General features: G+C 42.2%; 3 protein-coding genes across 9 annotated transcripts in view; 2 read left to right on the top strand and 1 right to left on the bottom strand.

Moving 5' to 3' along the window:
- SPATA16 (spermatogenesis associated 16) overlaps positions 1–760 on the top strand; it is a 207455-nt gene extending 206695 nt beyond the window's left edge. The window contains exon 10 of the mRNA XM_032224818.1: positions 638–760. Within this exon, the coding sequence (XP_032080709.1) occupies positions 638–760 (123 nt within the window). The remainder of the gene's footprint in view (positions 1–637) is intronic.
- Positions 761–24190: 23430 nt separating this feature from the next.
- Positions 24191–108665, bottom strand: ECT2 (epithelial cell transforming 2). Of its 7 annotated transcripts, none has more exons than XM_032224967.1 (27): positions 107754–108665; positions 84951–85134; positions 84742–84829; positions 78970–79126; positions 75936–76015; positions 74373–74555; positions 72271–72360; positions 71552–71659; positions 69245–69318; positions 68977–69107; positions 67290–67405; positions 67061–67123; positions 64989–65211; positions 62763–62899; positions 58862–58981; positions 57991–58059; positions 57135–57245; positions 55350–55446; positions 52062–52143; positions 50512–50590; positions 47059–47178; positions 40513–40651; positions 37738–37892; positions 34018–34152; positions 30615–30761; positions 26655–26886; positions 24332–24415 (listed from the first exon to the last, which is right to left on the bottom strand). In XM_032224967.1, exons 4-26 carry the CDS (start codon positions 79097–79099, stop codon positions 26665–26667), a joined length of 2811 nt encoding a protein of 936 aa, XP_032080858.1. In that variant the 5' UTR covers positions 79100–79126; positions 84742–84829; positions 84951–85134; positions 107754–108665; the 3' UTR covers positions 24332–24415; positions 26655–26664. The 7 variants fall into 7 exon arrangements, with proteins under 7 accessions (XP_032080862.1, XP_032080863.1, XP_032080858.1 ...); XM_032224965.1 differs by lacking the exon at positions 107754–108665 and adding an exon at positions 100733–100894; XM_032224970.1 differs by lacking the exon at positions 107754–108665 and adding an exon at positions 100733–100894 and having other exon boundaries at positions 34018–34125.
- Positions 101040–131632, top strand: NCEH1 (neutral cholesterol ester hydrolase 1). The gene is made up of 5 exons (XM_032224973.1): positions 101040–101310; positions 113131–113362; positions 115903–115972; positions 127144–127315; positions 130759–131632. Exons 1-5 carry the CDS (start codon positions 101173–101175, stop codon positions 131374–131376), a joined length of 1230 nt encoding a protein of 409 aa, XP_032080864.1. The 5' UTR covers positions 101040–101172; the 3' UTR covers positions 131377–131632.
- The last annotated feature ends 12547 nt before the right edge of the window (positions 131633–144179 follow it).

Raw genomic sequence — 144179 nt, 5'->3', positions numbered from 1 at the left:
AAACTGAAACGTGTTGGGTTTAATTGTGTTGCATGTTTATTGCATTGTTGCTTTGATTTATAGGAGATTATTTTATTGTTGATAATCGTATTGAATTCTTTTTAATCATAGTTAATTCATATTGTCCCTTTTGGATTATCCCTTGGTGATTAATACAATGATGGAAAGAAATCATCATCAAAAATATATTAAACACTTCAGGTTGAGGCTGAAATTGCAGACGGCTTCAATGAACATGATACCTTTTTAAAAACCTACATTGAAGCAGTTGTTTCGCTATTCTGAAAAGGTCGGGATGTCAATTTAATTTCCAGTGACAACTTCCAATGAAAAGAACCATATTAAAAGAGATGCCATATAATTTTGCTTTGCTTTTTTCTATCATTCGTGCTCAGTTTTCTTCTATAAATGAAAATTAGGCATTACATCTTTAGACCTTGGATCTAGGAAATGGGTGGAAACCTAGTTCCTGTATGCCTCTGGGATAGAATTTTGCTACTCGGAAATGGTACTTTTTTTTTAAGGCAATCATTTCATTTTGAAGAGAAAACAATGCTTTTAAGAAAAAAGAAAACCATCGCAAACAGGTGGCTGCCACAGTTTTTGACAACCCTTCTCTTTTTATGTTTGTCCACAGGTTGGAATTATAGAAGACTTCCTATACCAATTAGAAGATAGTTTCTTAAAAACCAAGAAACTCAGAACAGCAAGACGGCAGAAAATGAAAATGAAGCGGCTTCAAAGCGAACAGCCGTGCTAGGCCTACTAAGGAGAGACGCAAATCCTGTGGCAGAAATGGCAAGAGAGGACATTTTTACTACAGGAATTTGACAATGCAGGCTGGCCTTCAAATTAATGAGATGTCCCTTCCGTACAACTCATCTTAGCAACCGGCTCCTGCACTTCATTAGTCTCATCAGACAGGAATAAATATTCATGAGATGCTTGAGAAGGTATTGTGGTCTTGTTTATTCGTACCCACTCAGGAATTTCAATCACTACTGCATACCTTGTTCTGAGCACAATGCACTCAGTGCATCTTTTCCATTCATAACGCTAAATCTTTTCCTGGAGCAGATCCTGCTGGAAATTGAGTCATGGTTTTTTTCGGTCATTTCAGGACCGGACAGAGGGTGATCTATTTCAGAGAAACTTCAGGGACATAATTGTGATGCGCATGAACATGTAAAATGGCTGCAGGTCTTTGACCTTTCCCAACTTGGATGTGCAACATATGGCTCACCAAGTTGAATGCAGCCTACTGAGTATCTATGGTGATCCATCAAGTATGTTCACAATCATAAGGCCACATTTGGAATACTGCATCCAGTTCTGGTTATCCTGATACAGAAAAGACATTGAGACTCTAGAAAGAGTGCAGTGAAGAGAAACAGAAAAGATAAGGGATCTGGAGGCCAAGCCATATGATGAACGATTGAGGGAACTAAGTCTGCAACTAGTCTACCGACGAGAAGGACTAGGGGTAATATGACAGCAGTCTTCCAGTAGTTAAGGGGCTGTTACAGAAAAGAAGGAGACCAACCTATTCTCCAAAGTACTTGAGAGCAGGATAAGAAGTAATGGATGGAAGATACAATACAATGCAATGCAATGCAATGCAATGCAATGCAATGCAATGCAATGCAATGCAATGCAATACAATACAATACAATAATACAATACAATACAATACAATACTATTCAATACAATACAATACAATACAACCTATTCTCCAAAGTACTTGAGGGCAGGATAAGAAGTAATGGATGGAAGATACAATACAATACAATACAATACAATACAATACAATACAATACAATACAATACAATACAATACAATACAATACAATACAATACAATACAATACAATACAATACAATACAATACAATACAATACAATACAATACAATACAATACAATCTATTCTCCAAAGTACTTGAGGGCAGGATAAGAAGTAATGGATGGAAAATACAATACAATACAATACAATACAATATAATACAATAGCAGAGTTGGAAGGGACCTTGGAGGTCTTCTAGTCCAACCCCCTGCCTAGGCAGGAAACCCTGTACCATTTCAGACAAATGGCTATCCAACATCTTCTTAAAGACTTCCAGTGTTGGGGCATTCACAACTTCTGGAGGCAAGCTGTTCCACTGATTAATTGTTCTAACTGTCAGGAAGTTTCTCCTCAGCTCTAAGTTGCTTCTCTCCTTGATTAGTTTCCACCCATTGCTTCTTGTTCTACCCTCAGGTGCCTTGGAGAATAGTTTGACTCCCTCTTCTTTGTGGCAACCCCTGAGATATTGGAACACTGCTATCATGCCTCCTCTAGTCCTTCTTTCTATTAACTAGACATACCCAGTTCCTGCAAACATTCTTGTCGGGCTATGTTTTAGTCCCCAAGATCATTAAAGAGATATCCAACCTATAATTAAGGAGTCATTTCCTGACAGTGAGAAAAATCAGTGGAATGGCTTATATCCAGAATTGGTAGGTGCTCCATTACTGGAGTTTTTCAAGAAAAGATTGACAATCATTTGTCTGGGATGGCAGGAGTGTCAAACTGGTGGCCTACGGGCCAGATGTGTCACATGCAGGCCATGCCCACTCCAGCCCCGCAAAGGCAGAAAATGCCATGATATGTCACATGACATCAATGTTTGACACCCATGTTATAGGGTGTCCTGCATTGAGTGGGGGGAATGTTGGACTAGAAGAGCTCCAAGGTCCCTTCCAACCCTATTATTCTATGTTCTATAAGAAATAAAGCTTGCTAATAGTAGCAACTACAGTACCATTGGAAAACTAGGTAGCATGTCCAACAGTTCTGATGACAATGAAGTGATTCTAGAGAGATGCACACATACACAAACCCACTTGCAAGACTTTTTCTACTGGTTGTTAATCCAATGTGAACACATTCCAAACATCACAGTAGTCCTATTGCCAAAATGAGCTGCAATGACCAAATGGGGCCTTCTATCCATTCCATATATAGTGGCAAAGTAAATCATATTCTGTGATAGGAAGTAAATCACCAGAGGGCTAATAATGCTGCTTCTAGAACTGCCACTAGAACTGCACTCATTTTGCTTATTGGCAAGTACAACCAGTAGTAAATTTGGATCTCCTAGTATATGAAAGCCTTGACAGAAAACCCATGTTTTCAAAATCATGCCTCCAGGCCGAAGGAACATACCCCTACTCAAAGATCCATTGTTCTTGGGTGGATTCATTGTGCTTCAGTGTCTGCAAAGCCAAAAATTTGGGATACTACTAGAAAGAACAATTTTCTTTAGAATTGCAGCCATTGTATATTAGAGCCATAGTGTTTATAAGCTTCATCATTTAATTGAACTACAGAGAGTTACACTTCTTCAGTTGATATAAAAGTAGCTGTTCTTAAAAGCTTCCAGTGTGTATAATGCCTAGCTAATTGCCAAAGCACCATCCAGATTTCTTATCCGTAAGGACAGTGTAAATTAATTAATCCAGAATCATGGAACTAAAAAAATCCCCACAATTCTTCTTTATTCTGCCTTTCAAGAATGACTGATTGGGATATCACAGTTCTTTTAATACTGTTTTGCATCCCAGTATCATTTCGCATATCTAAGCTTTCCTCAGTCAGATAATTTAATCAGGTAGCCAAAAAAATTTCTGGTTTCCATCAAAATAAAATTGCTGCTCCCCCCCCCCCCGTTTTGTTTGTAGTAGTAGAATTATTATTTTGCCAAACATCTTTGAATTTGAGTTTCAATTATTCTGCTTAAGCACACTTGTGAGTTACAATTTAGCTTTTAAATTGACTTGGAGGTTACACAGATTCCAAGATTATTTTGTCTGTGTGTATGTGTGAGCCTTACTTAATTTGCCTCTCCTCTATTTCACGACATTTCTAGGATCAAAGTCATCACAAACCATGGACAATACAACAATGCCAGCAGCATACTTCTCTGCATGCCTTTTGCTTTTGGAGGTGGGGGGGTCAATCAGCAAAATTCAATAACAACAAAACCAGATCTATCTAGTAGAAAAGAAGGCTATGCTCAAAACCAGGGAAATAAAAAGTGTGTTTGTGTGTGTGTGTGTGTGTACACATGTATATGTGCGTGTGTGTGTATGTGTTTGTGTGTATAGGTAGGTAGGTAGGTAGGTAGGTAGGTAGGTAGGTAGGTAGGTAGGTAGCAGAGGTAGGTTCCTACCAGTTCGCACCTATTCGGTAGAACCGGTTCGTCAAATCTACCGAATCAGTTGGAAGAGGTTCCACCAGTGGACCCGGAAAGCAGGCCACACCTACAGAAGAGGTTCCAAAATTTTTTGAAACCCACCACTGGTCCTTGGATATGATTATTCTACACTATCATGCTCATATTTATAAAACTCAGTGCCTCTGTGAAAGGTAAGGATGACTACTGCGTTTGTGGTGCAATCAGAACATTGCGTGTGTTGAAGTTGTTTTAACGCAAACCAAAGATGCCTTTTAAAAAACAAGTTTACATCATATTCTTATGCATGCCAGTGCTGTGTGTGAGGTAATTTATGGTGGTTCTGACAAGTGTCGTTGGCATCTTCATATCCGGTCACATGGGCGGCAAGCCACTCCCACAAAGGAGGCCACACCCACAGAGTAGGTTCGAACAATTTTTGAAACCCACCAGTGGTAGGTAGGTAGGTAGGTAGGTAGGTAGGTAGGTAGGTAGGTAGGTAGGTAGGTAGGTAGGTAGGTAGGTAGGTAGATAGATAGATAGATAGATAGATAGATAGATAGATAGATAGATAGATAGATAGATAGATAGATAGATAGATAGAGCGGGGAGGGCATTTATACTATTTTCCTATAATCTGAATATGGCATTCAGAGTATAAATATATAGAAATACCTAGTTTTAACTCAAGATAATTTGTAAATCTGAAAGAGCACAGATTTTCTCTGTAAGGCAGACACATCCTGTTTTTCATATTTAAATTTCCAAGGGTTTTATATTTAGTAATCTGCTTGAAAAGCCTAAATTACTGCCTTATATTCTAATTCATGAATTCTAAAGTTCTGTAGAGGCGGAGGGGGGGGGAGTTAAATACAACATTTTGTTTTTGACACACCTTCCAGGTAGACAGCAGTCTTTTTTTTTTGTCTTAATTCCAAATTTGTTCTGATTGAAAATACTCTTCATTCACTCACCATCAACCCCATCCATCCCTTCACTCAATTAGTTCCAGCCTTTGGGCTGCTGCTGTATTGGCTAATGTTCTCTCTGAATCTCCACAGCTTAAAGGGATTTTTTTTTAAAAAAAAAACCTATAAATTGTTAGAACATTCCAAGCAGTGTTCTATTTTATCCAAGATAAAACTTCTGAACATTGGTATTTCGTTGCAAGCTATTTTGAGTTGTAGGAAGTTAGCACTCACCCCTCTCCTAGGAAAATGAGATATTTTAGGAAATATTAAAAGAGCAGAATATTTCCCCTAAAAGGTAGGCAGAAAACTCATTCCCTCTTTGTCAATGGGCCATTAAGGCCTAGGCTAGTCTATTCTACATAACAAAGATGTACTTCCTTCAGCAGAGCCATAGTAGGAATTGACCAAAACCCTTTCATTACATCATCAACCAGCAAGAGTCAACCAAGCTTGGCCACTCAAAAGACAACCTACAAAGTTACCCCTGCATGACTCCAAGGGAGTCTGACAACCAATCAGAACACAGGCTCAAATTCAAAGCCCAACAGAGGGCATAAAGCCCAGGCACTCTCAGCATCTCTGCCCTTTTTGGCCAGCATCTCAAGCCATGTGATCCTGTTCATCAATAAACCTTCTTTCCAAGCAACCTCCATGAGTCCAGTGTCTTTTTCCCCACTTGCAACTAAACCCAGATGGACATTTCTTCCAACAGAGTTTTCAATGTTTTCTGCTCACTGAACCTCTGGACTAGAGTTACTGAGCTTCGGCAAGGTTGCCGTATCATATTTGTTACAGTGTGGGTACTTGCTTACCATAAAGTTCATCCGGGATATGGGATGGCTAGCCATGCCTCTTTCTCACCTTCAAATGTCTGTACTTTCCTCGATGGGCACATACATGGTCTTGGAAAGCCTGGGCAAGATTTTCATAAGCTCTTAAATCAAAATGCCGGCAAAGCACAGAATAGTTTGATTTATGCAATCGGGGCTCAAAGAAATGGAATGTAATAGAATCATAAATTGATTGGAGGTTGTTATGTAGTCCAGGCAGTCTTGAGATAATGTCTGTTCCTGAGGTGGAGCTACAAAGTATTGTTGCTGCAAAGAAGCAAGGATAACAATGCTAATCTTGCTTTGTTACAGTGATGGGTCACGCCCGGTACACCCCGGTACGGGTCTACCGGTGCTTACTGGGAACACCAGGTACCGTTCCGTTCCGTTGCTCCAGAGGGCCCACCCGCCCACCCACTCTCCTTACCGCTATTTGAGCCGATTGGGACTTTTGTGCATGCGCATGGAGCATACGGTGCCTGTGCGATGCTCCGCCGAGCAGCTGGAGTGCCGCAGGTGGTGGGTACGCATACACGTGCAATGCGCATGGATGTGGTGAGAGCCCGGCCCTGTCGCAGTGTACCGGTTGTGACGGGATCCGGAACCCACCACTGCTTTGTTACCACAGGAACTTTATGGCCTCATAAGGGTTTCCTATTAGTGGATATGGCAAGATGAATAAGGATAACACTACAAGTGTTATTAAAGCTACTTCCCAGGTGGTGTGTGTGCGTGCGCATATGTGTTTGTGTGTCATGTGCAAGAAATCAAAATGACACCATGAACCGATCCGAGTTGCTTCTTTGTTGTCCACCTATTTACAAGAATCTTGTCGGACTGACTATATTCTCTTGGGTACAAGCAGATAAAGACTCCAGGAATTTGGGAGCATGGGAGGGGGGTTCTGGCTTATATCACTTTCTTTCTTACAAGGCTCCAAGCTTCCTTTTGGTCACTACGGTGTAAAAAAGATGTGGAGACTCTAGAAAGAGTGCAGAGAAGAGCAACAAAGATGATGAGGGGACTGGAGGCTGAAACATATGAAGAACGGTTGCAGGAACTGTTTATATCTAGTTTAATGAAAAGAAGGACTAGGGGAGACATGATAGCAGCATTCCAATATCTCTGAAAGAAGAGGGAGTCAAGCTATTCTCCAAAGCACCTGAGGGCAGGACAAGAAACAATGGGTGGAAACTAATCAAGGAGAGAAGCAATTTAGAATTAAGGAGAAATTTCCTGACAATTAATCAGTGGAACAACTTGCCTCCAGAAGTTGTGAATGCTCCAACACTGGAAGTTTGTAAGAATCTATTAGATAACCATTTGTCTGAAATGATATAGGGTTTCCTGCCTGAGCGGGGGAGGGGGGGGGTGTTGGACCAGAAGACCTCCAAGGTCCCTTCCAACTCTGTTATTCTACTCTATTCTAAGTTCACCAGTCTTTTCACTCCTCTCCCGTAGCTGGAGATTGTGTGTCTGTCTGTCTGTCTGTCTGTCTGTCTGTCTGTCTGTCTGTCTGTCTGTCTGTCTCAATGCAGCAGATTTAAAGTCAATGCAAGCATTTCATACATTTCATGCCACCTACCACTGTATAGTTTAAGAGCCCAACTTTTTCTCTTGGGCTATCCCTATGTTTTCAAGACCAGCCTAATTGCTGCTTTCACAACATGCTCACCAGGTTACTTAAAATGCAACTGCCGTGTGCTCGTAATTGCCTATGATTGATTAGTTTCATGGTATTTTGTCAGGGATGTTTGCAGGATGGGGTCAAAACCATCAAGATGATGGCCGCAAAGATGTAATCTGAGTTCTGCTTGTGTGCATCTACCCTGCAGACCCTCCTCTATTGTGGGAACTCAGGAAAGGGATATATTTAATTCATAGTTAAAGTGCATTGCTGAAAAAAGCCACAGTCTTGGGCAGGACAAGGACTTCCTGTCTCACTACTGCTTCCTCCCATTAACTTTTCTCCATGGCAGCAAATCCTTGGTCAACTGGCTGCATAAACAGCTGCCATAACCCCTTCACCATGTGTCAGTTTTAGGTCACCTTCCCAATTAATGCTTAGTGGCTCTCAGTGGGTCAACAGATCACCTAAGAAAACTGCACAGCTTGGGCTCAGAAAAAAACAGTTATTGCTGGATATGCACTAGATGGGAATAATTTACTTAATTTTGTCTAACAGTAGGGCAAAATGGGTTACATGCTTCATCCATAGCCATGTAGTTTCAATGGCCAGGTCGTGATATTTCATTATATTATTATTATTATTATTATTATTATTATACAATTGTATCACAGCGGCCAGTTGTTTCGCCGGATTTGGCATTGGTTACTAGTCGGGCCCCACCCAGGGGCCTAGGACGTCGTAACGTATTTTCGTAATATGCGTGCAGATCCAAGCAGTGCGGCTTTTTGCATTTGACTGATGGTGATTTTGTCAATTTTTAACTGTTTTAAATGTAATTCCAGTGCTTTTGGAATAGCACCCAGTGTGCCAATTACCACTGGAATTATCACTGCTGGTTTGTGCCATAGTCGTTGAATTTCGATTTTTAAGTCCTGGTATCTTGCGATTTTTTCATGTTCCTTCTCGGCGACCCTGCTATCACCTGGTATTGCGATGTCTATGATTGTGACCTTATTTTTCTCAACCAGTGTGATGTCTGGTGTATTATGCGCCAGTATTTTGTCGGTTTGTATACGGAAATCCCACAAGATCTTGACCATCTGATTTTCGGTGACTTTTTCAGGCTGATGTTCCCACCAGTTTGTTGCTGTTTTAATATTATAATTTTTGCACAAATTCCAATGGATCATTTGTGCTACTGAATTGTGCCGCAATTTATAATCAGTCTGCGCGATTTTTTTACAGCAGCTGAGTATGTGATCAACAGTTTCATCAGCTTCTTTGCAAAGTCTGCATTTGGCATCATCAGAGGATTTTTCGATTTTGGCCTTAATGGCATTTGTGCGGATAGCTTGTTCTTGCGCAGCCAGGATTAGTGACTCTGTTTCTTTCTTTAATGTACCTGTTTTTAACCATAACCAAGTTTGTTCACTGTCCACTTTATCTTTTATTTTTTCCAGAAATTGACCATGCAGTGCTTTGTTCTGCCAACTCTCCATTCTTGATTTTATCACATCTTTTCTGTATTCTTGTTTTGTCTGTTGGGCCTTCAGTAGATTTTTGTTCTTTACTTCGATTAATAGATGTTCTTGAGTGTCTTTTAAATAATCAGCCAGTGCATGTTTTTCTTCTTCAACTGTTTGCTTCACTTGTAATAATCCTCTGCCACCTGATTTTCGGGGCAGATATAGTCTATCAGTATCACCACGTGGATGTAAACTGTAGTGCATTGTCATTAGTTTCCTGGTTTTTCGGTCCAAAAGGTCCAAATCAGCTTGTGTCCAGTTAACTATGCCAGCTGTGTATCTTATAACTGGTATTGCCCAGGTATTTATGGCCTTGATTGTATTTCCACCATTCAATTTAGATTTCAAAATTTTCCTAACTCTGTTGGTGTACTCTCGCCTGACAATAGTTTTTACTTCTCCATGCTTGATGTTATCCAACTGCAGAATGCCTAAGTATTTGTAGGCTTCATTTTCTTTGCATTTAATTAGTTGGCCATTGGGCATTTCAATTCCCTCAGATGCAGTGATTTTGCCCCTTTTTATGGATACAGTGGCGCATTTTTCCATGCCAAACTGCATTGAAATATCGGTGCTGAATACTCGGACTGTATTTGTCAATGATTGGATTTCTATTTCTGACTTTCCATAGAGTTTCAAATCATCCATATATAGTAAATGCGAAATTTTTTCAGCTTTTTTGGCTGTTTGGTAGCCTAATTTCATTTTTTTTAAGATTACTGATAGTGGGATCATTGCGATGATGAAGAGAAGAGGTGAAAGTGAATCACCCTGGAAAATTCCTCGCTTGATATTAACCATTCCGTAGATCTCATTCCCTACTGCCAACTCAGTTCTCCATTGTTTCATTGCCTTTTCAGTAAAGGATGTAATATTTTTGCTAATGCCAGTTGTTTCTAAGCATTTTATGATCCAACTATGTGGCAGTGAGTCAAATGCCTTTTTGTAATCAATCCAGACCATATTCAAGTTCGTTTTTCTGTTCTTACAATTTTCTAATATCATTTTATCAATTAGAAGCTGATCTTTTGTGCCCCTGCTCCTTCTTTTGTTGCCTTTTTGCTCTACTGGCAAGATGTTGTTTGTTTCCAAATAATCCATCATGTTATCTGCAATAATGCCTGTGAGTAATTTGAAGGTTGTTGGTAAGCATGTTATTGGTATTATTATTATTATTATTATTATTATTATTATTATTATTATTATTATATACTTTATTCATTAAACATGAAATTCTGCCAACTGAACATTCAAAAATGCATTACAAATACCAGTGACTGGTGTTAATGGTTGATATGGTTTGCTGCCAGCATCCTAGATATCAACCAAGTACTTTCTTAAAAATATAAGCTGTTCTGAGTAGTAGTTTTTTGCAGTTCTGCTGGTGTTATTGCCGGAAGCTGCAGTTTGTTGATGTATCTTGTAAAATTCTTGGACATGGTGCCAAGTGCCCCAATGACAATGGGTATCACTGTTACATGCTTCATCCATAGCCATGTAGTTTTGATGGCCAGGTCGCGATATTTCCTGATTTTTCTAGTTCTTTTTCTTCGACTCTGGCATCTCCAGGAACAGTGATATCAATAAACTGTACACTTTGGCCCTCAACAACCGTGATATCTGGCGTGTTGTGCTCCAAATGACGATCCGTTTGTATTCGAAAGTCTCACAAGATCTTCAGCTTCTCATTTTTGCTAAATTTTAGCACTTTATGTTCCCATGACTTTCTGGATACAGGTAAATCATATTTTTTACATAATGAATAGTGGATTAATTATTATCTGTCCCAAATTCAGTTAATAATGATTTCTGGGTAGAACTTTGTGGGTTCAGAGCAGTCATGGGTTCCGGATCCACACTGGTTGCAACGGGGCCTGGTGTCCCCCACATGCACGCGCACAACACACATGCACACAAGCGCAGCACACACATGCGTCTTTACCTCCATGATGCATCCGCAACACTCCAGCTGCTCGGCGGAGCATCGCGCAGGCACCGTATGCTCCATGCAAGTGCGCGGAAGTGACGAAGAGCTCAAATACAAGTAAGGAGCTTGGGCAGGTGGGTGGGCCCTCCGGAGCACCATACTGGAACAGTTCTCGGTGCTCCCGGCAGGCACCGGTATGCCCATACTGGGGTGTACCACCTGGAACCCACCACTGATTCAGAGCCAGAAGGGATCCAACCCTGTGCTGAGTTTAGGATCTCCTAAAGCCTTTGAGACAAATAACCTCTAAAGACTTCTGGTGGAAGGGTTAGGGTTAGGGAACCACATAATATTTTGTAGGAAGCTTCTATTGCTTCTGATAATTACTCCATGTTCTTCCTTCTATAGAAAGTTAGCACCCATTCCTCTCCTAGAAAAATGAAATATTTTAGGAAATATTAAAAGGACAGAATATTTCTCCTAAAAGGGAGGCAGAAACTTCCCCCCCCACACCTTTATCAATGGGCCATTAAGGTCAGAACCCGTCTATTCTACATAACAAAGATCTACCTGCTTCAGCATCTCTTGCCTTTTTCAACATCTTCAAAGCAGGTATTCTCCTTTCCCCCAGGACCTCAAGCCATGTGATCCGGTCCACCATTAGAAACCATCTTTCCAAACAGACACCATGTTTCCAGTGTCTTTCTCCCCACTTGGAACTGAATCCAGAAGGACATTTCTTCCAACACTTCATTATAGAGCTCTCCTTTCGTTTCCTATATATTCCCTGTTTTCTTCTCAACCTTTTAGAAAGTTTTGTGAATTCATACTAATTGTTTTAGATTTAGAAGGCCCACATTTTAATTTCAGAATGTCTGAAAATCTCGGGGGCTGAAGAAATTAAATACGTAGCGAGATTAAATTATAGCAATGCAGGGGTGGGAAGGTGAAGCCTACTGAGAAGTTAAAACGATTTGCTTAGGGGTAGCAGCATGGGGCAGGGAGGAAGAAAGGAACCTCAGGGGATAAAATATTGCCATGCAGCAATTACTATCCAAAAGGTGGTTCGGAAATAGGCACACCCACACTTGCAACTTTCAAGAATAGCATCTCATGATTCTTACAGGACCATGCGTCCTTCTGCATTCTCTAAGACTTCCAACCAGCTGAGAGAAAGTGGGTTGCATTCTGCACAGTTCCGATTTTGAAAATGCCAACAGGTATTGTCACACTGACTAACTTTAATAGGGTCCCTTCTCCCGCTGCAAGACAGTGTCAAAACTGGGACACTTTGTACCATCTGGGCAAGAGAAAAAGCAACTATTATTATCCTGACTCTTTCTGTTTACCAGGTAGTGCAACGGTGGGGTTTTCCCTTCCCTTCCCAATCACCTCATTAACCTGGGAATGGAAAGGGAGGAAGAAGTAGACCATTAGCCTGCCAAACGTTAAAAATGAAAAGAATAACATAAAATGATCTATTCCCAACCAGTCTGTTTTCATGGTAGAAGTGCGGGGAGGAGAACCGCCAACTCTATGCTTACGTTATCCACTTGGTAATCGCAGATATCTTCTTATTGTCCTGGTTTTTCTTTTTTTAGATTTATAAAAGTCTTCGCATGAAACGTTCAGCAATAGGCCTAACCTATTCCTGAATGTAACCTTCATTAGAGTACAACTGTAAAAGCTACCGTAGGTGCTTTCAACTAAAATGGCTGTCGTTAGCCAAAGCCTTTTGTATTCCCTGCCAAGCAATATAAATTAAAGTTGTTGAAGAGCCTTCAGTTCCTTACATCTTTTACCATTGTACTCCAAATGAATTGGGGCCCAAAGGGACAGGCATTGCGTGAAGGAGCAAATAGATGAGGAAGAAAGTAAAATAATTCCAGTTTTATAAGCAAAGGTAAAGGTTCCCCTTGCACATATGTGCTAGTCATTCCCAACTCTAGGGGGCAGTGCTTATCTCTGTTTCAAAGCCGAAGAGTCAAGCTGTCAGAAGACGTCTCCGTGGTCATGTGGCCGGCATGACTAAATGCCGAAGGCGCACGTAACGCTGTTTCCTTCCTATCAAAGGTGATTCCTATTTTTCTACTTGCATTTTTACATGCTTTCGAACTGCTAGGTTGGCAGAAGCTGGGACAGGTAAAGGGAGCTCACTCCATTACGCAGTGCTAGGGATTTGAACCACCAAACCACTGACCTTTCTGATCGACAAGCTCAGCGTCTTAGCCACTGAGCCACCGCATCCGGTTTTATACATTATACTAAACATAATATACTTTCTTTGACCTTGGCTCATAGTGTTGCGAGAACCCACCCATGATTTTAACATTTTGGTTCTTGGTGCATCAGGATCTGTGTGCTCAGCTAAAGGTGGTGTATTCAAGAAAACACAAAAAAGCAAACTTTGGCTTAGTTTAATGTGTAAATCTAATCAATTACTGTCTAACAGTCCAGAATGTTCACCCTACTCAAGTCCTGCTGAAATCAACGAGACCGAGTTTGGTCTCAGCCAACTTTCAGGAGGAAAGCAAATAAAATGAACTTTCTCTAGATTGTGAGGGTTGGTGAGATGGTTGGTGGGAAAATGACTGAATAGCATTTTTATGGTGGCCGTTGGACAAGGGTGGGCTTCAAAAATTTTAGCAACAGGTTCTCTGCCCAGTTATGGGTGGGTGTGGCCTAGTCGACCCCCTGCACCATGGTGGGGGAATCATTTTTGCCTTTCCTAGGCTCTGGAGGCTTTCCTTGAGCCTCTGGGAGGGTGAAAACTGCCTCCCCTGGGCTCCAGAGGCCTTCTAGGAGGCCCGTTTCTCCCCCCCCCCCGCCTTCCCGAGCCTCTACGCGGGCCTTGCACTTACCTCGCACCCAAAATGGGCCGCGTGGAGACTCCCTGGAGGGGAGGAGTAGGCGGGGCCAGCCAGGAGTAGGATTTGGAGGTTCTCCAAACCAGTCATAACGTTAGCTATGGGTTCTCCCAGGCAAACCCATACCAGCCCACCCCTGTCGTTGGCTGAGAACGAGACATTCATACTCGTGCATTAAACCCACTCAGAATCAGGAAGAGGCACTGAAGAACAAGATTGAATCTCTCCAACCCATCCTGGGAATTCTCATGAAAACTATGTTTTATGCCTTGCTGACAGCAGTGTTGGTCAAGGAAAAGAGGTTAACAACATCAGGAAAACAGCTGCTGGTCCTGGACTAGCAAAAAGATGGAGAGCATTAGAGGCCAACGTGCAAGACTGTGACCTGGGTTGCACACATTTTACTTCTCAATTCCTTGGTAGCCAGTTCTGAAAACTTGTAATAATCATGATCAGGCTGATCCTGCCCGTGAATTTGTCTGCTGATATTGTGATATTGGTTTTTCCCTTTTATACATCAGTACACTACCCTGTATTCATTGATTTATGTACTGGCATGCTTCCCACATTAGGCTCAATGTTCTGGATTGTGATTTTTTTCTTTCTTCAGTGCGGGCCGGTCTTAGTGGAAAGCCAAAAATTGGGAATGACTGAAAATCGTTACAGACCTGAGCTAGATTCAATCTCTTGACCGAGAGGATAAATTCTTGCATTTCAATAACCAGACAATTCCCTTGAAAGTCATTTCCTAATTCAATTAGCCATCCTGCTGGGTACTCAATTGTACAGCCATCGCTTTCAAAGCATTCTGAAAGTTTGGCCCAACTTGCAGTTTAAAAAGCTTTGTAAGCATATGAATCAATGAATGTACTGAGGTCCCTCCTTTAAAACCCGAATCCGTCTACTTGTAAATACCTTTGTAAACTAAGTTTTGAAAATTCAGTGGGACAGAGAAAACCTGGAAAACTGTGTGCTAATCTGAAAAATGACCACTCCATAGTGCTTTACAGCACTCTCTGAGCAGTTTACAATGTCAGCCTATTGCTCCCAATCTGGGTCATTCTACCAACCTCGGAAGGATGGAAGCCTGAGTCAACCTTGATTGGATAGGATAGAATTCCTGGCAATGAACAGAGTTAGCCTGCAATACTGCATTTAACCACTGCACCATCATGGCTCCTCACATACCCTGCTAAATAATAATTATTGGAGTTCAGGCTCTGATATAAACAACCAGGCAATATGGCTTTAAGAAAGGATTGGGCAAACTCACAGAAGTGAAAGCCATAAATGACCCCCGGGCTATGAATAATGGCCATGTATCAACCCTTCCCAGTCTCAATTTGGCAGAAGCAGTACATTTCTATTTTCTTAATTAGGAGCCAACATATTTCCTGAAAATTAAGCTGAGGGAAGGCTCATAACACATAATTTTGAGGCTCAAAAGGAAGGGATACGCTAGGAGTTACATGTAGAAAGAAGATGCTGCTTTTCTATCCTGCTTGCAGATTTTCTAGAGAAATTGGTTTGATTGGCTCCTCTGGGAAACAAAGATGCCTTCTTAGAGACTTTGAGTTTCATCCAGCAGTTTTGTTGGCTATTAATCAGCTATCAGTGAAGTCTGTAGTTGCTACAAATTCTCCAATTCATAGCAGAATTTTCAAACGATGAAACGGGGACCAATACCTTTTGGAGAGTGTTATTTATTCATCTAGCAGATGCTTCTGATGCGAGAATGGAGCTGAAAGTGTGAAACCACTGTTACTTTTTAATTAGAAGCCTGACTGGTTAGCCATCAGCTGTCTGACATTCCAACTGGTGAAGTACAAAGCAGAGGGGGGGAGGAGGAGAAAACTGAGGCACTTTGGGGAAAACAATTGTGCTTATATTTACATTCACCCCAGGCTGTGACACTGCATAAGTAACTGAAATATTATCTGTATCATCAGAGAGTAGCAAAAAAAAAAACCCACGTAGGTGCCTGCAATCCTTTTTTGTTTTGGCAAAGAGAAAGTTTGCATGCTTATATCAAAGCTAAGAATGAGGTAGCTAGCTAGTATTGCACCCACCTTCCCCCCGCTCAAATATTTTGGATCATTTCTCCCCCTAATTATTTGAACCACTTAAGGCAGTGATGGCTAATCTTTTGGTTGTCACGTGCCAAAAGCGTGTGTGCACATGCACCCATAATGCAATGTGTGTGCAACCCAACCGTACCCACGCATGCATGCAGGACCACCCCATGTGCACCCCACGCCTGTGCATATGCGCACGACCCCTCTGTGCTCCACTGCCCCCCACATGCATGCACACATAACCCCCGCATGCATCCCACCCCCTGCACATGCGTGGCAGAGATCTGAAAACAAGCTGTCTAACAGGAGGCGCGGGCGCATGTATGGTGGAACTGAGCTGGGGTGACGTCTCACGTGCCCACAGGGAGGGCTCTGCGAGCCATAGGTTTGCCATCACTGACTTAAGGCTTCAGAACAGTGTTTCTCGCCTTTAGCATCTGTAAGATTGATGAAAGAAATGTCCTTCTGGGTTCAACTCCAAGTGGGGAAAAAGACATTGGAGACATGGAAGCTGCTTGGAAAGATGGTTTCATCGTGGACAGAATCACATGGTTTGGGTCCTGAACAGAAAAGGTGATCACATGCTTCAGTGTTGGTGGAGAAGAGAAGGGCAGAAGAAAAGCTGAATCCCTGGTTTTATGTCCTCTCTGGCCTTTGATCTTGAGTTTGCATTCTGATTGGTTGTCAGACTCCCATGGGGCCATGCAGGGGCAACTCTCTAGGCTGCGTTTTGAATCCAGGTTTGGTTGAGTTCTTAGATGCCATGTGTTCAGTTGAGTAATGGGCCAATATTATCATGCTTTAATCCCATCCCCTGGAGAGGAAGTGGAGAAGTCTTTATTATGCAAAGGGACTAGCTTGGCCTAATGGCCCATTGACAAAGTGAGGATGGGCAGGAAGCTACAGGCAGTTATTCTGTGTTTTAAAACATGTTTTTATTTCTTTTCACATCTAGAGAAATATTCTGCCTTTTCAATATTTCCTAGGATATTTCATTTTTCTGGGAGAGGGCTGGGTGATAACTTCCTACAAGATGTATAGACTCCAACTCCCAGAATTCCCCTGACAGCATTCTGGAAGTTGGAGTTCACACATCTTAAAATTGCCCAAGTTGAGAAACATTGCGTTAGAGCAGGGGTGTCAAACTCAAAGCGCAGGGGGCAGATTCAGCATGTGAGGTGCTTAGATCTGGCCCACGGGGCTGTCCTGGAAACAGCAACGGATAGGTCCATGGTGCCTCTTCCAGCAAAAATGCAGTTTGGGAGGGCTGCAGACAGCCCTTCCAAGCTCCATTTTCGTTGACAGAGGCTTGCAGGAGGCTGTCACAGCCAAAAACGGAGCTCAGGAGCCCGTTTTCACTGGCAGAGCGCTCGGACCCCCACAGGCGCCCTGGCATCAAGCTGGCCATGCCCACCCTGGCCACGACTCTCCTGGTTCCCCGAGATCAAACACAACCCTGATGCGGCCCTCAATGAAATAGAGTTTGACACCCCTGCTTTAGAGAGATATCTTCGCTACAGACTTAAGACCACAGAAGAAGAAAACAGGTGGCACAACATGTATGTATGTGTACCTGTATGTGTATATTTTATATGTGTGTCTGTGTCTGTAAACAGTATTCCATTATTTGAGGAGCTGCCACCAACAGGAAGGGGTCAACTTATTTTCCAAAGCACCAGAAAGCAAGACAAGAAACTATGGATGGAAATTAATCAAAGGGAGAAGCCACCTGGAATTAAGGAGAAACTTTCTAACAGTGAGGACAATTAACCAGTGGAACAGCTTACCTTAAGAAGTTGTGGGTGGAGGTTTTTAAGAAGAGACTGGACAGTCAGTTGTCTCAAATTGTATACGGTCTCCTGCTTGAGTAAGGAATTAAATTAGAAAACCTCCAAGGTTCCTTCCAGCTCTATTCTGATAGATAGATAGATAGATAGATAGATAGATAGATAGATAGATAGATAGATAGATAGATAGATAGATAGATAGATAGGAACATAATTACTGTTTAGTTTTAAAAAAAACCTGGGATTAACTTTTGCTTAACTTCATAGTTGCAATCATGGAGAAATTTTTGCAAAGGCTTATATGTCCAGTGGGACTGAAGTCTAATCCTGTTTAGCATAGTTTCCATTTAATTAGGTTAGCACTAACCTTTAGGAGGTAGAAGAAACTGAGGAAAATAGATTAACTTCAAATAGGTTAAGAAATAGCCAAGAGATTTTGTATAGGAAACACAAATGCTGTATTTGTTACAGGGAATTAAATGGGTCTCTTGAGTGGAAAAGCATTTCCTAAACATCACATGGGATGTTTCTTTCACTCCACATCAAGCAGTGACCTGTAGGAAGATGGGGGGGAAAAATTGTGCACTTGGTATAGCTGCTACAGCAGATAGCCTGCTAGAGGAGAAATTGCTCAATGCGTGTATTTTTAACATACCTCCTTATTTTACCATGACTTCATCTGTATGAAGGATGAGTAACTTTGTTTAGCATTTAATGTTTTAAAGTTGAAAGAATGATTAAGAAAGGAGTAAGGAGTTTGTGAGTCTTCTTTTGTTCGTGTAAAGTAAGATGTAGCCTGTATTGAGAGTGGGAAAGGGTCTTGCATTTTGGGACAGATTTACCTGGACTTTGTATAACTGACCAGGCTGTCCAACCCTCTACAAATCTGGAGTTTGAGTATGGTGGTCTTGAGAAAACAAAGCAGAATGAACCTTGCTGTCAAACAGCAAAGGATTAGGATAAGGGTATAGGGAATAGAATAAGAATAATCAGAGTTGAAAGGGACCTTGGAGCCTTCTAGTCCAACTCCCTGCTCAAGCAAGAGATCCTATACCCATGATAGCAAACCTATAGCACATGTGCCACAAGTGGCACGCAGAGCCATTTCTGAGGGCATGTGAGGCGTTGCCTATCAGTTCCAGTGTGCATATGGCCCATTTTCTGACTTCTGGTGGGTTCGATAGGTCCGTTTTTTGCCCTCCCCAGACTCCAGTGGTTTTCTCGGAGCCTTGGGAGGATGAAAACAGCCTCCACACACACACACACACACACACACCCTGAAGGCCCTCCAGAGCCCAGAAACGGCCTGTTTTCTGACTTCCGGTGGGCCCGGTAGTTCTGTTTTTCTCCCTCCCCAGGCTCCAAAGCTTTCTAGGAGCCTGGGGAGGGCTAAAACGGTCCAACACGCAAAACGGAAGTTTGAGAACAGACTTCTGGGTTGCCCGTTAGGCCTTTTTCTCCCTCCAAAGGCTTCAGGCGGCTTTCCTAAAGTCTCCAAAGAGCAAAAAACAGCCCAATGCGCAAACCGGAAGTCCATTCCAAAACTTCCAGTTTGTGTGTTGGGTGGTTTTTCACCCTCCAGAGACCTCAGGAGGCTTCCCTAAAGCCTCCGGAGGGCGAAAAACAGCCCAACGTCCAAACCGAAAGTCCTGGCCAGCGCGAAATGACTCCACAAACCACCTATGGCATGCGTGCCATAGGTTGACCATCACAGTCCTATACCATACCAGACATGTAGAATGCCAGTCTCTTCTTAAAAGCCTCCAGTGATGCAGCAGACAGAACTTCTGAAGGCACAGTTCCACTAGGAGAGGAAGCTGACACACTCATTTTTTTTCTCTAACTGACCTCAATGTGTTTCCTCCATATCATTCCAATAGGAAAGAAGTAGATGAAATATCTTTGATTAGTAGTTTAGGTTGGTAGTTGGGCTGTTGGTTTGAGCTCCGAGCTTGGCAATTTGGTTGCAAATGTTTCGTCACCATTTAAGGAGACATCATCAGTGTGCTTTGAATTGTGCTTGTCTGTCAGAATGCTAGCCTTAAATACCTTTTTATGTGATGCATTCGTGCCCAGGAATGGTGATGAAATGCTTGCAGCCAAATTGCCAAGCTCGGAGATCAAACCAACAGCCCAATGTTAGGCCGAAGACTGAGGTTAATCTGGGGAGTCACCAGGAGGAACAGGGGGAGTGACCTCAGATTTCCTCAGTCTCCAGGCAATTGGGCCGCAACAATACCCATTCAGTGACTCCTCCCATGCCCCACCTTGGAGACGTAGATGTTTTTCCAACCCATAAATATCCAAATGATGGTCTAATAGGATAATTACTCTGGCTTATAATTTGTGGTTATCTAAGAAAATGATAATAGGATAGTTTTTATCATTGAGTCAGCTCAACTCAATCACGGTTGAAACCTGGGCACAGAAATATTCAGCGGTATTATTTCTAACCCAGTCTAGAGAGGCAATGCAGCGGTTAGGGCATCAGGCTAGGAACTGGGAGACTGTGAGTTCTAGTCTTGCCTCATGAACAATGCGTTGGTTGACCTTGGCCCAGTAACTGTCTCGACCCTAGGAGGTAATGGCAAACCACTTCGGATATCTTGCCAAGAAAACTGCAGGAAGGTGGCTGGGGGATTGTGAAAGTTGAAATCCACCCAAGCTTAAACTTGCTAAACTCTATAAAAAGCTCAGACTGTGCAATCATTTCAGCCACAGGTAGTCCCCGATTTACAACCAAATTTTGAGCCCAAAATTTGTTGCTAAACGAGTTAAGTGAATTTTGCCTCATTTTACGACCTTTCTTGCTGCAATTAAATGAACGGCTGCAGTTGTTAAGTGAGTGACATGGTTGTTAAGTGAATCTGGCTTTCCCATTGAGTTTGCTTGTCAGGTCACAAAAGGGGATCACGTGACCCTGGGACACTGAAACCGCCATAAATGAGTCAATTGCCAAGCATCTGGATTTTGACCTCGTGACCCAGGCATGCTGCAATGGTGGTGTGAAAAATGGCCATGTCACTTTTCTTAGTGCCGCTGCAACTTTGAATGAAAAGGGAGTCAGTGGCTCAGTGGCTAAGCTTGTCAATCAGAAAAGTCAGCAGTTTGGTGGTTCGAATCCCTAGCACCGTGTAATGGAGTGAACTTCCATTTCTTGTCTCAGCTTCTGCCAACATAGCAGTTCGAAAGCATGTAAAAATGCCAGTAGAATAGGAACTATCTTTGGTGGGAAGGGAACAGCATTCCATGCACCTTTGGTGTTTAGTCATGCTGGCCACATGACCCCGGAGACATCTTCGGACAGCGCTGGCTCGACTTTGAAAGGGAAATGAGCGCCACCCCCTAGAGTCAGGAACGACTAGCACGTCGTTTACCTACTAATTTTGAATGGTCACTAAATAAAACTGTTGAAAGTTGATGACTACCTGTATATACTTTTGGTTTCTGTATTAAAATGCTTTCATGAAACAGCAAAAATAACTTCAAAAGGTATAGGCTGTTATGTGCTAAACCAGCCCTCTTTCTTTGTTCCATAAAATTTTTCTAATGCCCATGCTGGTCAGAGAATTTGGGGAATTGTTGTCCAGTCTAACAATCTCGGGGAAACATGAGGTTAGTCCACAAATGCCTTCATAGCTCTCAGGATGGGGGGTGGGGCAGCCTCCTCAAACAGAACCAGGAACTTTTAAATAGAACTGAGTGGAACATTTAACTACAGCGTTGAAAAGAGAAAGACGTTTCATCTTTAAAGCAATGATTCATTCCACATTCACACCCTTCTCATCAGAAGGGCTCTTGACCCTAAAAAAAAAAAAGGTGAAAATGTTGATATAGTGAAATTGCTACACCGCCAGACTGTAGGAGGGCAAATTACCACAGCTTTAAATATATATATATATATATTTAAAAAAATTTGCAGATTGCTCATCTTGAGAAAAATTGCCATTATATCTTAGCCACCTCTTGCTGTCTACCATTATGTTACATTTCTTGCCTTGCTTCCAGTGCCACTTAATTTATTGTTAGAATATGAAGCTTTGGAGACTGACCTGAGGAAGGTCTCTGTATTTCTTTGCAGAGCCAAAATGTAGATTGGATGCAATATTCTCCAGCTTGGCAATACCTCATGGGATAAAACTGGCCAATTAACCAGCTTTACCTTGGATGCCTATTGTGCAAAGAAGCTTCATTGGGTTGATCGGGCCATGCTTTGAATTATCGTATTTTTCGGAGTATAAGATGCACTGGAATATAAGACGCACCAAGGTTTTGAAGAGGCAAATTAAAGTTTTTGTACTCTGCAAACCTTCCCAAAACAGCCTGGTTTTCATGAACAGGCCTTTTTTTTTTCAAAAAAAAAACGGGGGGGGGGGCATGAGTAGCCTTTAGGGGGCTTGCAGAGTGCTCTGGGGGGGGGGACGAGCAAAAAACGGCCCATTTTGGTGAAAATAGGTTCTTTTTTCATTTAAAAAGGGCATGGCTAGCCTTTAGGAAGCTTAGAGTCCCCTTGGGGGCTGGGGTAAAATTGAGCATTTATTGGCCCATTTTTTGCTCATTTCTGCCCTCCTCAGCCCTCAGGAGCTCTCTAAAAGCTTCCTACAAGCTATGCACAGTCATTTTTGTGAAAGGGGCGGGGTTTCAGGAGGCAAAAAATGCTGTATTCAGTGTATGAGACACACCCAGATTTTCAGCCTCTTGAGGGGAAAAGGCGCATCTTATACTCTGAAAAATACAGTATGACAGTTTGCCTATGGAATCTTACTATTAGTCAGCAGTGGGTTTCACTTTTTACCACCGGCTCGCTGTGCGCACGTGCTCACTTCATGCGGTCACCTTCCATGTATGCGCTTTGCTCATGCATGCACTTTCTCTGTGTATGTTCTTTGCTTGCATGCACAACTGTGTATGCGCCTGGCCTCAAAAATGTGGCTAAATAGGACAGCATAGAGGCTGGTGGACAGGCCCACCCGTGATCTCCGCTACCTGTTCGGCCATTTGAATACCACCTCTGATTACAGTGCAGCAGTGATTGTGATCAAGAAGCCACAAGGCTAGGGTGGATTTTGAGAACTTCGTTCTCTGACCTCTTCTCCACTAATCTGCCCTCCAACTCTTGTGTCAAAAAGGATACTTCCACCGCAAACAGTATTGAAAGCAATGATAAAGTAATTTTCGAGCTTTATGAACCCACTAACAAAGCCAACAGGGTTCATAATATCTAATCGACTTAATTACAAAAAGTAGGTAAAAGATGAGTTTGGAAAAAACTGTTTTTTCCTCCAAGAAACTTTAACAAGCAACACTGTAGGCTGCGCTGTTCACACTGCAGAAACAGAACAGTTATAGAACAGTTAGGACAAAGCATATACAATCAATGGGATTTATACATCCAAAATTGCAGTTTGGTTTATTTTCAAAAGTTTCTGCTGGCACGGTATTTTTTTTAAAAAATTAAAAAGTCATAAAAGGTATAATCTTAAGTTACATTAACTTGTACGTGGCGATCCTGCCATTAAGAGGATGGGGATTAAAGAATCCCATCCAATACCCCTTGCAAATAAAGGCTGCAAGAGAAAGTTTTTGATTGTGTGCAGAAATTTAATTCCCAGAACAAGTGGAGGAATAGATTCTGGGAACTTCATTATTTTTCATGTTGCAAAAAAAGTTACCAGAAGGGGGAGGGGGAGAATCAAAGGTTTAACATTTCAAATCAATTTATATGAGACTATGAATTTTTAAAAATAGCAGCTGTAGACATTAAACTTAGCTCTCCATTTTCATCTCATTTCTGAAATATGTGCATACAAAGTCTATATAAAGGAAGTGTTTCACAAAGCTTTAGAGACAGTTTCTTCTTTTTAAAAACAACTGGTCAGTTACAATTATCTACAATTATTTTTCCAGGGACTTCCACTTCTGTTGATTTTTCCAAACTGTTGGATGAAAGTTTAACAAAAGAAAAAAAGGAGATACATTTTAAATCGTTGGGCAGATACAGAGGTTGTCAGGAATCCATCACCACACCATATTGGCACCCTGAAATATATTTAAGCTTTAAAAAAATATTTCTTTTTGATAGAATATTGAAGGCTTCAATACTAAAGAAAGTCTATTATGCCTATTTTAGACGTGAAACAAATATTTTGCTATAGATATTCATCCATGCAGTAGCTACTTGACAACATCCCATGTACAAAGGCTATTAAAAATGCAGGTCATTTTAATGAATGGTTTACTCTGAGCAAAATACCTCCATAATGTATGTAAAGCAATCTGTGCAAATTAATGTTATCTGTAACAAGGTCCATCCTTTTTTTTGCTCTGCAGGCAAAATCAGAGCATTCTTGGTGGTTTAACTTAGTGTTATCTAAAAGTTAACTAATTGCCGCTAAGTGCTACCTAAGTACCACCATTTATGTCAGCATATGGTTGCCTGAACACTTAGGACTTCCTTTGGTCCACATCATGTTATGCTGCAGCTCCTTTTTCCATCCACTTCATATCAAATGAGTAGTTGACCGACTGAAGGTATGGCTTCTCTTTTCAAATAGTGATGGCAGATTGATCAAGGAAGGAGAATGGATGCTCTACATTGTTTGGGGGGGAAGGGGAGAAAAAGCAAAGGTTAATACTATGATCTCTTGCAGGAAAAAATCTATATCAATGAAGTACCTTTCAAAATCTGTCAGTGAGAGGGAGAAAGCATAATCAAAGCTATTTTAGGAAACAGAAATGAGAAAACGTTTCTTTATTCTAAAACATAAATCTTCCAAATGTCCTGTATGTTATGTATGGAATTTCTTACACCCGCTTTTTCATCGCTAAAAGCCACCCCAAGTGCCTTCAGCAACACGATTGACACATAGCATATATTTTAAAGTAGAACTTCCCATGATCTTTATGCCCTGCAACATTCATGTCTGATATAAGCAACCCTCAAGAGAGGAAAACGTTAAGATCTCATTTGTCATTTAATTTTATGTAAGAGCAGTTTCACCCTACCAAGCTTTCCAAAAGTAACTTTATTGTCATTTTTTTAAATTGCGAGCACACCGGCCCATATAAAAAATGAAATTCTGTTGCCTGCTCTCGAGAGAAAGGGTTTGATTTGCTTATTTCTACCAAATCTTATCTTCTTAGGACCAAATGGCACTTGGTCATTCAGAACAGGTGGTCTTGTTGGGCTCATAGCTGCTCCTCAAAGAAGAAGGGCGGGAGACTGAGAGGTTCTCTACACAACCATCTTGTGCAACATTTATGGCAATTCCTGGACCAGGCGTTCCTGCACATTGTCTTTCATGCCTTGGTCATTTCTTGGATGTATTCCTTAAATTGGTTTTACATTGGGCTGTTCTTGAAGACCAGCTGGAAGTTACAGATGGTGCAGTATTTATAAAAACACTGTATATGTACATCTAATTTGTATGCTACCCAACTCATTGCAGCTCTGGACAGGGTAAACTGCAAGTTAAAAAAAACAAACCCAATAAAATAAAAACTAAAGGAGATAATAACCTGGGAAATCAATACAATTCCCACAAAGGTTTGTATTTCTTAACCTAGCCCTTGTGGAAAGAGCCAGGTCTTCAAGGCTGATTTAAAGCATGGCACAGGGCTCTTTAGCCTTCAGGCAATACTGTGGTTTGAGTAATTATGGGCAGTCCTCATTGTGCCTATGCAACACCACTATTTTGAACTGGTTATCAGCAGATTCCCAGATGTGGTTGTCCGGATGCTGGCTGTCACCTTTAAAACATTATGTGGCATAGATATTTTTAAGAATGCCTGCTCTTTATGAGATTGGGAAAGAAGGGCTTCCTTTGAGTTCTTCTTCCTAAAGGGAGTTAGCCTTGGGACCCTTGAAAATAGGCCTTTCATTATCACTGCTCTTCTTCCTACCTAAGAATTAGAGCAACTCCAACACTTTGGGAACAAAAGACCTGCTTGTTTCAGGAAGCCTTCGGGGACTGAAGTGTGCATGCCCTTCCCCTCCTCCAAATCTGGGATGGAAATCTATACTGGAAAGCATTATAAGTGCTGATTTATTATTGCTAGTTTCATCTTTGTTACAGATGGAATGTACGACAGCTAGCATTGGTTGTGACCGAAGCAGCCCATTAACGCCTGCATAATGAATTAACTAACTAAATTCGCCACCAGTTTTAAAGGTCATTGAATGATGTCGATGGTCTGGACCAGACAAATGTAGTGAAACGCAAAGATTAGGAAGGAAAGCGGGCCACTGTGCATCGCCTCCTAGGTCCCCTTTTTTCAAAAGGCAAGTTCTGAACTGAGCTGAAGAAGCTTCTTAGATGAGAAGCAAAATGTCTTCAAGAAAAATAGAAACCAAAGTCCAGTTGCCTTTTGAAAAAGCACCTTTGGGACAAACATGACCTGGATTGACTGAGAATCTCCACAGACATCTCATCCTGGGCTACTCTGCACTATTGAGACCAGGAACATATCTTGATGGTTCTGCTCCAAGCCAGCAGCAAGAGAATATATGGTTGTAAAGATTATAGAAGGATGGACTGTTATGATATGATGTCCACATTGTTTTTGCTCAGGAAAGTTTAGGATTTTTTTTTTTACTAAAAAACAGAGAAGGCTTAATCCAACAATATTTTGAAACTATCATAAACATAAGAAGAAAACCAGAAGTAAGCATGATCTTATCTGATACAGATTGCTAAATCAAAAGATCAAGATAGTGCCCAGAGAACCCAAAGAGAGCCAGAATCCATTGAATCTTGGATAGACCATGTGCCGTATTTAACACAAATTATTTTTGTCTCCAAGAAGTGCCCGCAAAGTGATGATGCTCACTTTAAGCAGCTTAAAACTCATCACTGCTGGTGATTGGATAACAACTGGACAGGGAGCAGCTCTTTAAGTTTTCAGAGCTGGAAGCCATCCGCCCTTCTAGATCATGGGAAGAACGGACTAGTGGTCGAGATCTAATATTTTGGGAGGTCCCGTCAATAGAGTTGGAACGTTGTATGTTAATGGGATGTTTAATTGGTCCATTTAAGCTGTATGTAGAAGCAGTACGCATCATCTAAAAACAATACAGGAAGGAGGAAGAAAACAAGGTTAATCTACATATTGCATCCAAGCCAAATTTAAGGATTTTACATACTTACTGTCACTAACACGGATTTTAACTGTAATTAGAGCTCTGCTTCTCTTCAACTCAAAATACCAAGAATGTCCTTTCAGCCCAACAGTGCAACATATTCAAGACAGTCTCAGAAAGATCTACTGTTCCCCGATCATGATTTTCTTACCAATATAACTAATCTTTTCAGCTGTTACAGCAATATAAATCTTTCAGAAGGGAGAGGGGAAAAAAACCTCATTCTAGCATAAGGCCACTGGAAGCTGGCAGTGGCATTAAGATAAAGAATGTATTTGACACCTCCTTCTCTATAAAGATATCCTTAAATAACATCAACACCTGTTGAAACCTTTAGGTCTACGTTAACCTTAATAACTATACAAATTATAAAGCACATACTCTGAGTCTGAATAAGATGCCGATGAGCAAAACGGTGTTGAATGTGTCTCAAGCATCTATTTCTGTTTCTTTGACTTCCTATCAACTATGCGGAATCGGACTGTTCTCCTTCTACCTTTCGCTGCCCCTTTTCCGCCCCCCAGGTTTCCGCCCCCAGCCATTAACCCCTACCATCTCACCTCCCCTGTTAGGACCCTAGATGTTCGTGCCGGCCAATGGGATCCTGCCTCTTTAGTCCCAGGCTCTTCCTAACAGGTTTTTGGGAGAAACACTGTTCATCACCACCACCCCTCTTTCTCCCTCCCCTTCCTCTGATTAGCTGGTGATGAACTGTCACCTGAGCCCAAAAGCCCAGGGTGAACAGTGTTTCTTCCAAAAGCCCGTGAGAAAGAGCCTGGGACTAAAGAGGCAGGGTCCCATTGGCCAACACGAACAGCTAGGGTCCTAACAGCGGAGGCGAGATGGTAGAGGTTAATAGCTGGAGGCAGAAACCTGGGGGCGAAAAAGGGGCGGCGAAGGCTACAAGGAGAACAGTCCTAGGCCCTGAGGAATAGATATCATATCAACAGATACCATATAAGCACTTCTGAATAAAGGCAGTTGTTGGGCTGCGACCAAGGTTAGGATGGAGCTGCAGAAGGTAGGTAGGGCTGGGCCTCAGAGTTCCAGCCATCCCAGCACCTCTGCGGTCATGTGATTGCTATGTGCGCTTGGCAGCAGATTCACACTCACAACCTGTTATACATGATCATGGGACTGCCATTTTCAACCTTTACTATAGATTTCCTCAGAACATCACCATCTCCTTAAAAAGTCAGAGAAGGGTGCAAGTTGCTGAGATACGTCTCTCCCCACCAATGTACCCTCCCCCAGCCCGTCTGCGTTTGTGCTATGCCAGCCACTCATGCACCCCCATAACACCCTGCCCAACCCACATCATGCCTCTCGTGCATCCCATTGCACCTCTTCACACCTTCCAATATGTACCTCTAGTGCAGACATCCCCAACCTTGGCACCTTTAAGGCTTATGGACTTCAACTCCCAGAATTCCTCAGCCAGCCATGCTGCAGGTTGGATACCACACTGGCTGGCTGAGGAATTCTGGGAGTTAGAAGTCCATAAGCGTTAATGTTACCAAGGTTGGGATCTCTGCTCTAGTGCATCCCATCCTCACTGCACCTCTCATGCACCCCCTACCAGACCGCCAACATGCGCTTCTTATGCACCCTCTTGCACCTTCCCCAACCCACACAAATCTCAGACACATTGGCACGTTCACTCCGACCCGTCCCCTTTGTGAACCCTCTCGTTCCATCTCCCATTTGGCACAGCCACTGAATGTGTCTGGGCCATGCAACGTCCTGCTAATTTCCCCACTTGTGGGAAGCTGTTGTGGTCAACAGTGATGAGATTTGGTTAACAGCAGCAAGCAGGGCCACAGCAAACAATGTGATCACACTCTACAGTAGGGGTGTCAAACTCGTGGCCTCACGTTGTCGTCACGTGACGTATCATGACTTCTCCTTTGCTAAACCGGGGGGTGGATGTGACCAGCACATGACTCATCCGGCCCGTGGAGCACACGTTTTGACACCCCTGCTCTACAGCCATATCACCTAGCTATGGAAATTCCAATTGATGTTGTATGTTGAGAACTACCTGTATTCTAAAATAGGATGCAGAAGATTGTAACATGTTCTATCTGTCCACTGATGAAATGATGACCAGTAGTAAAAGAATTTTTTTCCCTTCCTTACACACATTAAAATCCATTCATGACAACACTTGAGGTAAACAGGCAAAGAGTGAAGGAGAATCTGTTGCCCTTGAAGCACTGCCGAAGTAACTTAAGCTGCTAATGTTTAAGAGAACTTCTTTAAGATGATTTTGTTATGACCTCATGTGCAAAAAATATAAAGTTTGGGCTGGCTGGGGAAAGGGGAATAGGAAAGTCAGCCATCACAGGCTTCTGCGTTAATTTGTGGTTAAGAAAGCACAAATTCATTTTAACCGTATTAATGAAAAGTTTTCTCCCCAAATACTTGGTTCAAGCTTAATAGCTTGAATATTTTCAGCAAATTGTTTTTTCCTCCCTGTAACTGGTTCTTTATAGAGTCATCTGTGCATTCACATGTGTAAATTCATGTCTGCACAAGCCAGTGATGAAAGTCAAGACTCATTGCCTCTGTTTATATGGGATGTTAGTAACATTTGGACAATCTTGTCAAATTTCTAAATTCCAACTACACAAACAATGTCACAATATGTTAGAAGGTCTTTCTGGTTATTCAAATGTCTTTAAACTTTTTTCAGACACAATGTTTTCATGTTTGTTTTGCTTTCTCAAAATCTCTCCTTTGACATCTATTAAATCAATCTCAATTTGTCCGTCATGCTTTTTTAAAATTTCTGGATACTACCATGTTCCCCCCGAAAATAAGTCAGGATTTTATTTTCTTCTGACCCCCAAAATAAGCACTTGGCATTATTTTTGGGAAGGTCTTATTATTTTTGAGGTGCAGGAAGCGGTGAGCGTGGTCACCTCATGGCTGCTACCGTGTTGGACGTCACTGGGCCTGCTGCTCTTTTTACGGTGGTGGCAACCATTAGCGTGATAGAAAGGGGCGCGGTGGCTAGGGTTGCAAGAGTGGCCGCTAGGTAAGGGCATGTGGGGTGCGTGGGGCATGTTCCCCCTCCCTACCCCCCCTCCAACCTCGCCTTCTCACCTCATGTAGTTTACGTGGCAAGCAACCAGAGGAAATAGCAGGGACTGGCTGAGCTGGCAGTTAAATATTTTCGGGGAGGGCTTATTATCCAGAGAGGTCTTATTTTAGAGGAAACAGGGTATTGGAAAATGTCTTTATTACTGAGGATTCCATTCTTTACTATCGTCTAGCCACACTGACCAGATACCCATATTTCCCCGAAAATAAGATTGGGTCTTATATTAATTTTTGCTCCAAAAGAGGTCTTATTTTCCAATTAGGTCTTATTTTCAGGAAAATACGGTACTAAATGGGTCTGTCTGATGATTCTAACTGGGGATTATTTGGGGGGTAGAGCTTCTATTATGCACATCCTGAAAAATCATTCTAAGTCTTATTTTCCAGTTGGGTCTTATTTTCCAGGAAACACGGTAGTTGGCACGACTTAAGAACATTAAAATATGTGATATCAGCAGGTCTATTACTCCAGTAAGCACAACCCAGGGATCAATCTCCACCTTTCCTGGCATATTATTGCCCATTTCCCCAGGCAAGTCACTTACTGCTAAAGATGAAGTACTGGCAAGGCGGCCACCTAAACAGCTTTCACTAGCGATGCAGACATTCTGGCCATCTACACTGTGCTGGGATATCAACGCTCTTCGCAGGGCTCTCTTTGGGGTCTTGGAAAAAGAGAAGGCTCGTGTAACCTGCAAAATGTGGGCATGGAAAAAAGGATAGGTAAAACAAGGAAGTTGTGCCAGATACTTGAAACTGGTTCCAAACATTAGCCGAAGAAGATTGTGTTGACTTTTAAGTACACTATGATTCATAGAATGTTGTAATCTCATTTCAGGTTACACACACGATGCAACTTCAAATTTCCTTTTTTTGGGGGGGGTGTGGGGGGGGGGGTTTGCAGCTTTTTGTAGTCATGCAGCTCTAGTGTAGACTTTCAAATGATTTACTGGACAGGTTAAGTTTTTTACGATATCGATTTGCTTTACCAATTTATATTTCACTTTCCTTGTGCAAATTCGAGGTAGATGCACAGGACAGAGCTTCCTTCAACTTCAGTCCTTGAACAGCCAGCTTGAATTAGTTCAAGTATTAGTTGTTACTATTATGTTACTATTTTTTGAAGGGACGTGGCTAAGATGCTGAGCTTGTCGATCAGGAGGTCCGCAGTTGAATCCCTACCACTGCCTAACAGAGTGAGCTCCCGTTACATATCCCAGCTTCTGCCAACCTAGCAGTTTGAAAGCATGTAAAGGTGGCTCAGTGGCTAAGGCGCTGAGCTTGTCGATCAGAAAGGTCGGCAGTTCAGCGCTTCGAATCTCTAGCACCACGTAAGGGAGTGAGCTCCCATTGCTTGTTCCAGCTTCTGCCAACCTAGCAGTTCGAAAGCACGTAAAAATGCAAGTAGAAATATAGGAACTGCCTTTGATGGGAAGGTAACAGCGTTCCATGCGCCTTTGGTGTTTAGTCATGCCAGCCGCATGACCACGGAGACGTCTTTGGACAGCGCTGGCTCTTCGGCTTTGAAACGGAGATGAGCACCGCCCCTAGAGTCAGGAACAACTAGCACATATGTGTGAGGGTAACCTTTACCTTTTTATTTTATTTTTTTACTACTCTGAGTGATTAACAACAGAACTCTAATAAATAGGTTGTAAATTTTTGTGGTTCCCAAATTGTGGAAATTATATCCAGGCAATGCTTCGTGAGACATCGAGAATGTTCTAATGTTAGCAAGGCTAGCAAAAGATCTGTAGTTAGTCCTCCACTCACAACCACGATTGAGCCCCAACATTTCTGTTGCTAAGCAAGGCAGTCATTGAGTGAATCCCCCCATTTTACAACCTTTCTTGCCACAGTTGTTAAGTGAATCTGTCTTCCCTCTTCACATTGCTTCTGAGAAGATTGCAAAAGTTGACCCTGGGACACGGCAACCGTCATAAATACATGCCAGTTGCCTAGCGTTTGATCCCGTGATCTTGGGGATGCCGCAACGGTCGTAAGTGTGAAAAGCGGTCATAAGTCACTTTTTCGCAGTGCTGTTGTAACTTTGAACAGTGACTAAACGAAGTCGAGGACTACCTGTACAGCAATAGCAATAGCAGTTAGACTTATATATCGCTTCATAGGGCTTTCAGCCTTCTCTAAGCGGTTTACACAGTCAGCATAACGCCCCCACAGTCTGGGTCCTCATTTCACCCACCTCGGAAGGATGGAAGGCTGAGTCAACCTTGAGCCGATGAGATTTGGGTTCCACCACAAAACCGCGGTCGACTAAAGCGCGCTCGACGAAACCGTGTACCTGACATCATCACAGCGCGACGAAAAAAGCACACTGTGAGCGCTAAAGCTAAAATTAACACCTAAACCTAACCCCCCGAAACCTAACCCTAAACCTAACCCTAAACCTAACCCTTAACCTAACCCTAAACCTAACCCTTAACCTAACCCTAAACCTAACGCTAACCCTTAACCTAACCCTAAACCTAACCCTAACGCTTAACCTAACCCTAAACCTAACCCTTAACCTAACCCTAACCCTTACCTTAACGTGAATCGACTTGCTTTCAAAGCGCTTTTTAAAGCGCCCTTTTTTCTCCGCGGTCGCTGTTGTCGCGCTGCTGCTGATGTCAGCGATGCGCTTTAATCGGGCGCGCTTTAGTGGACCGTGGTCTTGTCGTGCCACGGAGATTTGAACCACCGAACTGCAGACTAGCAGTCAGCTGAAGTGGCCTGCAGTACTGCACTCTAACCACTGCGCCACCTCGGCTCTCTTTCGTATCAACTCGACAGTATCCGCTGTCTCACACAGCATTTCCCGGAAATCATTTCCCACTAAAAGAGGAAACAATATATAAGGGAATAAGAATTGCCTCTCTGCTGAAGAAGTAGACAAGGAGAAGCAGCAGATCTCTATAGGCCTACAGAAAGCACTACAGGTCAAAAGCTCTAAAAGAAACTCTTTTTTTTCCCTTTCAGGCTGAGCCATTCAGTTCAAAGCTTTTCCTTCCTTGTCAGGTCTTTGCCATTTTTCTCTTCTCTGCACGGCCCTTCCCAATTGTTCTACAGGTCATTTGTTCAACTTGCACCAATCTCTGTCCTACTGTATTTGGCATCATTTCTTGTAGGAAGTAAATGAAGAGTGGCATGGCCTAGTAGGCAAGTTTCACAATCTCTTCAGACGCGCTGAATATGTACCAGCGCCTCTTTCGGTTTTTGTTTTTTTTAAATGAACTTGGAAAAATATTATTAAAACCTGTATTTTATCATAAAAGTAATGACTTGCACATATGTGCTAGTCATTCCCGATTTGAGGGGTGGTGCTCATCTCCCTTTCAAAGCTGAAAAGCCAGCGTTGTCCAAAGACGTCTCTGTGGTCATGTGGCCGGCACGACTAAATGCAGAAGGCGCATGGAACGCTGTTACCTTCCCACCAAAAGGTGGTTCCTATTTTTCTACTAGCATTTTTACATGCTTTGAAACTGCTAAGTTGGCAGAAGCTGGGACAAGTAACAGGAGCTCACTCTATTACACGGCACAAGGGATTCGAACCACTGAACTGCTGACTTTTTTGATTGACAAGCTCAGCGTCTTAACCACTGAGCCACCCTCATGTATTTTATCATAGTGGGATCAAAAAGCCAGGCCTTATGAGTCTTACCGAGGATGATGATTTGAACTGCTTTTTAAAAAAAAACTCTAACAGGGATTTTAACAGCTTTACGTTAAGAGTATATGGTTTTTGTGGGAGACGGTTCTCTTAAGCAACCAAGACTCTGACTATGGCAGTAAGATGATAGGGAGTTTTGTACGAAAGCTAAAATAAGGCATCGAAGTATTTAAAGTGATATTTAAAATAAATATATATATCGTTTTACTGGGAAATGAATTGTGTCCTTTACATTTAGAATGCAAGGAGACAAGTCCTTTTCAAGTTAAGCCTCTTACCTTCTTGGAGGTTTTCTTTATGGCTCGGGAAGCTCTACTCAATGTACTATCCACATCCTTCGTGTTTACTTCAATAGAATCAGGATCAGTTGCATAAATAAGATTTTCCTGGCAGGAAAAAGCCCCAACTATTAGCTTCAAGGGTAAAAAGAAAAAGAGCCATCTTGAATTTCAAATCCACATTCAAAAACCCAGGGCTTCTTAACTCCCCAAATTCACAAGCCCTAACTTCCCATAGTAGAGAGATTATGCATTACATCTGGCACATTATTCTGGTATTAACCGCAGTATAGACACTTTCTTATTTGGCAAATGGGGGGGGGGGGGAGAAAAACAACTGGGATTTAAGCCTCTGCTGCCACCATGTGGGAATGGCGTACAAGTAATTTGAGAAAACAAAGGTTTGGTTTGTTTGTTTTTTTCTAGAAGAAAGGATGAGAGCCACACGTAGAGAAGAAAGATTCCCTTATGATGCTAGAAAAGAAGAGATAAGTCATGCATCACCAGAGCAGAAAGGACAGGTGTGACTTGCCGGGCTGAAGTAGAAAATGTATCTGGGCTCTATTTGTAATTCAGATTGACACCAGGTTCGTCGTGAACCTGGAGATAGGTTCTCTGACACCTACATGTTGTTTATCAGAAGGTCTAAAAGAGTTTATTTTTTTGCTTCATATGTGCTCAGAAAACTTCAGAGGGCTCAATGGAACATATATCTATGACATTCGCTTACCATTGCAGCCTAAGATGTACCATCCATACTTTGTGGACAAAAGAAGCAAGTATTCTAAATAATGTTTCCTTCCTTCTTTCCCTTCTTTTGTACCTGTCTTCCTATACACCTCACATTTTTATGCACCGTATTTTTTGGAGTATAAGGCAAAAAAGAGGGTGAAAATCTGGGTGCGTCTTATACACTGAACACAGCATTTTTGGCCTACCGAAACCCCTCCCCCTTTGCAAAAATGGATCTGCATAGTTTTTAGGAGGCTTCCAGAGTGCTTCTGGGGACTGGGGAGGGCAGAAATGAGCAAAAAACGAGCCGTTTTTGCTTCCCCCCCCCCCCCGTAGCCCTCAAGAGCACTCTACAAGCCTCCCAAAGCTCTCCATGCCCCCCCCCCTTTTTGGCAAAAAAAAACCCAGGTGTGTAGAAGGTTTGGGAGGCCTGCAGAGTGCAAAAACTTTTTTTAAAAAAATCAAAATCAAATAAAAAAATTCAAAATCATGGTGCGTCTTATCCGGTGCGTCTTATAGTCTGAAAAATATGGTGATTTCTATCTCACCTTTATTATTTTTTTAATAAACAATTCAAGGCAAAAAACATATCTAATTCTTATTTCTCCTATGTTCCCCACAGCAACCTTGTGAGTGACCTGCGCTGAGGGTGTGGCTAATGTAGGACTAAAACTCATAATCCTCTAGTTTCTAGCCTTAACCACTAGCCATAACTGTTCCTCTAGATATTATGTTATAATACTTTAATGCCGAGGTGGCGCAGTGGTTAAATGCAGCACTGCAGGCTATTTCAGCTGACTGCACTTCTGCAGTTCGGCTGTTCAAATCTCACCGGCTCAGGGTTGACTCAGCCTTCCATCCTTCCGAGGTGGGTAAAATGAGGACCTGGATTGTTGTTGGGGGCAATATGCTGACTCTGTAAACCACTTAGAGAGGGCTGAAAGCCCTATGAAGCGGTATATAAGTCTAACTGCTATTGCTATTGCCTGTTTCGCTTTATTTCAAGAATAGGCATTATTTGCTTTTGATTTGGAGAACCCGATCAATCAAAGCAGTCATCTCAAAAACATAAGCTTGGCTGATTTTAGTCAACTTATTTTTTTCTAACCATGCCTTTGGACAAAATCAAAAGCATGGCAGCTAAAAAACAATTTCTAAACTACTAAAAATATCGGAATATTTAAATAAAAAGAATGTAAACAAGCAGCTTTCAAAAAAAATAATCGGAGCAGACAGCTTTCCCAAGTAGAATCTTGTCAGAGAGCCAACAATTATGGCGCATACGCTTCCTGAAAAGGAAACTTGGCTGTGCCAAGAGTTTACCTCACGCCACAAAGGCTGCATATAAAACAGACCCTTAAGTGGGGATGTTTCCGTGCTATTCAATTTGCAGCCTTCAAGTTTTTTATTTCTAACACCAATGTCTGCCAGGACGCTACCTAAAAGGCACTACTATACCATTTGGGAATAATGTCTCCACAATAAGATGGTTCTTAGTTTATGGAGCATTTTATAATCTGCAGGTGCTATCCCATGACTGTTCAAAGCATGAACAGGATTTGCCAATGTACTCATTAGAATTCCGCCAACATACTTGGATTATGGCGACAATAAGTTTCTTTTTCATGCACAGATCATGTAGGGATTCTCAATACGATGACAAGAGACAACAATATGTCTGGCAACATATTCCTTGATGCCTACTGGATCCAACTGCAATTGATTTTAAGATTTTCATTTAAAAAAAAATAGACAGTAAAATACTGTAAAGCAAAGCACCAGTTCCAAGTATAATTGGAATAGGGATGAAAGGAAATGCAATGTTTTGCGTCTGATTCAGAATAGGTGATTTGGAACTTGCAGGAGTGGGAATGCAGCACTGCTTTGTGACTCATTAAAGCAGCCACATTTATTTTTGGAGCTGCAAGGAAAGTCCTTCTTCGGCAGCCACATGAGCCCAGAAAAAGAGGCGGCTGTTTCAATGAGTCCCAGACAGGTGTTACATTGGTTCTTGCTCTGAAGCACCTTTCCTGAATCCAAAACATCCCAGAGCCCAACCTTTAGGATCAGGTCCACAAATAGAGTCTGTCTGCCCTACATTGTTTAGCAGAGAACAAAGCTTCCAGTCGAGGGAGGAGAACCAGATCCTCAGGGCATCCCACCTCCCTCCTTGAATATCATGCTTCAAGAGAGCAAATGGGTCCCTTGCAATGTTAAGAAAAAAATGGTACTATTTTGTTTTACAGGGTATTTGAGTAGGAAGATCTCCCAAAGTTGGCAGCTTTTTTAAAGGAATAGTATATTTTATTTATTAACCTTTATTTATCTATTTACTGGATTTTAACAGCTTAGAGTGGCAAGGAGATGCTGGCAATACTCCTGGAATATTGAGGATTAATAAATAAATCCCACCAATGCCTCTGGGTTTCACGTGGACCTCCTAAGAAATTTTCGGAAATTAAGGGGTGGGAAACTGCTCCCTTGTGCTGGACTGGAAATTTTTTTCCGGGCAAAAAACAGGGAGATGATGCTAGAAAAGTAAGTACTAGATCTATGGGTGGAAACTAATCAAGGAGAGAAGCAACATACAACTAAGGAGAAATTTTCTGACAGCTAGAACAACTAATCAGTGGAACAACTTGCCTCCAGAAGTTGTGAATGCTCCAATCCTGGAAATTTTTAAGATGTTGGATAGCCATTTGTCTGAAGTGGTGTAGGGTTTCCTGCCTGGGCAGGGGGTTGGACTAGAAGACCTCCAAAGTCCCTTCCAACTGTGCTATTCTAAATTTGCCAGATAAGTACTGGGAGACTCTTGCCACCCAGGTTGTTCTGCACATCATCTCTTCAGAAAAAGCCATTCTGTGGGCATCCCCACAAATGTTCTCGAAATCCCAAATGTAATTCCCAACCCTCAAGGCTAGAGGCCGCCTGCTCTACGAACTCATTCTACCATAGGTGCCCTCATCGACTTCCATCTCAAGTGCTTACGGCGTCTGCTTTGCAGATGGTATTCGCGACATGCCGACACAGCATCTTTAGCCAGTCCTCCTTGAGAGGTTCCTCCGTTGTTATTTGAAAAGTGAACAGAAGATTGCTTTGCTCCGTCGGCGGCCGTACAACCAGTGCAAAAGCTTTGCGGCAGTCTGTAGAGGAAAAAAAAATGCCCTTTTCTTTAAAAAAAAGAAAAGAAAATCTTAAACAATGAAAGGAGGGAAAGCATGGACTAGAAAATATTGCACAGATCATTAAGCCAGGGTAAGAACTAACATTTATAGCCCTGAACATTAACAAACAAGCGATATCAATATATAATTGGCTCTTTGTATATTTATATCTGGCTGAATTTCCTTTCCCCGCATAAGCTCCTCGTTTTCATGCTTTACGGAGAGCTTCAAATTGTTATCCAGTGCAGCAGAATTGTGCCACCAGAGAATTTAATTTACTGGGCTTCAAAGACCAAAAGAAATGCTATTAAAAGAATCCACTCCTATGAGAATTTCCAAACTCCGGGGCCGACAGTGGGTAGTTTCTCCAGCCACCGAAAAACAAGACGACTAAAAGCTAATTAAGCGGTAATAATGCCGCACGATGGTTTATGGAGCCACTCTAAACCTGCGGTGGCCGAGACAAGGTACAGAGTCTCAAGGGACGAAGCTGGATATAAAGCCGTGTAAGTAGAATAAAGAGGTAAAAGCTAAATATCTGCACACTCAACCACAACAAAGAGTCACCCGCAGAGAATTCAAAAGAGCTGCATTTGACATGTCTTCAGAGACAGAGGTCAACCCCTTGAGAGCATCCGCTCTCTTCCCACTGTCAGATTGCAGTAATATACTGGTATTGCTGGCTGGGGAATTTGGGAAGTTGAAATTCACGTGTCTTAAAAGTCGCCAAGGTTGAGAAATACTGGGTTATTGTGACATATGACATTTCAGAAAAGCTCGCTTTCCACAATCATGGCTTGAATTTTAAACTGTATTAAACTGCTACAGGTGTAGAAAAGTAACCAGCAAAACAATACTGTCTGCCATTCATTATTCTTCGGGTTACTTTCTTTTGCTTTGTACTCATATAAAACCTATTACCGTATTTTTCGGAGTATAAGACGCACTTTAGTTTGGGGGGAGGAAAATAGGGGTGGGGGGGGATTCTGCCTATCAGGTATTCATCTGGCTAGCATCCTTAGCCTGGTCAGCTTCAGCACATTAGTTCGCTCACTGGTTTTGAGGTTGGGGATGATGGGGACTGTGCTTCTAAAGCATAGATGATTATCTGAGGGAGCAGCAATTAGAAAAGCAGGCAAAGCATGGAAGATCGCTTAGCTCATGTTTGGGCTGAAAAACAGCTTCAAAAGCACAGCAGATCCTCGGAGGGAGCTCCAGTAACTAAAGCAGGCAAAGCGGGGAAGGGGTAAGAGAAGGCAGCAGCTGTTCCGCGTAGCCATTTTGGGCCTTGCGCATCCAGCATTTGGAGGCGAAAAATGCAATGCCTGGAGCCCAAAAACACAAGCCATTGTCGGTGGCAATCTCTGCATCCAGGAAGAGGATGCGCAGAGGCTGACGGGTAAGGGCCAGCGGGTGGGCGGGGCTACATTCGGGGTATAAGACGCACCCAAATTTTCCGCCTCTTTTAGGAGAGAAAAAAGAACGTCTTACACTCCAAAAAATACGGTAGTCGTCACAGTTTCTAGGAGACAGAAGTATATACATAGAGTTAGCCGGAGAGTTCAATTAGCAACTAAGGAGCAGGAGTCTTCTATGGCATTGAACTTCCATAATTTTTCGTTTGATCTACAGTCCCTAAACCTCTAGTTCCTAAGCATATACAATTTTTCCTTTCCTCAGCAACCTTGTATTGGCCTCATCTTTCTGACAACCAGCTCGTCAAACTCAACTTTGAAAACCTGGCTTTAATTAAATGTTCCCAAGCACAGGAATATACTTCAATTTGTTTTCACTTGTGACAGCACATTGCTGCACCAGACCCGGAAAAAGGAAGAATGTAGCAAAAGAAAAAGAAAAAAAATGCATAGAAACTTCCAACTCATGTTTTTACAGCTCCAGCTATTTTACAGGCATGCACTGAGGGCGGGCTGTAGGAAGCTAGCTCATACCAACCTTTTTCTCCAATTACCGAAAAGTAATCTTTCCAAGGTACAGAATGCTGCTGCAGTTAAGCGATGATATAAGCAAGGGAAATTAATGTCCCAGTGCTGTCTCTCAAGCAATCACACTGATTTTAGCATGTAAATGCCATAATCTGGGGTGGAGGGGGGTGGCGGGGAGAGAAGCTGCATCTGCTTACTAAAAGATTTCAGGAATGTGGGCTCAACTGCTGTTTAAGATTAAAGTGCCAGTCATATAAACCTTTGTTCTTAAAGGTTAATACACCCACATGAGATGCTTTATTTTTAGACAAGCATTGAACAAAGCGCATAGAAAAAGAAAAGCACTTTAAAAGCTCCGAGAATGGTTTTCTACAAATACAAGTTCACAAGCTGACATTTGACTGTCTTCTCTCTCTCTCCTCCTTTGAATGGTTATGCACAGTTCCCTGAACTGCCAGGTAAACCCCCTTTGGAAGAGATCTTACTGTCCAGCCGTGCCCAAATCCTTCAGCAGTTAAAATAATCTTATTCCATGGGTCGGTTCAAGCCTTCCCCAATCTGAACACCCTGTGAGGAGGTCTCTGGAGGCACCAGAGGTTGGGGTGGAGCACCGATCTTCCCCTCCCAATTCATTGGGGGGAAAAAACATATCTAACCTTCTGTCTCTCGGACGTCTAGTACCTTCTTGATCTGAGACAGAGGCATGAGGATGATGTGCTTGAGGCAGGCTGGCGGCCTGGTGTGGCCGTGCGGACTCTTGAAGCCACCGATGACTTTGTGCCGTTTCCTCGCAATCTGTCACAAACCAAAGAAACCCTCGGTGAGAAAGCAGCTCCAACGTTCACAAGGACCTTTAAAATGGCAAGTCTTGCGGCCCCAACAGTGGCTATCGATTAAAAAAAAAGACTCGGCAATTGCAACATATGGATTTATAGTGTCTTCTCAAAATGCCAGGCGGCCCCCTCTTTTATGAGTGTAATTTGGAGGTTTTTATGTTCTCTTGGAACACCGCATGCTGCTGCCTTCTCCTCCTCCTCCTCCTCTGCCTTGTACTCACAAAATGTCCCCAAGCTGCATATGGCCAGTAGCAGAGCACTGAATCAGGGAATGCTAATTAAATATATCCCATTTTTAAATCCAGTCTATGCAAGCAGACATAAGTCTGGAGGGTGAGATAATTATTTGAGAGCAGAGTTAGGCAACCTATTGCCATTCAGGCTTTGGAGACTATAGTTCACCTAATCCATTTCCCACTGAGCTTACGCCAATGGATGTTCAATCCATTTTATCTTGCAACAGGATGCCCAGTGGCCTAGATCTGATGCTAATTCTCCGCAAATATGCCAAATAACAAAACCTGCACTTTCACAGAAGATTTTTCAGGCTGCTTGCAATACTATTGTCAGCCACCTTGATAAAGAAATAACTATAATCAAATAAGGTAGCACAGGAACCTCAGCCTAAAAGCATCAACTTGACAACCAAATGATTTGCAGTACGCATATATAACCCAAAGTATGTACAGCACTAAAATGCACACTTCTGGACAAAACGGTTGCAATCTTTAATTCACTAAACTATTGGATATGTATGTAACATACAGCCGCCCCCAAATCACAGAAGTGATATTTTCACCTATCACCCATCACTAGCGTGTATTGGTCAAAACGCATCTTAGCTACTATGACAGGTAGCTTCAAGAAACAATCAAAAGACAGCTCAAGGACTGGAAAAAGGATCATCAGAGAATGGAAATAAAGAGCAGAGACTAAAGAATGATTGTCACTTTTTTTCCTGTGGGCACTCTGGCAGACATGAAAAATGAAACACCAAGGAGAGGAGGAGTGGGAAACAGAAGGGAGAAGAAAGATGGGAAGAGAAGGATAGGAGAGAGGGTAAGGGGGGAAGATGAGAAGGATAAGGAGTGGATTGTAGAGAGAGGAGCAGTAGAAAGGGAGGGGAAGTAGAGCAGAAAAGGATGATGGAGGGAAGATAGAAAGTTGGAGGTGGGTAGAAGAAAGAGGTGTATGGAGAGTAGAAGAGCTATAATGGGTTTCTATTTTTCTGGGTATTGTTGACAAGAGGAACTGATATAATTATTATTTATTACTATACGATACGGGCTATGTATAGTATACATGTGAGTGTGTGTTGTGAAAATGGAAATGGAAATAAAATATTCAAAAATGAAATTCTGTTGCCTGTTCTCAAATGTCTACATACACATAGCACACATATATACTATATACATACTGCACATATGTATATACCTACATCCTAACATATTAATACATATAAATATAAATCATTGTTCATTTTGAATACATAGCGAAAACGGGAAGCTTGGGAATTCACAAGGTTGATACTGTATGGAACAAAACTGTGGCTGAATTTGAATGTTCTGCTTCGGCTATAACAAAGCTTAAAAGATGGTAGCATTTGTGAAAGAATTGTTTTCAGAATCTCAAAGCACAAAACAAGAGTCTTAAATTCCAAAATGAATTTGAGTATCAGGTCAAAAAAGTTCTAGATTAAAAGCAGATTAATAACAGAGCCAATTTCTTAAGAGTAGTGATGAGCTCCCCTTGTTGAATCTGATAAGGCACAATCATCTAAGACAGATGCTTTAATATGGATTCACTAAGCAATGGTAGGACTCAATATTAATAGTCCCTCAAAGTCTAGATTCCTAGTCTAATGAAATGCAATTAAATGTTTTCCCATAAAATTTATGATTTATTAGATAAACTGCTTATGATGGATTTTGTACTCTAGTGCGATATAAAAAGAGCTTAATATCTTTCTATCTTAGGTTTGTATCTTCCAGTTCAGCAAAGAATCACAACTTCGATCTCATCGAATGTTGTCTGAACCTATTAAACTCTATACACCTTGTGCTTAAATCCAGTCTATTATGTTCACAGGGATGACATCTCCATTACAGGTCACTTCTTAGAAACGGCTACAAATGCTTTACAAGATTATAAAACAGCATTGACAAAATTAAGATTACTAATTCCCAATTTGCCTCTTCCCTGAGGTACCTTCCTCCCCTATGAAATATACTACGTGTATCTTCACCTAATTTCATTTTCATCCACCACAGGGAAGCTATTGACATCCAGGTTGTTACATAACCTGCCCCAAGAGATCTGCTGTACTTCATTATAATTTGCCTTTAGAAGACTGAAAAAGGTCCATATTCCTCTCTGTTAGTCATACCTCACAGCAGTCATTTCGTCAGGCTGCAACAAAGAACTAGGATATTCTGTCTCAATGCTTAGGACCGTGCTTTTCTGCCTTCATTCTTCTCCCAAACAACTTCTCTCAACTCTACAATGTACAACTAAATCAGTGGTGGGTTACAGGCGGTACGCCCCGGTACGGGCGTACCGGAGCCTGCCCGGAGCATCGGGTATCGTTCCAGTACGGTGCTCTGGAGGGCCCACCCGCCCATCCATGCTCCTTACCTGTCTTTAAAGTCTTTGGCACTTCTGCGCACAGCGCGTACAGTGCCTGCGCAATGCTCTGCTAAGCAGCTGGAGCATCGCAGAGGCTCACGGAGGAGGCGCTGGACGGTAAGACGCATGCACGCACCGCGCCGTTCATGTGGAGGACGCTGGGCCCCATTGCAACCGTACCGGTTGCAACATGATCTGGAACCCACCACTGAATCTACTCTACACTTCTCAAATCGACAAACAGATATTTGAATTTGCTTTTCTCTTATTTCTTCTCCAATGTGTAATCTATTTTATATATATATATATATATGTGTGTGTGTGTGTGTGTGTGTGTGTGTGTGTGAGAGAGAGAGAGAGAGAGAGAGAGAGAGAGAGAGGGAGAGAGAGTGTTTTATTTATGCTGATAAATAAATAAAGGGAGACTAGTATTTATCAGTACAAATAAAAAAGACAAATATAACAAAGGCAACAGTAATAATATTGGGTTTCTGTCGTGATGGGCTCTTGTGACGAGCCGACTGACAGAGAATGGAAGCAGTTAGCTTCCTCCCATAATTGGGGCATACCAGGGGTTATGACTTTACATACACACACACACACACAAATATATATATTTGTGTGTTTGTGTGTATGTAAAGTCATATATATGACTGTGTGTATGTTCCAGTATAATTCTGGAACGCCTTGAGCAATTTCTACCAAACATGGTACACAAATGACTTACTCTCTGGAAAAAAATACTGTTGGGGTATGACACCCCCAGCGTGTGTGTTAAGATACAGCCTGTTGTGCCTTAAAATGGCTTCTACTGTACAGTGCAGTGGAGTTGCCATGGTAATGACTTTACAATAATCCACAAGGGGACTCCCTCTGGTAAGGAAGAAAATCCAAGATCAGAAACTGGACATTTTCCCCCTATAAATAAATAAATATCCGGGGAACGCCAGGTTATCGCTAGTTTATATTATAAAATCGAGAGCAAGGCCTGCGCCATATGGAATCTTTAATTGCTTGGATCTAACAGCTTTGAAGACACATAAGCGTGTTTTAACTAAAGAAATCATAATTCTGTATAGTTTTGGTATATGTTGGCAATCTTAATAAAGGTATGTAGTGACTGGGTTTTCTATTTCAGCTGGAGACTCTAATTTGCTGCTCATCAATGTTGTTTTTTGCTTTTACGATTTTACTTGAGCTAGGTTTTATGGTAGCTTCATGGCAGCCTTTAGTGGCCTAGAAAAGCAAGACAGATATTTAGAACAAAACAAGAAAAGATAGGGTTCCCCCCCTCCCCCGAGTGAGCACTGAGATTCTCTCAGGCAACTGAATTTTGCAACCAGTAACTCCACTGTACCCAACCCATACAGAGTATTATCGTCCTGACAATTAAAATTCAATGGGCCATCTGCTGAAGTATTTAACATCACAGAGGAAGGACCGGGTTCAGATTCACTCTTGACTATTTAGGGAAGATTTGCATGGAAGGCTATACATCCTTAATGATGCAACTTGGACAGACCATAATAAAGATGTGTTTTATGACCTCCCCTGTGCTAGACTCAAGCCGCTGAAACTTGATTAGTTTGTATTCCCCGAGCTCAGTATTTTTCCAACAGTAATTTCTGGTTATAACTGCTTGCGTGGACATTTTTGGAACACCTCAAACAATTTCAACCAAACTTAGTACATAGATGACCTACTCTCTGGAAACACATACTGTGGGGGTAAGACACACCTAACACCCCTCGAGGGGGGGGGGTGTTCTGTTAAGATACAACCTTTTGTGCCTTAAAATGACTTCTACTATACAGCATAGTGCAGTTGCCATGATAACGGCTTCACAGTACTCCACAAGGGGGCTCTCTCCGGTAAGGGGGAAAATCCAACATTAGAAATTATGTTTGGTCCGGACATTTCCCCCCATAAATAAATACCCAGGCAACGGCTGGTTATCGACTAGTATATTGATAAAAATTGCAGATCATGCAAATAAAATATATTCTTGTATGCACAGAGAGATAAACACATTCATCGTTATCAATCAAACATTGTGGCATTCAATCCCACGACCAAGAGTCTATCAGAACAACACAACATTTTTAGAGCCCTCTGAAATTATGAAGAAAAAAACCACTCTCTCAGGTGAATCAAGTGTTAAAAGCATCGGTTTATCAACGCTACATGTTCAGATAGAAACTAAGCATCCTCTAAAACTGATCCACAGAAAGTATTTCATAGAATAGGGACAGCTGTGGCTGAATGCAGTTAAAGCTGACAAGAATTAAACAAACTGGGCACGATCTGCACATCTGGTACAATTTCTAAAAGACGAATCCAGTACATTGTTTAATGTTAGATGCAGAATTCAACTTCCAGTGAATCTGGAGTAAAGGAGAATTGTTTTACCTTCATGAATAAACTGCCACCTAAAATCTCAGAAAGCAAACAAATAAGGCTAGATCAGATTAAATTCAGTAATTATTATAATTTCTAGTTTCAACAAATAGCAATAGCAATAGCAATAGCAGTAGACTTATATACCGCTTCATAGGGCTTTCAGCCCTCTCTAAGCGGTTTACAGAGAGTCAGCATATTGCCCCCAACAATCTGGGTCCTCATTTTACCCACCTCGGAAGGATGGAAGGCTGAGTCAACCCTGAGCCGGTGAGATTTGAACCGCTGAACTGCTGATCTAGCAGTAGCCTGCAGTGCTGCATTTAACCACTGCGCCACCTTGGCTCTTACAAAAGTAAATCTTTTATCATAACTCGGCAATTCATGGTTTGAGTACACCCATTGCGGTTTGTTTGGTTTTGTCTTACCAGAATGTGCAACAACACTCCCCCTCAATTATAGTTTCTTCCATAAACTACCGTATTTTTCTGAGTATAAGACGCACCAAGATTTTGAAGAGGCAAATTGAAAAAAAGGTTTTGCACTCTGCAGACCTCCCCAAAATGGCCCATTTCTCGCTGATTTTTGCCCTCCCCAGCCCGCAGGAGCACTCTGGAAGTCTCCTAAAGGCTATGCATAGCCATTTTTATAAAGGGGGCGGGATTTTGGGAGGCAAAAAAATGCTGTATTCAGTGTATATGATGAACCCAGATTTTCACCTTTTGGGGGGGGGGGGAGTTCGTCTTACACTCTGAAAAATACGGTACATGTGAACAAGCCCCGTGTGATCTATGTAATAGCAATTGGATTTGGACTTCCCATGTGACATGAACCTAGCTTCTGATTTGTCAATGCTTAGCGTGGGTTTCGAAGTCTTGTCCAATGGGAGTTTGTGCAAACCTGTTAAATAAAACGTAACTTTGACATTCTACAGAACAGGCCAGTGAATGTGTAAGTATTTCATTTGGCCAGGAGGGATTACTGAAAGGCCCTCTTAATTACTCTGATGACAATGCATCTCTTCTCCTTCTGATCATAGCTTTCCTTGCTTGTAAGCAAGTCACAGCAGCAGCAAGTTATCTTGGCTTTCCCAGCAATGCCCAGAATTGAGTTAGAAAGCATTAAGACCACAGAGAAAAAGTTATTCCCTGTGACAATTTTTCCAGCAGTCCTTACCGGCTGAGTGACTGCTACACACGGCACAACGCCTTCCACCGAGGACAAAAAAAAGAAGAAAAAAGAAACGGCATTCAAGTTGCCCTTCACAGATTCCAGGTGTTTGGGTGTTATTTATTCCTCCGCGTTGCAAGGGTGTCACAGCCAAATGAGTCGCTGCAGACTTACCTCCAGGCAGTCATTAAAAAGGAACAGGGTGACCTGTTCCCCTCTGTCACAGAGGTCGTCCCCAAGTGCAACCGTTTCCAGGCGCTGAATTAGACAGCGGTGAGACGACAAGAGGTTAGCCTATTGGGCATAGGAGAAGCTCATTAAAAAGAAAAGTTGGGAGGTTGCTGCATCACCAAGAAATAATGATAAAAAGGAGAGAATCTTCTCTTATCACAAGACACAGAAATTGTTATTGCAGCACAGCACATCTAATAAGGCTCCTTATACATGGAATCAAGTCTCCTTCTTAGGTAAGGAATATATTGGATATCTCAGGACTTGGACCCCAGAGGAAAGGCTGGGAAATGCTGATGGAGGTTCCCCTCCTTTCCCCCTAAAATGAGAGAACAGGAAGAGTCGGAGTGGGGAGATTTAATACAGCTGGTAGGTCTGACATGTCCAGAGATTACAGATAATGGTGGAAAAAGCAGACTGGTTTTTAATGGTTACCTGAGTCAAACCGGGGAACAGTGAACAGGATAAGATTCCTGCAGGCTCACTGGACAATTTTGCTGACTGACCGATGAAGTTAACTATGTTAGTTCTATGCCCGTGTTGGGGAACCTAGGACACGCGTGTCACAGGTGGCACTCAGAGCTCTCTGCAGGCATACAAGCCGTTGCCCTAGCTCAGCTCCACCGCGCATGCGCGCCTCCCGATTTTCAGGTCTCTGCCGTGCATGTGTGTGAGGGGCATGTGTGAGACTTGTGTGTATGGGGGGGGGATGCCTCCCGTGCCATTTTTGGTCCCAAGATGCTTCAGGGGATCCTGCCACGCCCAAAATGGGGCATGGGTGTTGGCATGTGCGCAAGGGCTGTCGCGCACGCACACAACCTTTTGGCCCACGAGGAGAAAAAGGTTAGCCATCACTGTTCTAGGCTCAATGTTCTACAACAGAAACTAACATGGTGAGCAAGAATAGATCTTATATTATCTAGGATCCTTTTGACCTGACTGAGGCTGAGGGTTCTCTGTAGTTTGAGTTGGGATCCAAGCCCTTCTTGGCTTCTTTGGGCAGCCAGGTGGAATGAGTTGCTGACAATCAAAGAAATGTTAATACTTGTTTGAAGAAGGAGCAATGCCACCACCTACCTCCCTTAAAGGAAATTGAAGCAGCTTTCCTGAGAAAGGTTCCTGAGAAAGTGGTGGCCACTCAGCCCAAGAGAATCCTAGAGGAAATCTTGCAATCGGGGTTCATACCCACATATGGGATTGGGTTGGCATTGGCCACTCTGTTGATAAAATTCATTGAAAAGGAAGCTCAACCCTTTGCTCCCTAAGCCTTGACTACCATATCTTCCTCAACTGTGAAAGTTGAAAACACCATTCTGCAGTGTTTCTGCCCCTACCTGAGTAGGCAATTTCGGCATGTCACTATGGAATAATGGATGCCAAGGCATTGGTTATCCAAGGGTTTGGTGCTCTCCCCTATGCTAATCAACATCTAAATAAAGCCACTGGGGTACATCAGTAGAAGATGAATTGACTTCATAATACTGAGTCGGGTCATGCTGAAGATTTATCTATTGTATCCTGCTCTAATCAATCTGATTCCACAGAAAGCTTGAATCAGCGTCTGAAGCTTGAATATTTGAATATTCAAAGCTTGAATATTGTCTGAATGGGAAAATAAGCTTAGATTTAATCCCTCCAAGACTTAGCTACTGTACCTTAGTCAACATCTAAGAATATTGCTCCCGGTTGGGCTTTCTTTGCAGGACTCCAGAGTATGACTTGGGTCTCCTCCTGGCCCATGCACATTACTGAACAGGTGAAAGCCTGAGGAGTCCTTCTCCAGCTTTGTAAGTTGCCCACTTATAAGCCTACTTGGACCTAGACATCCTGGTGTTAGTTATTCATGTCTTGATCACTGTCAGATAAATTATTATACTCTGCCGTACTTGGGGAAGGCTTTGGAGAGGGACCAAAATCTACATCTTGTCTAGAATGTGGCAATAAGATTGCTAGTGGCTCGGGCCTGTTTCTGCAGGATAGGAACTGTCCTAAAGTTGCCTCATTGGCTACTGATAGACCTTTGACTCAATTCAAAAGGCTAGTAGTGACCCAGAAAAATTTCAGATAGCAAAGGACTGAGTTTCATCAAGTACCACCTTGACATCCAGTGAAGACCTCTCAAAAAGGCCTCTTAACCAGACTTTTGGAGAAAATGGATTACAGATCTAGGCTAGTTTCCACAGTTCAAAGCATTCTAGGTCCAGGTTTTGAAAGGTTTCCAACTATCCATTTAAATTATTGAGAACTGTAGATAGCCCTTTCGTTACAACAGCAGTTGGGACCACGATTGCCACCACTAAGCAATGCAGTCATAAAGCCTGACACCACATCACAGTATTGCTTAGCAATGGCAATCCAGGCAGTCACAGTTGCTTTCATAACCCAAGACGTGCAGGTCATTAAGCAGGAAGTGGCAGGAGTCCCAAATGAGGAGTGCAGAGGTGTCTCTGGACCATGATGAATCTCCTCCCATCAGTGCCGTTTGGAGATAGGTTGGGTTGTTTTGGGAAGTGTATCCTCCCAGGCAGTAGCATTTGGGGAGTCCTGGCCGTAACTCTTCAAGCAGAATGAGTCTGCTTTGAGACCAGACAAAGAGGAATGTTTGCTAGCGTTTCCACATACAGTTTTGCATATCTAAAGCACTGTGCAGTGGCAACGCAGAAGATCATTGTCATTTTGACATAATTTTGATTTCCTCTTCATATTAAGAAACGCCTAGAAGTTTAGAGCTTTTCCTAAGCTAACCTGCTTCTTTTTTTTCACTCTTGTTTGCTGAATAAAATAGAGGCGGGTTGGAATCTTCACGTAGCAGCAAACCTGTAAAAATCTCAAACTTTTCATTCCTATCCCAGAGTCAAGTACCACCCAATCAAAATCAGGTCTTGCAGATACTTGACCAGCAAGCTGCAGGGCCATGAAGCCATGATGCCAGGTTTTCATAAACACTTTGAGGTTATGGTTATTTGTTGGGAGTTTCTATACAGAACCTAGCATTGGGTACTGTGGAATCTGGCTGCCCTAAGAGTACCTCTACTGCCATTATTAAGATGCTCCCCGTAGTTTGTAAGCGATTTGGGTATTAGCTTGCTTGGGTTGTTATGTTTTTAAATCTGTTTCCTTAAAGCTTAAAATCCCTTTATTTACTGGTGTGTTTCTTGTCTCTGGATCCCAAAGAACCAATTGCCTGGACACCTGATCCTTCCCGATACTTAGCAAAACACACTGAGAATAGGAAGACACGTCCCACAACCAGCCTAGTAACCATTGTTGGGTGCCCACTACTTGTTCTCAAAATTCCAGATTTGAAATCATGCACCTCTTTTACTCTCCATTTTGCTCAAATTCACCACTGCATTTAAAAAAAAAAATACAATGGAGCACTACAACATTACTTACTGGGCAACCATCTACTTCATAAACAACATCAAAAATCTGTCTTTGACCTTCAGTCTTCCTTTTGTCTTCATTAATGTGCCTAGAAGAGAAAAAAAGTTTGAGAAAACGCTGGTGAAAAATGCATGACAAATATAAATGCAGAAACCAGCAGGCCACAAATTTGAGAAACTCTTTAAGCTGATGATGGGAAAAGATTAAGTTCCCTAGCTGCTCTGTTTTCTATTTTAAAATATGAGATTCAATGAACCTTCCATGGAACAGATCATTCAGCATTAATTTGAGAGATTTCATTCACTGTTTATTCTTCAGCTTTCACTCCTTCAAGTTGTATAAAAAACATACCCAAGTATCTTAAGAAATGATATTCTCCTCACGACTAGCGGGAAGACTTTTATCCCTCATTACACTAAAGAGTAGAAATTAGAAATTGTGAGTTTCCAGGAAAAGTTAAAGTCCTTATCTTCAACCTGACTTTCAGGTTTACTTGGACTGAACTGCAGTTAGCAGCTATTCATAAATATCAACATGATAACCACCTGCAGCTTCTAAAATATAAGGAAGGAGTTATCAGTGCACAGAGCTTGCTGATGCATTCCATATAAGTTATTAGGCAAGGAACTCAATGCATATTGCTTCCAAGATAATTTATAAAGGTATGCCCAAAATAAAAACCAAACAATTTTAGGTTTGAAGCCATCAAGTATTGGAAGTCCTATAAAACCATTTCAGGTTGGCCATAATTAAGCAAAAACAAAACCCACAACACATTGGTTCTACTGTCTTTCAGTCAACACAAAATCTGATGGGATCTTGGGGTGATTTTTCAAGGTGAATAGGAAAAGCCATGTTCCTCAAATCCCCATTTGGCCTCTGTGCTGGTCCACCCACTTCCAAATCTTCTAAGACAGGGGTCCCCAACCCCCAGGCCACGACCCAGTACTGGGCCACAGGCCATTTGGAACCAGGACGCAGAAACTGTGGGCGAGCAGATGCGCCCTTGAAGCTCCACTTGTGCAAACAACATGCATGCCTGACTGCCTCTTGTGCAAATGGAGCTGCGTATGTGTGACTGCTGCTCGCACAGAACCATCTCCTCCCAGCACCCCTGGAAAATTTGGAAAGGTTGAGAAACACTGTTCTAAGAGCTCGCCCACCCACCCTCTCTCTCTCTCTTTCATTCAACCACTAATGTAGCGGCCAGTGCAGTCGTTCCTTCCTGCACTGGTCCAAGCTCAGCATATCCCACCAGCTTGCTCATCTTGTCTCTCTTCTTTCCCATGGCTGCCAACGTCTGCACACACCATCATCAAGGAAACTTCCCAGTCTTACCTTTAGTTATCCCACTCCCCTCCCCAGCCAGTCATTCCTGCCTTCTGTTCCCCAGTTCATATTCAAAACAAAATAACCCCCAATATTTTGATGCAGGAACCAACCCCTCCAAGTCCTATGTTACACACACAGAATGGTGTGGACACAGAATGTTTTGAGCATCCCTAATCATATGTTATATTAATTTCGAGACTAGCATCGACTAGAATTATCAGACTTACGTCATCACTTCCTTTAATGACTCAATGGCGCTCTCGAGGGTGGCCTTGTCAGGATTGTCTTCTGCGGTGTGTTTCCTGAGGTCTGCAAGATTGAAACAGAGCAACTGTGCATAACAACATTCCACAAGATGCCCTAAAAGTGGACATTTCTGAGAGTCTGTTGCCACAGAAATCTCTCTACTTGAATTCAAGAGTTTAGCAATTGAAATTAACGTGCTGATGAGGCAGAAATCTTACAGCTGTAACTGTTCAGCTATTGACTTTTAAGGCCTACATTTATTTTCGTAAGTGGAAGAAAATTGAAATATTTACCAAATGCAATTTAATCTCATTCCCAAGAGGGAGGGAGGGGAACACGACACTGCAGCAAAAACTATATCAAACCTACATTTACTACAAAACTCATAAAAGTGATCTTTAGTAAGGTGTCCTCTCTAATCTATTGCATAGGATTATAAGGAAAAAAATAGGAATTGGGGAGTTATCCCTAACAAGGAATATGAAAAGAAACAGAGGGAAGAACACAACACAAGACAACACTGAGGGTGTGTGTACAATTGCGGGTTAAAAGTCCAGGAGACTTGAGGGGAAGAGAAGACAGAGAGAAAGCAGGACACAGTTCACAGTTTTTCCATGATGTTCCATTGAGCAATAGGCCTGCACTTTCTAGAATTAAAGAACATATCCTCTTTTTTAAATGTACTTCTGAAAGTTTAAATGAACTGGTTTTTACCATCATTTCTCACTTGCAGCTAAATATGCTTCCATGTGTTTTTAAAATCAGTTTTAATGAGCAATTACGGGTCTTCACATTAAGCACATTCTCTCTGTAACCAAGCCAGCCTGTACTACTTTAAAGTATATAATCTGATGCAAGTTAGGCCTAAACAGTTATACCTGACTTAAGCTTGCAATCAATTAAAGTAGCTTCTGGGTTTCTTTCTCTTTATATAACTTTTAATATTTTATTGAAGTATAAAATACAAAGAGAAATAAAAGCAAGAAATGAAGAGAAAGAAAAAGACAGGGGGAAAGAAGATATGAGATACCAGGGAAGAAAGAAAAAGGTGTTGACTTCCGACTCTTTATAGCACAGTACAAGATAACAACATTACAACCTCAACTTTTTACTTTTACAAACTAGTATATAACTATGTTCTGACCTAGGCTTCACCAAAAAGCACAAGGCAGAGTGCTTGGTCCCAACAAAATGCCTTTTATTAAGCGAATGTGATTTCCTCTCATTCACATTCAGCAAGGCCTGGCAAACAGTCTTTCAAAGGAATATTTATGACTACAGACCTTATCTAGCTTGGGAAGCTACCATGTAGATATTTTCCAAATGAGGTGCTGTGCAAGGAAAGACTGGGCACAGAGTCTCTGAGATTCACGGACAGATCTTCACACTCCTGAAACGAATCTAACAACCAACTGAACGAATTGTTTCCCGCAAAAGCCCCCTTCCCTTTCACTCCTCTTTCATTTCCTATGGGAGAAGCCAATCATCTTCCACCTGTGACTTTATTCCCAAGTTGACCCTGATTTCTGAGTTGTTCTTTTCTTCTGGCAGCTTTGCGCATGAGCACACTGGGAACAGGCTCCAGCTGTTCGTCTGCCTCCCTGATGTCTGATTTTGAAGGCAGCTGATAACTGGCATACGGCTCTGGCTCCCTCTCTGCCTCCAGCACAGAGCCCTCATCAGAGCCTTCCCCAGCCTCCAGGACTGGCCCATGTTCCTCCCCAACCTCCACACTCTCCAAATCTGCTGCCAGCTCCACTGGCGGACCACAACAAACTAGCCATTTCTATAATAACAAATCTATCTTTGGCAAAACCAAAAGCAACGTTTCATTTTTTCTCACAAGCACAAAATCCGAAAGTGATATCCAAATATAAAACATAAATATATATTCTCCCCTCTGAATAGAACAGTCTATTTAACCCTTACTGCCTTATCTTCCTTGCTGTTGAAATATGTGTTTCTTGATGGTGAAGAACTTCAGGGCCCACATACTAAAAGAGCATCTCAAGTAGCTATTAAGCCGCATGCTGTTATCTATCTTAATTATGGTTCATAGACCTTACAATTAAATTAATACTGAAAATAAACATGGATTAAAACAGATTATTTACAAGCGCAATAAGCATCATATGCCTGACATCTATAAAAGATATTTTTCTAGTTCATTTCTTGAGGGAGTTCACAGACCCAATTGGAATAACCCAGCGGAAATTACACCCGAAGCATGCATGCAAGCATTCATTCATTCATTCGAGTTATATGGCTGCCCACTAGCTCTCAATGATCCTGGGTGGCTTAGAAACAATAAAAAACACAATATAAAAGGAATAAAAATAATTCCTCACCCCCCCCCCCCCACCAACAACAAGTAATCGCATGAGTCTCTTGATGGGCTCCATCCCACTCTGGGTTCCTCAGGCCCGTTGGCAAAGTGAGGACTTTAGCATCTTGCAAAGTGTTATGGCCCGCCAGAGACCAGTGGAATTGGCAGCAGATTCGACATGAGGAGATTGAGGAGGAAGATGGGCCAGTCCTGGAGTCTGGGGAAGGCTCTGAGGAGGGCTCTGAGTCGGAGGCAGAGATGGGGCCAGAGCCGTATGCCAATTATCAGCTGTCTTCAGAGTCAGACATCAATGAGGCAGACAAACAGCTGAAGCCTGTTCCCAGTGTGTGCATGCGCAGAGTTGCTAGACAAAGGGAACAGCTAAAGAACAGGGATCGACTTGGGAGTAAGGCCACAGGTGGATGGTGAATGGCCCCTCCCAGAGGAAATAAAAGAGGAGCGAAAAGGGAGTGGCATTTGCAGGAGACAATTAGTTTCCTTAATTAGTTCACGACTGAGACTCCTTGCCAAGTTTTGCAGATATTGGCCTGTCAGCTCTCCAAGCCAGATAAGGTCTGTGTCTGTAAATCCTCCCTTGGAAGACTTTGCTGGATGTGAAGAAGCAGAATTCACAGTAAATTAATAAAATGGGTTTCTGTCGGGACAAGGAGTTTGCTCCATGCTCTTGGGAAGCCTCAGTCAGAACACAAAGTGGGGGGATCGTTCCAAAGGGAACGAGCCACCACGGAGAAGGTTCTTCTTCTGGGTCCTGCCAGATGTACCTTCATAGGAGACGGGACCCACAACATTCCCTGCCTTCCCGCTCTAGTGGGTTGGGTGGATGTAACCGGGAAGAGACGGTCCTTCAGATTTGATTTGATTTGATTCTACAAATGCCAACTAATTACTTCAAACCCCAGACAAAACCAGCTTCTGAACATACCATTTAGAAGAAGGGCAACACTGGGCAGTCTCTGTACTGGCCGGATAAGGAGTTCTGCCAAACTCTGACGACCACATTCTGGCTTAGCTTGATTTATCTATTGCAAGAGAAGTTGTAGCATTATTTCTGGAAAGTAACTCATTTTTTCTTTAAGAACAAAACAAAACTCTTGCTATGTCAGTGGCTCCCATGCTTATACACCACTGAGTTTTTTTAAAAGAATGTATGTTTGACATATTACATAGGTTGTTAATTGCTTATCTGGGAACCTTGCCTGAAGGTGTTTACTAAATTATTATGTAAAAATGAATTAAATCGGTAGTTTGAAAGCCACGTCCCCCTTCACTGCTAATTTTATTTCTCGTTCCCCATTAATTATTTGAGTAGTAGGGGGCTCTCATTTTTATTACACTGTATTCCTAAGTAGCTCCCGTCTCTCCAGTGTTGGCAAAGAACAAACAAATAAAGCAAGCAGAAAAAATAGAGCCAGCAGTCCAGATCAATCGTAAGAGACCATTCTGAGTCTATACCAGTTCCATGAAAACAAGATGGGAAAAATCCACCGTGTTTCCCCGAAAATATGACCCTTCCCAAAATTAAGTCCTAGTTTGATTTTTACACCTGCGCCCAATATAAGCCCTATCCCCAAAATAAGCCCTAATTAAAATTCTGCCCACTCTGGGGTGCAAGAGGTGGAGCAAGGTGCATGGGTAAAAATTAAGCTAGAGCGGGGATGGGTGGTGGTGGTTGTGGAGCTGCCCTACCTACTAGGCCTTGTACAACCTGACACCTGCCTTGCCAGCCCACTTCTTTGGCAGGGCCTCTCACAGCAAAACGAGGCCAGGGGGCGCCGCGCATCAATCTGGAGCCTGTTTCTCAGCTGCAAAGGCCTTTGCTCTTTTGACAGCAAAACAGAGGCTGGGGGTGACCCGCGCAAGAGCGGCAAGCGGCAGCAGAAGTGGGCCTGCAGCGGGCTCCTGCTGGGTGGAGCTGTCAGTGACGCCATTGAAAGGTGAGTCAGTGGAAGGAACTCCCCCCCCCCCACTTTAAAAAAATAAGACCTGGTGCCTTTTTTGGTAGCAAAAAAAAATAAATAAGACTGGATCTTATTTGGGGGGAAACACGGTAGCATGGAGCCAAATACTACATAACAAAGTTATTTTGGATATAAAAAGTTGAGAAATTGAGGTTACGTTTCAGCTTAATAGCCTCGGAGTTCATCCGTTTTTAAACTTCCCGCCCTGCACTGATTTCTGATGTACGTATAGGAAAAGATTAGCTTTGTGGGACTTCTTCTGCTGGGCCTATTAAGTTGAGTCATGTGAAAATGACAGGAAAAAGGAAAAATAAAAAGTAAAATGAAGACTCAGAGTGGAGCTAATTGTCCCTTGATGACCAAGATTGCCTGAGGATAACTTCTGTTTACAAGTAGCAATTGCATTAATATCAATGTTTTAACCAATTAATACCACTATTGTCTGCCTCCTTGTTCTTTCTATAAGTGCAAACAAGAAACCTTTGCCAGTCTAGCTTACACCCCTTTAAAACACATTAGGATCAGGTGCTATTTCTATTTTACAAAAAAAGTAAAGTATATGGTGTTATTCGTTCAACCTATTCTGGATGTCAAAGCTGCACTCTTTTTTCCCCATTACAGCCACCGATATGTTATTCTAGCATATTTGTGCTTCCACGGTGCTCAAGCCTTACTTGCTTATTTCAGTTTCAAAATTGCACCTTTCGGGAGACGGATCACTGCATTAGAACCAGCAAATGCATACTTGCCTTTAAGAAAGCATGAAACCTGGGCTTCTGCTTTTCACACTTGGTAATGGTTTCCTTGCTCATTTCAAAGAAGTTCACAAAAGGAGGATATGTTTTCACCAAGTCTTTAGACTGAAAAGAATCCCAAATTTTTATTTACAACATGCATGTGGTTGAAAAATTAAAATAACATCAGTGCTTTGTAGCAGTTTGAAATTACGGTTTGCTCAAGGACCTCTATGCCATTTGGTAAAGCTGACTTCTGCTGGTGTTCGTTCCACACTTGCAATCAAGATCTTGCCTAAGAATCATTACCATACCGTTGCAATCATGCTTCTGCGGGGAGTGATTTAACTCTACTGGACACAAGTTCATGATTCAGTAAACTTAAAGGGATAAATAGGATGGGCGTATGACAATTCGCCATGGCCATCTCACCACAGGACAACTTACTACGGGACAAGAGTTACATTAATAGCAAAGATATTGCGGGATACAATCATTAAAGAAAGCAAGCAAAAGGATGGACAGAATGAAATGTGATTGGCAAAATTAAAATAATTTAATTGTTTTAAATAAATGAAATTGTTCAATTGTCGTGCAGAGAGTTGTCCCGCAGCAAGCTGGCCACAATGAGTTGGCCGGAGCAAGTTGGCCATGGTTGCGTTGGCTGGAGCAAGTTGTCCTATGCCCATGTAGGAATGTACCCCATTCAAACGTTGTCTAATAATACTAATAGAAAGAGCAGAGCTACATTGCATTTTCCCAATTCAAGACAAAAGGCTCCTTCACATGCCCAAGGGATAGAAGTGAAGGGTCCACTTTGGATATAAAACAACAGCATTTGTTCATAGCTAGTGCAAAACCCAAAACTTACATATTTAAGTATAACATCCCCAATGCTTTGGTTTTCAGTCCAGTTTATCATAAGGTCTTCAAGGTCTTCCTAAAATAGCAAAAGATGGCACTCCATTTATTTGTGATTGTTCATAGTTTTTAAAAAAGCAAGTTACGTTGTTGTTCGAACTTCTAAATGAAGTTTTGCTCGATGTGATGCTTGGGAGCAGGAGGGGAGGGAAAGGGGAAGAATAAGAAAAAACTTTATTTTTAATATTTAATCCAGTGAACGTCAGGGAGCTCTGTCAGTAAGGATGTCATGAAACAACAGCATTGCCAATACTGCATAATGCTCCAAAACAAAATTTAAGATTTAGAATCATCGGCTATTGGTGCTCAAAACAAGCTGTCAAAATATTAGAAAGTTATTTATATAAGACTTTGGGGTTGTATGCTAGAGTACTTCAGCTGTTGGAGTAGGGATGGATAATCTCCGGTGCAAATAAGCTATAGAAGCCATGGGTGATCTTGGGCCAGTCACAACCTTTCAGCCTAATCCACTTTACAGAACTGCTGGTGCAGGGAGAAAGGAAGGAGATGAATTTAAACAAATATGATGACATCAGGCCCACTTCCAATTCTAATCCTTTCTGATTTACTAATGAGGTCATGAAGAAACATTAAAGTTTTTTTTCCAGAGCAGTACTTTGTTTTGAGCAAAATGATATTCACAATATAGACTGTTTTAAAATGAGCCAAATGATATTCACAATAAAAACTGTTTTAAAACGAGCAAAATAATATTCACAATATAGATGGTTTTAAAACAAGCAAAATAATATTCACAGTAGATGGTTTTAAAAATGAGCAAAATAATAGTCACAATATAGATTCTTTTAAAATGGTACCACCTTTATCTTAATATGCACATCAAGGATATCTGGAATACTGCCGAATATTGTTTTGATTTCTTCTGCTGCGAGAATAGGGCCTCCAAGCTGTCCTTCCTTTTCCAAAGGGACTTGAAAGACCTGAGGGGAAAAAAAATATATCAGCAATTTTATGAAAGAGATCCGGCCAATAAACGTTCATCTCTGGATGGAGATGATAGCTGGGACTCTACCTGTTCCTGGGGAGGGCAGAAATGAGCGAAAAATGGCCCATTTTTGCCCCCCCCCCCCCCCAGCAGCAGAGGCTATCTATGCCTCTTTAAAAAAAACGGGCCCGTTTTCATGAAAAACAGGCCGTTTTGGGGAGGTATGCAGAGTGCAAAAACTTTTTTTTAAAATTTTCCTCTTCAAAACCTTGCTGCGTCTTATACTCAGAAAAGTACGGTATCTCTCCCATCCCTTTTGTTCCTGTGAATCTCTTTGTCTCTGTCACTCTTAGAAGATACTGTCCTCTAAGTCATGTTTCTTAGGGTTCCAAGTAACAGACTCAATGAAATCAAAACTCTGAGGCCTGGAGTTTTCTCAAAGCATGAATTTATTAGGAATGCCATATTGGCACAGCTAGTGAAAACCCAACTATGAAGGACCTGAGGTTTTCCCCACCCAAATCAAAACCCAAAGTTCTTGCCCCCAGTTCACACATCCATCACATGGTCCTCCTTCAGCTGCCATGTCTTCCAACTACCTGGTGGGGATGTCCTTGGCTCCCATGAGAAAGAATGCTGTTTTGGCTACAGTTTCCCCCTTACTAGCTCATCTCTCCACTCACATTCCCACAGCTGCAACGGGCCTTGCTGTGGCAGCCCTGAAGATTTCCAAAAATGGTTTCAGGGCTGACAATATGCTGGGCTTGTCCTTTAAAGCACAGGTGTAGTTTCATCCCGCATTAAAAATAAACCTCCAGAAAACGCTGAGACATTTGATCCCCAATATGGGATTTAAGATTTTTGTACATGAAACAGACAAGCCCAACATAGGGGCAACCTCAGGCTAAAACATTCATGATGTTGGACCAGTGTTTCTCAACCCCAGCCTCTCTAAAACAAGGTGGACTTCAACTCCCAGAATTCCCAGCCAGCTTTGCTTTGAAGTCCACCCATCCCAAAGTTGCTGAGGCTGAGAAACACTCTTGCCAGACAGACCCCATAGATCAGCTTCAATTCAAACATGCTGCTTGGGGCGAGGACTGGGCGTGGGGGGAGTGTTAAAGACTGCTAAGATAAGCAAGATACTCAGGAAGCATTACCATTATGGTATTATGTATAAAATATGATTGGCAGTGAAATGATACAATTGAACAATGAATGATTATAAAATGAAAGAATATATTTTAATGTGAACATGGGTATTAATAGTAGAATTATACAAATTGGAGGTTTGAGAAGAATGTGTACTTTAAATGCTCAAATGATTGTGATTGGTATTAGAAGTGTACATTGAGACATTGAGTAATGGAAGAAGGAAGGACGAAACTTTAACATAAATAGGTGTGAAGAGTCAAATAAGAAGAATATGAATAATAAAACAGCTGAAGATGGGAAATAGAAAAGAAACGTCTTTGAATATTATAGCGGCATGGGAGGGAGAAGGTTAAAATGGACAGAAATAAGAGGGGAATAATTGTGTGTGTGTGTGTTTGTGTGTGTGTGTGTGTTTGTGTATGTGTGTGTGTACACACATATACATACACATACATATACATACATATGGTTCACCGACAAAAGGGCAAACGACAAAACCGGGCCCGACTAAACCGCGTCGCTGACGTCATCAACAGGGCAACAACAGCACGGAGACAGAAACACGCTGTAAACCCTAACCCTAATCCTAACCCTAACCCTTAACCTAACCCTTAACCTAACCCTAAACCTAACCCTTAACCTAACCCTAAACCTAACCCTAAAGCTAACCCTTACCTTAAGTTCAATCGGCTTTCTTTCAACGCGCTATTTAAAGCGCCCTTCTTTCTCCGCGCTGGCTATTGTCGTCGCGTTGATGATGTCAGCGACGCGGTTTAGTCGGGCGTGGTTTTGTCGTTCGCCCTTTTGACGGGTCACGCATACATATGTATGCACATACACATATATATACATAGGTTTCAAATTTTTTAAAACCTCTTCTGTAGGTGTGGCCTGCTTTGTGGGAGTAACCTGCCGGCCATGTGACCAAGTGGGAGTGGCTTGCCAGCCATGTGACTGGATGGGCATGGCCAACTTGTAAAATGTGGTGAAACTCACTTAACAACGCTCTTGCTTAGCAACCAAAATGTTGGCTCAGAAACTCTGGCATTTGAAGCATGCAAGTCTTAAAGCTGTCAAGTTACAAGACCCTTGCACCCCTAACCCTTTAGAAAAATAAACCCCAGAGGTGTTCAAACTTGACAGCTTTAAGACTTGTGGACTTCAACTCCTAGAATTCCTCCTCTCGTTCTTCATCTTGATGATGTGCGGATGGGGGGGGGGGAGTGAGCTGGAACTGGTTCTAAACGGCACTATAAATTTGTGGAACCTCTTCTATAGAAGAGGTTAGAACTGGCAGGAACCCACCCCTGCTACCTACATACATATATATTAACATATTAAGATATATGAAAGAATAAGGAAGAGGTTTTAGGAATTGACACAACAATAATATTATGCTTATTTGTATTGAAATGTATGATACCCAGGTGTCACATCATTCACACATTGATATGCACAAATAATACAAAACAAAAATCTTGTTTGGAAAAAAAAGGAAGCATTACCAAATTAAATGAGTAAATGACAGAAGCCAAAGGTACTATTTTGATAGTGAAGCAGTTCTACTTTAGCAGCTGCCTAGATTAACATGTATGGAAGAATGAGAGTGAGGCTGCTCTCTTCTTCCTCCAAAGCCATCATGCCCACCCACCGCCCACCCCCATTCACTCCAGAATAGCACAAGTGGTGGACCTGGGGTCAGAGAGGGAAATAAGGAAATTATCTTTCCTTTCTTCCACAACATCTAAGAGGAGATATCTTAAAAGGTTAAATCATGGCAATTGGACCAAAGTTTATTAAAAATGTAGAGGTTTCGATACTCATCCTAGTAACTTTGCCAGTCAAAATGAGAATTTGACTAGGCAGAAAATCGCTGGAAAGAACCGGCTCTTGCCATACAGACTGCAGGGGGTTTCTCCGTAAAAATGAAATAATTTTTTTAATAAACTTTGGTCCAGTTGCCATGGTTTAAGCTTTTAAGATGCCTTTGGAATTTTGGGGATTGAATCTACCTTTACATGCCAGGGTGGGATTCTACCATTTCGGACCATTTCGTGTGAACCGGTAACTTCAACGATCAGCTGGGCCCTCTTGCGCTTTATTGACATATATCTTCTCAGCTGATTGCCGTGCCTCAGCTGTGTTATCCTGTTTCCCCGAAAATAAGACCTCCCCGGATAATAAGCCCAATCGGGCTTTTGAGCGCATGCATTAAAATAAGCCCTCCCCCCAAAATAAGCCCTTCCCCGAAAATATTGCAACACAGCAGCAGCTGTGACCACGCTCGCCGCCTCCTGAACCTCAAAAATAATAAGATCTCCCCCAAAATAAGGCCAAGTGCTTATTTCAGGGGTCAAAAGAAAATAAGACCCTGTCTTATTTTCGAGGAAACACAGTACTCCCCAGTTCTAACGCAGAAGGTATTCTTATAACTGCGCACGCACGCGGATCACCGAACAGGTTGTTAAACCGGCAGGATCCGACCACTGTTTGCACAATGTAAGAGACTAGTTGAATATGCACAAGGAATCATGTCTAACTCCCTTCCTGCAGCATCGGTCTTAACCCAAGTCACTTAAAGCATCAATTTAAGAAACAAGGCAGCAAATGAAGCAACTTACCTGGATTATAGTTGTCAGGATATCTACATAGTTGCTCTCTGTCTGATAGAGCTCCTTTGCAACCTGCCACCTGGCGGATTGCTTGGAAGGAAAGGGAGATATGTTTTTGGATGGCTTTGTGCAGGATTTGGGAGTTTCTGCAAAGAACGGAGAAATAATCATATGACACTTTTTAAAAAAAAATGGCAGGAAATTTACAACAAAGCTAGGAAAGGCTCTTAAAATAGAAAGGCCAATTTAAGATGAATTGGGGCTGTCTGAGTACAATACAAGTTTCAATGACTGCCCAAAATAAAGCAGTAAATTTAACTGCAGAGGTCATCTTCAATATCATCAGGTGATTCTGTAGTTATGTCCACTACGTTCTCTCCATGAAAATAACAGCTGACTATCCTATCAGCACCATCAGGGAAAACAACTAATTGAGAGGTCTCCAACCTTGGCAACTTTAAGCCTAGAGGACTTCAACTCCCAGAGTTGAAGTTGGCTGAGAAATTCTGGGAGTTGAAAACCGCCAGGCTTAAAGTTGCCAAGGTTGGAGACCCCTGAACTAAAGTACTCTGGACAATTTGCTGTGAGAAGATTAATTGCTAGGAATTTTAGATACAATATGAATTCCAAATAGCATCTAAGCAACCTGCTAGCAACCCAAACATGTAGTTGAAACTGACATTTGAATTTGATTCAGATTATTAGTCAGATCCAATTACCCAACTATGATTGCCATCCGCAGGTGTTCCAGCATTAAAAGAAAAATACTGCTGTACTTGTAGCCTTTTTTGCTGCTTGTTCCCCTCACTTCCTGCATTTCATATAAGAATCAGAGCTTGAAGAGACCTCGGAGGTCTTCTAGTCCAACCCCTGGCTCAAAGCAGACAACCTTATACCATCTTGGTCAAATGATTGTCCGGTCTATTTTTGAAAACCTCCAGTGATGGAGCTCATACATTCCTAAGACCAAGCGATTGCATTGATTAATTGTTCTCAGTGTCAGAACATTTCTTTTTGCTTCGCTTTAATTAAGTTTCCACCCATTATTTTTTCTCCCGTCCTCTGGTGCCTTAGAAAATAAGTCAATACCCACTTCTCTGTGATAGCCCTCCAAGTACTAGCAAACAATTAAAGGTAAAGGTTCCCCTCACACATATGTGCTAGTTGTTCCCAACTCTAGGGGGCGGTGCTCATCTCATTTCAAAGCCAAAGAGCCAGCGCTGTCCAAAGATGTCTCCGTGGTCATGTGGCATGAGTAAATGCCAAAGGCGCACGGAACGCTGTTACCTTCCCATCAAAGGTGGTTCCTATTTTTCTACTTGCATTTTTACGTGCTTTCGAACTGCTCGGTTGGCAGAAGCTGGGACAAGTAATGGGAGCTCACTCCGTTACGCGGCACTAGGGATTCAAACCGCCAAACTGGCGACCTTTCTGATCGACAAGCTCAGCGTCTAAGCCACTGAGCCACCACCCTAATTCTTTCCCTCAATAGACTAGACATACCGAGTTCCCTTAACCATTCGTCATATGATTTAGCCTCCTGATCCCTTTATCATCGAATGCTTGCGTTCCTTGGAAATGCTTATTTTATATATATATATATATAAAACATATCCAGGGAGAAAGCCAATTTGCAAGGGGATTCTCCAGATTGATCCAATGTTTCATTCTGAAAGTGTCCCTTTGGTGCCAGAGTTGCACTTCAGTTCTGGATTTTAAGCCAACAGCCCTTTCTATCTAAAAACGCCGTCAGTCAACCCACCATCACCTTGTGAAGTTCTCAGCATGCTTACAGCTGGAGGTTGTTGACACCAGACATCTTTCAAAACCGGGACGGAATGAAGCCTGGCATGATTTATTTTATGTTCCATTGGCAAAAGAAAATATTTCTGGAGATTCGTTTGAGGTGTTCCATTAACTACGCTTTCAGGTACATTACTGCTAGATGCCTCGGCTGCTTGTGATAGACTTTCTAATGAGTTTAGGTAACAGTTACAAGAAAAGTTATCCAAAGAAATACAACAGGTGTTTCTGCAGAATGTCTTCCTCATCCGACTAAGTCTAAGGACATCATAGGTGCCTTTCTGTCTATCTTTCTCCAGGCTCCTCAATTCTAGCCTCTTCCCTGCATAGTTTGAGAAGGAAAAAGGCCTGTTACTTATACTGGCAGAACGATCCACCGGCATTTTGTTTTCAAAAGAAACATCAAAATATACAGAGATAGTTCGGCTATACCTCCATTAGCCATGCTCGACTCAGGTGTATTAGAAATGTCCAGTAAAGATCCTATGGAAAGGGAATGTTCGGCCGATGGCCGTTTCCGAGGTGGGAAGGGAGACATGTCCGTTTCTCGGGTCAACTGAGCAAGGGTTTCTCTCAAACGCCGTCTCTTCCGGTTGCTGTTGGGCGTACTTAAGGAAAGGACCGAGGTCGAAGTCTTCAATTCGGGACTGTCTGGCTGTAGTGAAAGGCAGATGTCCAGATTAGTAACTGTTTTCCTTTTACCGTCAAGTTCTGTTCAGATGACCAATTATTGCCACTCAAAGTTATATTCTAGATCAGTGATGGTGAACCTTTGCAGCACCAAATGTTGAAAGAGGAGTACGCGAGCCTGCAAGCACACTTCCGTCTGGGATGCAACCCGGAAGAGGAGCTGCCCAGATGCATGCGCGCACTGGAAAACAAACTTCTGGTTTCTGGTGTGCGCGTGTGTGCCGGCCAGCTAATCTTCCTGTTATTAGCACATGCACACGTGATAATCAGCTGGCCGGCAAGCATGCTCATGCTGGAAAATGGAAGACCAACTCTTCCAGTTTCCAGCACGAAGGGAAGCTGATCTTCACGTACGCATGCGCGCCAGAAACCTGGAAGAGGAACAGGCAATGCCGCGTATGCCAGGCAATATGGCTCCCCATGCCACTTTGGCCGTACATGCATGCCATAGGTTCGCCATCAGTTACAGGTAATCTTCGACTCATCAGCACAATTGATCGCAAAGTTTCAGTGGAAACATTCATTACGTGAATTATTGCCCCATTTTACAATCTTTCTCGCCACAGTTGTTAAGCGAACGACTGCAGTTGTGAACTAACAGACATGGTTGTTTGGCGAATGTGGCCTCCTCACTGAATTTGCTTGTCAGACGGTCGCAAGATTGATTTACATCATGAGCCCACGACACCGCAACCGTCATAAAGATGAGCCGGTTGCCAAGCATCTGAATTTTGTTCAGGTGACCCCAGGGATGCTGCAATGGTCGTCAGTTTGAAAAACGGTCATAAGTCACCTTTTTCAGTGACGTTGTAACTTTCTACAATAATACAATAGCAGCGTTGGAAGGGACCTTGGAGGTCTTCTAGTCCAACCCCCCTGCCCAGGCAGGAAACCCTATACCATTCCAGACAAACGGCTATCCAACTTCTTCTTAAAGACTTCCAGTGTTGGGGCATTCACAACTTCTGGAAGCAAGCTGTTCCCCTGATTAATTGTTCTAACTGTCAGGAAAATTCTCCTCAGTTCTAAGTTGCTTCTCTCCTTGATTAGTTTACCCCCATTGCTTCTTGTTCTACCCTCAGGTGCTTTGGAGAATAGCTTGACTCCCTCTTCTTTGTGGCAACCCCTGAGATATTGGAACACTGCTATCATGTCTCCCCTAGTCCTTCTTTCTCTTAAACTTTCTGCAACCGTTCCTCATGTTTTAGTCTCCAGTCCCCTAATCATCCTTGTTGCTCTTCTCTGCACACTTTATAGAGTCTCCACATCTTTTCTACATCGTGGCGACCAAAGCTGAGTGCAGTATTCCAAGGGTGGCCTTACTAAGGCATTATAAAGTGGTATTAACACTTCACATGATCTTGATTCTATCCCTCCGTTTATGCAGCCTTTGAACGATCACTAAACGAATTTCTGTAAGTGGAGGATTACCTGTATTAATATTATTATTTTTCCTTGCAAGTTTAACCTGTAAAACACATTTGAGAGATTCTGTAGAGTTTGTCAGTCATGCAGGTCATGGTTGTCCCAAAGGTGCTTTTTCAGGAGGCAACTGGACTTTCTTATTTTTCTTTTGAAGACTTTTCGCTTCTCATCCAAGAAGCTTCTTCAGCTCTGAGAGGATAGTGGGGATCTCCACTATCCTGTAAGAGCTGAAGAAGTTTCTTGGATGAGAAGCGAAACGTCAAAAGAAAAATAAGAAAGTCCAGTTGCCTCCTGAAAAAGCACCTTTGGAGCATATAAGCCTTTCAACATTTTCGCTTGATTTTGCAAATTGTTCTCCAAATTCTCCATTTCCTTGCATAGCAGCATACCTTTTCGAATAAGTACATTGATTCTCCAGCTCTGGCATCCATCTGTATACTTCCCCAGAACCACTAGAGGGAGAAAAAGTATTTTCTGTCATTTATTCAAGCCGGTGCAACTATCTATCATTCCACACTTAAGAATAGCATGGCTTACGTTATAAAACCTATAAAATTCAGAAAACATTAATTAAACAAAACATGTTTAAGAATCCAGGCATGCTGTTTTTAGACTGACCTCTTGCTTTACAACAAAAAGGCTCGGCGGAGACTCAAACGGAATATTTTTTACTGTGTTTTCTTCAACTATAAGATGAGTACAGCGTTCATCACCAACAGGCAAATGCTGTCCTCCTGTGGATGAAAAGTAATCAATTGCTTGTCATTTTCTAGCTTCTTTTACAATCTGCTGTTACGAACGGTGCATAATAGGAAATAAAAAGATGTCAGTGATAAAGACAAATAGACAATATCACAAATGTAGGAAGGAAACACCAAAGCTAAGGTTTGCTCAACGCAACAATTTAGAAAGGAAGTTACAAAAGAAATATAAACCTTATTGGTTTAAATAAAGGTAGACTTTTGATATCTTCCAGTAAGGGAGTGGGGTTTGCTCTCTGTTTATAAACAATAGCTGTATGTAACAGTTGTTAACAGTATAATAGCTCTACATGGGGCTACCCTTGAAAAGCGTTCGGAGACTACAGTTAGTCCAGAATGCAACCGCGCGAGCGATATTGGGTGTACCGAGGTACACCCATGTTACACCTGTCCTCCGCAAGCTGCACTGGCTACCAATTGGTCTCCGGATGGAATTTAAGGTGTTGGTCATTACCTTTAAAGCCCTACATGGCTTAGGACCAGCGTATCTGCGAGACTGCCTCCTGCCACATACCTCCCAACGGCCGATAAGATCCCACAGGGTGGGCCTCCTTCGGAGGCCGCCAGCCAGTCAGTGCCGGCTGGCGGGCCCCCGGAGGAGAGCCTTCTCTGTGGCTGCTCTGACTCTCTGGAATCAGCTACCCCCAGAGATCCGGACCTTGCCCATTCTCATGGCCTTCAGGAAGGCTGTTAAAACCTGGCTGTTCTGGCAGGCCTGGGGCTGTTGACCTTATTGAAAGGTCCAGCCCCAATTAGAACAAATGTGTGTTGTGAATTTTAAATTATTTTTTATTTTCCTTTATTTTCTTTTTTCTTTCGCTTTGTAAGCCGCCCAGAGTCCTGCGGGATTGGGCGGCCTATAAATTTAATAAAATAATAATAATAGCTATCTAAAACAGATACTGTATATAAATAGAGAGCAAACCTGTTTTAATCTAGTTTGAGGTTGATTGATATGGTACCATAAACGTAAAGGTTCCCCTCGCACATATGTGCTAGTCGTTCCCGACTCTAGGGGGCGGTGATCATCTCTGTTTCAAAGTCGAAGAGCCAGCGCTGTCCGAAGACATCTCCGTGGTCATGTGGCTGGCATGACTAAACACCGAAGGCTCACGGAACGCTATTACCTTCCCGCCTCCCTCCCTTCTAGCACTGAAGATGTTATCTAGTCTGGTAATGAAACGCCTGCAAGCAAACAACCAAGTTCAGAGAGCATCAAGAACTCCAAAGGTGTACATGAACTGGAATAGCTATACTACTACCAGATTTCTTCTTATAGAAATCAACTGCTATACTATCTAAGCATTCGGAGTAAATAACATTTAATAAAATCACTCTTGAAATGAGCACACAAAGTCTCAACACTGATTGTGGTGTCGGTTAAAATGGCAAGTTTGTCCATCTAGGAAATCCATATTTTAGTATGGCTGTGGCTTAGTGTGAGACACAAATTTAGTCCTAATGAATTAACACCACAGGATGGCCAAAAAGAAAGAATGGATTAGACTGAATTGTGGACCCAGCCATAATCTTCTCATATTTACCTTGCATTTCTGTCATTTCTTCCATGTTCTTTTTCTCTTCCTCAGAGAATCCAAGAAAACTTAAAATGCAGTCCTGAAAGGGTGGCACTTTAAATTCTTTTCTAAATTCATCATCGGCAGCACAAAAGTCACTAAAAGAAAAGGACACAGAGAAAGGCATGAATTTAAGGCAACCGCATTAAATTTTATTTCCTATTATTCTGGAATACTTGCTTTCAAGCTAAAAGAATGCTATGCCGGGCCTTTCTCCAGGAAAGATCATACATACATGTCATTTCTTCTCTCCCAAGATCTATAAATCCACTCTGCTTTCATGATTGGAGTGCCAAGACTCACAGCTACCTGCAAACCAAGACATTTGAAAGTGCTGTTAACTCTTGCATCAAGGTACAGATCCATACGTCTATTTCCATCTTCTTGTCCTTGATAAAGCTTTTAGCAGGGGTGGGATTCTACCGGTTTGGGTGAACCGGTAGCTTTGATGATCAGCTGGAAGCGAACCAATTCACTGCAACGAGAAAGCGGGCCCACCCGCCCACATGCTTTACTTTCCTAGATCTTTGCAGCTGAGTCGCGCGACAGAGCGGATTGCTGTAGCTCAGCTGTTTTCCGCCACAGAAGTAATACGAAAGATAAATTTTCTCTAAACAGTGCACGCGCGTGGAAAACACGCGATCACTGAACCAGTTGTTAAATTGGTAGGATCCCACCACTGGCTTTAAGATTTTTAACAAATATAGAGAGGCAGGAGATTAAATGATTCTGGGTTTCAGTGTGTCTTCTTGATATAGAAAATTACAAGGGCAAAGGAACATACAGTATCTGAACTTTATAAAGAAGTATTACAAGTGCAACTAAGGTGTTCATATCTATTGATTGAGCTATTCGAAAGTAACATCAAATTCTAGTGTAATTTCATAACAATCAGAAGTTTTGCATTGTCTATATTTGAATCTCCTTGCATATATAAACTATAGAGCACAAGATTTTAATTATGCTTCTAAACAGCCCAAAGGCTTTATTTAGATGCAAACCGACATGCTTTAGTTGTTAAAGCAATCAATTAATCCACATAGGAAACATGGGTTAGAACAATTGCAATGTCTTCATTTAAGTTTTGAGAAGAACACATTCATTCATTCATTCATTCATTCATTCATTCATATACAGTATACCATCTCTTATAGTTGAATATCACACTGCTTCTACTGTTATGTAGCCTTAGATAAAGTCAAAGTGCATCTTTTTGTAAAGGAAACAATTATTTGATAGGCTATAAATGGAAAAACCGCTTGCATACAACACAATTTTTCTTGTTAAAGGCATTTAAATAACAGCACACTGTAAACAAATATATTTTACTGGGAAAAAACAGTGCAAAATAATAATAACACTATACCTCAATTATGAGACACCTTTGTCTATAACCAATACTTATAGGCACTGGCTTGCTATATAATTTCTATATTAGGGCATTTGCTGTATTTTTCTGAAGGATAGCAAGAGGTTGCCTTTGCTGGATTACAAGTGATCAAATTATCAAATAACATACAAATTCTATTCAATTTTGCAGATATGATACAAAACAGTAGCATGCCATGTAGCAATAAATATATATAACTAGGAGATTTAAATGACTCTTAAACTGTTCAACATAATGGTTATAACTATGTTTAACCACACAAAATGTGTGGTTAAACAATATCACAAGAGTTCTAAAAGAACCATTCTTCCCCTTCATCACAATCATAGATTTAATCACGAGGGAGGAAGTCAAAGCCAGGTTCTCCTCATTCATAAAAGTAGGAAGCTATGTCAAAATACAGATTATTGGACATGTTTTGTAGCTGTACTCACAGATGAGGCTCATTGATACATGTCATTGCAGTATTTTAAGACTGCATCCATGGATCAAAAGTCTATTGCTGTATCCCCCTTGCTGCTTTCAAAATTAGACTTTGAACTCAGTACCCATTCACTGTTTTTAAAACCTTGAATATATACCGTATTTTTCGGGGTATAAGACGCTCTGGACTATAAGAAGGGGGAGGAAAACAAAGAAAAAAATCTGCCTTTGCCTCCCAGCATTCAACTGGCCTGTTTGTCGTGGCCCATTCATCACTGCCATGATCCACTTGCCGCCATCCATTTGCCACTGCTTGTTTGCTGCCGCCTGTTTGTCGTGGCCTGTTCGCCGATGCAGTGGCCCATTCACCACCGCTGCAGCCCATTTGGCACCAACACAGCCCATTCACTGCCGCCAATCCCCGCTGCCCGGAACCAGCCAAAAATGTGACGCGCGGAGGCCAAAAACAGGGTGTGTGTGCGGAGGCCGAAAATGCAACGTGCGAAGGCCCAAAACAGCCAAACAGTGGGGGCCAGTGGGTGGGTAGGCAGGGCTTTGGCAACATTCGGTGTATAAGATGCACCACAATATTCACCCACTTTTGGGGGGGGGGAGTGCGTTTTATACTCTGAAAAGTATGTTTTGTTAAAATTGTTGTGTTTGCTGTTGCTGATCTGTAAAAAGCAAATCTACACTTAAACCCTTAAAGGAAATTTGAAATTTACTTACTCGGAATTTGTCTCCTTGTGTGGAGTTAGCTACTAGATGTGTAACTTTAGAACTGAAGTCCCGCCGAATAATCCCTCCCATATGATGAACCAGGGTCACCATTTTAACCTAAAAGCAAAATTGGAGCACGGTTGAGCAGGTTTGAAATAAAATTGCTGCTGGACAAAGCAAGGATGTCATTTATACTCCAAAGTAATTTCTCTTGCTGGTTTACCTAGGTAAATTTAAGCATCACAACAACTGTACAAATTCAGTTTGAATTCCTACATCACTTTAAACCATGGCTTCTTTAGCGACAGTTTGACTAAATTATAAATTGGCTTGATTTATACAAACAATGCTTTATAACCCACAATTGCCAAGTACACAAATATATTAAAGCCAAACTCAAAACAAATCACTTGTCATTATATGCAAAGTTAACCCTGCTATAATCTGTCTAATGGATATTATCAATTGAATTGTAAATTTGAATGGAATTTAAAGTCCATCACAATATTAATAGTCAACAAATTACTTTTTTGTTCATTTCAAATGAATGTGTTGTATCAGATCAATCTAATGAAGGACTCAGAGGTTCTCTGTATCTAAATTCTGAAGTTCTGTTCTAATACTAGATAAGGCCAAGCTTAAAGCTGATGTCCAAAAATTAACTAACATTGCAATTTTCAACACAACCACCATATTAATAAACATTTGTAGAAAGAAAATATTCTTACCAGTTCATCTTTCTTCCTGAATCCTGTGAAGCATAATACAAGATTCACCATATTTGTGCAGTACAGTGGACGACACGTGATGGGTAGAGGCTGGAAAAAAAATCTAATTAACACCATTTCCAAAATTTTCATTGTTATATTTGTTAAGCTTTCTTTAACCAAAAACCACAATCAAGGGCCTCATTAATATAGTGCAATTGCAGGGCCTTAAGAAAATAGGACTCTGAATTGAGAAGGGATGATACTAATACTAATAACAGCCACAAGACTTATATGCCCCTTGACTCTTGGGATGCATTCCAAAAACCCCTGAGAAGTTTTAATCCGAGGCTGTCACAAGACCATAGGATTCCCTCAAATAGGCTGGATCCAAGCCACACAGTATTTAAAAGATAATGAGTGCTTTGTATTTCTCAAAGAAAGAAAGGGACAGTCAGTGCCAACTTTTTAGCGCATGTCTGATTAGGCTTCCATTTGCTTATCCCGAGGACAAACCAGCTGTTGGGGTTTGCATCAATTGCCAGTTCCAGGCTAGACTCAAGGACAGTGTTGTAGCCGCCAGTGGCCAGCGGAGTTGGCAGCAGATTCGGACAGTGAGGAGGTTGGGGAGGAACATGGACAACTCCTGGAGTCTGGGGAAGGTTCTGATGAGGGCTCTGTGTCAGAGGCAGAGAGGGGGCCAGAGCCGTATGCCGGCTATCAAGTGCCTTCAGAAGTAGACAACAGTGAGGCAAACAGCTGGAGCCTGTTCCCAGTGTGCGCATGCACAGTTTCCAGACGAAGGGGACAGCTAAAGAACAAGGGTCGACTTGGGAGTAAGGCCACAGGTGGATAATGAATGGCCCCTCCCAGAGGAAATAAAAGAGGAGCGAAAGGGGAGTGGAGTTTGCAGGAGACAATTAGTTCACTTAATTAGTTTGTGACTCTTGGAGACTCCTTGCCAAGTTTTGCAGATATCGACCTGGCAGCTCTCTACGCCAGATAAGGTCTGTGACTCTAAATCCTCCCTTGAAAGACTTTGCTGGATGTGGATGAGCATAATTCACATTAATAAAAGGTTTTTCTGTTGAGACAAGGAGTTTGTTTCATGCTCTTAGGAAGCCTAGGTCAGAATAGACAGTCCATGGAAAGCATCTGATAAAGTGAAAGGGAGAAGTTAGCAGCATATGCCCCACCATGTTAAGGTCCTTTTCTTCCAGTAAAAGACAAAGTTGCTATTTCAACCAAAGCCGACAAAAAATTTTCCCGACCTCAGAAGATTTCACAGCAACAAAAAAAAAGGTCCTTATTCAGAGCAGGGGAAATCTATCCTTGTGACTCCTGACAAACTATACATCATCTTGCTTGGATTCAATTTCATTTTAATATCTCTCACCTAGTCCATTACTGGCGTTAGCCAAGCATTCGGGGTACCATGCCATTATCTGAAGATTTCAGAGAGAAATGCATTGAGTGTCATCAGCCAATTGACAGCACCCAACTCCATACCCCTAATGATCTCTCCCAGCAGGTTCACTTCAATGCTGCAAAATACTGGAAAGAATGAAGCCCTGAGGGATGCAATATAATAGCATGTCCTCAGAAGCCCATCGCTACCTATAGAAAGTGCTAGCAGAGAAGGTGTTTTGTATGGCATGAAGCATCTCAAAGAGAAATGTGTGTTTCTCACACACCCCAAAAAGATGAATTGTACTGACACTGCAGAGCAAGGACTTCACTGCTGCAAATTACATTCAATTCGCACAGCCCCAGCAGCAAAGTTACTAAATATCTCTCAAAGCTCATGTTATTAGACATTTGGAGACATTATAGTTTTTCATAAATGATTTTCGAACCAATCCATACCGAGGTCTATTCAGTACTTTGATGACTTGCTAGAGTTCATTATATTTCCATACTGGAAGTTTAAGCGTAGTTTTGCTATTCCTGCTTTTGCATAAATTACTTTAAATAAGCTTCTGATAAGAATAGCAGCACATTCAAGTAAAGAATTTTTTTTTAAATTCAATGACAGGAGAATCCATCAACTCCATGCAGCAGATGTATCAAATATATACTTTAAAAGGCAGCAATTTTCCATGTCGCTTTTTTTGGTTTCTTACCTCGCCTTTTTTAGCACACTGAAATACCACTGGGGGCCCAAGGATCCTGCAGTCTGTCTTGTTCAAGTTACTAAAAATGGGTTCTTCAAAGTCTGATATTACAAAGACAGCCTCAACCTCCAGTGATTCAGAATCATCCCACGTTTTCATAGATTCCATCTTTAGGTAAGGCACTTTAATGTCCTGCATTGTTTCAAGATAAGATATTTATAAATAACATGTATGTAGCAATACCAATAACTTAAAAGAGTTATATATGGCTTCATAGTGCTTTACAGCCCTCTCTAAGTGGTTTACAGCGTCAGCATATTGGCCCCAACAATCTGGGTTCTCGTTTTACCGAACTCGGAAGGATGGAAGGCTGAGTCAACTTTGGGCTGGTCGGGATCAAACTCCTGACAGTAGGAATGCAGAAGAAGCCTGCAATACTGCTTTCTAACCACTGTGTCTCCATGGCTCCTGTAGGTTTTCTATGTTGTTTCCATAAAGAAAGAATTAACTAGGCTTCAGAGTGCGGAACATTGGGACAAACAAACATGACTGATTCTTTTTTCCAAGACCTATCTAATTTAAATTCAGCATCCTCAGTATAAGCCTCGTTAATTTTTACAATCGGTTTCATCATACCTGAAACCAAAGCAGGCGTGTGAGAATTGTCAAAGCAGATTGGTGCTGCTGTTCACCTCTTTCCACAGGGTACCCATTCACTTCTACCAGGTCCTTTTGTTTACCCTTCTACTAAGTTTTGATAGCAGTGGCTTCCCTCTCTCTACTCCAATCCCAAATACCATTTCCCCAAAAATAAAACTTCCCTGGATAATAAGCCCAATTGGGATTTTGAGCGCATGTGCTAAAATAAGCCCTCCCCGAAAATATTGCAACACAGCAGTAGCCATGAGGTTACCACGTTTGCTGCCTCCTGCACCTCAAAAATAATAAGACCTCCCCGAAAATAAGATCAAGTACTTATTTCAGAGATCAAAAGAAAAAAAGACCCTGTCTTATTTTCGGGGAAACATGGTAGTGCAACATGCAGAGACACCCTTTTCCCCAAATACCATATGGATGATACTTTTTATTAGTTTTCTTCTAGTTCACTAGAAAGCTTTCATTATTTTAAACATGGAACTTCCATTGTCTTAAAAGCTCTATAGCCGTGATGGCAAACCCAGCCATCGCCCCAGTCCAGCTCCACCATGCATATGCACCTCCCGCCAGTCTTTGGGTCTCTGCCGCGCATACGCAAGTGGAGAGAGTGTGAATGCACAGGAGGCACCCGCGTAGCGCCCCTGTGCCCCATTTTGGGCCTGGAAAGCCTGCACCAACCTGGAAACCAAAAATAGGCGGGTGGGGGGCATGTATGGGGGAGCGTGGGGGGTCGTGCACACATTACATTATGGGTGCAGGAGGGCGCACCGTTGCGCACACTTTTGGCAGGCGACAACAAAAAGGTTAATCATCACTGCTCTAGGGGAAAGGAGAACTTCAGTATGAGAACGACACAGTAAATCAGAGTTCCAGATGCAATGAGATTTTACTATATCAACAAACAAATTCACAAACCTCTAAGGCTGTTGTGAGTTTTTCACATCTTGCAGCTTCCTGAACTAAAATCACCTTGATTTCAACCGGGGGTATTTCCTCTGTTGGGAAAGGGAGGAAATAATCAGCCTAAAGAAAACTTCAAGGGTTAAAGGAATTTATCATCCTTCTCCAAAAGAAAGAAAAGTGAAGAAACTGAAAAAAGCAGACAATTTGTCTACTACATACAGTATATCCCAGAAACAAAATCCCTGTATCCAAAGTTTCCCGAAAAGCAAATTTGTTCCCAGAGCAGAAATGATATTCTTGCAGACTACGTTTTAACCAATTGGGTGCAGACTGCACTAGACCTAGTTGTTAAAAGTGAGCAATCAGAAGAGCCATCATACTCCACATAGACAGTGGGTTATATGAGCCGTTCTTCACTTTCATATAAAACAGTACTAGGTAATGCAAGGATGCTTTACATTTTCAAGGAATTAAGGAAACAACCCATGAAAAAGAAATCAAAGGTGCTTTTTCAACAAGCAACTTGGTTTTTCCTTGAAAAAGTTTCGCTCCTCATCCAAGAAGCTTCTTCAGCTCTTTGGAACTCTTCTTGAACTCTTCTTGAACTTCTTGGGATTTTTTTGAAACTCTTCAACTCTTCTTGGAAATCATCCAAGAACCTTCTTCAGCTCTTTGAGCAATTCCACGAACAACACACTGCGGTATAATCCGGCTGGAAAATGATTAAGGAATTAGAGGACTTCAGCCTCCTAATTCAGAAACAAGTGCCACTGGGGCACAAGACTAATCCATGATATAAGCCTTCCTTATACTGAAATTCAGTTCTGGAAACCTGCAGGATGCACACTCCTGCCAATACTTTGCAGCTAGATTCCCACACTGAAGTAAACCATGCTGCTTGGCTGTTACCATGAGGTGACTTACAGAGGCTTTTCTCCTAAGTCTTTTATTCATGGAAAGGGATTACCAGAGTTCTCCTAGCTGGTCTACAGTTAAACAGTTTGCATAAGGAGCAAACGAACTACAGGTAATCTTTGATTTACGACAGTTCATTTAGCGACTGTTCAAAGTTACGACAGCACTGAAAAATGTGACATTTGACAATTTTTCAGAGTTACAACCTTTGCAGCATCCCCCGTGGCACGACAAAACCGCGCCCGTCAAAATAGCGGTGATAAAATCGCATCGCTAAAGCTGCGACGTCATCACCGCGCGTCATCACCGCCGCGACAACAGCGCGGCAACAGAAGGGCGCTTTAAAATGGCGCCGCGGCAGAAAGCCGATTTCAATTAAGGGTTAGGATTAGGTTTAGGGGTTTGTTTTAGGGTTAGGTTTAGGGTTGGGTTTAGGGTTAGGTTTAAGGTTAGGTTTAGGGTTAGGTTTAGGGTACTGAGTGCTTGGGAATGCGCAGATTTGCCCTCCGCGATTATGTCATCGCGGTAGGGTCGTGTTTTTCCTTAGCGCTTCGAACAGCGCGAATTAGTCTTCGTGCTTATGTCTCCGCGGATAAGGGCTTCGCAGATTTGTGGTGGAACCGCATCCCCATGGTTATGTGATCAAAATTCAGATGCTTGGCAACTGGTTCATATTTATGACTGTTATGTCCCAAGATCATGCAACGATCCAAGGTAGGTCTTTGCAGAAGGTCGAGTTGGGCTTCTCTCTGCAGTGGTTGTCCCCCGTTGCAGGATATTGTTGTCAGTAGCACAGGGGGAAAAAAAAAAACCTTCTGATGAGCCAGTTTTAAGGAAGCACTCCAGCCGGGCTTCCTGGGATTGACAGGCGGCTTGGGGAAGCACTTCTCTTGTTGGCCTGAACTGCCAGCTTCAGATATCACCAGAGCCAGAAAGCTGTGTCCCTCGTTTGAGCTATTCTTGGTGTAAGGCCTGAGCAGGTGGTATCTTATCTACCCGGTGGTTAAGTGTGAGGCCTCCAATCCTTTCCTAAACTGGAGAGATTAGGGATCCTTGTGCTCTTGGAACTTGGTTGTTTTCTTGCAGAGGTTTCATTACCCAAACTAGGTACTGGTGAGATTGTTCGGACTATAAGACGCACCTTTTGTCGGACTATAAGACGCACCTTTTTGTCTCCCAAAAGGGGGTGAAAATGTCTGTGGACCGAATATTGCCAAAGCCCTGCCGACCCGCTGGCCATTTTTTTGGCCTCTGCATGGCCCGTTTCAGGCCTTTTTTCAGACCATTTTCTGGGGTTTTTTTGGACCATTTTTGAGGGTTGGGGGGGGGGCGTTTTTTGCGGGGGGGGGGGGGGGGAGAAACAGCCTGACAAAAGCCTCAAAAACGGGCCAACAAAACTAAAAAATGGGTAGAAAGCTGGAAAAGGGTCGAAAAAAGGATCCAAAAAAGGGCTGAAAATGTGGCGCGTGGAGGACAAAATCCCTTTTTTTTCCTTTTTGAAATTTAGGTCTGTCTTATAGTCAGGTGCATCATCTAATCTGAAAAATATGGTAATATTTCGGATTGAATTTATTAGAATCTTTCTATATTTTATCACTTTTACCTGTTGAGTAGGAAGCCCCAAGAGAGAAAGCCTCGTTAGTGAAATATTTTGTGAAACATCCATTCACAGATCACCCAGCCATCCTCCCCCCACAGTTTGCTCTTAACTGGGGAAAAAAACACAATTCAGTTATGGCAATTTTTTTAGTAATGTATCTATGATTTAACATCTAAGGCTGCAATACATACTATAGCAATGATTCATATAATGATGTTGCCTTTCTGTTGCTATTTATTATGTTTATCGACGTTCGTAGCACCTTAAGGTTCCATTCTGATGCCAAAAAGAAAAGTAGAAGCATTTCAGTTCGATAAATAAATGCAAACAGCTAAGCTTGTGGGCAGACCGACTACATTATGCTTTTTATTGTCTTCAAGCCTAGGGAAATTGGTGACTATTATAAATAAATTACAAACAAGTGTGCATTTGAATGTTTACATCTCAAACACTAAACACACGCAGAAAGAACTACTAGTTCGAAAGTACAGTGTGGGAGGAGGAATACACTAAAATAAAAATTTACATTACCTCTGCTGTCAGAAGCAATTCGGGTGAATACATTGTCCTTGGAATTTTCTATAATTTTTAAGTCAAGAACAGAAGAATCTGCCAAGATGCTTTTTGTGGTATCAGACATGAATGTAGTGTTCTCAGTCATGGTCAAAATGGCATCTCTCTTCTACAGCTGCAAGAGAAAGATCCAGTTCAAAAATATGACCCTAAGCAGAGTAATTTGCTTAAGATTGTTAGTGACACTGTAATTTTGAGGATTCTCATATTTCATTAAGGTTTTCTCTTCACATCCGCTATCAAATAATCCTTCTCCCCTGCCCCACCTTATTTTATATTTCTACTGCTCCTGTCTGCTGTTTCCACTCAAGTCTCCATTACAATATGGAGACTCCAAAAGGATTCCTAAGATATGCAGAATCTCTCAGCTGAACAATTGCCTATTAAATAACGAGGAAGATAGAATTAAAGGTAATATTGAAACGTGACTGGCAAGACATGTAAGTTCATAATTTACAATTACTGAGATTGTAGTGCTGCCAAAAAGATGTACATGACCCAGAATTAGCTGTTGGAAGAAATGTCCATGTGGGTTCAATTAGGGCGAAAGACACTGGAAACATGGAGGTCTGCTTGGAAGGATGGTGTAATGGTGAACAGGACCACATGGGTTTGAAGTCCTGGGTAGCTCACCACATGGAGTGGCGAGAGATATATTTATACCCTCTCTTGGGCCTTGCCCTAGAGCAGGGATGTAAAACTCAATTTCATTGAGGGCCAGCATCAGGGTTGTGCTTGACCTTGTGCTTGACCTATGGGCAATATCACTCATGTTGGGGGCACCTGTGGTGGTCCAAGCCTGTGATGGCCTCTTGCAACCCACTGCCGGCGAAGAAAGAGCTTGGGAGGGCCTCCATTTTTGCTGGCAGAGGCACCGCAGACCAATCCTTCACTGTTTCCAGGGTGGCCCTGTATCAGATCTAAGCACCCCGCAGGTCAGATCTGGCCCGTGGGCCTTGAGTTTGACATCCCTGCCCTAGAGCTTCCTGTTCCTGTGCAAAGGCATGTATCCTATTGGTTGTTGTAGAGGTCATGTGCAAATCCTAGGAGTTTGTCTGATACGTTTGATTGAACTGTGCTGGGTGATGTAATATCCCCAGGTGCCATGTGGTGAGTTCTGTTGCTAGATGGGTAGAGGGCTAATCCTAGTATGTGCTGAGGGGTCATGCCTTAATCCCATCAGCCTGAAGTTGGAGGACTTTTGTTTTGTAGATAGGCTGGCCCAGTCTTAATGTGCATCAAATATCTGCTGCTTTGTCTTTAAAACATGTTTCTCCATTTCCCATCCAGGGAAATATAATATTCTGCCTCTTTAGTTTTTCCTAGAATATTTCACTCTTCTAGGAGACGAGTGGGTGCTAACTTTCTATAAAACATATATACTTCAATAGTGGTCCACTGGTAAAAGGAATCCATTTATAAAGACTGAAATTGACCTAGATATAGCTATAGCTACAAATAATTTGTTTCAAAAACTAGATTTGAGAGACATCATTTTATCTCAGAATGAAGTATTTTCATAATGTAAAAAGGAGAGTTTTTATTGTGGTTTTTAAGTAGTTTTGCTAAACCCAAGGCCAACTTTATAGCTATAATCGGACTGCCCAGTGTAAAAGAAAAAAGGTGCATAACTGATCTAATGGAGAATAACTTCCCATTAAAATATTGCTCTTTTGTAATAAAAGAATACAAAAAATGTTTTTTTTCAAATTACCCTAAGCCTTAACAAATGTTTGATCAATGAAACAAAACCCCAGGAATTGTATCTATTGGAACCAGTGCTCTCATTTTCTTAACTTTTTCTCTTCTTTTATTTTGGGTCAACTCAAGGCAGCAAATCAACAGAGATCAGAAGGCCCCCTGCATGGGTTCCACCAAATGTACCTTCCTAAATGACAGAATCCACAGCATGCTATTTCCACTAAATCTTTCAGCATGTGGGCTTGCAAATCCTTTGCATTTTGGGCTATCAGAGTAGCATACATGGAAAGAATCATGCCAAAGGTTAAAGCAGGCATTTGAATAGGCTGAGGAATCCGAGGCATTTATTGCTGCACATTGGATAATCTCCAAAGCCAAATACTAAAGAGAGTCAATATGTGCTTCATTGATTATGCAAAGCTTTTGATTGTGTTAATTGCGTCAAACTGCAGAAAGCGTTCAGAACAATGGGAATCCCATACGTATCATTATCCTCATGAGATTTCTGTACAAGCCAAGAAGCCACAGTACATCAGAACAAGAAAAATCAAACTGGCTCAAGGTTGGCCAATGGGTGGGATAAGGCTGTAATACACTACTCTTATTTATTCATTCTATTTGCAGAAGATATATTACGGGGGAATGACAAATCTAGACAGCATACTAAAAAGCAGAGACATCACCCTGCCAACAAAAGTGCGTATAGTCAAGGCTATGGTTTTCCCAGTTGCAAAGTATGGCTGTGAAAATTGGACCATAAGAAAGGCTGAGCCCCAAAGAATGGAGGCCTTTGAACTCTGGTGCTGGAAAGACTCCTGTGAGTCTCTTGGACTGCAAGGTGATCAAACCAGTCAGTCCTAGAGGAGATCAACCCTGACTGCTCTTTAGAAGGCCAGATCCTGAAGATCAAACTCAAATACTTTGGCCACCTGACAAGAAGGAAGGACTCACTGGATCTAATGCTGGAAAAAATTGAGAGCAAAAGAAGGGGACGACAGAGAATGAGATGGCTGGATGAAATCACCGAAGCAGTAGGCGTCAGCTTAAATGGACTCTAGGAGATGGTAGAGGATAGGAAGGCTTGGAGGAACATTGTCCATGGGATCGCGATGGATTAGACACGACTTCGCAACTAACAACATTAAGGGAAGTGGATAGGGAGATTGTTTTAAAATTGGAGGAAGAAACTACAACAACCTGTGTTATAATGATCATGATGCTACCCCGATTGCAAAAAATGCAAAGGATCTACAAACCCACATGCAGAAAGATTCAGCGGAAATAGCATGGTATGAGTTTTGCCACTTAAAAGGGTACATTTGGTGGAACCTATGCAATGGACTTTCTGAGCTGTGACACTAGCATGGAACATCCTCCTTCTGAGATGAGACTTGCACTATCGCTCTTGACTTTCCAAAGGTCCCTCAAGATCTAGTTCTGTCATCAAGCCTGAGAAACTCAGGGAACTGAACTGATGAGTTGACTCTTGTCACATTGCTTCACTCATTATTTCTTTAGCTGTGTTTTCATAGTTTGTTAAGGCTTTTTAGTAACTATTATTTTTAGCTTTGTTGTCACTCACAAGTTTACTTGATTTGTGAGATGGGCATAAATTTGAAAAACAACATATACATAAAAATCAAACAGTAAAAAAGGGACCAAAATATAAAGACTAAATTAATGGAAATGGGTACAACAACCAGACTTAGAGCAGACAATGGAGATATTCAAGCGGTGGGTAGTTTCTGTGTTTTAGGATCAACTATCAACAGTAACAAGCAGTCAAGAAATATGCCACGGATTAGCAGTTGGTAAAACAGACATGAAAGCCTTGGAAATATCCAAATGTGTGGTGTATCTATACCTACAAACATCGGAATTGTGCAAACCATGATACTCCCTATGACACTCTCTGGAGGGGAAAGTTGTATTTGAAAGAAACAGGATAGGACAGCGATGGCAAATCTTTTCAGCACCGAGTGACAAACTAGAATATGAGTGCATGTGTGTACCTGTGCGCGCGCCAGTCAGAAACCCAAACACCAGCTGGCCGATGCGCACATGCCTATTTTTGGGGTGTTTTCAGGCTATTTTCAGGCCATTTTTTTCAGTTTGGCTTGAAAACAGCCCAAAAAACGGCCTGTTTTTTAAACCAAAAGAGCAGCTGGTGACAGCACATGTGCCCAGACAGGGCTCTGTGTGCCACTTCTGGCACATGTGCTATATGTTCACCATCAAGGGGATAGGAAAAGAACAACCACCAGCAGTTACAGTGGTTGTGAGTGCATCTTTGGGAGATTTAAATAACAGAATAACAGAGCTGGAAAGGACCTCAGAGGTCTTCTAGTCCAGTCCCCATCTCAGGCAGCAAATTCTATGTCATTTCACACAAATGTCCACTCTCTTCTTAAAAACCTTCAGTGGTTAGGAATAGATTGACATGGAGAAAATCTATTAATGTGATTTCTCATAGTCGAAAACTACTGGTCTGGCCCAAAGCAGTGGTGGGTCTCGGGCCAAAGCAGTGGTGAGTTCCGGATTCCGTTCCAACCGGTACGGTTGGAACGGCCCTAGCATCACCTGCATGGATGCATGCAGTTCATACGTATGTCATACTTGCCTCCAACTCCGCGATGCTCCAGCTGCTAGGCTGAGCGTTGTGCAGGTACGTATGCGCCATGCACGGAAGTGCCAAAGGCTTCAAGCACAGGTAAGGAGCTCGGGCGGGCAGGCCTTCCAGAGCACTGAAACGGAACAGGATCCGGTGCTCCCCGCAGGCTCCGGTACACCCGTATCGGGGCCTACCACCTTCAACCCACCACTGAGTCAAAATCACCCAAGTGGTTTACATGCCTATGGAAGGCCTAAAACCCTTTTAAGAGATGCATTATTTATGCCGCCTTGAGTTGTACGAAATAAAAATCCATGATATAAATCCACTAAATAAAATTGCAAAGCCTTTGTAGAGAAAGAATGAAGCTCCCTTTTTTCTTTAACTTCATCCCGTTTTGTCACTTCTGCCCATCTTTTTTTTTACTTCCCTTGTTATTAAATGCTTTTAAACAATGCGTAAACTGCCCACGGTCACTGTAAGTTGGGCAGCGCATATTTAATAAATTAGCAATAGCAATTACCATAAATTACTATTGCATTATATATTTTATTACACTATTATAACAAAATTATAAATCTCAAATTATTCAGTTTTTAATGCTTAATTATATTGAATAAATTGTACCAGGTGTGATATATAAATATATCTATATTTACAATGTATCAGTATTTATAATATATTTATAATATATCCCTTTAGAAGGGACTTGGGCACTTGAGAAGTCATATATATATATTATGTAAATAAGTTATTTAGTAACTAATGCGATAACATGAGTTAGGGTTTTGTAAACAAGCTAGATGAGAGATTAAAGCTCCCCTCCTTTCGCACACTGGAACCCCAATCTATAGCTTTCCAAACGGGGTAGATTTGAACCCCCGTCCACCAGGTTAGCCAGGCGGATTTAATAAGCTAAGCAGGTGCACCCAAGCAATGAGCGGAGGACAATTTCCTCTTAAACGTAGCCTATCACAGAAACCCATTTTCTGGCTTCCAGGCCAACCAGGTCAGAAGATCCCGTGACTTGCTGGCTGCGGATTATGGGAACCGTAATCCCCCCCGCGCCCCCCCCCCTGAGAAAGGCTCCTCTTGTTGGGAGGAGTTGCTGATCGGACGCGGAGCTACGAGAAGGGCCTGTAATTCTCCCCGCCACCCCGGCCATGCGTCTCCCCCCCCCCCCCCGGTTCCATGCTTCACCCTCTTCCCGCCGCCTCACCGTTCAGGGCACCATCGCGGTCCGAGCACCAGCCACCATCCCAGAGCCACCCGGCACCTCCCAATTCAAAAAACGAGCGTCCACTCTCGGACGGCTCCCGATTGGCTGTCACGCGGAGGGGCGGGGAAGCGCGCGCGCGGCTCGGCTCCGAAAGGCCGAGCTCCTATTGGCGGACGATTCCGGGAGGGCGTTCCTTTACCTTTACTTGAAGAATTCTTTAGAGAACGGGCATGTTTGAATGGGCGGTAGCCGTGGCTTGCTATTGGTCGGGATGTATCTCCTCCATCCTATGACGAAGAAGAAGAAGAGGGGGAGGATGTTTACAGCTGAGCTCAACCTGCTGTTTCCCGCCTTTTGCGGGGATGAGCTCACCTGAGATTGGTTGGAAGATATGAGGAAAGGCTTTACCTTCCAACGGTTGTTAAAAGCGGTTGAGGACGGAAAGACCCGGATTTGCGGTTCAAGAACTACGGTTTCAGAGGCCAGAATTGGTCCCGCCTTTGTTTTTTTTTTTGTTTTTTTTTTAAATTCAGCTTTGCACGCGGCTCTCCACGCAAGGATTTCTGGGAATTGTAGTTTGGGAACTTTAGATCTAAACGAAAGAAAGATTTTTAGATTTCTTTGAGGAAGAAATAAGGGTCCAAACATTTTTTGCTTTTGGAGAATAACGTCTGGTCTCCTGACATTATTGGCGAGCCATGAAACAATATAACAAGACCAGCATATATATATATATATATATATATATAGAAATGAAAAAATCTTAAGGGGGGCAGAAACCACTCCCAGTTTCCCTGCCCCAAGCAGAAATTGAGAAGGCCAGCTTTTAAAAATGCAGATTTGGTAATCCATTCAGAAAGACTGGGTCAAGACAGAAACTCAGATAAGCAACAAACAAAAGGTTGACAAAATTAGCTCAGACAAATACCTAAAAGTGTGTGTGTGTGTGTACTTGTTTGTTGCTGTGGGAAGTTATCATCCAGCCCTCTCCAAGAAAAACGAAATATCCTAGGAAATATTGAAAAGGCAGAATATTTCTCTGGATGTGAAAAGAAACATGTTTTAAAAGAATAGTTGCCTATAGCTTTCTGCCCATCCCTAGCTAATGGGCCATTAAGATGGCCGGCTAGCCCACTTTACATAATAAAGACTTCTCCTCACTGCAGCTGTAGGGGGAAGGGATATTACTCAACTGACCACAAGGCAACTGAGAGCTCATCACAGCCTAGAGAGTAGCCCCCTGCATGGCACCATGGGAGTCCGACAACCAGTCAGAACACATTTCTTACACAGGAACAGGAAACAGAGAGGTGGGACTGAATAGGGTATAAAAGCCTAGCAAGCCCCTTCCTCAGCCCTTCTCTTCTTCTCCATCAACATTGAAACATGTGATCACCTTTTCTGGTCAGGGCTCAAGCCATGTGGCCCTGTCCAACAATAAACCATCTTTCCAAGCAGCCTCCATGCCTCCAGTGTCTTCTTCCCCACTTGGAACTGAACCCAGAAGGACATTTCTTTCAACATTGCTTATCTGAGTTTCTGTCTTGACTCAGTCTTTCTGAATGGATTACCAAATCTGCATTTTTAAAAGCTGGCCTTCTCAATTTCTGCTTGGGGCAGGGAAACTGGGAGTGGTTTCTGCCTCCCTTAAGATTTTTTCATTTCTCCTTTAGGGGAAATATTTTATTCTGCCTTTTTAATATTTCCCAAAATATTTCATTCTTTTAGGGGGTTGGCACTACTATATCCAGAGTTCAGCCAGAGTTCTCACTCAGACACAAATAATCAGGCTCAAATTAGCTTAGTTTGGATTCATGGTGCGAAGAGCCTACTCTCTGGAGAAGACTCTGATGCCATGAAAGGTGGAAGAAAAGAGGGTGATCAGTAGCAAAATGGATGGATTCAATTTGTACTGGCTGAGTGCACCATAAAGGAACATAGATAGGGATAGATCATCACGGGCAAAATCTATGTGGTTGCTCCTAGATGAAAACAACTTAATGACATTATCATCAAAATCATATCCAAGATAAGGTACTCTCAGATTAAATACATTCAACACATCTAAGATGATTAGTGAATTAAACCCCTTTCTAAGTTTGTACCAGGTGCTAAACCCTAATAGATAAGGTAGTTATTACCATAATTGAGCCCAAAATTACTAAGCGAGACATTTGTTAAGTGAATTTTGCCCCATTTTACAACCCTTCTTGCCGTAGTTGTTAAGTGAATCACTATAGTGGTTAAATTAGTAAAACGGTTGTTAAGTGAATCTGGCTTCTCCATTAACTTTGCTTGTCAAAAGGTCGCAAAAGTAACCCCGGGATGCTGCAACCGTCATAAATATGAGTCAGTTGCCAAGCATCTGAATTTTGATCATGTAACCATAGGGATGCTGCAACAGTCAAGTGTGAAAAACAATCATAGGTCTTTTTTTTTTTCAGGACTGTTGTACCTTTGAATGGTCACTAAGTGAAGTGTTGTAAGTCAAGGACTACCCCCTCATTGGGCGGACTGACTTTGCAAGATAGATATAAATCAAGATTCACATTGACTAAATTAGCTTGGTCAATTATGGTGTGAACACAATAACAAATTAGCACATTTTATACATCTGTTGAATTTTAAGTGAAGAAACACAGGGATTGTTCACATTGCTGTGAAGATAAATTTCATTGCACTTTGCTCGTTCAGAAGGAAGGCGGTAGCATATTTCTTTAAGGAGCATTTTATTTATCCATGGGTCTTCCCTGTTTTGTAAGTGTTTTTCTAGGTCAGCCATAAAGATTTCAGCATACTGAAGCACCATGTATGTGCCCATACCTATGGCATTGATTTATAGATACATCTTATTGCCAAAGAGGAAATAGTTATAGGTGTGCCACAAAGTCAAATGTTTTGGAGGCAAGGCATACTGCTTTGGCACAAGTGATGATGTGATTGATGGCTTCAAGTCCATGTTCATTGCCTTGAGTTATTTATAAGGAATATATAGTGGCTCAACATCCATATCAATCATTGATTAAAAGGCTATGGTTTGAAGAAAACAAAATTCCAACTTATCTTATTTTTGATCCTAACTAAATCACTTAATATGCGTGGAAGAGTAGACATTTGGTTTCACCTGTGAATATCAAAATAATGATTCTATTGTCTGCTGTTGCACAAGGTGAATATCATATATTGGTATCGGTAATATACTTAATCTACTGTGTGCTTACAGTATGAAGACTTTTATGGAATTGAGTGGGATAGCTTCTGAGAAATTACGGTATACCTCGAATTGAGCTGTACATTTCAGTGAGAAACTTCTGATGGCATTTATCTCTAAAAAATGAATTATATAAAGTTATCATTATCCCACGATGGAAGAAATAAAAGTCAAGAGGCTATTACTTTGCCATAAAGCTTTAACTGTCTTTTAGTACTGTATATGTTATCCGACAGATCATAAAAGAGCATGATGTATGCATAGATTGGTAGGGTTGCAAGCTGTTCTTAAGGGCATGTCAGTTGCTAATTTTTCAAAATGTCATCGGGAAAGTTTGACTCTTGAGCCAATACTGTAGGAGGAAGAAACACAGCCTTGCCTTTTCCAGCACTTTTTCCACTGTTGTGTATGTTACTCAAAATAAAATTGCTGAGAAGTTGGAATAAGGAAGGGATTTGGGGACATAAACAATACTTGTTTTATTATTTCATAGTGTACATCAGTAATGCTCCAGAAAAGAAAAGAAAAAATAATAATGTGTAGTTAACAAAGTAACATTATAGCCCCCTGATGGCAAAACTACGGCACGGGTGCCAGAGGTGGCACGCAGAGCCCTCTCTGTAGGCACGCACGCCATCGTCAGCTGCTCTTCTAATTTTTGGCACGCACATGCACGCTGGCCAGCTGGTCTTCGCAGGCAGTGGAGTGCCGGAAAACGGCCAAAAATGGCCCCAAAACAGCTGGAAAACAGCCCAGAAAACCGCCAAAAACAGGCATACGGACACCAGCCAGCTGGTCTTCTGGGCATGCGAAGACCAGCTGGCAGGCGAGCATGCCCATGCTGGAAACCCAAAGACCAGCTTACCGGTGCACGCATGCGCCAGCTGGTCTTTGGATTTCCTGCACTCCGGTGCATGCGCATGCACACACATTCCAGTTTGGCCACTCGGTGCCAAAATGGTTCGCCATCACTATTATAGCCTCTATTGAGGGTTCTACATGGGAAAATATAGTACATGTGACTTTTCAAAGACCACCTGGTTTTCCCCCATTTATTTGACTATGTTTTGATGTGAAATTAACACTGTGAATATACTATTCATGTCCTGGTGTTCCCAGCAATAGCCATGTTCAGGTAGATTTCTGTTATGACAATATCTCACTCATGGAAGTGTCACCAATGTTGAGCTGAACACATACCTGTTAACAGTGAAATTAAGAATGTTAGTAGCAAATCAATTTTGTTCCATGAAAAATGCAGCTTCTTACTTATTTAATTTTAAAGCCATTATTGGCAATATAATTCACATCTCTGCCATTGAAGATTCTGGAACTCAGATTGAACTTTAACCTGGAACATACATTTGATTCTTGTTTTGCTTTGCCTTCACTTTGGCCCAGTTCAGTCAATTTTGTTGCAAACTCACAATTTTTTTCTTACCAAACTTTCAGTTCCCTATTTTATTGTGCCTCGCTCTGGAATATCTTATAACATTGATCACTAAAAAATATATTGTGTATTAACTTTAACTTTTCCATATTTATTCCAAAAGGTGCTTTTTCCAAACAACTAGACTTTCTGGGGTTTTTTTAAGATGTTTTACTTCTCAGCAAGAAGCTTCTTCAGTTCTAAGTGACTCCTTTCCATTCCCCACCAGTCAGTTAGAACTACCGTACCATTGAAGATTCTGGAAGTCAGATTCAACTTTAATCTGGAACATACATTTGATTCTTGTGTTATTTTGCCTTCACTTTAGTCTCGTTCAGTCAATTTTGTTGCAAACTCAATTTTTTTTTCCTTACAAAATTTTCCTTTCGGTTCTCTGCTCACTAAAAAAATATTGTGTAATAATCTTAACTTTTCCATATGTATCCCAAAAGGTACTTTCTTCAAACAGCAACTGGACTGTTGATTTTTTTTCTTGAAGACAGTTCACTTCTCATCCAAGAAGCTTCTTCAGTTCTAACTGTCTCCTTTCCATTCCCCACCAGTCAATTAGAACTGAAGAAGCTTCTTGGATGAGAAATAAAACATATTTAAGAAAAAAATAAATAAAAGTCCAGTTGCCTCTCGAAAAAGCACCTTTGGGAACAAGCATGACCTGGATGATTGAGAACCTCCTGTGGGAAGTTAGCACCCACCACTTCCTACACTCCGTAGACACTTTTCCACATTAACATATTTTTCTTCACCAAGTGCCCAATCAAGAATTGGAATCAATCAACATCCAACCTCTATCTACCAAGATTCAGGCTTGTTCTTGTGCCCAAACTCTACTTGTTAGTTCACACAACAACAAAACACTACTTTTTTCTTGCTTTCTCTTTTATGTAGTGATGCTGAGTAAAGGATAAGGGAATGACTAATCTATGATAAGGCTAACGTGGGATGATGTACCCACCCAGGTATCTTCACCTGATCCACAGTGGCAGTCATTTTATATTTCATTGTACTCCTACATGGTCTCTCTCTGTGTGTCTTTTCTTTTCCCTTTCTTTTCTTTTCATTTTCTTTCCTTCCTTCCCTTTCCTCTCCTCTCCCCTCTCCTCTCAACTCCTCTTTTCTTCCCTCTTATTTTCCTACTCCTCCCCCCTCTGCTTCATTTACAACCAAAAGGTTTTTTTTTTAAATAATAATAAGGTATCTCTACAACTAAAGAGCAACCCAACTCTTTGAGCAGTGACCATTTTGAGGTTACAACTGAACAACAGAAGATTTAAAACAATCCTTTTTAGCATGCTGTTCAGCCTTAGTACTTAGTTCTCAGTCAGATTCTTTGCCTCACTGGACTGGGAATTATTCTTGTTTAATCCATCAACTATTTTTCAACATTCCTGAAAGGGGCAGGAATTATCTTACCCACCATTGCTTTTACTGCTCAGATAAAGCAGTGCTCTAATATAAAATTAACAAGTTTTTCCTTGTTTAGGATTTGAGACATCTTTTTCCAGGTGAGGGAAGGGAAATACATGGATAATTAAATTTGAAAGCAAAAGACGGAAGCTGTGAAAAACTGCAAATGAAGCATGGATCGATTCCACTGCCCAAGCGAAGCATAAAATTGACCAAATGTGTTTTTTTTTAATCTTCTCTTTATTTCTGTCTTGTACTCAAACTTGGTGAGCTGGAAAGAGCTTCCTGAACTTACAGATTTCTTTTAGAGAAAAAGACCTGCCAGTTTTCTCACAGCAGCAATGTAATAGAAAAAGTCATTTCTGCCCAATTTCTCTCTAATATGCTCAGTGCTTGGCAGCAGTTGTCTGATATTGTTCAGGCGTTTGAAGCTGTTTTTAGGCTGCACGTTTTGAACCCGCACAATCTGAATATCAGGCAAGCTCAGCACTAGCGAGACATTATTAAAACCAAGCATGGAGAAGAGGTAAAGATATAACCCATATTTGCAAGATGTCTGAGATAGGGGAAAGCTGAATTGAAACCCATAACTATGTCGGTCTTAAGGAAGTTGTCATGGTTCATATACAAGAACAAAGAGGGCAGGTGCTTTCCACTTTGTCCCACTTGTTTCCCCAGAAGGTAGCATCTAACTGACCATGCCTGGAATCAGAGGCTAAGAAAACCCAAAACAAAATAGCAAAATGCATTTCAGATTGGGCAAATGGTTGCATTTCTGAAAATAATACTATATTTCACCAGGGTTGAGCCTAGTTAATACCCGAATGGAAGCCCAGCAGAAAATAAGAGAAGTGTAGGCTAAAATGAGAAGTTAAAAAACATTCTAGAAGAAAACAATGGCATACCATCTCTACACACTTGCCAGGAAAATTGAATGTATGTGTCATGGGGTCTCCAGGAGTTAGGCTCAAATCAAAGAACACTTGATCTTCTATTTTAAACCAGCTCTCGGTTTATGAACTCTCTGAAATGAAATATAGTATATTATTTTCTGAAATTCAATCAGTTTCCCATCCAGAAATGCATTTGCCAATTTTTTTAATGTGTTTTCTGATGCCACCACTGCCTCATTTTGGGTACCTGCGAAATTAGGGTTCACAATCAAATATTGTGCAGCTACATGTAGGCAGCCATAGTTACATATCTTCCCATCTTTCCCGCAAATGGGAATAGATTGAGAATGGAGACTCATCTATAGAGAGCCGTGATGGCGAGTGGTTAGAATGCAGTATGGCAGGCTAATTCTGCCCACTGCCAGCAGTTCGATCCTCACTGGCTCCAGGTTGACTCAGCCTTCCATCCTTCCGTGGTTGGTGAAATGAGAACCCAGATTGTTGGGGAAAATATGCTGACTCTATAAACCACTTAGAGACTGTAAAGCACTATGAAGTGGTATATAAATCTAAGTGCTATTGCTATTGTACTTTCCTTCACATGCTGAACATTATACTGTCTAGAAAGTGAAGCAACCTTTTCATTTTGCAGGTGTATCTAGTGCAAGGAGTCACTTAATAGGATTTCCCAACTATGTGTGCAATGCTTTAGTGAATTAGTGAGCCCATACAACAGGGATGCAGAACTATCATTGTCCCTTTATCCAAGAAGTTTCTTCTTCTACAAGTGATATTGATATACATGCCTATATTTGTACTTTTTCTCCATAGGACAAAACAACAGCTTGGGTGAGTTGATGATTATTTAAATTCGGTTCAGCCAGATTTTTTTCCCTTTATTTCTCTCAATTATAGCTGTATACATTATGGGGCTTACTCTGATGCTATCTTTTAAGACCATCTGTTGTTCAGGAAACATAGCAACATGCTTCCTAGAGGAGACTCTTAAAGAAGTATATTTAGTTTTTAGAATTTTTTTTATCCAGGAAAAAAATCAAGAAAGATTCGTGATATTTCAACAGTGCCAATTTGTTTTGCCTAAAGAGATGCTTATAATCCTTGAAATCAGCTATTAGGAAGAAGTTCAATAGCATGAGAACTATTAATTTTAGTTATTTGTTATAATCCCAACTAACTAAAAAGTACAATGTGTGCAACAGAATTAAAAGATCAACGCAACCACAAAAGTAAATATCAAGTAAAAGGAGAAAGGTAGAAATTGTATTGTAAGCAGAGCAAAAAAATTGACCATATTACTCAGAAGTAATCTTTGCCCATCTACTGGACCAGAGTGGGGGGGGGGGGGCTAATTAAAATATTGACAAACACATTTGCACAATTCATTGCTGCAGTTCAGGTACAGATTTCATCTAGTATTGAATAAATAATTCTTTTAGCTAAATCCCATATCCAAATATAGGAGGTATAATCAAGAATGAGAAATGTATCCTTAGCCTACAATAATTGATCCAGAGTGAGCCCAAAATGTAAAACCTGGTGAAAAACTTTTAAAAAATGTTTTTTTGAAAACTGCTTCAAAATTTTTCCAAAGACCATATTGAAAATGTTTGCTGCATCCCAAGATGAGGCAACTTGCTGGGCCTCATCTATTCTGAGTTAAAATGAGAATGCAGAAATGTCTGCAGGTAACGATTCTTTTTGTCAAAATGAAAAATGCAGCATGGCACAAGATCTGTTCCTGTGGTCATTGCATATGAAGTCACAATCCGTACGCAAAAGGATCAGAGCTTGTGGTGTCATGAGTAGTTCTCTCATCATCTGTTCTTCCTTGACCTCTCCTTCTGTATGCCTCTACAAAAACATTAGTTAAATTTCTGACATTGTCAAAGGTCTGGGGTCTATGAAGAGTCTCAATCATCCAGATCACGGTTGTCCCAAAGATGCTTTTTTCAAGAGGCAATTGGACTTTCTGGGTTTTTTGGAAGATGTTTCACCTCTCATCCAAGAAGCTTCTTCAGCTCTAACTGGTCTAATCTGAGTGCCCTAAAATTGGGGGGGGGGGGATCTATAATCAAATGGCCAAAATGACTGCTAAAATCTTAGCATCTATATTCATTAAGGAAATGGGTTTTTAAGGGGGGGTGTCTCAATATAACATGGCACCATGAGTTTGACACCCCTGAGTTAAGAACATTTAGTGAAGTCCTTGCCTACTTTAGGAATACCTGTGATGATTGCCTTACAAAACTAAAATTAAAGCAAAAAAGATGTTGAGAGAGTGCAGGGAAGAGCAACAGCGATTATTAGGGAACTGGAAGCTAAAGTTTACGATGAACAACTGAGGGAATTCGGTGTGTCTTGTCTAAAGAAGATAAGAACTAAGGGTAATATGATGACAATCTTCCAGTACTTGGGGGATTGTCACAGAGAAGAGGGGGTTGTCCAAAGCACCGAGGCAGGACAAGAAGAATGGATGGAAGATTATTAAAGTGAGATGCAGCCTAGAACTAAGGAGGAATTTCCTGTCAGTGAGAACATTTAATTAGCGAACGGCTTACCTCCAGAAGTTCTAGGTGCTCCATCACTGGAGTTTTTAAAGAAAAGTTTGGACAGCCATTTTTCTAGAATATTATAGGGTTTCCTTCTCAAGCACTAATTCACCAATAAACCAATGTTTTTTGTTTTATTTTAACCAAAATGCCATGAAAAATATACCACTCATGATTAAGGTGACTCTCAACATTTTCCTATATGTGGATTTTCACAAATAGCATATCTGTACAAGAGCTCTTATCTGAATGTATACAATTATGTTTTAGAAGCAGAAAAACAAAAGCTTCTTAAATTCGTTTAGCAGCAACCAAAGATCTAAGCCAGACCATAGAATAATAGGAGGCATAAAGCAATACCATAATAATTCATAAAGTTTTTTTCTCTAAAAATTTATCACCAATCGCTACTTCTTTTTTCATGTGAAATTGTAACAACTTGACTTCAAATCAAAGCTTTAGTGGCATTGCATACCAACAACAATGCCACCATTGAGATTTTTTGAATATGAATAGACCCTATCATTTTCAAGTTCTATTTGTTTAACAAAATATTATTCAGGGAAGTAGGCACTGAGCACTCTGTAAGAAAGGGCCAAGGAAAGGGCGGTTACACAATAAAATATGTTTTTAACAAGGATATTTTGGCCATCAAAGAAGGCTAACAAGATTGATGCCAACTCTTCCAAAAGATTAGAACAGTGTTTGTCAACCTTGGAAACTTTAAGATGGATGGACTTCAATTCCTAGAATTCCCCAGCCAGCATAGCTGAAAAAGCACTTTTGGGAAAGACTAGTGGTGGGATTCAAATCGTCTCATCTTGGGCACAAAGCCAGCTGGGTAAACGTGGGTTAGTTACTTCTATCAACCCTAGGAAGGATGTAATGACAAATCACTTCTGAAAAACTTTGCCAAGAAAACTGCAGGAACTTGTTCAGGCATTCTCAGAGGATTGGAGACAAATGAACAGAAGGGGGTGGGAGGGAGTTAAAACAATCATGATACACAGCGAAAAGCCCTATATCAGTGGTTCCCAACCTTTTCTATGCCTTCCACCCCTATGGAATGTTTGATTAGTGTTCAAAAATAATTGTGAATCGTGACTCATCACTAAGGGACACAAGCCACTCTTTGTCACACCCATTAAAATTCCATCTCAAAAGGGAGCAAGACACACTTTGTTGCACCCCCATGAAATCATGCTTTCTGGGGTGCAGGCACCCGCAGCTGGGAACCTCTTCCCTATATGCATCCAAGGATGATAATGTCAGTAAAATTGTTGGTTTTCCTGCAATGTTTTAGGACATTAGATACAGTTTTAATAGAGACCGTGATTTGGCAACCAAGAATTCATTCAGACTGATGAGTAATTGAGTAATTATATTATTTAGTCTGTAGGCCAAAAAGGACGTAAAAAATTTAGAATCTTGAGTAGTGCTACAGTGTGATATCCTAAATGAATTGGATCTTTTTTCTTTTGTTTGTTTAAGGAAAACAGATTCTGGAGTATTTCCATGAATTGGAAATAGGCTGACCTTCTGAAATAGTGTTACAAAGGTGAACTAAATTTGGAATAGTTATCTGGCAAAGCTCTTAAAACATTCTGCCAGAAACACAGCACGGCCTACTGCTTTGTTGTATTTAAGATTATTTAAAAGCTCTATCATTCCTTCTAGGGATTTTTTTTTTTGCTTTTCTTTTTTTTAACATTAAATGTGGGTATCTGAATTACTAATTTCCTTACTTCCTGTAGTGACAGGTCCATTCAGTAATTTTCCACCTATTGTTTTATTCCCATCCATTTGACATTTAAGAAGGGAAGGTAGGAACTTCAAATTTCTGTTGCCAGGCTCATTTTTGTTTTCAACAGGAAAGTATTTTGTTAGTATATGCTGAGCTCCAAAGGGTGGGGTGGGGATCATTTTCCAAAATTTCATTTCAAAATCAGCAGTATCCACCCAAAAGTTTGATTCAGAATATGTCCTTATTATACCAATATATCTGTGAAATACTAAGGTCTCTAATACAGCCTTCATAGCATTGCATGCTACCCAACAAGGAGCTAGAAAATATAATTTGGCTATTAACAAAACTGGTTTTACAAACAAAACAAATTTACTTTGAAAAAAGACATTAAATCTCATCCATGCAAGGAGGAGTTACTAGAATACAGGACATTCCTTGTTTTAGTAGGCAGAACTCCAGAAATTCCTCAATGGCATGTTGTCCATGCAGGACGCATATTGTTTTGACCTAGGCTTCCCAAGAGCATGAAGAAAACTCCTTGTCCTGACAAAAAAACCTTTTATTGGTTTATTGTGAATTCTGCTCATTCACATCCAGCAAGGTCTTTCAAGGGAGGATTTACAGTCACAGACCTTATCTGGCTTGGAGAGCTACCAGGCCGATATTTGCAAAACTTGGCAAGGAGTCTTGGAGAGTCACCAATTAAGCGAACAAATTGTCTCCTGCAAACACCACTCCCCTTTTGCTCCTCTTTTATTTCCTCTGAGAGGGGCCATTCATCGTCCATTTGTGGCCTTATTCCCAAGTCGACCCGTTCTTTAGCTGTTCCCTTCATCTGGCCACTCTGAACATGCGTACACTGGGAACAGACTCCAGCTGTTTTTCTTGCCTCACTGATGTCTGACTCTGAAGGCAGCTGATAACTGGCATATGGCTCTGGCCTCCTCTCTGCCTCTGATGCAAAGCCCTTATCAGAGCCTTCCCCAGACTCTAGGACTGGCCCATCTTCCTCCCCAACCTCCTCACTCTCCGAATCTGCTGCAAGCTCTGGCCACTGGCAAGCACAATACATCTATAGCAGGAGGGCTTATCCTTATATTACAGGTTAAGCATTCTTTTAACAACAACATGTTGTGCAAGTTTCCTTAATTCCTGCCTTGAGGAGTCTGGATGTTGAACTTGACATATTTTAAGATTGCCAAACTTGAGAAACTCTGGGGTAATGCATTGGTTGGGAAAGAAGAGAGTGAAGGTTCTGGCAGCTTCTTCTTCCCAGGCCCCTCTTCTCCAAATACAGGTATTCTGCCTTAGAATATTGGATAAGCCAGGGGGAACCAAGATGCAACTCTGCTGGAGCAATCTTTCAGATTTATTACATTGGGAAACAGGGAACAGAGCTCGGCTTTTCCTGTTATCTTTCAAATCCAATCCAAGGCAATCAGGCCCAGTTTCGGTCTCCATTGACATAGATCCCTTCAGGTTCAAACCGGTTCTGTGGGCATGCCTTTTTTGGGGGGGGGGGGGTTGTCATGTGACTGAGTGGGCGTGGCTATGTAGTCATGTGTCTGGGGAGTCAAAAGACAGAAACTCACTTTAACAATGTTCTCTGGGGGGGTTGGATTAGATGACCCCCAGGTCCCATCCAGCCTAGATTGCTGTGCTCTTTCAAGGTATCCTCTGAAGCTGCGTCTAGTGCAAGTTTGTGGTCCTCCCTCCCTCCCTCCCTCCCTCCCTCCCTCTCTCTCTCTCTCTCTCTCTCTCTTTCTCCCTCTCTCCCTCTCCCTCCCTCCCTCCTTTGAAGCACCCCCTTCCTGGGAACAAAAACAAACCCCAAATGCTAAAAAAAAAAAGTTTAAAAAAAGATCCTACCATTGTGCAGTACAGCTTTTTTTTACTTTGTTAAGTATTTTTTTTCTACCGGTTTGGGCGAACTGGCCCGAACCGGTAGCATTTCACTCCTGGGTTTGAGTCAATAAACCAAGATTTGGGTGATGGTAATGTGTTGGGTGATATCTGCTTCTGAGATGCATTGCTTAAAGCTGCCACTTCCCTCCCTCCAGCACTACATATCTCAATTTTCAGGGAATACACTAAAGCCCCACAGCACTTTTCCAAGAAAAGCACCTCGATACACACAGGTGCACCTATGAGCCAGAACCGTTAACCTCTCCCATGACACGGTTCCGTTACTTCAGTCTCTGCATCTCTGTAATGCCATTTCCCTCCCACACAGTCTCTTTAGCAAGCTTTTCCCATTTTCCTTCTTCTGTCATCAGCCTTTCCCAAATGGTGGGCCTGCCACCGTTGCCCCTCCTCAACAGATGTCTCTTCCTCTCCTCCCACCTGTCTTCATGGTTCGTGTGCTTGATGTAAGCCCTTCTCCTATGACCTGTGATTCTCAAGGACCAGGATGCTCATACCCACTTCAGCCTTCTCCTCACTTGGGAGGAGGAGATCCAGAAATCGCCCGTTTGGGGAATCTCAAATGCAGAACACCTCAATGCCTACATCTTGTTAGTTGAACACCTCAGGGGTGGGTTCCTGCCAGTTCTAACCTCTTCTATAGAAGAAGTTCAACAAATCTACAGTGCCGTTTAGAACCAGTTCCAGCTCCCTCCCCCCGCCCGTCCGCACATCATCAAGATGAAGAGCGAGAGGAGGGATTCTGGGAGTTGAAGTCCACAAGTCTTAAAGCTGTCAAATTTTAAAAACCTCTGGGGTTTTTTTTCTAAAGGGTTAGGGGTGCAAGGGTCTTGTAACTTGTCAGCTTTAAGACTAGTGTGCTTCAAATGCCAGAGTTTCTGAGCCAACATTTTGATTGCTAAGCAAGAGCGTTGTTAAGTGAGTTTCACAACATTTTACAAGTTGGCCACACCCACCCCGTCACATGGCTGGCAAGCCACTCCCACTCGGTCACATGGCTGGCAAGCCACTCCCACTCGGTCACATGGCTGGCAAGCCACTCCCATAAAGCAGGCCACACCACTGGAGCACCCTGACGAGAGATTTGAATATGTAAAGCTGGGGACTCACTCACATTTACCCAACTCTGGGTTAGGAAAAGGGACTGGCAGGCAATTGCTTTCCCAACCCCAGCCAATCCTTGGTGAGAAAGGAAGCAGGGAAGCCATCACTTCAGTCGTTCTTTTATCAAAACAGAAAGGACGGTGCCAATAGACAGCACCAGCTGTCTGTTAAGGCTAAATAGGGCTCAGCAGTGGGGGAGGGTGCCAAGTGTTATGCTACCAACCTTCTCTGGCAGTTCAAGGGCAGCTGCCATCATCTCTTTGCAATGTCTGTGGAGACAAGCAGGTCATGGTTGTCCCAAAGTCTAGTTGCCTTTGCATCTCTTTGCAGTCTTCCACTAGACCTGCAGGCCAAATATAATTTTCCTCCTCAGTTACGATTAAGGATAAATCCTTGTTTTAAATAAGCCAATGTCTTATTTATGAAATACAGGTAATCCCTGACCAGTGGTGGGTTCCGGATCCCGGTGCAACCAGTACAGGGCCCGGCGTCCCCCCACATGCATGCATGCGCATATACGCATGTGTCCTTACCTCTGCGATGCTCCAGCTGCTCGGCGGAACATCACACAGGCGCCGTACGCTCCGTGCGCGGAAGCGCTGAAGAGCTGAAATATAGGTAGGGAGCTCGGGCAGGCGGGTGGGCCCTCCGGAGCACCGTACCAGAATGATACCTAGTGCTCCCAGCAGGCACCGTACCAGGGCGTACCTCCTGAAACCCACCACTGTCCCTAACTTACACCAGTTTGTTTAGTGACTGTTCAAAGTTACAACAGCACTGAAAAAACTGAGTTATGATCATTTTTCACACTTAGGACCTTTGCGGCATCCCCACAGTCACACCATCAAAATTTAGATGCTTGTCAACTGACTCACATTTATGACGGTTGCAGTGTCCCGGTATCATGTGATCCCCTTTTCTCACCTTCTGACAAGCGAAGTCAATGGGGGAAGCCAGAGTCTCTTAACCACCATGTTACTAACTTAACTATTGCAGTGATCCGTTTAACAACGGTGTCACGAAAGGTCATCAAATGGGGCAAACCCCCTTGTCTCACTTAACAACAGAAATGTTGTTCTCAATTATGGTCGGAAGTGGAGGACTACCTGCATTGCTTTATAATCCACAAACCAACAAATCACGTTGACTGTTCTAATTATGGCATTTGGTTTTTAGTTATGGGGAAGATTATTGTTTAGATAGATTGAAGATACAGTTAACTATCCCTCGCATATGCATTTCCTCAGATTTTAGCTGCATACTAATTACATTGATAGTGTTTCCTGATTGCTTATTTGTACCTTATAACTACCATTAAGTGTTGTACCTTAGGATTCTTGATGAATGTATCTTGTTTTTTTTATGTACAGAGCATCTGCACCAAAGACAAATTCCTTGTGTGTCCAATCACTCTTGGCCAATAAAGAATTCTATTCTATTCTATCCTATTCTATTCTTTTTCCTGAAACAAAGGAGTACTGTGGCCAATAAAGGATTCTATTCTATTCATTCTATTCTTTCTTATTCTATTCTATTTCCCGAAACAAAGGAATACTGTGGCCAATAAAGACCAATAAAGAATTCTATTCTATTCTTTCCTATCCTATTCTATTCTATTTCCTGAAACAAAGGAGTACTGTGGCCAATAAAGACCAATAAAGGATTCTCTTCTATTCTACTCTATTCTTTCCTATTCTATTCTATTTTATTTCCCGAAATAAAGGAATACTGTCGTCATAAGTCAAGGACAAGAATCTTGGGGGTGGAGTAGATCAAAAGAGGCAGAGAGAGGCAAGCCTCAAGGGAAATGTCTAGTTTGTTTGGAAAAGCCTGCATAGCCTTCCCTCGGCCAACCTCTGAATGCCACGACCGCAACACTTGTGCCCACCTGTTGGAGGTCAACCCTGACCTCGAGCCCTTTGCCCTAATTTTGGAACTCTCCAAAAGACCAAAGTGGGAGGGGCGCCAGGACAAATCCCGAGCCTTTCCTCGCGTGGGGCTTTACGCGTGGGGCCGCCGTTCCCCGCGACTGGCTGCCGCCGCCGCCGCCGCCGCCGCCGCCTCGCCTCGCCCTGCCGGCGTCCCCAAGCGAAGCTGAGCCTCCGGCAAAGAAGAGCAAGGACGGCCAGCTCGGGAAGCGGCGGAAGGGCCCGGACTTCCTCTCGCCTCTTCTCCGCCCTCCGTGATTGGCTCGGCCGGATTATGAAATGCTCGAAATGGGAGGCTGCTCGCCGCCTTTGCCGCAAAAAGTCGCCCGGTTTAAAAAGAGCCCAGCGCGGGGCTGCGGAACTAGAGGGCGAGTAAGGTGAGGCTTAGGTCGCCGGAGCGATGAAGTCGGCCCTGGTGCTGCTGGCTGGGTGTCTGGCGCTGACCGCCTATTACGTCTACCTGCCGCTTCCCAGCACCGTCTCCGAGCCTTGGCATCTCATGATGCTGGATGCGACGTTCCGGTTCGTGCAGCAATCGGTAAGAAAATGCGCAGAGGTCCCTCGCTCGCCTACTGGTTCTCCCTCCCTCCTTCCCTCCCTCCCTCTTTCCTTCTGTCTGTCTGTTGGTCCCCCTTCCTGTCGGCAGCTCTCTGGGTTCACACGACACGCGCAGTTAACCCGACCAAGAAGAGAGCTAGCGGTTACCTTGGCAGAAGCCGCCCAACACAGTCTCTCTTATCCAGGGTAACAGGATCGAACATCATTCGATCGCCAGTTTCTAATTCCACCCATTGGGTCCCAGACACACACACCCAGACACACACACACACACACACACACACACACACACACACACAGAGCTAGTTTCTGATTCCACGCATTCGGTCCAAACACACACACACACACACACACACACACACACACACACACACACTGCTAGTTTCTGGTTGCACGCATTCGGTCCCAGGCACAACACACACAACACACACTTCTAGTTTCTGATTCCTGCATTCGGTCCCAGACACGCAGGCACACACACTGTCTGCTAGTTTCTGATTCCATGCATTCGCTCCCAGACACAACACACACATGCACACTGATAGTTTTTGATTTCACCCATTTGTTCACAACACACACACAAAACACACACTACTAGTTTCTGATTCCACGCATTAGGTCCAAACACACAACACACACACACACACAGAGCGAGGAGGGGGGGGGGGCGTTTAAGTCGGTGATTGGGTTGCCAGAATGGGTTGCCAGCGTTCCTGGAGCAATCTACCGGAGAAGCGGATCGGGTGCGCTGCTGCTTGTGGTGCCTTTAATCGGCCTTAGCCCGCTGGTATGCACTGGGGCTAATGCCGCTTCAGCATTCAGCATCGGAAAGGCGCGCCTCCTCTGGGTTTTTGGGACACATCTCCCCAGTTGCACCTCCCTAGTTTGGCGTTCTCTGCCTTGGGCAGTTGGTTTGGTCTTCCTGGTTTAGAAAGCCCCGGCGGGAGTATCGTTGTGAATCATAAAAACCGAAGCCTTCCGCTTTATGCGACCCAAGCCTTTCATTGAAGTCTTCCCTCTGGAACAGCTACAATCAGCTGAGTTGTTCAAAACGCTATGAAAGGCGCAGTTTTCTAAAAGTTTTCTAAAATGCAACCAATTTCGTTGTATTTAAGTACAACGACAATAAAGATTATACTTATACTTACTTATAAAAAAAAGGATAAACTGATTGTTATGTAACCATTTGAGAAGAAATATTTAGAAATGACTTCCTGAGTAGTGTTGTGGTTGTTGGCAGTTACTCCCTTCTTATTTACACCTTAGTTAGCGTCTCCATACATTGTCCAGGCAGCCTTGGTGACGTGTGTGTGTGTGTGTGTGTGTGTGTGTGTGTGTGTGTGTTTTTCAGTTGCCCACAGATTTTTCATCATTTTTAATCATTAGCCTATAGTTCTTAAATCTGCCAATGGACTTCCCTATCCCAAAGTAAGATAGAGTATGACGCTGCCAGCCCTTTGACTTAGTCCAGACAAGAAGCACAAATCACGAGCACTATCATACCTTTAAGGTGGCTCAGTGGCTAAGAAACTGAGCTTGTCAATCAGAAATGTTGACAGTGCGGTGGTTCGAATCCCTAGCACCGCATAACAGAGTGAGCTCCCGATACTTGTCCCAGCTTCTGCCAACCTAGCAGTTCAGAAGCATGTAAAAATGCAAGTAGAAAAATAGGAACCACCTTTGGTGGGAAGGTAACAGCATTCCCTGCACCTTCGGGGTTTAGTCATGCTCGCCACATGACCACAGAGACGTCTTCCGACAGCGCTGGCTCTTCGGCTCTGAAACGGAGATGAGCACTGCCCCCAGAGTCGGGAACGACTAGCACATATGTGCAAGGGGAACCTTTACCTTTACAAGGTTACAGTACAGGTAGTCCTTGACCCTAAGGTGCTTTTTTCAGGAGGCAACTAGCCTTTCTTGGTTTTTTCTTTTGAAAAAGCACCTTTAGGACAACCATGACCTGGATGACTGAGAATCTCTACAGACTTTCAGGTAGTCCTGGAGTTACAACTATTTGTTTAGTGATCACTCAAAGTTACAACGGCCCTGAAAAAAAGTGACTTAGGGCAGTTGCATCATCCCTGTGGTCATGTGATCATATTTGGGGTGCCTGACAACTGGAATGTATGGACGCCGGTCGCAGTGTCCCAGGGTCTTGGCACCACCTTTTGCGACCCTCTGAAAATGGGGAAGCCAGATGTTACTAATTTAACAACTGCAGTAAATTCCTTAAAGGTGGCAGGTAAGGGTCTGACTGCAGTCGTTAAGTTAGGAACACAGTTGTTAAGTGAATCTGGCTTCCCCAGATGCAGAAACGTTGTTACAGAAAAATGGGGCAAAACTATCTTGCTTAGCAACATAAATTTTGGGGTCAGTTGTGAGGACTACCTGTTATAGAATCTTGCAAGTCTGAAAGTTCCTTTCTTACTTTTACTTTCCAAAAACTAGGGAAAGTCCCTTCTGAGATATTTCTCATGCCCTTTTTAAATTCTGTGGGCTGAGATACCTTTTACATGACATTCATTTAGGCTGCAACTTTTCCTTGCCCGACACTCCAAGGTTATTGGTACACACTGTACTATTACATATACTGCTTAGCTTTAGAACTCATCCAAGTTTATTAATACTGATAGTGACTGTTTGAAGTTACAATGGCCCTGCAAAAAAGCAACTTATGACCATTTTTCACATTTATGATTGTTGCAGAGTCCCCATGATTTACGTTCAGACACTTGACAACTGATTCACATTTATGACAGTTGACTCACATTTTCGACAGTTGCAGTTTCCCACAGTCATGTGATCCCCTTTTGTGACCTTCTGGCAAGCAAAGTCAATGGGGAAACCAGATTCACTTAACAACCGTATCACTAGTTTAGCAACTGTAATGATTCACTTAACAAATGTGGCCAGAAAAGTCATAAAATGGAACCCACTCATTTAAGAAATATTTCGCTTAGCAACATAAATTTTGGACTCAGGGGTGGTCGTAACTTGAAGACTACCTGTACAGTGAGTAGTCTTTCTCAGTCTCAACCTTCTAAACCAATTGGGTCTCCACTTCCATAATCTCATAATCTAATTTTGATGGAGATTATGAAAATAGCAATCTGAACAGAATGCTAGGTGGGAGAACGTTGGGAGATATAGGAGTCTCCAGCTGAAGAAATAGTGTTCGAAGACACAACACACATACACTTCAAACACTGTAGTATAATCAATATAGTTCAGGTGTTTGTGACCCACACTTTTCCAGATCAACCAACATTTTTTTTCTTCCTAGTGTTTTCTCAAAAATGCAGGGTCTGGTTTTTTTTCAGATCACCCAAGCCTGAGATTGTGGGCTGAGAGACACATGTTTGTTCTCTGCCTTGAGTTACTTAATGAAGTAATTAATTGGAATACATATCAAATCAATAAGTTCACCCAGCTGACTTTGTGGCTAGGTTGGGCTAGAAGTCATCATCTCCTGGTTTCTAAATGGGTACCTTAACCCCTAGATCAAACTGGCTCTCCAACTAACATAATACAGCTAGTTCTCAACTTATAACCTCAGTTGAGCCCCAAGATTCTATTGCTAAATCAGACAGTTATTAAGTGAGTTTTGCTCAGTTTTTACAACCTCTCTTTACAACCTCACAGGTGTTAAATGACTCACTGCAGCATATTTTAGGATTTAACTTGATCTAGGAGATTCAGTGGTTTCCCATTTGAAACTACGCTCCAGTCTCTTCATATGTCGTGAAGCCAAGCTAAATCCAAAAATGCTAAGAGAATTCTTGGAAGCCTGACATTCAGGCAAATCAGCAACATGAGCCTCACATTAACTGAATTCTGGGTGGCATTTCGTGCAACCTGGTGTCATTCAAACGCATTATGAGAAGAAGGCCTAGTTGTCTGGAGAAAGTCTCTGTTACTGGGATAGATGGGAAAAGAGGATGACATGTTAATCTATGTAGTTGCTAAAACTCCTCACCAACGTGATGGTACATAGTCAATTGGTAAACTCAGGAATGAGACATTAATTAGAACAATTGACATGTGTACCTCCCAACCCTTATTACTTTGGACAAGAAATCTAGAAACACTAGTAGGGCCAGCTGGTGTATATAAACAGAGAGCAAACTCTACACTCAGTATCACTGCTGATGTTACCTAATCAGGTAATAAAATGTGTGCAAGCAAACACAAAGCTCAGACTAAGGATTACACAATTACAATAAGATTAATTTGCTTGGCTGCCCAACTCACATTAAGCAAAAATTTGACCTAAGCTTATTATAATTTACAAGCCGCACCTTTTAGCTTAACCTCAAGTGTAACGTAAACCTCTGTGGTTATGAAACAAGCACACTTCGTGTGCAAAGTGTGAATTTAGCCTTGGGACTCCAAGACTCTTATTAACATGCAAGGACTGGCCAATAAGATACGTATACACAGCTCAGTTATCCAACTTTAAACATCTCATTACTTTCTTTAACCCTTTTAAAACAGATGCTGACACATGACTAAGTTAGCTATCCTTTGATCCAGCCCCACAGAGATAATCAGAATGTAGGTGCCGAGAGTTATTGGGAATTTGCCAAAACACAAATTAAAAATAAATAAGTAGGTAAATAACAGGTGTTTCCCAAACACCTGGCTGTCATCCAAATAACATTACCTGCATTTCTTCTAAAAATAAGACCCAACCGAAAATAAGCCTTGCATAATTTTTCAAGATGCTTTTAATTCAAGCCCTACCCCAAAATAAGCCCCAGTTAAGATTGTCAGCCAGCTGGATGCATTTTAGTAACACATTTCCCCCAAAATAAGCCCTAGTGCATCTTTTTTGGGGGGGGTTAATATAAGACCCGACCTTATTTTCGGGAAAATATAGTATCACAACAAAAAAACAATGACAAGTACACGGCTTAGGCAATTTGACATATTGCAATAGCTTTTGAACCCTGATTTCTTGGAATTGATTAAGCATGGCAATAAGAATGGTTAGGGTTGCTGCAGTTTGGTTCCTCCCTGCTATCAAACAATCAAGGAAAAGCTCCAGCTGGAATGCCCGGGACTTGTTTTCTCTCTTGAACGAGAAAAAAAAATCAAGACTAACCCCATGACTGAGCAGGATCTTTAACTTACGTTTAAAAAGTATGTTGTTTAAAACTATAGTTCCCATCAATCCAAACATATCCGATGGCAAGAGATAGTAGTTCAAAATGTACATTCTCTCACTTCCTCTCTCCTTTAATAGCACTACAGTACTCCAGCCCTAAAATGTAGATTTATCTGAGAAACAAAACTTGTTCATATATTGAAATGGTTTAGGAGAAACTATAGAAAAGAGGTATGCATAGACTAATGCAGTGATGGCTAACCTTTTTTAAAGGTGTACCGAAACTTTGTGTGTGCGTGTTATTGCGCGCACGAGTGTGCGTGCCCACCCACCTGTGCATGCGCTCGCGACTCACCCACCTGTGCATGCATGAGTGGCTTTCCCGAATCCTGGAGAGGGCGAAAATGGCCTCCCTCAGCCCTCCAGAAGGACAAAAATTAGCTGGCCGGCACACACATGCAAGCTGGAGCTATGGGCTGCCGAGACCTGCCGAGAGCTGCCATGCCAGCGAATATGGCTCGGCATGGCACCTGTGGCACGCATGCAGAGGTGGGTTCCTACCAGTTCGCACCTATTCGGTAGAACCGGTTCGTCAAATCTACCGAACCGGTTAGAAGAGGTTCCACCAGTGGACCCGGAAAGCAGGCCACACCTACAGAAGAGGTTCCACAATTTTTTGAAACCCACCACTGGTCCTTGGATATGATTATTCTACACTATTATGCTCATATTTATAAAACTCAGTGCCTCTGTGAAAGGTAAGGATGACTACCGCATTTGTGGTGCAATCAGAACATTGTGTGTGTTGAAGTTGTTTTAATGCAAACCAAAGATGCCTTTTAAAAAACATGTTTACATCATATTCTTATGCATGCCAGTGCTGTGTGTGAGGTAATTTAAGGTGGTTCTGACAAGTGTCGTCGGCATCTTCATATCTGGTCACATGGGCGGCAAGCCACTCCCATCCGGTCACATGGGCGGCAAGCCACTCCCACAAAGGAGGCCACACCCACAGAGTAGGTTCGAACAATTTTTGAAACCCACCACTGCACGCATGCCATAGATTCGCCATCACGGGACTAATGCATCCAGTAAAAAAAAAGATCTTGAGCTGGAAAATTACATATTTTTGAAATCAACTCTTCAGACTAGAACTTTGTGGATACTGTATATATGCTAGGAGCTGCCATCATTCTTGGTCTTAAATTTAATCTCGTAATTTAAAAACTACGTTTCAGCAACAAAACCTTAACTCTGACTGCTATCTTGTGCCCAGTTACCTAGATGTGAATCTCACTGAAATTATTGGAACTTACTTTTGAGAGTTGAAGGAGGCAGGAGTTAGCGAATATCAGCAATTATTTGCATTTTGCTTTCTCGATGATAGCATCTAGGCACACTTGGCTGATCTTGTTGAGCTGGTATAGGGTTTTCTGCTTGAGCAGGGGTTGGATAGGAAGACCTCCAAGGTCCCTTCCAACTCTATTAACTAAACAAATGTAATAACTAGGTTGCTTCTTGAATGGTAGACCGTTAATGCTAGAGGCTAGCTTGGAAAGTTTTTTTTTTTTAAGCCTATAAGAAGGCTGCAATGGAGAACCAGTTGCATGCTGTTTCCAAGAAAAATCCATTGTGGCTTTCCATGAAGTCATTCAGGTCATAAGGTTGTCTGTAAATTTTGCTTTCCTGATCATGTCTGTTTATGATTGCTACACGCTTAACCCTGAACCTTGGACACTGGAAGCTGCTCTTTCTGATATTTGAAATACAGTCACTGAGTTTTTACCCAGTTCTGTCTTAGCAAGACTTGCTCCAATTTGTCTGTTGTCTATTTCCCCAAGGGGTTACTTGAGGCAGAAAATACTCAATTTATATCCTTCCCAGTTATGCAAGGCATTTTTCCTCTCTGTAACTAAATAAGAAAACTGCATTACGTCGCTCACCAGCCAGACAAAGGCTCAACTTTCTAATCGTGTAGTTGCTGGCATTTACTTATATTTCATATTTATTTTATTCGTTACTTATTTATCTTGCCTTTTCGTCTAAAGGTTTCCAGCTGATGTACATGACTCTACGCCCTTACATTTTAAAATCCCAACTCTCCTGTAACGTAGATGAAATAGATTAAGGTCACCAAATATATTTAGTTATTATTTATGCCATGAGTCTGTCATCTGCACCTCTATAACTGTCTGGTTTGGTTCTGCAACCTTCAGAGGATAATTAGAACTGCAGAAAAAAACAATTGCTACCAACCTGCCTTCCATTGAGGGCCTGTATACTGCACGAGTCAAAAAGAGGGCTGTGAAAATATCTACAGACCCCCAAACATCCTGGACATAAACTGTTTCAACTCCTACGCTCAAAATGATGCTATAGAGCACTGCACACCAGAACAATTAGACCAGCGATGGCAAACCTTTTTCGCCTCGGATGCCAAAAGCACACGCATGCGTGCTATCACACGATCTCGAGTGCCCACCCACATAACATAATGCCCCCCCCCCTGTATGGACCGCACATTTTTACGCAAGGCTTCCTCGCCACTCCCTGCTCTGGCTGCTTCCCCTTGGCTAACATCCAGTGAGGGGAGAAGTTGCTCTGCCACAAAGGGGCAGAGATTGGGGTAGGGTGGGGGTGGGATGCTCAAATGTGCTCCTGTGTCAAAAAACCTTCCGTTTATCATTCTCCTGTGTAAAGATTGGGCCCTTTTTACTCCGGCAGGTGTGAGTCTGGTTGCTAAATCCCCCCCCCCTCTATTTAAGAGGATCCTGGGCATTATAGTCAATAGACAAATGAGGAAGGGAGCTGCTGGCACAGGGGAAAGACAAGCAGCAAGGAAATAAGAAAAAGCAGCTTTTTTTCCCTTCAAGGTGGCTGCTCTGTTGTCCTTTTCTCCATTTCAGCCCCACTCCATGGAGCTTGCCCCCCCTCACCACCGCCCAGGTCCTCGCTTCCCCCAAGCATTTCTTTGCCTACCTAATTTCCCCTCCGTAGCATTTTTCCATCGTGTTCCTTGCCGTTTTGGACAGGAAAACAAAGTTTGTGGGACTAAAAAACAAACAAAAACCTTCAATCAATCAATTCCAACTTTGCGAGATCTATCCCCCCCCCCAAGTTGTAATTGATTGATTGATTGAAGGTTTTTTTTTTTTTAGTCCCACAAACTTTGTTTCTCTGCACACGCTAGCAAGAAACGCGATGGAGCTGGAAATCAGGTAGGCAAAGAAATGCTTGGGAGAAGCGAGGACCTGGGCGATGGTGGGTGGGGAAGGCTCCATGGATGGTGGGTAGGGAAGGCTGAAATGGAGAAAAGGGCAAGAGCAGACACCTAGAGTGAAAGAAGCCTCTTTTCTTCTTTCCTTGCCACTTGTCTTTCCCCCCTGTTGGCAGCTCTCTCCTGATTTCCCTTTGGATTCCAGGATCAGGCAGGGTCCCTTTTAGTAGCACTGGGGAAAGGAGAACAAAGCAGCCAGCACAAGTGAAAAAAGCTTCTTTCCTTGCCACTTGTCCCCCACCCCCTCCTGCCAGCAGCTCTCTCTCCTCATTTCTGGTTTGCGTTGGGCTGTTTTTCGCCCTTTGGAGGCTTCAGGGAATCCTCCGGAGATCAAAAAACTGCCGAAAATCAGCTGGCCAGTGGGCGCATGCACGCTGGAGCTGACAGGCAATGCCTCGCGTGCCTCGAGGACAGTTTTTCCTCAAACGCCGTCACTCTGCTAAACAAATAATTCCCTCAACACTGTCAAACTATTTACTAAGTCTGCACGACTATTAATTTTTCCCATCCTTCCTATCACCCATCTCCTCCCACTTACGACTGTATGACTGATTTATATTGACTGTTTCCTAGTATGATTTGATTGCTTATTTGTACCCTAGGGCTACCATTAAGTGTTGTACTTTAGGATTTGTGACGAATGTATCTTTTCTTTTTGTGCACACTGAGAGCATCTGCACCAAAGACAAATTCCTTGTGTGTCCAATCACCCTTGGCCAATAAAGAAGTCTATTCTGTACTGCCTCCGTCCAAATGAGTTCTAATGACCTCTGTGGATAGCATGTTATCCTATTTAGTTATCCTAAGCAAGGGGTGTCAAACTCGATTTCATTGAGGGCCATATCATGGTTGTTTTTTTGACCTTGGGCGGGCCAGGGTGGGCATGGCCAGCTCGGCATCACTTGTGTCAGAGGCTCCTCTCGTGGCCTTGGCGGGGCTGGGGGGGAGATCCTCCTGCAGCCCTCTGCCAGAGAAAACGGAGCTCCATTTTTGGCCACAACAGCCTCTTCTAGCATTCTGCCAGTGAAAATGGAGCTCAGGAGGGGGCTCTGTTTTCACTAGCAGAGGCACTACAGGCCGGTCACTGTTAATAAGGTGGCCCCGAGGGCCAGATCTAAGCACCTTGCGGGCTGGATCCAATCCCAGGTCTTGAGTTTGACACCCCTGTCCTAAACAAAGCCTGCGGGGTTTTCTCCCATGCCCCTTTCTTTTTTTAGCAGATTTTTTTATTAGTTTTTCCCTTCTACAGCACCTTACAGTCATGACATCAACATTGTTATGTCATCATACCTGTACATGTATATAATATTTAGCTTCTATATTTACACACCTTTATACACAGTTCTATATATATTTATATATAGTTTTTTGGCTTAATTAATTTCATTCTTGTTTTGCAGCCATTTGTACCAATTGTTCCAAATTTCATAATATTCCGACTCTTCTTTATCTTTTAATTTCAGTGTTAATTTGTCCATCTCTGCACAATCCAAAATTTTTTTTTTTAATCACTAATTCATCCGAGGGGGTATTATTTTGTTTCCAGCATTGGGCAAATGCTATTCTAGTTGTACTTAGCAGATGTGTTAATATGTACTTAATTTTCTTTGTATATTTCCCTTTGATTATTCCCAGTAGAAAGATTTCGGGTTTGTATTTTATCTCCTGTAATTTCTTTCATCGTGTCATGAATTAGAAAGATTGCGCAAATGCAGTTTGAGCTAGAGCAGGGGTGTCAAACCACCAGTCTACAGGCCGGATGCATCGCGCACTGCCCATGCCCACCCCGGCTCCGTGAAAGGGGGAAAACTTCGTGATAGTCATGTGATGGTAATGTGACACCGTGAGTTTGACACCCGTGAGCTAGAGGTTAGATATTTTTTTTACCATACTTTAGGGGGTCAAATGGGCAGCCCCATAGAATCTGTACCTTCAGTCTTAATACAAGAACAAGAATAACATACAGGTCATCCTTGAATAGAGGTAGTCCTCGACTTACAACAGTTCATTTCAAAGAGTGCAGAGAAGAGCAACAAAGATGATTAGGGGACTGGAGGTTAAAACATATGAAGAACGGTTGCAGGAACTGGGTATGTTTAGTTTAATGAAAAGAAGGACTAGGGGAGACATGATAGCAGTGTTCCAATATCTCAGGGTTGCCACAAAGAAGAGGGAGTCAAGCTCTTCTCCAAAGCACCTGTGGGTAGAACAAGAAGCAATGGATGGAAACTAATCAAGAAGAGAAGCAACTTAGAACTGAGGGGAAATTTCTTGACAATTAGAACAATGAATCAATGGAACAACTTGCCTCCAGAAGTTCTGAACAATCCAACCTTGGACGTTTTTAAGAAGATGATGGATAGCCATTTGTCTGAAGTGGTGTAGGCTTTCCTGCCTAAGCAGGGGGTTGGACTAGAAGACCTCCAAGGTTCCTTCAAACTCTGTTATTCTATTCTATTCCATTTAGTTACCTTTCAAAATCACTAAAAATATGACTTGTGGCTGTTTTTCACAGGAACAACCTTTGCAGTTTCCCCATGTTCATGCGATCAAAATTCAGATGCTTGGCAACTGGTTCGTACTTATGACCATCGCCTGTGTGCCCCAAAGTCATGTGATTTACCTTTTGTGACCTTCTGTCAAGCAAAGCCAACGGGGACGCCAGATTTGCATAAGTTGATACTAACTTATCAACTACAAAGTTTCACTTAATGGTGGCAAGAAAGGTCATAAAATGGGGCAAAATTCACTCACAAATGTCTCAGTTCACATCAGGAATTTTGGGCTCCATTGTGGTTGTAAGTCGAAGACTACCTGTAACAATTCGCTTACTGACCCAAGTTACCACAGCATTGAAAAAAGTGATTTGTGGCTTTTTTTCATACTTACGACCACTTCAGTATCCCCTTGGTCACATGATCAAAATTCAGATGCTTGGCAATGGGTTTGTGGTTATGACGGTTTCAGTGTCCTGGTGTCACATGATCCCCTTTTCTGACAAGCATGGTGTCAGGGGTCCAAGTAACATGGTGATGTGGTCATTAAGCAAATCATCACACATAGTTCATCGAGGAAGTCTGATCCACCTAACAATCTTGTTACAAATTTAATAACTGCCTTGATTCTGTTAACAACTGTCACAAAATGGTCATAAAATGAAGCAAAATTCACTTACAAGTGTCTCACTTAGCAACATAATTTTTGGGGCTCAATTGTGGTCGTACAGTGGGGACTACCTGTATTGCATTCTAACCATTCCCCCAGCAGCGCTTCTGATGCAGCTATATTCTACTGCAGTTGCTGTAGTATTAAGGTTTATATGTATATCATACCGAATGTGTGTCTATAGTTTTAATTATGTAGGATGTCTCTCCAATCCTTTGCCTTTTCACTGTTTCTGGTTTTTTTTTCCTTAGTGCGACCTGGCTCATTACATAGGACTGGGCCACCATGCAAAATTGCTAAATAGTTTTGTTACTTGGCTGGAGAGCAAGAACATGCCCTCTGCACGGCCTGTGAAGATAACAGACGCCATATTTGATGGTGTTGAGGTGCGAGTGTATCAGCCAGATACACAGGTCAGCCAGAAGACGTTACATCGCAGCATCGTTTACATCCATGGAGGAGGATGGGCTTTGTTAAGTGCAAGTAAGCAGTCTGAAAAATGGAATGGGACAACTTGCCGTAGCCAATTTCATCACAGAACAATTTGCTGCGGGATAATTTAGCAATTCAATTTATCATAATTTTGGAGTATAAGACGCACCTTTTACCCCCTCCCCAAAAAAAGATGGTGAAAATCTGGGTGTGTCTTATATACTGAATACAGCATTTTGGGCCTACTGAAACCCTACCCCCTTTGCAAAAATGGACGTGCAGAGGATTTGGGAGGCTTGCAAAGTGCTCCTGGGCGCTGGGGAGGGCAAAAAGTAGCAAAAAATGGATCCGTTGTTGCCCTCAGCCCCCAGGAGCACTCTACCAGCCTCCCAAAGCTCTGCATGCCCCTCCCTTTTTTTTGCAAAAAAAAACGAGTCGTGCAGAGTGAAAAACCTTTTTTTTTCTAATTTACCACTTCAAAATCATGGTGCGTCTTATACTCCGGTGCGTCTTATAGTCCGAAAAATTGCCAAATTGCAGTCAACCGGCAGTCAGCAGAAGTAACCTGCAATACTGCATTCTATCCAATGTGCCACCGTGGCGCATGGTGATCATGTGACTGCTAGATATTTCAACCCTCTTAAAGTGCAAGGTGATTACCAAATTCCCAAATGATGAGATTATGACCACAGGAGTACTGGACAGCTGGATTTTTGATCACTAGTCGTAAGAACGATTCTGGTCACAAGAACTACTCATTCAGCGGCATTGTAGCTTTGATCTGAATGGTTGCCTTAACCAAAAACTACTTCTACATGAGGGATTCCCTGGTGATCTCAGAGCTCGCTTGTTTTCTTGCAGATGTTTCATTGCCATCATCACTGGCACTGATGTTACCTAGTTTGGTAATAAACGTCTGCAAGAATACAAGCAAGCATCAGAGAGCACCAGAGAGTCCTCATGTCAACCCTGAGCCTCAAATAATCCCCTTTATTAGTACTACTTGTACAGTACTAATTTGCCAGACTTAAGAGTTTGAACACAGAAGGTGCTATGGAACACAGAGGCATAGTGATGTAGCACCTACCATATTTTTCAGAGTATAAGACACACTTTTTTCTCTCAAAAAGAGGGTGAAAATCTGGGTGCATCTTATACACTGAATACAGCATTTTTGGCCTCCCAAAACCCCACCCCTTTTGCAAAAATAACCATGCATAGCCTTTAGGAGGCTTTCAAATTGCTGCTGGGGGTTGGGGAGGGCAAAAATGAATGGAAAATGGGCTGTTTTTTTGCTCGTTTCCCCCCCCCCCCACAGCCCCCAGGAGCACTCTACTAGCCTCCTAAAGTCTATGCATGGCCTTTTTTTGGACAAAAACCAGGACCATTGTTGCAAAAAAAACCAGACCATTTTTGCAAGGTCTGCAGAGTGCAAAAACTTTCTTTTAAAATTTGCCCCTTCAAAATCTTGGTGCGTCTTATACGCCGGTGCATCTTATACTCCGAAAAATATGGTACTTTCAGGCTTTTAAAGAAGCTGCGTCTTTTCTCCCAAGAACACGTGGCTACTTCACGATCCCTAGAAAAGATGCAGCTGCTTTAAAGTGAGCCCACCTGTACCATCTGAAGCATCTTTCTGGTCTTGAATCTCTAATCCTAATGGCAATCCATTTTTCCCTGAATTGGGTTGCTGAAAATAACGTGTGGAGGAAACCCAAAGACAGATTGTGAAATGAAAAGACTTACACTACCACTTGATCTTTCGACCTTTTTTATTTATTACTAGCTGATAACCCGGCATTATCCAGGTATTTATTTATCCAATCCTATATTAGACAGGACTGGTGATGTCAAGTGGCAATGTAATTGCGGAATGGGCTGTCCTCCTTCCTTCCATTAACGTCACTGCAATTCCTGAAGAGGTGATGGCATGAGCAACTTCTCCCCGAGTCCTGATTTTGGTGACAATTAAATTAGTTAAAAATGTTTTCCCTGTGCTCCCAGAAGTGTAATTTCTAATGTTGGATTTTTCCCCTTACCAGAGGGAGCCCCCTTGTGGAGTACTGTGAAGCATTATCATGGCAACCACTGTGCTGTACAGTAGAAGCCATTTAAGGCACAACAGGTTTTATCTTAACAGAACATTCGCTGGAGTGGTGTTAGGGATATCTTATCCCCATAGTATTTGTTTCCAGAGAGTAAGTCATCTGTGTACTTATGTTTGGTTGAAATTGCTCAAAGAGTTCAGAGTTATGCGCGCACACACACACACACTTCTCCCCTACAAGGTGACTCTGGACTCTGTTTTCCAGAATTCTGTGGCCAGTTACCATAAAGTCCTAATTGGGTTTTGATTTTGGGATTTCCCTTTTTTCTTAATTGTTCAGGATATCCCCCCCCCCTTTTTTTTTCATTTGGCAATCTTGGGATTCTCAAAAGTCCAATAGAAATGTTTTTATGCATCAATAATGTCATTTGCAGACTATGTAGTTTTGCAAATATTATAAATAAAAATATCTTTCCTCTGGACATTCTACAACTGTATTGTCAGCATTAACTTCTCTCTCATCCTGGACTGTCTCTCCCTGCAGAAGGAGGCTACTATAATCATCTCTGTGAGGTTATGGCCGAATCTCTGGATGCTGTTGTGCTCTCAATTGAGTAAGTATGTTGTAATCAATAATTAAGAAACTGGTATGGACTGGGTTTTATTGTCTTTTTACTGTTTGGCAAGATTTGAGAAGAGGAAAGGGAAAAAAATTAAATTGCTACAGAGTAGAACTTAGAATATGGAGAATGAAGGATAAGGTTCTGGAACTGTTCTGACCTAGGCTTCCCCAAAAAGCAGGAGGCAGATTCCTGGTCCCAACAAAACTCCTTTTATTAAACGAATGTGAATTCCTCTCATTCACATTCAAAAGTGAAGTTATGACCACAGACCTTATCGAGCTTGGAAAGCTGCAGTGGTGGGATTCAGCCAGTTCGCACCTATTCGGAAGAACCAGTTGGTAACTTTCTAAGCAGTTTGGAGAACCAGTTGTTGGAAGAAATCTCATTTTGTTTTTTTCCACTTTACAGGGCTAATCCTATAAGAAAGGCAGGAAGGAAACATTCTGGTGTTGTTTCTAATCTAATCTTTATTGCCCTGCTTACAGAAACTGCCTCTCTGGTTAACCCTTATTACATTGTAACAGCTAAGGTGAAGCACCCATCAACGTGAGTGATGTTGAGTTGGCCATGCCCATCCAGTCACATGACCACCAAGCCCCACCTACCCTGCTGGTCATTAGGGCAGAGAACCGGTTGTTAAATTATTTGAATCCCACCACTGGAAAGCTGCCATGTAAATATTTTCCAAACGCAGTGCTGTGCAAGGAAAGACTGGGCACAGAGTCTGCGATTCACGGACACTCCTGAAACAAACAAACGAACAAACAAACAAATTGTTTCCCACAAAAGCCCACTCCCCTTTTATTTCCTATGGGAGGGGCCATTCACCGTCCACCTGTGGCTTTACTCCCAAGTCGACCCTGATTTCTTAGCTGCCCTTTTCTTCAGGCAGCTCTGTGCATGCACACATTGGGAACAGGCTCTAGATTTTCCTCTGCCTCACTGCTCTCTACCTCTGAAGGCAGCTGAGAACTGCCAGATGGCCTTGGCCCCATCTCTGCCTCTAATGCAGAGCCCTCGTCCGAGCCTTCCCCAGCCTCCAGGATTGGCCCATGTTCCTTCCCAACCTCCTCACTGTCCAACTCTGCTGCCAGCTCCATTGGCGTGCCACAACTGGAACGACGCATACCATTCAGCTGAACTCAATTCCATACACCGATCATGATAGCATTCTTGGCAAGAGTAAACAAATGGTTCACCTTCATTCATCACAAATGGTGCCATCCATATTCATAGCTGTACTAAAAACAAGCTCTGATTTTAGCATACAATACTGTATCATCCTAGGCTAAATCTTCGGTCATTAAATTACTTGAACCATAATGTGATGTGTTTGGTTTTCGTCTTATCTTCTGAAGTCTTACCTTCAGCTTTAGATTCTTTTGGCCTCTAGTTGGCCAGTTAGGTAATTTGATATAAATGTCCATCTTTGCTTGCATCTCGAATAGCAAAACCCCAGTCTACTTTCTAGCCTTGGACAAGCAATTTGACTAAGGAAAGTCTCATTACTCTTTCTGCCAAAAGGCATCCCAAAGGTGGCTTTCAAAAGGCAACTTGAATAAGTATGTTGCAACTACCATATTTTTCAGAGTATAAAACGCACCTTAGTTTTTGGGGAGGAAAATAGGAAAAAAAAATTCTGCCCACCAGGTTATCTGGCTAGAGTCCTTAGTCTGGTCAGCTTCAGCACATTAGATTGCTGGTTTTGAGCATGCACATGTGCTTTTTATCACCTCATTGGGGATTTTAAAAAGAGCTTTTAAAGCACAGCTGATTGTCGGAGAGAGAAGCAATGAGAAAAGCAGGCAAAGCATGGAAGAAGTGAGATCATTTCACTCATTATGCCTCATAAGGGCTGAAAAAAAGCTTCGAAAAAGCTACATTCGGAGTATAAGACACACCAAATCTTCAGCCTTTTTTGGAGGGGAGTGCGTCTTATACTCTGAAAAATACGGTATGTTGTTATTTTATTTATTTTTATTTATTATAATTTGTGAAACAAACGAAAACAGTCATAATGTAACAATTCAATAACAGGGACGATAGGCACATTAGTGCACTTAGGCATGCCCCCTTTACTGACCTTTTAAGTATGACGTAAAGTGCACGGAAGTCCATTTGCGACTAAAACTGTGAAAATTTGTAGCTGAGACAATTGAATCTCACAATTGAATTTCCAATCAGCCTAGGATAATTAGAACAGAATAACAGAGTTTGAAGGTACCTTGAAGGTCTTCTAGTCCAACTCCCTGCCCAGGTAGGAAACCCTACACCACTTCAGACATATGGTTAGTCAACATCTTCTTTAAAACTTCCAGTGTTGGAGTATTCACAACTTCTGGAAGCAAGTTGTTCCATTGATTACCGTAATTGTTCTAACTGTCAGGAAATTTCTCCATAGTGCTAAGTTGCTTCTCTTCTTGATTAGTTTCCACCCATTGCTCCTTGCCCTATCCTCAGGTGCTTTGGAGAATAGTTTCACTCCCTCTTGTTTGTGGCAGCCCCTGAGATATTGGAACACTGCTATCATGTCTCCCCTAGTCCTTCTCTTCATTAAACTAGACATACCCAGTTCCTGCAACCGTTCTTTATATGTTTTGGCCTCCAGTCCCCTAAATTCCCCTAATTCTTTACCATGTGTCTATTCTCCCACATTTACAACAGCATAACATAGGCAGGCCTTTCTCCTAGCCGACACTCTGTTGATGGAGTTTCAGAAACCTATTTTTAAATTTTATTTTAAAAGGGGGGGAGAGAAAGAAAAAATAAAGAGATGTCAAAATGCACCTATTGCATGAAAAAGTTTGCAGAATGATAGATGATAAAATTAGAAGTAAATATAAAATATTCCATTTGGAATATTTTCCAACACCCTTTTTCTTTATATATCATATTAGAACAAATATAAAGAAACGTCATCACAGCTTAATGCCTTAATCCTTTTAAGTATTATTAAAAACCAGATTAAAGGTTAGCTAAGGTAATTATGCAACAGAAATAAACAGCCATAATTAAAGAGCTTAGAAAGCATATTTTAGGGTGTCGGAAGAAATGTCCTTCTGGGTTCGGCTCCAAGTGGGGAAAAAGACACTGGAGACATGGAGGCTGCTTGGAAAGATGGTTTTAATGGTGGACAGGACCACATGGGTTGAGCCCTGAACAGAAAAGGTAATCACATGCTTCAATGTTGATGGAGAAAAGAGAAGGAAGGATTGAGATGCTGAGTCCCTGGTTTTATGCCCTCTCTGGCCTTTGATCTTGAGCTTGCATTCTGATTGGTTGTCAGACTCCCATGGGGCCATGCAGGGGCAACTCTCTAGGCTGCGTTTTGAATCCAGGTTTGGTTGAATTCTCAGATGCCATGTGGCGAGTTGTGTAAAGGGCCAATATTATCATGCCTTAATCCCATCACTCTGGAGCTGAAGGGGAGAATTCTTTATTATGTAAAGGGACTAGCTCAGGCTTTAATGGCTCATTGACAAAGGGGGATTGGCAGGAAGCTGCAGGCAGCTATTCTGTCTTTTAAAACATGTTTCTTCCTTTTCACATCCAGAGAAATATTCTGCCTTTTCAATATTTCCTAGGATATTTCATTTTTTTCTGGGAGAAGGCTGGGTGATAACTTCCTACAATGGGGAACCCCAATCTTGGATATAGCAGCAAGCCATGTGCAAAATTATAATCCATAAGTGCAGGCTGAATTGAATTTACTGTAACCTCAGCCTTGTTTTATATTTAATTATTTTTGACACTGATACATATTCCCATAGTTTAAAACCAAATTATGATTTTGTGTGTTTGCGCAAATCCAGCCTGTGTGTACATGCTTGTTTAAAGTATGATCGATTCCCTAATTAATATTTTTCATATAGATATTTCTTCTTTTTCTTCCTATTCCATTTCGTATGAATATTTTTTATTTCCATTTTCATTTTCATAACACACACTCACATGTATACTGTACATAGCCCGTATCATATAGTATTAAATAATAATTATATCAATTCCTCTTGTCAACAATGCCCTGAAAAATAAAAACCCATTATAGCTCTTCTGCTCTCCATACACCTCTTTCTTCTACCACCCTCCAACTTTCTATCTTCCCTCCATCATCCTTTCCCACTCTACTTCCCCTCCCTTTCTTCGGCTCCTCTCTCTACATTCCACTCCTCCTTATCCTTCTCATCTTCACCCCTTCCCCTCTCTCCTATCCTTCTCTTCCCATCTTTCTTCTCCCTTCTGTTTCCCACTCCTCCTCTCATTGGTGTATTTCCGCTACATGTCAATATGCTTAACATATCCTAGTTTTAAAGAAAAAATAGTAATAATAATAGTAATGAAAATATAAGAAAAAAAACAGTATACATGTGGGGTCAAATTACATTGAAATCTAACACGTCTCATCAAACCTGATATATATCCCTCCCCCCTCACCCTCCCCCACAACCCCCCACAACCTCCCCCTCCCCGACTTCCCAGAACCCGTACACGGTATAGATTTTTAACAAACACAGTCTAAAATATATTGGATAAAAGAATAAGAAATTGATAACATCTTTACATTGAACTTAGCTCCTCCTTGCTAAACTAACTTTAAACAATTTAAATCATTCCTAATCTTAAGGATAAGCTATCTGGAATTTCTTAGTCCCGTATTTATTTTGTATATAATCAATCCATTTTTTCCAGTCTCGTTTATATCTCTCATTTGAGTGGTCCTTAAGATATGCAGATATTTTAGCCATCTCGGCTAAATTTGTGACTTTCAATGTCCATTCTTGAATTGTCGGCAAGTCTTCCTTCTTCCAGTATTGCGCCACCAACAGTCTTGCTGCCGTTATTAAATGCAAAATCAAGTTAATCTCTTCCACTGTACAGTCAGTAATTATACCTAACAAAAATAATTGAGGAGTAAACTTAATCCTTTTTTTAAGAACATTTTGCATAATCCACCGTATTTTTATCCAAAATGCCTTAACCTTTTGGCAAGTCCATCATATATGGAAATATGTAGCATCGAGAGAACCACATCTCCAGCATTTGGGTTGTAAATTCGGATACGTATAAGCCATCTTTTTAGGATCTAAATGCCATCTATAGAACATCTTGTAAAAATTTTCTCTCAAGTTTTGGGCCTGTGTAAATTTTACATTTCTTACCCAGATTCTTTCCCATGTATCCAACATTATTGGTTCTTCAATATTTTGAGCCCACTTTATCATACAATCTTTAACATAGAGCTGAGGTGGCGCAGTGGTTAAATGCAGCACTGCAGGCTACTGCTAGATCAGCAGTTCAGCGGTTCAAATCTCACCGGCTCAGGGTTGACTCAGCCTTCCATCCTTCCGAGGTGGGTAAAATGAGGACCCGGATTGTTGGGGGCAATATGCTGACTCTCTGTAAATCGCTTAGAGAGGGCTGAAAGCCCTATGAAGCGGTATATAAGTCTACTGCTATTTAACTAGTTCCGTTTCAGAATCCATCTGTACTAATACATTGTATATCCTCTTTATATGCATTAAACTTTGATCTCTTATTTGTTTAACTAAATTGTCCTCGAGTTGCATGAAACCAATTTTTTGATCTGTTTTCCACCTGGCCTGTAGCTGTCCATACTGGAACCATGTTTGAATTACCTTTTCCTCTATTAATACGTCTAAGGATTTTAGTTGTAATACACCCCTTTCTAGGGTAAGAAGCTGTCTGTAAGTGATTATATCCTGTTTTTGTGCTATGTTCATATTTTCTATTGCGTGTCTAGGAATTGCCCACATGGGTATCTTGTCATTTAATTTGTATTGATATTTTTTCCAAACCCGCAGTAAAGCATTCCTTAAAATATAACTTTTAAAGTTTTTGTCCACATTTTTGTTGTATAACAGGTAAGCATGCCAAGCATATACCAAATAATATCCCTCGATATTAAGTATCCTATCATTAGTTAAGTCAATCCAATCACTAATTACAGATAATGCTACTGCATCATAATATAATTTTAGGCTGGGTAATTTCAAACCTCCCCTCTCACGTACATCTTGCATTATTTTTAGCTTTACTCTCGGCTCCTTTCCTGCCCATACAAATTTATTAATACCCTTCTATTCCATTTCCAACGCTCAGAAGGTACACTGACACAGTCTAGTAAAGCTGGTTACCAAGTCAATCATTTTCCAGATTTGCACAATAGAGTGGTGCAAAGACCATGGATTTCTCCCAACGTGTTAAATCATAACTAATGGAAGCCGAGCCTGCTTCACAAATAGATAAATTTGCTAGGTCTTTAAAGCCACCTTGTGCAACCTAGATCTAATAAGAGTTAAGGGAGTTGTGCCTCTTTTTCCTCTGTTGAGAGAATCATTCCAAGTAGTGACAAAACATCAACAGCCAAGTATAAATGTCGTACGTGTTCATCGCCTTGAAAACAAGCTCCACAAGGACAAACACTTGCCAGTTTTGGTCCCCTAAGAATCTTTCGCACACATTCAGTTGCGTCATTATCTTACCACACTTGTTTTTCAAATTCGTATGGGTTTTCCTAATCCAACTGCAATTGTATCTTTCCCCTTGAAATCCAGAGATTTCAAAACCTCAGCAAGATCTCTTAACTAGGACCTTCCCTGAATTCAAAGCTAAGATGCTTTGAGCTATTCAGGCCACAAGAGCTGCTGCTGTCAAGCCCAGGCTCACGTTGCTTGTGTTTCAAAAGTTGGTTGAACCCATACTGAATTCTAGCTGTAGGTGGAAAGCAAAGTCCTATGTTTGCATGAGAGAGGAGTGACCCATTCTGGTTACTAGTGTAGGAAGTTAGCATTCATCCCTCTCCTAGAAGAATGAAATATTCTAGGAAATATTAAAAAGGTAGAATATTATATTTCCCTGGATGAGAAATGGAGAAACATGTTTTTTAAGGTAGGAAGCAGACTCTTAATAGCCCCCACCCTCCTCAATAGCCCACAGCAGGTGTCAGCACTGAAGAGATAAAGAGATAGCTAGGACTATCCATAGGCAAATGCCCTCACCCAAGATCCAACAAAGGTAGGATTAGCCCTCTACTCCTCTAGCAACAGAACTCACCACATGGCACCTGGGGAGATTACATCACCCAACAAGATTCAACCAAGCTTGGGACTCAAGACACTACAAAGTTACCCCTGAATGGCCCCATGGGAGCCTGACAACCAATCAGAATACATTTCTTACACAGGAACAGGGAGCTCCAAGGCAGGGCCCAAGAGAGGGTATAAATCTCTCTCTCTCTCACCCATGTGCTTTTTTTGCCCAGGACTTCAAACCATGTGGTCCAGTGGTGGGTTGCAAATATTTTTACTACTAGTTTGGTTGCACTCCTAAGCGTGCTTGCACTTGTAAGCAATGCTTCTACACATGAACAGAGGTTTCCGGGTGGGTGGGCAGGGCCTCCCACCGCCGCTACTTCCAGTTCAGCCGAATGGGGAGCCACCCACCACTGATATGGTCCTGTCCACCATTAAAACCATCTTTCCAAGCAGTTTCTATGTTTCCAGTGTCCTTCTCCCCATTTGGAACTGAACCCAGAAGGACATTTCTTCTAACACTAGAAAGCTGTTTTTTCTTTAACTGGAGCAACCGCTGTTTCTGGGCTAGATTTTTTTTTAATGGGATTTTTTTCCTCCCATCTAAAAAACCATAGAATAGTTTCAATTGAAGAAGTAAGTTGTATGGCATTAACAGTTTTGTCCATCTTCTCCTCTTCTCAAATCTTAATAAAGGATGGATAGATATGTCCTTTCCCAGCACTGGGTTGCATTTCCCCTTGGATATTGGATGGATATGTGGCCCTCCAGGGCATTTAAAGAGGACCTGATTGTAAATGTCGGATTGATAGAGGCAAAGAACAAGTGACTTCCATTTCCTTAAAATATTTAGCAATCTATGACTCCTAAAACTGTAGACCCAACCTTCGGAATAAAATTACCAAGGGTCATCAATATTAAACTATTACTGAAATAGGGGGTGCTATATCTGCTTAATTGAAAGGTTGGATTTTGTTTTTGTTGCTGTTAAATAAAATTAAAGTCTTGTGTCTTCTGCTGGATAGGGCAGGAGCTGGCTAAGACGACCGTTTCTTACAACAATAGCCCGTTTCTATAAATGAATTAATCTAAAATTAGAAACGCAGATGCCTTTCTCGGTTCCCTCCGCTGAAAACAAGCATTTCATCCTTGTCTAACTCAGGGCAGCCGGCGTCCTCTAGTGGCTTAATATTTCAACGGCAAATACTAGAAATGAAATTTAGCCTTTCTCAACTCTTTCCCTTATCAACAGAACAAATTATGATTTGCACTACTTCTCACATTGCAAACCCATGATGTAATTTGTTTAGTTTTGGCTTAATGCGACAGGTGAATCCTGTTGCAGCTTTCAAATGATTACAAATCATTTGGTGATTTATTTAACAAACCATGATTAAATGAAGTATAGTTTATTGTGATACATGAACTCGGCTTTTGAGTGCTACCAGAAGTAAATATGTACCTGTTTTAGGTATCCTCTAGCATATTTTACATGGGGTAATTTTAAAGTGGTATAGTTTCACCATACATTATTCATTATATTTCTACTTAGGCTTTGTTTACATATTATATAGCCTTACCCTTTTGATATTCTTTTATTATTCTGGCTTTTGGTACTTATTGGAGCAGTCCTGACTATATTTGACTGGCTTCCTATGTCCACCCAATCATAGTATATTATTTCCTATTCATTTGCACTCCATTGTTCTATGCTGGTTTTGGGCCACAATAATCAGGTTTAAAGTAAATGTGCTACATTGTGTGGCTTGCACACCCAGGAGGCATTCTTCGGAATTTGGTTTGCAGTGAGAGTTTTTCTTTTTAAAACCCATTGTTCTCCTGCCATTGGTGCAGATGAACATTTTGTCTTCCTATAAGACAGTGTCATTGATTTTGGATAACAAGCTTCCATAGATGGCTTGGGGCTAACACAAACTGCATAACATATGGGCCAAGCAAATGGGAGCTTTTCCTGAGCCAGCACTGATGCAATTCTTCCCAGCCAAGAATCTTTAGAAGTTGTTAGACTATTAATTTCAACCATCCCTAGCCACATGGCCAATAACCAGAAATAAGGACAGTTGTATTCCAACGGTCTCGTAGATGGGAGAGGCTGTGGCCAATCCTAGCTCTTCCCTATTTAATAATTCAACTCAATGAGATACAGATTGATAGATGGAAGAGTATAATTCAAAATTAGCTAAACTTAGTTAAATCCAGTGATAATAGGTATAGTTAAATAAAAATTGATAATGATAGTAATGTATACAATGTTGAGCTGTTATGATAAGTAATAATTGGATATGAGAAGGGAAAGTTTGAAATATTTTTGGACTATATATAAAGATTATTAATAACAATAATAAAAAATAAAATTAGACACAGTTAAGTTTTAACTAATGGGGGGAAATGTTATGATATAGGATATAGTTAAATAAAGAAAGGATAATGATAATAAATTATATACATGGAGGATTAGAAAATGTTGGTATTAAATATTATGGATGTTTAGCTAAAACAGGATATGAGGATTTAATGTTAATGGAGGATTTTATAAATAAGTAAATGAAATGCCAGCATGTGGTTATGTATTAAATCTTGGTATATTTTAGGATGAAGGACGTTTAAATAACTATAGTCAAATAAAAGTGGAGGCATGATGATGGTAATATAATAAATATTTGAGTTGGTATTTGAATTAATATGAATTATATTTGATGACGGTGGAAGAGATGCACGAAAGTCTTTTGTAACCAACTGATACACTTTATACAGTATGTAAGGAAGGAGGATTTGTATGTTTGTTTTGAAGAAAAAAATTACAAAAAAATAATAATCAACTCAATGTCTTTAGAGATTCTCAAGTCATCCAGGTTGTCCCAAAGGTTCTTTTTTCAGGAGGCAACTGTACCTTGTTTTTTTTTTTTCTTTTGAAGACTTTTCGCTTCTCATCCAAGAAGCTTCTTCAGCTCTGACAGGATAGTGGGGAATGGAAGGATTTATATTTCTTGCAGACAGCTGATAAAACAAGGTAGTCCAGTTGTCTCCTGAAAAACACCCTTGGGAATCAACTCAATGAAAAGCTATTTTCACAAGAGTAGAAGTAGATTTTAATAGCAATAGCAATAGCAGTAGACTTATATACCGCTTCATAGGGCTTTCAGCCCTCTCTAAGCGGTTTACAGAGAGTCAGCATATTGCCCCCAACAATCTGGGTCCTCATTTTACCCACCTCGGAAGGATGGAAGGCTGAGTCAACCCTGAGCCGGTGGGATTTGAACCGCTGAACTGCTGATCTAGCAGTAGCCTGCAGTGCTGCATTTAACCACTGCGCCACCTCGGCATTTTAAGGACAATCTTGGCAACTTTTAAGCTATGTAGACTTCAGCTCCCAGCGTCCCCCAGCCAGCATGCATGTTGAAGTTACCAAGCTTCAAAAACATTGCTCTAAGATAACAATCATTTTATTTGTCTATGAATTTTGGGCAGTAAAATCAGCAACTCACAAAATGGATCACAAGTGGGACATCCTTTTTTCCTGTGTACTTTCATACTGCAAAATATTGCTGTTATTAACCCAAGCTATGACACTAAGGGACGTGATGGCTCAGTGGCTAAGATGCTGAGCTTGTCGATCAGAAAGGTCGGCAGTTTGGTGGTTCGAATCCCTAGCGCCGCATAATGAAGTGAGCTCCTGTTACTTTTCCCAGCTTGTAGCAACCTAGCAGTTCGAAAGCACATAAAAATGCAAGTAGAAAAAGTAGGAACCACCTTTGGTAGGAAGGTAACAGCCTTCAGCATTTAGTCATGGCCTCCACATGACTACGGAGACATCTTCGGATAGCACTGGCTCTTCGGCTTTGAAATGGAGATGAGCACCACCCCTAGAGTCGGGAATGACTAACACATATGTGCGAGGGGAACCTTAACCTTACCCCATGACACTCTTCTTTCTAACTGTATCCCAACCATTCCCGACCATATTTTCTTCCTCCGTTGCTCATAACTACATTCCGTAATTTGCCATTTTAACTGTCATTTTTCATTTTGGCAATTCATCATGACTTATAAAACCTGGCTTGTCATAACACAAAACCCTTTTCTTTGCAGTTACAGGTTAGTGCCAGATTTCCACTTCCCGGCACAGTTTGATGATATCCTCCGGGCCACCAAACATTTCCTGCTGCCAGATGTCCTAGCTCAATATTCTGTTGATCCCACCAGAATTGCAGTTTCCGGTGATAGCGCAGGAGGCAACCTGGCTGCTGCCTTGTGCCAAGAGGTAAGAAATGACCCAGACACAAATCCATCCTCAATTGTTTAGAAGGTACCAGGATTGGGACTAAGTGAGGATATATTCACTTCTTATGGGATGGTTTTAGTGGTCAATTCTTGTCTGCTCCCATGGAAATGGAGAAGGAGACAATTTCTGAAAAGCCAGGATAGAGGAAGGATGGATGGGTGGGTGGAGTAGTAACTGTGAGAGGGATCTTGGAGTCCTAGTGGACAACCATTTAAACATGAGCCAGCAGTGTGCAGCAGCTGCCAAAAAAGCCAACACAGTTCTAGGCTGCATAAAAAGAGGGATAGAATCAAGATCACGTGAAGTGTTAATACAACTTTATAATGTCTTGGTAAGGCCACACTTGGAATACTGCATCCAGTTTTGGTCACCACAGTGTTAAAAAAGATGTTGAGATTCTAGAAAGAGTGCAGAGAAGAGCAACAAAGATGATTAGGGGACTGGAGACTAAAACATATAAAAAATGATGGGTGGAACTGGGTATGTCTAGTTTGCTCCAATACTGGATGTTTTTAAGAAGGTGTTGGATATCCATTTGTCTGAAGTGGTGTAGTGTTTCCTGCCTAAGCAGGGGGTTAGACTAGAAGACCTCCAAGGTCCCTTCCAACTCTGTAATTCTATTCTATTCTATTCTCTGGGTTCTTCCCATCTCTATTATTCATACGCCCTATCCAAAACAATAACCTTTCAGAAGTATTGGACTACAAATTCTCTTTTCCAGCCCGTTCTGACTGTTTGCCAACCTGACGTAAGCTGTACAACACATTTAGATTACAAAAAGCTTCCAGTTAATAATTCCCCATCCAATCAGACACCTTAGCTCCTTGGTCTACGCTTCCCACTAATCTGTAGTGTGATCTCTTTGTTTTTGGTTAGTATATTATGTAAAAACCACCTAATCAAGTGAGATTTATTCAGTAAAAGAAAATATATGCTGCCAGACTAAGCCTCTTTTTTGCAATACAGGAGGGTGTGGGGAAAAGCCCACATATTGAGTTTAGGATAGAAGCGGTGTTTTAATCACATACTGCAGGCTCCTTACAGATTCAATAATAAGCGGAGAAATTACTTTGATTTATAGTGTTCAAAATGGAACGTTACTGTGTGACAAAAGCTATTTCGCTTCCGTGTGCCTCTAATTGATATAACCAAACTAAGTGGCAATCATTTGAATTCCAGTGGACTTCTTCATATGCTGCTCCTGCTCCTTTCATAATGTTAGGCCTGTTCCCAGGCACTGAGTACCTAATCAGGCATAACAATTATCCTTATGGATTGAAGGGATAGGCTGTCCTAGCAGTTTATTTGTGAGACTAACTGAGATAAATAATACAGGACTACTTAACTGCAATCCCCTCCATTTTTTTTCCTTGACATGATGACTTTAGGTTTGTTTAAATTATGAAATATTGTAAACACATATAATTATGTTATTATTTAATTATCTATTAAATTATATGCCATTCTAGAAAAGTAATACCTTCTTTGATCTTAAGGTTGGCCAATTTGTGATCTGTCGAATCAGTTTTGGAATTGACTGCTGAATCACAGAATAACAGGGTTGGAAGGGACCTTGGAGGTCTTCTAGTCCAATCTCCTCAAGCAAGAGACCCTATACTAGGGGTGCCAAACTGGCGGCCCACGGGCCAGATGCATCACGTGCAGGCCACGCCCACCCCAGCTTTGCAAATGGGAAAATCGTTGTGAAACGTCACGTGACAGTAACGCAACACGGCTAGTTTGACACCAATGCCCTGTACCAGCGATGGTGAAACTTTTTTGGCTTGCATGCCATAAGTGGGGAGGTCGCAGGGGGTCGTGCACGAGTGTGCCGCACCCATAATGCAATGTGCGACCTCCCTCAGTGTGCATGCGCGCATAACAGGGGCTCCCCCCTTTTTTGCATGCTTTTTTCGTCCTCCCCAGGCTCCAGAGGCTTTATAGGAGCCTGGGGAGGGTGAAAACTGCCTCCCCCCTCCCCCCCTGAGGCCCTCCGGGGGCTTCAGGAGCTTCCCTGAAGCCTCCGGAGTGCAAAAAAACGGCCCTATGGGCAAACCGGAAGTTCAGGAACAGACTTCCAGTTTGCTCATAGGGCTGGTTTAAGCCCTCCGGAGCCTTCAGGGGCGTTCAGGAGGTTTCCCTGAAGGCTCCGGAGGACGAAAAATGACCATACGAGCAAACCGGAAGTCACTTTGCTCGTGAGGTCGTTTTTAGTCCTCCGGAGCCTTCAGGGAAGCCTCCTGAAGGTCCCTGAAGGCTCCGGAGGTCTTAAACCAGCCCTACAAGCAAACCGGAAGTTCATTCCTGAACTTCCGGTTTGCCCATAGAGCTGATTTTTTTGCGCTCCGGAGGCTTCAGGGAAGCTCCTGAAGCCTGTGGAGGGCCTCCGGGGAGGTGGGGGGGGGCTGCTTTCGTCCTCCCCAGGCTCCTATAAAGCCTCTGGAGCTTGAGGAGGGCGAAAAATGGCTTTAAAAAGGCTGAAGTCAGCTGGTCAGCGCACACTGGCCAGTTGATAGGGCAACACCTCATGTGCCCTGACAAATGGCTCCATATGCACCTGTGGCACACATGCCATAGGTTCGCCATCCTGGCACTATACCATTTGGGACAAATGGCTGTGTCCAATATCTTCTTAAATATCTGCAGTGATGCAGCACCCATAACTTCTGAAGGAGACATTTCACCAATTAATTGTTCTCCCTGACAGGGAATTTCTCCAGTGACCTCAAGCTCTTTGAGAAGAGACTGGATAGAGAATAAGAAACAAACTTTCTTGTTGTGTCTCTATGTTGTACACATGGGTTGAATCCATTCACTCATATAGAATGTGATGGAATAACAGAATTGGAAGAGACATTGAAGGTCTTCTAGTCCAACCCCCTGCTTAGGCAGGAAACCCTGCACCACTTCAGACAAATAGCTATCCAACATCTTCTTACAAACTTCCAGTGTTGGAGCATCCACAACTTCTGGAGGCAAGCTGTTCCACTGATTAATTGTTCTCACTGTCAGGAAATTTCTCCTCAGTTCTAAGTTGCTTCTCTCCTTGATTAGTTTCCATCCATTGCTTCTTGTCCTGCCCTCAGGTGCTTTGGAGAATTGCTTGACTCCCTCTTCTTTGTGGCTGCCCCTGAGATATTGGAACACTGCTATCATGTCTCTTCTTTTCATCAAACTAGACATACCCAGTTCCTGGACAGTTCTCCATATGTTTTAGTCTCTAATCATCTTTGTTGCTCTTCTCTGCACTCTTTCTAGAGTCTCAACATCTTTTTTTACATCATGGCATGCTGTTACAATGTGACATGTTGAGTTTCTGGATTTCCCAAGAAACCTTAAAAATTATGGGTCAGTGTATTAAAGATCTGTAGGCATGGATTGTTTGACTGAATCACTGCCTGTTTTCTGTCTTCTTTCTACAGATAAGTCAAGAGGAGAACATAACCAGTAGATTTAAACTTCAGGCCCTAATCTATCCCGTCCTTCAACCTTTTGATTTTAACACTCCTTCATACCAACAGAACAAACTCAGCCCAATCCTAACACCTTCAGTGATGGTGGCGTTCTGGATAGAGTATTTCAATGGAAGTTATGATTTTGTCCAGTCCATGTTGATGAACAATCACACTTCCCTAGAGGTGAGCGAGGCCAATTCCTTCAGAGACCGACTAGACTGGACTTTCCTTCTGCCTTCAAGATTCAGGAAGAATTACAAACTAATAACTCATACCACAGGGAAACCTGAAATCATTCAGAATATTCCTGCCCTCTTAGATACCCGTGCAAGTCCGCTTCTGGCTGAAAAAGAGCTATTACGCCTGCAGCCCAAAACCTATATTATGACTTGTGAGATTGATATTCTCAGAGATGATGGTCTCATGTATGCCAAACGGCTAGAGAAAGCTGGCGTGGAGGTCACCATTGACCACTTCGAAGACTGTTTTCATGGCTGCATGCTCTTCACCGTTTGGCCACTTAATTTTTCTGCCGGATTTCACACCAGAGACAGCTATCTCAAGTGGCTGGACGAAAACTTGTAACCAGAGAAAGACCATTCTCGAGAAAAACAATTCATTTGCCACTCATTTGAAAACATCGCTTAGAGGACTTCCAGTACAGGATAGCATGCTTCCCCCGTACATCTTCTATGACACATAATTTATGGAGAAAAGTCTTGTGCAATCTCCAGTTCCAATTCTAAATGTATTTGCAAGGAAATAAACCTAGTCTTAATGGAGGTAGTAGAAAAAGGTGGCTAAATAATGCATACCACTACACACCACAAGACAAAAATGATATCGGTGAATATAGTTTTATATAAAACTTTCTTCAAGCAGAACAGTGACAAACCAGTGGGGAAAAAACAGCCAGTCCTAATCTTGATTTTATTATGCTGGTATTCTACATACAAGAAGTTTTTCTTCTCTCTATGAGTATTCATGAGGAATGGGGAAAAGTTGCCACCTGTACGACATCATTACACACTTTTATCAGACAACAGAATGCCAATGGATCCATCCAAATGCCAAAGTTATATTTCAGTGCAAATGTCACTGCTTCACACACACACACACACACACACACCAAAAATGTAGGGAAGATGTACCAAGATGTAGCACTTAAAGTTATATACTGCTTCACAGTTCTCGCCAAGCGGTTTACAGAGTCAGCATATTGCCCCCAACAATTTGGGTCCTCATTTTACCCACCTTGGAAGAATGGAAGGATGAGTCAACCTTGAGCCTGGTGAGATTTAAACTGCCAAATTGCAGGCAGTCAGCAGAAGTAACCTGCAGTACTGCACTCTAACCACTGCACCACGTACCTCATTGTTAGAGGATATGTTTTGAGTGCAGAAGGAACCAAATCCATTCCATCTCTAGAAGTGTGCAAAATAGTCCATTTTTAGTAATAAAAACTCACTGGAAGTGTTCTGTTATTGCCTTATCCATCCGGTTGGAAGTGGTTCAGTTGTTTTTTTTTTTTTTTTAAATATTCTTTTGTGGCTGGATCTTTTCTGACCTTGGAACGTTTTGTGTATCTTTTAATTCCCAGCATCTCTGCGGAAACAAAAAGCCTGTAACTTTAAAAACGTACTATTCATTCTCTCATTTAGGTGGCTTCTAAAGGGGACTAGACAGATTCCCAGAGAACAGCAATGTCTGGGGTAATTAATAGCTTAGTCGATGCAATGGAGTCTCTACCAACCAGATTCATAGGAACAACATTGGGATTAGAGGCTGTGGGCTTGCTAAAGCTTCTAATGGACCACTATGAATTGAATACTACTACATGGGTATGCTGCTCCACTCCCATCCCAACACAGCCCAACAGTTCAAAAACCAACAGTTGCTCAGAAACAGTGCTGGGTTGCAGGCGGTACGCCCCGGTACGGGCGTACCAGAGCCAGCCCGAAGCACCGGATACCATTCCGGTATGGTGCTCCGGAGAGCCCACCAGCCCGCCCGAGCTCCTTACCTGTGTTTTGAAGCTTCTGCGCTGCCACACACGTACACGGCGCATACAGCACTTGCGGGATGCTCCACGGAGCAGCTGAAGCATCGCGGAGGTGCTAAGATGCATGCGCGCACTGTACCGGTTAGAATGGGATTTGAAACCCACCACTGCTCAGAAAGTACCCCCATTAACAGATTCCAGCGCAACATGGCAAAAGTCAGTGGGTAACAGCCCACCAGGCACACTCAAAGTTCAGGAAATCAGCCACAATTCAAACAGGTCAGGATACACAAGGCACAGAACTTGGCAGATTGCTCCAGCAACACTTCAGGTTGGGATTAAGTAGGCAACGCCGGTGCATGAGAGGCGAGGTTGCCTCATGAGTAGTCTAGATGACCAGCATTGTACCTGTCTCCTCTCTGCTCTACCTGTTGTTGGATCAGGAGGAAGTGTGGATTCCTCTACCTCCTCATTGCTAAATGGGCAGCAGCTGCTCCTGGTTCTTGCCTCCTGGCAAGAAGCTGGCCAGCTTCCTGCAGCTGTGGCTGGCTTCACTCAGACTAAGCCTATCACTTCTACATCAGCCCAACTGAGGTTGCTCTATGAGGCCAGCACTCTCAGCCCCAATCCTGACCAATAATTGGCTCCACGCTTTCCTCTGCAAACTCAAACTCCTACTCTGAACTTGCATCTGGAGAGGGGTCTTGGGGAGGATCCATGACAATGAACTTAGGCAGGATTCAAGAATCAAGAGAGCCAAGGTGGCACAGTGGTTAGAGTGCAGTACTGCAGGCCACTTCAGCTGACTGCTATCTGCAGTTCGGCGGTTCAAATCTCACCGGCTCAAGGTTGACTCAGCCTTCCATCCTTCCAAGGTGGGTGAAATGAGACCCAGACTGTGGGGGCAATATGCTGACTCTGTAAATAGCTTAGAGAGGGCTGAAAGCCCTATGAAGCGGTATATAAGGCTAACTGCTATTGCTATTGCTATTCATGTCAGCATTGGCAACACTGAACTAAGTGGGCCAAGGCCGAAGCAAATTTATAGGGCCTCCTAAACCGCAATGTAGTTTGTTTAGTTTTGGTTGAATGTTTTGTGTGAATCCAGCCAATGGTACCTTATTCAGTCAACTGCAGCCAAGCAATGCCCTAGCATGATAGGAGAACCCATTCATTATGTTACATATCTGTAGCAATAGATGGCATCATATATGCAAAATAGCATGGGTCACTAAGTCTTCTTGCCCCTCTCTAAGCATGAACCTAGCAGTTTGAAAGCATGTAAAAATGCAAGTAGAAAAATAGGGACCACCCTAGGTGGGAAGGTAACAGTGTTCCGTGTGCCTTTGCATTGAGTCATGCTGGCCACATAACCATGGAGACGTCTTCGGACAGCGCTGGCTCTTTGGCTTTGAAACGGGGATGAGCAGGGTGGGTTGCTGCCAGTGTTATTTGCTGGTTCGCAACCCGTGCTCATGTGTGCGCTTCACATGCACGCAGAACAATTTACAGTGAACTGTGCATGCACAGTCACTAAAATCCAAACTGGCGGCGGCCAAGCAGCAATGAGGGAACCAGTTCGTGCGCGTGGCAGGCCTGGGTCGCTGCCGGTTCTGCGACCCCAGGCCTGAATTCCACTACCATTTCGAACCAGCAACAACCCACCTCTGGAGATGAGCACTGCTCCCCTAGAGTCGGGAACGACTAGCACATATGTGCGAGGGAAACCTTTGCCTTTAAGCATGACCTCACTCAAAGTCATTGAGATCACATGAGATTCGGAAGCCTCGTGAGAGCTGGGTAATTTTAAAACTTTGATTTGGGGATGGGGAGGTCAAAGATTTAGAACTGATGATTGTCTTGGTTCCGTACTGTACTATCAATCCTTGTACTAACATATTCTGCTGTACCCGATTTCTAAATAATGTTAACTGTTTCAACACTTGCTTTGCCTGCATGCAAATTTGTACGTATCAAACACTGGATTCCAAACCTTTTTAGAGATGACACACACATTTGGAGTTCAGAGGGGGATTTAAGTGTGTGTGAAAAACAATTAATAGCAACAGCGCTTGCTTATGGGAGAAACCGTTGCCAAATTGGCTTGATGCTTCTGTCACTAGTCCAGAAGTTCTCTCCTTAGCACCTTTTCCAGTAAGCGCCAGCCACTTATAAATAGATGGATTCTCAGACTTTGGCAGAAACATCACTCAAGAGCAGATGGGTTTCTAACCACTAGCGGCAATTTGAAGTAAGTCACTAGCAAGGTTGGTGCCAGATCAGTAGGTTTGAGGCAGGAATGTGGTCTAGGCCAGGGGTACTAGAGTTCATGTCCTACAGAGGCTTGGGGACCTTTGATGGGTTGATGGCATCCAGAATGGACCACAACACTGTAGATGGTTCTGCAGGTTTTTCATCATTGATGGCTTTAAGGGTCTTGAAGACTGATGGATGGCCAGTAGCTGTTCAACTCTGATGGGACAGGACTGAGGCCTGGGTACATGTTTCTCCAGTGCCCTGAGAGTACCGCTGACTGGAGAATTCCGGGAGTTGAAATTCATACATCTTAAAGTGCCAAGGTTAAGAAACACTAATCTGATTTTTTTTAAAGTATCAGTGATGACGGGGAACTGGACAGAGCCAAGAAAGGTCTTTGCAAGAACATGTTGAGGACTCTAGAGATCAATGCCCTGAGTGAAATGGGCTGTGTTTTGATTGTCTGCAAATCATTTTTTAAAATGTCAACACTAATGCAAGTAGTTTGCTCCTTATAGGATTTGGCAGCCTCCCTAGAAGTGGCAGTTGTGCATGAATTGAATTGAATTTTATTATTTGTATGCCGCCTTTCTCCGGGAGGGACTCAGGGCGGCGAACAACTCAAAAGGGGAAAACGGGAACATAGAACAGAATACAAGTAATTAAAATAGCCAAGAATCACACAACCACACAAGTCGAGAGGGGAGGGGAACTCATCAACCCCAGGCCTGCCAGCAAAGCCAGGTTTTGATGGCTTTTCGGAAGGCCTGGAGAGAGGTGAGGGTCCGAATCCCTGCGGGGAGTTCATTCCAGAGGGCCGGAGCTGCCACAGAGAAGGCCCTCCCCCGGGTAGTAGCCAGGTGGCATTGGCTGGTAGACGGAACCCGGAGGAGGCTGACCCTGTGCGATCTAATGGGTCTTTGGGAGGTAATTGGCAGCAGGCGGTCTCTCAAGTACCCAGATCCAATACCATGAAGGGCTTTATAAGTTACGACTAGCACTTTGAAGCGTATCCGTAGCCAGTGCAGCTCGCGGAGGATAGGTGTAACGTGGGTGTACCGAGGTGCACCCACAATCGCTCGCGCGGCTGCATTCTGGACGAGTTGAAGTCTCCGAATACTCTTCAAGGCCTGCCCCATGTAGAGCGCATTGCAATAGTGCCTTCCTTCTTTGGGATTACATACTGATCCAAGAGCTGTCTTTGGTCTTTGCAGGTTTTTCAAACCTTTGTGTTGCTGTACAAATATTTTGCAAACTAACTGGGTGTTCTTCTCAGTCCCATGCAGTGGTGGGTTCCAGATCCTGTTGCAACCGGTACGGTGCAACTGGCCCCGGAGTCCCCCACATACACGCGTGCAAATGTCCCTACCTCCACACCACCTCCGTGACGCTCCAGCTGCTCAGCAAAATGTTGCTCAGGTGCTGTACACTCCATGCACGTGTGCGGAAGCACCAAAGAGCTCAAATACAGGTAAGGAGCTCGGGCGGGCAGATGGGTCCTCTGGAGCACCATACCAGAATGGTACGTGGTGCTCCCAGCAGGCACCAGTACGCCCGTACTGCCTGCAACCCACCACTGGTCCTATGTAATAAGGGCTTTCGAGCAATCATATCCATAGTCATATCTTGGTCCATCCCTTTTTTTTTTAGGCAACCAGTGATTGGTTCTTCGGTTGAACAATCTAGACTTGCTTATTCAGAAGAAATCAGGATTCATACCAACATAAGGGCTAGCCAATGGCCAACCAGATCAGTGGTGGGATTCAAAAAAATTCACTACTGGTTCTGTGTTCATGGCTTGGTGGGCATGACTTGGCTTGGCTTGGTGGGCATGGCAGGGGAAGGATATTGTAAAATCTCCATTCCCTCCCCACTCCAGGGGAAGGTTACTGCAAAATCCTCATTTCCTCCCGATCAGCTGGGACTCAGCAGGCAGAGAATAGAGGGGGGCGCGGCCAGCCAGAGATGGTATTTACCGGTTCTCCGAACTACTCAAAATTTCCGCTACCGGTTCTCCAGAACTGGTCAGAACCTGCTAAATACCACCTCTGAACCAGATATTATCTAAACAACTAGTCTTGGGGCAAAATATAAATTACATTAATCCCCCCCCCCCCAAAAAAAAAGGAGAGGTGAGGAACAAAGTATTAGCAGATGAAACCAGAGAGTGGTCCCTAACTTAATTTCCAAATAGAAATCATGTTATATGCATGGATATGGAATCCCTTGCTTGGGATGAGGCCTATATTACAGATTTGTGCTTGCTACGTCTCCTACCCATTGCCTCATGATATTTCTACTCTGGCCTAAGTCAGTAGCCTTTTGGTTTCTAGTACAAATAGTCCTTGACTTAAGACTACATATTTAGTGACTGCTTGAAATTACAATGGTGCTGGAAAAAAAATGACCTACTGGTACTTTGATCAGAATTCAAGTCTCGGCAACTGGCACATATTTACAATGACTATAGCCGAGATTATGTGATCACCATCTGTGACCTTCCTGACACGCAAATCAGCAGCAGAAGCCAGGTTCACTTAAAAACCATGTGATTCACTTAACAACCACGGCAAAAAAACAAACCATTGTAAAACTATGTTTCACTAAATGACCACATTACTTACTGATGGAAGTTCCATCAGTCCTAATTGTAGCTGTAAGTGAAGGACTACGTGAAATGGGACAGAACGAATTAGATGTATAGTTTATAGTCTGCCTGTATATACTTCACAATATCTCCTCTTCTGTGCAGTCTATGGGCATCTTGTATGGGAATAAGAAATGCTGGTTGGTTGGTTCTTGGTGCTCTGAATTTGGTTGTTTGCTTACAGATGTTTCATTACCCAAACTAGGTAACGGCATCAGTGCTAGTGAGGAGTGGGGTTTTCTCCCAGTTTACATTCTAGTGGCTTGCCCTGTCAAAGTTGGTGGCAATAGTCTTAAAGCAGGGGTGGGCTGTTGGGGATTCAGGCGATCCTCTAGATAGGATTCTGCCGTTTGCCGAACCCCCAAATGCCACCACTGGCTGGCCATGCCCACCACGCCCCTCCTACCCCACTCTACCTCTCCCAGGAGTCTCCACGTGACCCGTTCATCATGCCAGGTAAGTGCTGGGCCTGTGCACAGACTCAGGGAAAGCCTCCGGAGCCTGGGGAAAGTGAAAAACAGGCCTACTGGTAGTTCCAGAAGTCCGAAAACAGGCCTGTTTTCAGCCTTCAGAGGGTCTCCTGTTTCCGCCCTCCCGGAGGCTCAAAGAAAACCTCCAAAGCCTGGAGAGGGAGAAAAATGCCCCCCTGCCAACTAGGCCATGCCCACCATGACCACGCCCACCCATCAACGGGGAAGCAAACCTGTTGCTGCACTTTTTGAAGCCCACCCCTGTCTTAAAGCTTCTTTGATTGGGCTGTTTACTGTTAGCATCTTTGGCAGTTCCTTGTATTTCGAAATATATATCTGTTACAAAGCTCTTCCTTTCTTTTGCCAGTAGGTGGCATAGTTGGAGACAACTGCTGACTCCATAAAGCTGTTTTTCTGTAAGCTAGGAAGCTCTTCAGTGCGAAGTCTTCAATCCTAAAATTAAAATGTTTGTTTAGGAAATTCAGAGTTGACCACATCTTCAATCTGCTTGTTTTTCACAAGAAACAATCTTTAAAAGAGTTCAAGGCAAACTGATAACTGGTGGAAATAAACATTTCAGATTGGAAATTATGTTTACAATGCTTCCTTTCTCAGCCATAAAATGTATCCCTGTCCAGTTTTGACACATGATACCAGTGATATTAGAAAAACAGTGGAACTTTATCTCCTTATGCTCCATTTTCTTGATCTCAGTTACTTCCCTGCATCGTCTCAAACGACTGTTAGGAAAACAGTCACGAAATGTTATTAAATGCATTTGGTGCTTTAACTTGTGTAGTGCCAAAGTTTCCTCCTATGATTTTTCAACTGTTTCTCCTTCATTTGAAGCAACTTTTTTCCATTATTTTTCAAGGGAAATACAAACAAACAAACAAACAAACAAACAAACAAACATACATACATACATACATACATACATACATACATCAGCAAACTTCTCTTGGGTGTGACATGCAACATTTGCCTTTACCTCTTTGTGAAGTAAACCTGTTTCCCTGAAAATAAGACCTCCCTGGATAATAAGCCCAATCGGGCTTTTGATCACATGTGCTAAAATAAGCCCTCCCCCAAAAATAAGCCCTCCCCAAAAATATTGCAACACAGCAGCAGCCATGAGGTGACCACACTCGCTGCCTCCTGCATCTCAAAAATAATAAGACTTCCCCAAAAATAAGGCCAAGTGCTTATTTGGGGGGACAAAAGAAAATAAGACCCTGTCTTATTTTCGGGGAAACACGATATTGTGAAGCTCCACTCTTTTATCAGTGTTTTCTGCTAGTATCTGCAGTTGTCCAAAGTTCTCACATTTCAAGCCAATATCATGAGAAACTCTTCTGATGGATCACAGACCGAGGCCATGGGGGAAGAAAAAGGAAGAATGTTGGAGGCCTGTCAGCCACATAACCACAACTTATGCCACGTTGCAATTATGTACTAAGTTTGAAAACAAGAAATGATCCCCTTCTCTGCCCCCCAAAAAACCCTGAAAAAATCTTATGAAGTTTAAGAATGAAGATTCTTTTTTTTTTTTCCAGAGAGAGAAGATATGGAGAAAATTGGAAAGCGCATCTCTGTATACAGCATTTTTGTGATTATTCTCTAGATTTCGCAACAGGGAGCAAATAAAGTTTAAGTCAGGAAAACAATACAATTTGGGGAAAAAATTAACTGTCCTCTTTCCAGCACTGCTATTCCATTCCAAAGTCTTATCCAGCAAGTTTATAAAGAAAGGAAAGAGTTAGGAAACATCTGTTTGCAAATGATGCATTTTGATTTAGGCTTTCACGCTGATAATATGCACTGATTCAGCACAAACTCGGGTTGCAACATAATGCCAAGCGGTTTGACATGGCAATTATTCAGAATTTCAATGGCTTTATTACCAATGGCTGTATCTCTTCTGATGTTGGGACTCTAGAAAGAGTGCAGAGAAGAGCAACAAAGATGATTGACTGGAGGCTAAAACATATGAAGAACAGTTGCAGGAACTGGGTATGTCTAGTTTAATGAAAAGAAGGACTAGGGGAGACATGATAGCAGAGTTCCAATATCTAAGAGGCTGCCACAAAGAAGAGGGGGGTCAAGCTATTCTCCAAAGCACCTGAGGGTAGAACAAGGAGCACTGGATGGAAACTAATCAGGGAGAGAAGCAACTTAGAACTGAGGAGAAATTTCCTGACAGTTAGAACAAGTAATCGGTGGAACAACTTGCCTCCAGAAGTTGTGAATGCTCCAACACTGGAAGTTTTTAAGAGGAGATTGGACAACCATTTGTCTGAAATGGTATAGGATTTCCTGCCTGAGCAGTGGGTTAGACTAGAAGACCTCCAAGGTCCCTAATTAATACATAATTAGAGTGCTGCTTTAAGACATATTTCTGACTAATATTCTCGTCATTTCTGCTACAGTGCCCTAACTGGGGATATTTTTCCGACTGGTGGATGACATACTAGGGGTCGGGGGTGGGGGACGGCTCCTAAGCCATAGGAGAAAACACATCACCTTGTCTATATCTGTGTCACACTTGAGGCCAATCAGCAATGACTCAGAATAGACTGACTAGAAATGGAGTAACAATTGTTGTAAAGCCAATAATACAATACAATACAATACAATAGCAGAGTTGGAAGGGACCTTGGAGGTCTTCTAGTCCAACCCCCTGCCTAGGCAGGAGATGGGTGTCTATGGAGATTCTCAGACATTCAGGTCATGGTTGTCCCAAGGGTGCTTTTTCCAAAGTCAACTGGTCTTTTTTGTTTTTTTTCTTTGAAAACATTTTGCTTTTGAAGAAGCTTCTTGGATGAGAATCAAAACAATTTCTACGTCTTACTTGTATCTCGTTTGTATTTAGATATATGGCCACCAGTCCAAATTGATTCCTTGGTTTTTTTTAGTTCCTGTCTTGATTTTAAGTCCCCTTTTTCATTTAGAATATCTTTATACCTTATGATTTTTTCCAGTTCAAGAGCATTTGGATGTATTAGCATTTCCATCATGGATATCCAGACCAGTATCTTCATGTAATGTTTCTGTTTGATTTTTCCCCCCTATTCTGAAAGTAGAGCATTCCTGATATGGTGCCTTTGGAAATTAGCATGAGAGTAGCACATTTTATGCCAGTGTTGTCTTCAAGGATGGAAGGGTGGCATTTTAGTAGAGAAAAGCTATGAACCTAGGCAGCTAACATACTAATCCTGGACAGGTACATGGGACTGAACTTTAAAAGACATGTTTCAATCATTCAGTGTCACCAGAGGTGGTATTCAGCAGGTTCTGACCAGTTTTCTGGAGAACCGGTAGCGGAACTTTTGAGTAGTTCAGAGAACTGGTAAATACCACCTCTGACTGGCCCCGCCCCCATGTATTCTCTGCCTCCCGAGTCCCAGCTGATCGGGAGGGAATGGGGATTTTGCAGTATCCTTCCCCTGCCACGCCCACCAAGCCACACCGACAGAACCAGTAGTAATTTGAATCCCACCACTGGTGTCAGCCACTCTTCCAGTGATAGTAGTTGACTTATCCCAGGGCCCAGATATTTCCTGACAGTATGGATAGGGAAACAAACAAAACTTTTTAGAGAACGGTGTTCAGTATAATCTGCACTGATTAAGTTTAACCAGCCCTCCCAGCACAAAACTTAATTGAAACTTTGGCAAATAAGTACACACAGGGTTGATCAGGTTAGGATCTGAGCACAGCTGTATTGTAGAATCAAAAGTCTTTTTTTCGTTTCATGTTTACAAAGGTCTACAATTAACAAAGAAGGAACCGAAGCGGCAGAGAAGGAAGCTGAGCATTGTAAAAATAAAGGCATTGTAAACAAAGGAATTGGGAAGCACGTACTTTCGTGTTTGCCCTAACTTTTCACTCTGCAAAATCCTTCAGATCTGAAGAATTAGCGGGTTCGAAGATCCTACAAGTTTACAGGTTTTAGACTCTGTATGTTTTGCTAGTGGATAAAGAAAGTTGGCTCAAGCATTTGTTTATCAAACATTAAGGAAGCTGCGCCTAGGTTTTTTGGCCAGTGGCCACTTTCTATGAGTCCTGGGGAATTCCATTAGTCGAAATAGCAAGACTTGTTTTCTCATGAAAAACTTTGAAATTGTGTTAAAACGGCCGTTCGATTATGATTACGGCATGTATTCATTGGTGCTCCTTTTGCATTAGTGGCCCCGACTTGCCTTTTCCACCATTCTTTTAAAACACACACACACACAGTATTTGCATGGATTAAATAGCTGAGAAACAGCTCAGGATGCACCCAGCAGTTCAAATAAAGGTCGGTTTACAAGGAGTTTACAAAAAGTAAGGTCGGTTTACAAGAAGTCCTTGGAGAAGTAAAGGTTTTCTTTCTTTTTGGACAGAATGTGTCAAATACAAGAGACTCTCACTGTTGGATTAATGGGAAGGAGCTATGAGATTATTACGAGAAGGAAAACAAAGTTACTTTTTTATATAGGAAAAATAGCTGAAGTAGCTTTTCACCTATTTGCCCAGTATTCCTCTACTTGGACTTAGAATAACTTTATTGTCATTTTAAATCTATACAAATCGACATACATTAAAATGAAAGTTCAGCTCTTCAAAGAGTTTCCACCTCTGATATACATAAACATGACAAAATAAATAAATACATATTTTTATTATTAGTTGAGAAGTTGTTGCGAACTCTTGTCCAACTCATTGTGACCCCATGGACAACGTTCCTCCAGGCCTTTCTGTTCAGGGGATGGTAGAGGATATACATACCAGAGGTGGTATTCAGCAGGTTCTGACCAGTTCTGGAGAACCGGTAGCGGAAATTTTGATTAGTTAGGAGAACCGGTAAATACCACCTCTGACTGGCCCTGCCCCCCTCTATTCTCTGCCTCCCCAGTCCCAGCTGATTGGGAGGAAATGGGGATTTTGCAGTAACCTTCCCCTGGAATGGGGAGAGAATGGAGATTTTATAGTAGCCTTCCCCTGCCACGCCCACCAAGCCATGCCACACCCACCAAGCCACACCCACAGAACCGGTAGTAAAATAATTTGAATCCCACCACTGATACATACATACATATATACATACATACATATATATAAAAATATGCCTATACGCACATATGCACTACCCCTTTAAAAAAATATCTCCTCAAAGAACCATAGAGACAAATACGGCCAAAGCTGATCATTTTGTCACTGACTATTAGCATCAGATCTCAGGATGGAGGTAAGGCCAATACAGGTGCAGGAGCCATGCCTGCCCATATCCTACAGAACTGCCCATACCTGATCTACAAACAGCAATTAAAAAAAAAACCCAGTGCTGCAATCTGCCCCTTTATAGGTGCAGGAGGAAGGAGGAATTTAAAAATGCTTTAATTGCCATAAGCAAATACTACGTACTTGAAAACAAAACAAAAATAAACCATTTAACATCCAACGTTTGTGACCTTCAATCTGCCTTGAGTTGCAGAAAAACAAGAATAGTGCAATGCCACCAACCTTCCTTGGTATTTACAGAAGTACATAAAGCTATAGGAATCCCTGAGGATTTTACTCCACTAGTTGTTACCAACTATAGGAGGCAGTGCTTGCCTCCGTTTCAAGGCCATTGAGCCAGCACAGATATTTCCACAGCCATGTGGCCAGCATGACATTATGGAGTGTTGTTACCTTCCCACCAAAGTGGTACCTGTTTACCTACTTGCATTTGCATGCTTTCGAACTGCTAGGTTGGCAGGAGCTGGAGTGAGGAAATGGGAACTCATATGATCACGTGGTGCTCGGGTCTCGAACCTGGGCTGCCGGCTTCCCAGTCGACAAGCGCAGCATCTTAATCGCTGAGTTCACTGCATTCCCCTACACACGTAGAAATGCGTAGCTATATAAAAGTCAACATTGCAACTTTGTAGAGTGCAAAATGTCTGATGATTGAACATTCTCAACTACAGGTTGTTTTCTTTTTGATCCTAGAATCAGTTTTGAGGACTGGTCATTTCTGAAACGAGTG

The sequence above is a fragment of the Thamnophis elegans genome, chromosome 10 (genome assembly GCF_009769535.1).
Source record: "Thamnophis elegans isolate rThaEle1 chromosome 10, rThaEle1.pri, whole genome shotgun sequence".
NCBI classification, from domain to species: Eukaryota; Metazoa; Chordata; class Lepidosauria; order Squamata; family Colubridae; genus Thamnophis; species Thamnophis elegans.
The sequence above is the reverse complement of the archived record's forward strand: the minus strand, read 5'-3'. Positions and strand labels throughout refer to the sequence as shown.

Coding starts and splice junctions, on each gene's coding strand:
- ECT2 (XM_032224967.1), bottom strand. CDS start 79,099: ATGACTGAGAACACTACATTCATGTCTGATACCACAAAAAGCATCTTG. Junction 65,212..67,060: donor CAATGTACTTATTCGAAAAG/GTATGCTGCTAT, acceptor CTTTCACTACAG/CCAGACAGTCCCGAATTGAA. Junction 47,179..50,511: donor ATGAAGTAGATGGTTGCCCA/GTAAGTAATGTT, acceptor TATGCCCAATAG/GCTAACCTCTTGTCGTCTCA.
- NCEH1 (XM_032224973.1), top strand. CDS start 101,173: ATGAAGTCGGCCCTGGTGCTGCTGGCTGGGTGTCTGGCGCTGACCGCC. Junction 101,311..113,130: donor TCCGGTTCGTGCAGCAATCG/GTAAGAAAATGC, acceptor TTTTTTCCTTAG/TGCGACCTGGCTCATTACAT. Junction 115,973..127,143: donor GCTGTTGTGCTCTCAATTGA/GTAAGTATGTTG, acceptor TTTTCTTTGCAG/TTACAGGTTAGTGCCAGATT.